General features: G+C 41.9%; 1 protein-coding gene across 2 annotated transcripts; it reads left to right on the forward strand.

Moving 5' to 3' along the window:
* The first annotated feature begins 5,431 nt into the window (after window positions 1-5,431).
* Window positions 5,432-94,312, forward strand: AP2A2 (adaptor related protein complex 2 subunit alpha 2). Of its 2 annotated transcripts, XM_065402477.1 has the most exons (23): window positions 5,432-5,576; window positions 29,474-29,542; window positions 54,993-55,135; window positions 55,879-56,072; window positions 58,707-58,836; window positions 60,300-60,401; window positions 62,740-62,848; window positions 63,074-63,224; window positions 64,735-64,903; window positions 66,068-66,205; window positions 67,486-67,668; window positions 70,520-70,617; window positions 70,808-71,039; window positions 74,159-74,332; window positions 78,935-79,098; window positions 81,375-81,452; window positions 82,238-82,320; window positions 82,968-83,057; window positions 86,332-86,455; window positions 90,689-90,805; window positions 91,012-91,081; window positions 92,759-92,893; window positions 94,072-94,312. In XM_065402477.1, the coding sequence occupies exons 1-23, from the start codon at window positions 5,510-5,512 to the stop codon at window positions 94,147-94,149; spliced, it is 2,898 nt and encodes a 965-aa protein (XP_065258549.1). In that variant the 5' UTR covers window positions 5,432-5,509; the 3' UTR covers window positions 94,150-94,312. The 2 variants fall into 2 exon arrangements, with proteins under 2 accessions (XP_065258549.1, XP_065258550.1); XM_065402478.1 differs by lacking the exon at window positions 81,375-81,452.
* The last annotated feature ends 49,867 nt before the right edge of the window (window positions 94,313-144,179 follow it).

The following is a 144,179-nucleotide window of genomic DNA, read 5'->3' on the forward strand; positions in this document are numbered from 1 at the left end:
AGGGTAGTCACTTAATATAAAAATGTGTTCCTGTTTTGTTTAGAGTTAGTCAGGAAATATAGTTTATTATTTCCTTTATTCTGTGACATTAATCTGTAGATAGGATGAGCCAAAGCCAAAGGAAGCATCTAATACTCAAACAAGAAGGAATTGTAGATCATTTGAATTGCTTTCATTTGCTGTTTGAGTTTGACCTGTGTTCAGGGCTGCAGGGGGGGGGGGGGGAGAAGGGGGGGAAAGTGGGGCAATTTGCCCCAGGTCCCGGGCCCCACAGGGGCCCCCATGAGAATATAGTATTCTATGGTTTTGCAACTTTTTTTTATGGAAGGGGCCCCCCAAATTGCTTTGCCCCAGGCCCCCTGAATCCTCTGGGTGGCCCTGCCTGTGTTAAGAGCTAATTTAATGAGCAGCTCAAAGGAAGCCATTTACAGTGCACAACAGCAAGTACCTGTCTTGGGTGTACAAATCCCAAGAATTATGCTGCATATTCTTGAACACCATCTATCACTTTATCTATTAAGTAGCTATTTACATATATAAAACATTCTTGTAACATCCCATGTTTCACTGTGGCCCACTGGATGCTCTAGTCATTTGGATTGTATCTAAACCTCCACACATACTTGAAGTTTTGTCTTTTCATCTTTTAGACCTGATCCTGGCATGCTTTGACACCCTCAAATTCTGTTTACTTCAATGGGATTGAGTGCTATGTATTTTGCAGGATCAGACATTTATGGAATCCTCAAGAAAGTTTAAGATCATTCATGTAAGGAATGGTGAAGTTCCAAAGCTTACATAGCAAGTCCTCATGGTTACAAACAAATCCCTGGACATATGTTACAAGTGTGACCAATGCAGTGATATTTTCCTGACTCTAAAGGAAGCCTTTAGAGGGGGAAAACAGAAGCCACTAAAACCAAGCAAAAAACCATCTTGACCCATACTAGCAATCACAGCAGACCCAGCCATTGCTCCTGCAAAAAAGAAGGGGGCTATGACTACTAAGCTACCATCTGCCAGGTTGTTGACATATAGGTATATATACCTTTGACTTCACTCATCTTAATCCAGACCTACAGAATAAGTTTTATTACAAACTGCAGTACATGGGATCCCAAAAGCCCCAACACTGTTAAAAACAGCATAAAAAACTGTATCCCACACATATTCAGTTCAAATTGTAATTTAATTCAGTCTGTTTCCCAAAATAACCACTCAAGGACCAATCCTTCAAGCTATTACCAAATCCTGCTACAACTTACCATCCCCTGCCTGACAGACATCCTCTTCTCTTCACTTATTGACATCTTTCATAGAGGGGGAGGAAAAGGCAGGCTTTTCTTCTGCACTGCTGTCTCTGCCCCCTCCTGAATATCTCAGCAGTAAAGCCACGCGACTGTGGTCCTTCCCCAAGAAAAGGGGTTAACTGTTTTCCTGCCAGCCCAGGGATGGAGTCTGTACACTCCGTCACAAAGCAAATCATGACTTTTTAATTATAACTACAGCAAATATCTTTAACTGAATTAGACTAACAATTGTAGCAATAATAAGAAAACAAAATAACAACAGAAATTAATCAGGCTAGCACTGTGAGCGGGTCCTTATTTATAAGCTACATCCAGCCCATTTCGGTCTTAGATTCAGTCTCCAACTTTAATTCCAGCTGCAACTGTGTTCAGTCTGTTGGGCTGAAATCCTGCAACATGCTGTGTGTGACAGAACCCTGTTAAAGTAAATGAGATTCTGTGCAGGCTCAGGGGTCCACTTGCGTACAACAAATTGCAGGATCATGACTTTGGACTCTCTCTGGAACTTAAATTGCCACATTCAGTCATCACAATTCTTAGAGCTCCATACACCACATTCTTGTTTGTCTCCAGAAGAAATGTCTCCACTGTGATTTTACAGCGAGATAACTACTAATTTTTAGTTATCTCACTGTAAGAAAAACACCTTTTTGGTGGTGAAGACAAAGCCTTATGCTCATCCTGACTTTAGGTTAACTCCTCAGATATAATATATTTGGCAACCAGGAAAGCAATGGCTTTACTCACTCTTATTGGTACAGCAACATATCAACGATACAGTTAGAATATCTTCTCCATCATGGCATCCTGAAAACTCCTTAAATCTGTGAGGTCCTGAGGATAGATAAGCAAACGATTATTTTTTCAGATGGGAGAGAGAGAAAGTTCTGACCTCTGTCTGGAGGAGGTAAAGGATGGATCAGGATAGAGCATAATAATTATTATTCCTCCTAATATTCTTACAGCTAGGCCAAAGATCAGGTCTAGACATGTTATTCCAGGTGCGTGGGTGGGCATCCCCAGAAGAATCTCATGATTGTCATGCTAGACATGAGATCCTGAGAAGGCGATTCAGAGGGGTTATGGCCTGCATATTGTAATGTCTCAGAATGGTGGTTTATATGTCTGTAAAGTATGTTATCCATGTGATGCTTGGTGGTTTAGCTTTCTGACTCTTATGCACATTATAGAATCTTAGATGGTAAGACAGTGGGGGGGAGGGGAGAGGGACATCTAATTCAGACATTCTCCAACTGGGATCTGTTGTCCCCATGGGACCTGTACATATTTTCTGTGGCATTCACAAAATGCATGGATTTTCTTTCAACTATCATCAAAACAGATTAATATTTTCAAGGATTAACAAAATAGCAAATGCATTTGATGAGAGGTGGGTTGTTATGAGGTTTTTCAAATTTCAGAACAATGATTTTTAGCTTCAAAAGTTTTAAGGATTCCCTGTTCTTGTCAGAACCTCAGAGAGAGTCACTCATCCTAATCCCTTTTAATTGCACACCGAATGTATTGTGCGCCTTCATATCCATGGACTTGGAAGTATAATGTGTGGGCTGACAGGATGATCTCTTCTCGGTTTAGTTTGGTGAAATTAAAATAAATAATCATCTGCTCTCACAAACTTAATGATGCTATTGTGCTTTTCAGGTGCAGGAGCTGAGAGAGCATACAGTCATATAAACAAAACTACAACAGATAATAATGAGGAAGGATGGTGTTAGGGTTAAGATGCTGAACTGAGACTGGGAGATTTCAATTCAATTCCAAGCTTTGTTACTTTGGGCAAGTCACTTAATCCCTCTGTGATTCAGTTCCCCGTCTATGAAATGGAGATAATAATTCTTCCATCTTCTTTTCTTCCACCTTTTCCCTGTCTTGTCTATTTAGATTATAAACAGTTTGGAACAGGAACTACTGTCTCTTCCTATGTGTATGTAAAACATTGGGACCTCCCCAACATTGGTTGAGGACTCTAGTTGCTGCTATAATAGAAAAAAATAATAAATAAGTAATGATACTAGAGCAAATGTGGACCAGACAATATTGTCCAGCTGATGGCTCGTAACATGAATTCCTGTGTCCGGTAACAGAAAAACAAGTTAAGGTAATATATTTTATTAGACCAGTGTTGGTGAATGAGACAAGCTTTCCAGCCACACAGAGTTCTCTTTCAGCGCTGGGTACCACACTCAGGTACCACTGTTATGCTCTGGTGCCCAGAACTTGCAAGAGGCTACCCCCACCTCGGGAGTGGCAAGGGGAGCTGGTGTTATTAATAGGGATGTCAATTAATCACAGTTAACTCAGGCGATTAACTCAAATACATTAATTGCGATTAAAAAATCGTGATTAATCTCACTTATAACAATAGAATACCAATTGAAATTTATTAAATATTTTTGGATGTTTTTCTACATTTTCAATATTGATTTCAATTACAACATAGAATACAAAGTGCACTGTGCTCACTTTATATTTTTATTTTTGATTACAAATATATGCACTGTAAAAATGATAAAAGAAATAGCATTTTTCAATTCACCTCATACAAGTACTGAAGTGCAATCTCTTTATCATGAAAGTGTAACTTACAAATGCTGATTTTTTTTGGCTACATAACTGCACTCAAAACCAAAACAGTATAAAACTTTAGAGCCTACAAGTCCACTCAGTCCTACTTCTTATTCTGCCAATCGCTAAGACAAACAAGTTTGTTTACATTGATGGGAGATACTGCTGCCTGCTTCTTATTTACAGTGTCACCTGAAAATGAGAATAGGCGTTCACATGGCACTTTTGTAGCTGGCTTGGCAAGGTATGTATGTGCCAGACATGCTAAACATTCGTATGCCCCTTCCGTGCTTCAGCCACCAGAGGACATGTTTCCATGCTGATGATACTCGTTAAAAAAATAATGCGTCAATTAAATTTGTGACTGTACTCCTTGGGGGGAGAATTGTATGTCTCCTGCTCTGTTGTACCCGCATTCTGCATATATTTCATGTTATAGCAATCTTGGATGATGTCCCAGCACATGTTCATTTTAAGAACACTTTCACAGCAGATTTGACAAAATGCAAAGAAGGTACCAATGTAAGATTTGTAAAGATAGCTACGGCCCTCGACCCAAGGTTTAAGAATCTGAAGTGCCTTCCAAAATCTGATCGGGACGGGGTGTGGAGCATGCTATCAGAAGTCTTAAAAGAGCAATACTCAAATGCAGAAACTACAGAACCCGAAACACCAAAAAAGAAAATCAACCTTCTGCTGGTGGCATGTGACTCAGATGATGAAAATGAGCACGCATCAGTCCGCATGGCTTTGGATCGTTATCAAGCAGAACCCATCATCAGCATGGAAGCATGTCCAAGAATGGTGGTTGAAGCATGAAGGGACATATGAATCTTTAGCGCATCTGGCATCTAAATATCTTGCAATGCCAGATACAACAGTGCCATGCAAACACCTGTTCTCACCTTCAGGTGACATTATAAACAAGAAGCAGGCAGCATTATCTCCTGCAAATTGTAACCAACCTTGTTTGTCTGAGTGATTGGCTGACCAAGAAGTAGGACTGAGGGGACCTGTAGGCTCTAAAGCTTTACATTGTTTTATTTTTGAACGCAGTTTTTTATACATAATTCTACATTTGTAAGTTCAACTTTCATGATAAAGAGATTGCACTACAGTACTTGTACGAGGTGCATTGAAAAATACAATTTTTTTACAGGGCAAATATTTGTAATAAAAATAAATATAAAGTAAGCACTGTACACTTTGTATTCTGTGTTGTAATTGAAATTAATATACTTGAAAATGTAGTATACATCCAAAAATATTTAAAATAAATGGTATTCTATTATTAACAGCGTGATTAATTGCACTTAATGTGTTTAATCCTGCGATTAATCGCGATTAATTTTGTTAATCGCTTGACAGCCCTAGTAGTTAACCAAATAACCCTCCTTGACTCGCCTTCCCCGTCTCCACGCAGCAGGGGGCGCTGCGGGCCCTATCTCACAGCCTCCCTCCCCCCACCACCTTGTTTTGCCTGCTGGGCCGGCGGGCGGGCCCCACGCGCGCCTGCGCAGTCAGGCGGAGGCTGAAGAGCCCGAGTGCGGAGGTGGTGGTGGTTGTAGCGGTTCCGTTTTGCTGACGGCCCCGGGCTCAGCTGCTGGGCCAAGATGCCGGCCGTGTCGAAGGGAGACGGGATGCGGGGCCTGGCGGTCTTCATCTCCGACATCAGGAACTGTGAGTGTGGCCGCGGGGCTGTGCTGGGAACGGGGGGGCTGCGGGGGCCGTGCTGGGAACCGGGGGGAGTCGCGCTTGAGACGGGGGTAGCGCGGGGGCCGCCCCGGGAGGGGGCCCGATCCGGGGGAGCGGCTGCTGGGGGAACAGGGGCTGCTGGGGGGCGGCTGTGCTGACGTGGGGAGGCCGATTGCAGCGGGGGTTATGCTGGAAGGGGCTGGGTTTGTATGGGGAAGGGGACTGTCTTCCCTTACGTTAAATGGGGTGTCTTTGGGAGCCTGTACAGTCAGGGGGCAAACTAGTCTGTATGGGTGGGCTTGGACTCGGGGTTTCTGTGATGGTGATGTCTCTATGTGAGTGGGTTTCTGGCCTGTCCTTCTGTCCCCTCCACGCATGCTTGTTTTGAGAGCTCCAAGCGCTGCGGCGCCCTGGGGCTTTTTTCTTATTGACTTGTGGTGAGGGTGACAGTCTCATTGCATGACGGCTCCTACCTAGTTCCTGGTTGTGTGGGTAAAACGTGGATTGGTGTGGGGGTTATTCCAAGTCTTTAGTTGTCATTTTAGCCAATGCAAAGGAGTGCAGTGTGGGTTCAGGAGGAAGACTCTGGCCTTGTTCCAGAGCAAAGGTTGTGGTAGTGGAACTGAACTCTGTCTTTAATTTGGTTTAAACAGGTACAACACCCCCCTCAACCATTCTCCGTGGACACACTTAAATCTACTTTACAATAGGGTTATATCAATTTAGCTTAATTCAGGATGTTACTGAACTAAGCGAAATCAATGTCAGTTGTAGGCCACTTTAATTTTGCCCACACACGGTGTTTGTGCCAGTCTAAATTGTTTTAAAAAAATCTATCTTAGTTAGACAAGTGTAACATGTGCAGACAGAGCTTTTGTCCCTGATCTTTGAGAAGACCAAAGGTGAGGTGAAAAGAGTGATGAAAAGAAAACTGTGTGGCTGAGGGTGATGGCAAGGGAGGGGTTGTGTGTGTCAGAGAGAGGCAAACACACATACTCTGCTGTGTCTGATAAAGGGAAAAGGTGGGGGAGGAGGGGAGCATGTTAGAGAGAAGCCTGAATTCTTGGAGTTCTTTGTGTGACCTTGGGAATTGGATTAATATTAAGCACAATGGTAACTCTTCTTAAAACGTTTGCAACCAAACACTGCAAGTTCATGAGAACTCCTGAGCACAGAATTAGTCATTGTTGATCAAATGTCACTCAGATTTTCAATGTGTTAAATAAACAAAACTAACGCTAAAGTGCTAACTTAGGTAGAACTCTTATAAGAAATTGCCTGACAGTGTCACTTTAATATTCCTCCATGATACTGATGAACTAATGGGATCATTGAAACACTTTATCATTCTTTGAGTATATCTAATTCGCTTGGATATGGGATTGTGGCTTGTGCTACATATATACAGACTAGATGAGAGGCAATATGATATTTCACAATCAGAACTGCAGAAAATGAAAATTCCATGGCCGGAAGAAATTCAACTTTGCTTGCAGTTGAAGATGACTAGAACTCTAGGAATCCATGATAACTGAAAAGCTGGTGCCCATTTCTGCAGCTGTAATGATTACCTTAGTGGTCCATATTGATAAGATGAATCTAAAATACTGACCTGGCATTCTATAGTTTTCCTGCCTGGACACAGCATAAAGAAAAACCCATACGTTTTGCATGATGAAGACAAAATGCAAGCAGTGGTAATGGAGGCAGAGGTAGGGGTGGAAGAAGTGACTTAGTTGGAGTGTGGATAAGGGTGGAAATGGGGGCAACATGGTCTTCAAGTAATTTTAGATGTTTCTATTATATAAACAAGGCAAGAAGCAACCTATTGTATGGTGGTGACATTTAGGATCTCTAGCCTGCAAATGGAGAAGAAAGATGGTCCAGTGGCTAGGGCACTAGCATGGGACTTGGGAGATCCAGGTTCAATCTCTGCCACAGACTTCCTGTGTGACATGGGCAAATCATGTAATCTATCTGCTTCCATTTCCCATCTGTAAAATGGGGTTAATAGCACTTCCCTACCTTACAGGGTATTATGAAAATAAACAGACTGATTGACCATGGTGCACTCAGATACTGTGGCAGTGGATGTTAGGCAACTAGGAGAGAGATATCTAAGATGAGCCATAAGCAGATTTTCTTATTTTTTCATTTGGTGGGCCCAACTGTATATTAAAGATTTCCTGGTGAAATGCAGAGTACTATGTTAATTCTGGGAATTTGGTGACATTTAACATCAAATATAACGGCTATCATTCTTAATACTGCAACCATTGATTGTTTTCAAGTGGTTGTCCAATAGTGCTGCTATTCTGTTCTTCATAAAGATTGGTTATGATAGTTCACACTCTGAGAACATGTAACATGTTCCTATTATCTGGGCTGAATTAATGGACCGAAAGAAAAATCAGGTAGGTGATAATGGAACCCAGAACAGATGAAACGTACAAGAGAAAATTAATGGTCTCACCAGTTTTTCCATAAAAGCTAATTTGGGCTCTTGATTTAGCACTGTTAGTTTTGCACAGGGACTTGAGTTTGGAGGATATATCACATAGTAATAAGCTGGAGAAACTTAAAATGTGTAAGTGTCTTGTAATATTGTGAATCAAGTCTAGGCTCTGTGTGCCAAGACACTGCTAGGATGCTAATAGGCAGACATCCTGAATGTCATCAGCCTTAGAAGGACCCAGCTGAAGAGAAATAAAAAGGCCTTGCTTGCATTTGCTGCATGAACTAGGTTGGCAAAATGTAATTTTGTAATAAAATTAATAAAATATTCACCCTCTCATTCTTCAGACAAGTTTTTTTTCTTACTATACAGATGCTGCTATAAAATGAAAATAATTGAACTCATTGTTTATATCTAGTGACTTTCTATCACAATTTTCTCTAGTATATCCACTATCTGCCTCTTAGACATTGTTTTCCTCAGTTCTTAATATAGAACCCTGTATTATTTTGTTTGCTACTACTAAGCAAAATGTAATACAGAATTAAGTGCATAATGAAAATGAAGAATGCCTTGACAACTAAAGCAGAGCAGTAATGATCACTTTAAGTATTTTTAAGATATCACTTACCACCATTCCATAAAATAGAAGTTGATCCAATAAAAGATATTACCTCACCCACCTTGTCTATTACTTATTGGTGTCAGTTACAGTAATGTTTACATAGAGTTGTCCATAGTGGACTTTGTTCTTCACTTCTCTGGGGTTTCCCAGCTTTGCATACTTTTTCTTTTCTTGTAATCCTCATCTTTGTGGCTATGACTGTAAAAAAGTGGTTTAGTAACATGTTATGAAAACAGCAAAACTCAGGTTCAGCCTTGTTTTCTGGAAGGCAGTTCTACTGAGGTGGAGAGGCAGACTGGATTGAGTACTTTTCTCTGGATATTGTAAACGTCAATATGAGAAATGCTTGCATTGTTCCTTAGGAGTGCAGCTGTTTGGTTGCGGATGAAACTGGTTGTGATTTAAACTCTGTAGTTAGGCCCTGTCTATGGAGGGCCTTAAAGATTAAAACCAGGGCTTTGAATTCCTGCTGGAAGTGAACTGGGAATGTGTCGTTGCGGCACAACACCATCATAATATTTTTTCCTGGGCCTTTCTTGTTAAGGACAGTAAAGTCTGTGTAAGATGGATTTTACATTGCCTACACCCTCATCCACAAACACTGTGAATTATAATAATCCAATCCAGAGGTGACCTGCACAAACCAGTATGGTCAGAATTTCATCCTACAGGAAAGAACATAATTTCATAGGAACTGGAGACAGGAGGGTTTTCTCACCACTGTTTCTGCCTGGATATCCATAATTAATTATGAGTCCAGTAGGATCTTAGGGACTTGTGCTGTATTAACAAATATAGATCAAATGCTGTGGTGGAAGTGGCATTGTCTTGTAGTTTTTTCAGCATGCATTTTCCCTTTTCAGTATTGTGAGTTCTGTCTTGTTTACGTTCAGTTTGAGTCAGCTCTTTTTCATTCAGGTGCTGATCTCTTAAAAGCATCAGTGTCTTCGAGGGCAGTGATTTCTTCTGGTAAGAAGTTGAGATAAAGCTGATGTTATGAGCATGTAGTTGGCAATGGAACTTGTGCCATTTTGTAATCTCTGCCAGTAGTCAGAGTATGCTAAGATGTCACATCTTAAATTTAAGCCTGATTGAAGGGTATAGGATGTCAGTGAATGTTAATGTTGGAATTTGGTTGAGTATTCTTGTGATCCTTGTCAAGGAAAAGGAGATTGGAAAGAGGTGGAAGCTGAAGAGACTGTCCTTCATTGTGCCTAGTTTCATGAGCCCTTTACTGACTATGGCATGTTTAGAGAGCTTTAAATGTTGTCAGTTTGTCAGTAGGCTCATTTACTTTTTGGGTAAAATTTTCAAAAATGCCTAAGTAATGTGTATATATATTTTTTAAAGAACAAGGATCTGTTTTTGCAAATAGTGACAAAGGCATTACTTAAACTTTCCAGTACTTCCTGTACATGATTGGGAAACTGGAGGCTGCTGCCTTCTGTTCTAGTTTGAATCTTCTGACTTCTGGAATTGGTTCTGTACTTAGGGAGGAGGAGAGGGGGGAATCTGTACACCAAATACAACTAATTCTACTTAAATGAAAGGCTAAATATCTGACACACTTATTATCTTGTGCATAAAGCCCACTGGCATTCTGGGTTTCAAACTAAATTTCTTGGACTTGCATTTTTAAGTGTAGATATTTTTGTTAATACAATTTATATTCAGGTGGAAAGGTTGCAAGCAAATAAATTAAGTGGTTGTTGAAACATTGCTTTTGTAACTGATTCCTTCCCTGTTATCACAAATAACATTACTTGGATTAAGTGTGTTTGTTTGATTTTTATTTGTTAGTAGTTGCAACTCCTGGGTGATGGAGAATGGAGGATTGGCTGATTTTGCAGGTGCCATCACTAGCAGTTGAAGAAGGGAGGCTGCCAGTCCTGGGGGCCTCATAGCATTTCACAGCTAGACACTTGAGTTAACTCAAGTGCACAGACCAATTAACTTCTAAATCTCTGCTGGAAGCATATCGATAGATGTTCCTCCTGGTGTTGGAACCAGGGCTCTGAAACCCACCAAGGGGGGTGGGTTTCAGATCCTGGGCTCCAGCCTGAGTGGAAATATCATCTGTCCTGCTATTTTTAGCTCTGCAGCCCAAGCCCCATGGGCCCAAGTCAGTTGATTTTGAATCTCAGGGTATGTCTACACTGCAGTTACACACCCACGGCTGGCCCATGCCAGCTGACTTGGGCTAATGGGCTGTTTAATTGCAGTGTAGACATTCAGGCTCAGACTGGAGCCCGGGCTCTATGACCCTGTGAGCTGGGGGTCCCGAAGCTTAGGCTGCAGCCCTAACCTGAACGTCTTCATCACAGTTAAACATCCCCTTAGCCCAAGCCCCAGGAGCCCGAGTCAGCTGGCATGGGCCAGCCATGGGTTTTTAATTGCAGTATAGACATATACCCTTGGAGACTGGGCCAGCAGATTGGTTTGTTGTCTCTACGTGCTATATTTAACAAATGCGTTCTCAGTCCCCCTACATGTATTTGTGTAATGGTTTACAAAATTCTTTGTATCTTTTGGCTTCACTGAAATGAGCTGAGTGTTTTGCGTGCACTGTTAGGATGTAAACAACTTTTTTATTTGGGGGAGCTAGAGTTAAAAAATAAACTAGCTGTTGAATATCACTTCAGTGAGTAGTTTTGTACCACGAGTAAATTTGTCCACTGCTAGTAAAGTGCAAGAGGAACTTCTGTTCTAAACTCAGTATTTTCTTTATTTTGCTGGGAGAGCAGGAAAAGCCCCCTACTGTGTGCACTAAAACTGTTGAAAGTTCTAGTAATCATTAATTTCTGCTTTAGACTTTGTTTCTAAGTTTCAGAGCCACTTAATTGAAACTGTTGGTAGAACTTTTAAATAGCAAAGACAGTGGTGGAGGTGGGAGAGCAGGTTGCTTACATTGAAATCTAGTTTTTTTCCCCTTAATGTTGTCATTGTTAAGGTACAAAATGGCACCAAAAGTCGTCCTGCATGGAAAATTTCTGCCTAAGCAGTTTAAATTTGGCAAGGTTATAAGCAGCTGAAAATAGTTCTTAAAATGCCTTTAGTTATAATTTATTTTGATTTCTAAAATACATAAAAGGATACATAAAAAAATCCAGTATCTTATCTGGCTTATTCAAATATAAATCCAAGGTCTGAAGCTATTACAATGTGTAAGAGAGATTCTTGATCTTTTTAAAATAGAGATTGTTTTCTTGAAACAAAGTGGGGAAAAGGTCTGTAAGATGTCTCCATGCAACTGGGGAATGCTGAAGGGGGCAATCACATCACTAACAGAAGATAAGAATTAACTTTTTGCAATGCCAACAATTATTGAGCCCAAGAGAAAAAGGTTGGTGTTTGGGGGAGAAGATGAAAAAGGTGCAGAGCTGGAGTCTGAGGAGAAGTATTAAGAGTTCGTATCAGTAGCTCTACTAAGTTACTGCGTTTTGCACTGTTGGATGCCTCTCACATTGTGTCTGAGAGCAGAGGCTAGCCCTAAAAGGGCTGTCTGAATGGTTAGCTGTTCAGTATTTTCTAGACATAAAAGATGGGTATGTAGATCAATGTGCTGAGGTTCTCGGAAGCTAATTCTAGGCAAACTCCCAGTGCACAAAACACTATTATTATAGTAAACAAAGTTCTTACTTTAATGTATCTGTTAAATGTGTTCTGTGCACAACCTCAAATCAAAATAGTTCTTTCCACATTAGAGCCCTTTTACTAGAGTAGGCTGGCCAATATAAAAAACAAAATAATTCAAGAAAGTTATCCAATGAATGTACTTCTGATAAATTACTATACCAAATAGTGATGTGAACTGACTACCTTAAGCCCCGTCTCTGAACATTTTTAGGGAAATATCCCACTGGTCTAGTGTTACACCAATAGAATAAAAACCAGCAGGATCTTATTAAGAGGGATAAGGCAAAGATGCCACATTTATTGTAAATATACTGATAAAGCAAAAGATAAAAGTAAACAACGTTGTTTGACTACTTATTTCTGATACACAGAGAGAGAGAGAGAGAGAGAGAGAGAGAGAGATTTTCATTCACACAATCATTCATTCAAGTTCTGTATAGGTGTTATAGTTACCAGCCTAGAAGTTGCTCATGCCAAGTTACTGGCCAGGTATCTTGGTCATGAGGATGGAGCCGAGTCTGTGTCAGGTGCACCTGATGCTCCTGGAGGTTGGCAGCAGAACCAGAGACTCAAAGTCACCAGTCTTTAGAGTCCATTCTTATAGGAATTAATTCCTATGTTAGTCTATGGGAACTGTTTCATCCTGCTGTTGCTGACTCAATCAGCAGATGGCACATTCCTGTCCAAAGTGGCACATTCCTGGTGGCTCCACACTGTCCAAAGTTTGTGTTTCTCATCCTTCCAGGTGATGGGGTGGATCCCAGTTTACCCTCAGGGGGTTGTCTGGTGGTCCTACTTGACACATTCTTCGGCCGATGGATACTCCCTTTCTAGGCTGGCACCTCCCGAACCATTTATGTACATCAAGCATTCATCAACATACATTCCATATCTTAACCATATTTTAATTTACTGTCTCCACCACTTTTGGGGTGTGTGCTAATTCATTTGAGACTCCTGGCCCTTTAATTACAGAGGGTGGGGGGTCTGTTCCTAGAAGCCGTTGCTGTTACAATGAAGTGAAAGTCACTTAACGGCTTATAGTGTTCATTTACATTGTATCAATTACTTTAAGAACAAAGTCAATTAACTTGTTTGTAAGTTTTACATAGTAATAAAGTATCTTTCACAGGACAGATACAATCAATTGTTTCTACAGACAGTAGCTTACAAGTTTTAACAGAAGACCCAAGAGATTTTTGTACTTGGTGAAACTGTTGGATTTTAAAGTGTGGGGGACAAATTATTGGAGGGTCACTGTCACTTGGGGGAATCACTGTTAGTACCTTCTTTTATATCCCTACACTAGCACCAGCACAGCTCCATCAGTGCTACCAATAGTGGGTAAGTTGTTGTAGACCTCCCACTGGCATTTTTACCTCTGGTGAGAGAGTACAGTAAATGCCTGTGGCTGGTCTATATTAGCACTAGTACCAGTTGAGCTGCAATACTGGGGGGATTCTCTGAAATTATCATTGTAGATCCAGCCTTACTGAAAAAGATAGGCTTAAGGTAGGTACTTACGTGGCCCATGACACTTTAGTATACAAACACTTCACAAATTAATTAACCCTATAAAAATCCCTGTGAAACAGGAAAATATCTCTATTTTACACTGTGATGTTGCAGTCTATATGGTTTTATAAAAATATAAGTGAATATAATGTAACTGGGATATGATAAGTGAATATAATGTAACTGGGATGTGCTTCATGCAAAAGGTCTCTTGTAAGTTATAATTACAAAGCTTATACTCTACTGAGTGTGATCATCCTATTTGTATAAATGTACCACTCTTGTATCTAAACCTAGAAATATAAAATATAACTCTGAGGGCCTATTGTAATTATGCAAAGTGTGGGCCATTAATGGTGGTTTGGAATCTTGATGACTCCCATTAACCAGGACCATTGTCTGCAGATGGCTGTGTTTTACTGTGAGTCTTCCTGTATATGTGTGTGCTGGCAAGTGGGTAATGAAGTCTTGCAGTGACATGTGATCATGTCACTTGATCTGGAATCCATCTTTAACCTGGTACTTTCCCCAGTGGGGTGGGGGGGTGGAAACCCAGAGGGACAAAGGGTTCCTGCCTTATGCAAAAGATATATAAAGGGGTGGAAGAGAACCGAGAGAGAAGAGCCATCATGAAGAATCCCCTAGCTACCACCTAAGCTGGAACAAGAGCTGTACCAGGGGAAAGAATTGTGCCCAGGCCTGGAAGGTATCCAGTCTGAGGAAAAAACTTCCTGAAGCATCTCTGAGGGTGAGATTATCTGTATTCAGTTTGATTAGACATAGATTTGCACATTTTATTTTATTTTGCTTGGTAACTTACCTTGTTCTGTCTGTTACTACTTGGAACCACTTAAATCCTACTTTCTGTATTTAATAAAATCACTTTTTCCTTATTAATTAACTCAGAGTATGTATTAATACCTGGGTGAGCAAACAACTGTGCATATCTCTCTATCAGTGTTATAGAGGGTGAACAATTTATGAGTTTGCCCTGTATAAGCTTTATACAGGGTAAAATGGATTTATTTGGGTTTAGACCCCATTGGGAGTTGGGCATCTGAGTGCTAAAGACAAGCACACTTCTGTGAGCTGTTTTCAGGTAAACCTGCAGCTTTGGGGCAAGTAATTCAGACCCTGGGTCTGTGTTGGAGCAGACGGGAGTGTCTGGCTCAGCAAGACAGAGTGCAGGAGTCCTGAGCTGGCAGGGAAAATAGGAGCAGAGGTAGTCTTGGTACAGTGGGTGGCAGCTCCCAAGGGGGTTTCTGTGATCCAACCCGTCACATACACTTGGTAAACCATGACACGGCTTAATCCCTAAGGTCATAGTCTGTGGCATAGCTATGAATTGTACTTTTCTTCTGAGCCCCAATTTGGTGCCTTGACCACAAGAGCATCTTGCCACAATTAGTTTATATTTCTGTATCCTCCCATCTTCACCGTAGTTGCTGTAATCTGGAGTTACTCAATTGCTCTTGCATAATGAGGAACCTTCTCTGTTAACTTGTTCTGTATCCTACTCTTCAGAGGAGATGCTGAATCTCCTATCGTCCTAGCAACATATTTGAGGGTACCATGGCTATTCAAAGATCTCAATCTTCTCCCAGGAAACCAATGTATGTGGAACTGTCACATGAAAAATAGAGCCTTTCTACACAATTAACTTCCAGAGGATCCATTTTCAGCATGATTGTACACTGTCAGTGTACAAATGTAGTTATGCAAGGGAGGCCATTAAACTACAAAATGTCTCCCTACACTTGAGAAGGGGCTTCTAGTACACAGTTAATGTATTTGAATCTTAATTGTTTGAGTGATGTACAGAATTTTCTTTTTATTTTTTTCCCCCCCGTGACATTCTGGGGAATAAGAAACTGGGTCTGAACTGAATTTTGGATTTTCATAGGATATTAAACATAGGATTACCAAAGCTGCTCACAGTGGCGCCTTCTAAATGAATAACTGATATGAAAAATACATTTACTGGTTAAATGGATTGAGTTATATGTAGTAAAAAAAATGCATATATTGGAATAAAAGATCTAAGACTTCTAGACGGAACGATGCTTTAAGGATTACTGAATTGATTACAAGCGACAAGTCCAGGAACAGTTTTATCTCATGATTGTCATTTGTTGCTTAAGTTTTGGAGTGATGAGATGAGCTTTGTCTCTGTCAAAGTAACTTGCTGCCATTAAAACTAAGAGCCCTTTCTAGAGCATGGCATAATGCAATGAAGTGGTATATAAACATCTTCTGATATAATCCTGACATATAGTGTGCCTAGCTCCTCTCTTGATTTGGCCAGTCAGTTTAATTTTAAACTTGACATAAAATGATCCCATCAAATGTGCTTAAGTTGTGACCTGATCCAGATTCAGACTTTGAATCAAATGAGAAGTTACAACACTCCAAAAAAGGTAAATATTTACATCTGTTTTTCTTCCCAAACCAGAAACTCAAGTTATGCAAGTTATCCACACAGTCTCTTACCTTCTTTGTCCCCTGCAGATATGTTTAACAGTGCAATTTTAAATGTTAGCTCTTGTTTAAATGTAAATTTTAGTGGTGACAACTTGAAGAAAATTCAGATAACTTGCTTGATATACTGACAAATGCCTGGTCATTCTACAACAACTACAGAAGTTAAATTATAAGGATGATTTTGTACTACATTATAAAGCAGGGGGAGGGCTCTTAAGAGGATATGTGTACCTATCACTATCTGGTTGTAGCCATGACTCCTCACCCCCTCTTGCTTGCTAATAAAAATGGAAGTTTAAGTTTTCTGTGGAAAAAAAATAAACCCATTACAAACAACTTGTTGCCCAAGACATGTTTTAAAATGCTTCTACTCTCTTCCTTTGTCTGATTTGGTCTTACGGAATCTATTTTAACTCTGGGTGTGATAGGTCTTATGATTTAGGTGATGCAAGGTATTGAGTAAGAAGCTCTGAATAGAATAGTGCTACATCTTCATTTCATTAACAGATTTAACAATAGTAGACAACAAATTATGTCGCATCTAAGGAATCCAGCTTTAGATCAGATGGCCTCTGAAATGTGTGTTTTACTAAGTTTTGGACCATTTCATGGAGACCTAGATTTCCAGTTCAAATGGAAATCAACCCATCTGATTTCAGAACTGGGGGATAATGTAGTTCTCCTTCAGAATCCAAATACTTTCAATGTGTTTTAAGGGCTTGTCTACACTATGGGGTAATACACTGTAAGGGAGGGTGATTTCTAAAGCGCACTAATGAGCTGCGTTTTACTTGGTCCATGTAGACTCTACTGGAGCGCAATAAATGTTCTCTAGCATGCATTAATGTAGTATTGTTTCATACAGCACTATGTTACAGTGCATTAGACTAGGGAACCTGTAGTGTGCTCCAGTAAGGTCTGTGTCAACCAATTAATGCACAGCATGTCAGTGCTGTTGGGAAGTCACTTCTCCCTCTCCCCCACAGTGCATTATCCCACTGTGTAGACAAGCTCCAACTCTAATATATTATTGCAACACTCTGTACTCTTGCCACAGCTATCTTTGCAAATGCTTGCTGTTCTTACTACAATAGTTTCTGAGATGCAAGAGTTTGTCTTCCTATAGTACATTGATTCTGTTGCTCAGTTATCAGAAACGAGGCACAGTTGGAGAGAGTAGCATTTCAGCTACTTAATCTTGACAACTGGCTCTGATATGCTTTTCCTGCAAAAGCAACATTCCATTTGTTTGGTAAGGGTGCTAATGGTAAATGGTGAACAGTGGTGCTGAGAAGAGCTGCTGAAGGGTTTTACCTTAACTGATCTGAATAATGTAGGTAAAATAGTTAAGTTTGAGTTAAATTTGTTCCTCCTTTCTTAGACCTATTGGGCTTCGGCAACATGTGGCTGTACAGGCCAATGCTTTAGAAATAGCTATCAGCACTTTAAAGGCACTCCCGGGCAGGGCTGGGGGGGGGGGGGGGGGGTAGTATTGCAATGCTTAGAATCGTCAAAATAGGTTTCTTAACCATACAGAGATAGATTTAAGTTTAACAGCACTTACTTATCTCCCAGCCGCACAACTCATCCAAATGGAGGTATGAAATAACTTTTTTTTTTTTTAAACTACTAATCTCTACCCTGAAAGTGAAGACAGTTAACAGCCATATTTTTGCTATGGAAACTTATATTCCATTGCACTTCTTTAAAGTATGCACTGATAACCCAACCCAAATACGGTATCATCTTGATGGAATGTACCTAGACAAGAAAGTGAGAGCTGCTCCTTGAGACACAGGAAACATGAGACTTCCATTGAACATTTTAAAATAAGTTTCTCTTGAATTATTTGCTTAATGTACAATCCAGAAAAAAATGCCAACAGCTTGTTTTTAGGCATACTTTGTATCTTATGATGCTATTCCCTGTGTCTCCAGATATGCTCATACTTTTCTGTCTTTTTCAGGCTTTTTTTCCCCCCCCAAACTTCTCCCCAGAGTTTAGTTTCAAACCTAGATTATCTGTCCCCCACCAGATTTCATACATGCATTTTCCCCCTACCATGTGCTGAAACGGGACAGGTGTCAAATCCCTTCAGGACACTGTTTTTATACCCACTGTGCCTTGAGAATGGTGTTCCTCTGTGTCTGGTTTGCACATGGGAAAATGGGTGCAATGTGGAGGAGAAGCAGAAGAATGTAGACTGGATTAGGGGAGTGCACACTGAATTTTCCCTCTGGCAGAAGACACAACCCACTGTGTATCCTTTGTGGTACTCACCCAGGGGCTACCACAGTCAGTGGAAGTCATTGGTACAACTGCTTTCAAGGAGCTGGCAGTGGGGAACAGTGTGAGGTACAATCTTCTCACAGGATCCTTGAGATTGGCCAGTTTGGGACCAACCTACCCCTTGGGTGGAAAAAGAGAGAGGAACTCATTGAGGTGAGTAAAACCAGTAAAAGTCTCTTGAAGAGATTTCACTCCTTCCTGTTAAATTGCACGCATGGGAGGAACAGGGCTTTAGTGATCATATAGTTGCCTAATTAACAAAAGAGACTGGCTGTATTTCAGCTGCAGCGTTAACTTAGGTTTACACTTGAGTATCTTTGATCGAGTGAGTAGCCATGCTGCAAAGTAATGTTCTACCTGTTTGTGTTAGCAGCTGACAAGTTGTGCTAACTCGAGCTGTAGCTTATGCCTCCTGACAGGCTAGTCAATTCAAGATAAAAGCACCACCACACTGAAGCTGCAGGTTCTTGTGTGTGAACAGGACTCAAGTTAATGTGAACACTCAAGTTGCAACTCAAGTTAAATTTGTAGTGAAGACAATCCATCTAAAAGCTTTCCCAGTTTTTTAAATATTATATAATGTCTATTAAATGATTTAGTCTTGTAAAAGATCACGTTTGCTTTCATCTCTTCCTCTGCCTATCGTTTTACTTAGTTTTCCTCCTCTGTCCTTTTAATGTGTTCTCTGCTTTTCTTTCTCCTACTGATTTAATTTTTAGTATAATAGTCTAGGGATCTAGCAGAAGCAGTAAAAATTAATTAAAGCTCATTTTACTCTGGTGCTGCGAACAGCAAAACTAGAACTTGCATGATTCTCCTTGGGAGATTAACCTGGAGAGGATATCTGAAACATAACCTGCATTTCTGAACAATAATCTTCAACTGTTGTTATAATCTTTTGTCCTTTCCTCATGAATTCTGAAGATTTTGTTTCAGTGGATGCTTACTCATTAGGGTAACAACTTTAAGAGCAATTTAAGATTTATAGGGGTTTGATGGACCTACTATGTATATCTGACTCCTCTGCCCCCCCCCCCCAACTTTGTTGCAATAAACTGTATTACCATCATTATCTACTGGCTTTGAAATATGAGGCCTGATGGACCAAAATCTGGGCCAAGTTAACAGATGCTTTTGTGGATTGTTACTGAGAAGATGCAGCTAAACTGCACTAACTTCTGTTTTAATCATGTCTGAGCATGCTTATTGTCATCCCCAAATCCCTCTGAAATAGGCAAGTTTAGAAACTGCAGATAAACAAGGAGAGTACATGGGCAAAGCCAGAGTACTTTTCGTAGGTTCAGATGGCATTCTGTAAAATAATCTTTTTGGAGTAGTGTAATAATGTAGCATTGATCATAGAGATGTTGCCATACCGTTTGTAAGAGGCTACATAATCGTATGAATGTGTTTTGCTCCAGAAATGTGACTACTTAATTGCTGATTAGCGAGGGGGGAAATAATTTTTTGGTGAATAATGCAGAAGTGCAAGAGTAGAAGCTTTAGGCTGTTTTCATCGGGGTATTTCTTTCTTGAAGCTGTGATTTTTGCGGTAGGAATGAATGTCTCCTTAAATTAATCTACCAGATGGAGTTCAGATGTCCTAAAAGTAGCCAGATTTGAACTTCTTATGGTAAATTGGTTTCTCTGGATGTTGGGAAAGTTGTACACTTAAGTGTTGGGTGTGGGAGCATTACATTCTCACTGGAACTAGGAATTCTGTTACATAGACCAGATTGTGGCATATCTCACTTGTGATGATGCACTAGGTCCCAAAACAGTAGACATTTCAACTATCTCAGGAGTAAAAAACAAACACACTGTTTATAAACTTGCACTGAAATATTATGTGGGTCATAATTTTCATATATGGATACCTTTGTGCCATTCGTGTTTAGTTCAGTTCTTGCTGTCTTTCACTGGCTATCACCAAAAGCAGACTAGAGGATATTGGGGTTCTTTCACTGGAAATAATATGGATCAATGTAAACCTGAGAGCTTTCTATTGATCTAAATAAGCTAGCATGCTAGTCCCCATCTGTTCACTCAAGTGTTTCCCAAAAATGAAGTGGAAGACATTTGGCACCACATTTGAGGAAAACAGGTTAGAAAAAGAGGAAAGGACTCCTCTTATTTTGGACAGAAATTCATTGTCATGTAGTAGCACATATAAAATGCCCATCATCATAGTCTCTATTAGATTAAACACCATCAGCAACTATGTAACTACCCTACCTATGAATGTTACCTGCTCAGGGCAGGATTTTCAAAGGCACCAGGTGCCCAACTACCTATTGTGCCTTTTGGAAGATCTGCCCTATAGCTGTTCAGAAAAAGAGGACTTTTTGGTTCAAGCTTACTCCCTGCAAGGGCAGGGTGTAGTCTAATGATTCAGGCCCTAAGAGGACACTTCTGTAACATACTACACTTAATATTAGAAAGAAGTCACTTGCACTGCATAATTTTGTACCTGAACAACACTTAAGTAGAGTGTTGTTTTGTTTTTGTTTTTTGCATGGAGGTTTACTACTTCATGTAGGTGTCCTTGTTCATTTGACTCTGGCTCGAACATGTGATTAAACCCTAATATCAGACACTAAGAGATCTGGGACCAGTTTGAATTCATCTGAAGGGAATGGTATGTTAGGATGCTTGCCCATGCTGTTACTGACACAATCAACCATCCCAGATAATCAGTGGGATGTACCCCAAGTTCACACTTACACCACATAAGGGCAGGCATGCTACAAAGAAGATAAGCACCTTGCAGGCAGCTGCTACAGGGTGCTATAGGTCTGTGCAGTCTCTCTTTTTTTTTTTTTTTTCTTCACCCTGCTGTGCCAGATAACCAGCTGCATATTGGATTAGGGAGAGGAGGAGGGTGGAATTGACATCGTACTTCATGAAGTTAATGACATTCTCTGTAGGGAAGGGCTAATCCTTACTGTAGTTTTGGCACCAGTGTTCTTCCATTGCTGATTAAAAGGAATAGTTTTCACAGTGTATTGGTGCCAGAACTATACAGAATAGCAGATCAGCAGAGCATACAATGGGTACTTTAACTACAAATTTACATGAACCTTTCTGCCATTTAAAGGCAGGTGAAATGAGTAAAAATAATTTGTATTTATTATACTAAAACTTAGTATAATAGCCATGCTGACATCAATGAGTTACTGCAGGGGGAGTTTTTAAAGCCTGTGTCTACTGTCAGTGGGGATCAGGAATTCAGGACTTCCTTGTTCTCAATCCTGTGCTTGGTTCACGAGACCATTCTGCATCATACTTTTGAGTGCCTTTCCTTTGGCCCAAAAATCACATTAACTGGTCAGCAGAGTATTTAGCTGAGATGGAACTAGTCTGGGAGTGTAATTATGTGGGCAAGTTGATAGAAAGGTAAGGGGGGGTGTCATTTCATTCTTAAAAATCTGTGGAATCATAATTTCTGCAGCGTGGTGGGGGAGCGGGAACTTACTGCCTTCCTTTCCTCCCTTCTTCCCGCCCGCCCGGCTCCCAGGTCCTCTAGTTGGTGGAAATTTTGATAATATAATTTCATTGGAAATGGGCCGAGTTGGGTATCATTCGAAAGTCCTTTCTCCCATGAGTACAAGGGTACCAAACAAGACAGACCTGGACCAATTATGTAGATGTATATTTTAGAATATAACAGCATGGGCAAGTGATTTACGTTGGTCTAGATCTGCATATCATTGTTTGCACGGATTGGGACCGACATGAATTGGAACACGTTCCCCTATTGTACAGTACTGTATTTGCGTCCTCTGGCCACATTCAAGGCTTATTACCTACAGAGGATGTTCTCCATGCTGATTAAGGAGATGGCAGGTGAAGGAAAGCCCAGTATAAAGGAGTTTTGGAAATCCTACAATATCTTGAACGCCATTTATACATTGTAAAAAGCAACAGAGGGTCCTGTGGCACCTTTAAGACTAACAGAAGTATTGGGAGCATAAGCTTTCGTGGGTAAGAACCTCACTTCTTCAGATGCAAGATCTTGCATCTGAAGAAGTGAGGTTCTTACCCACGAAAGCTTATGCTCCCAATACTTCTGTTAGTCTTAAAGGTGCCACAGGACCCTCTGTTGCTTTTTACAGATTCAGACTAACACGGCTACCCCTCTGATAATTTATACATTGACGCGTCATGGGAAGAGGTCACTTCACAATGTATGAATGGCGTTTAGCGCTGTGCATGGCCAGATGCTGTCCACTGCTTCATGGGATTTGATGCCATTCCTGGTCTCAAGCGAGGAATTGTCAAGTTGGCAAAGGATGTCTGCTTCAAGGAGGCGGAGGAGGAGGATGTACAGGAGTTGTTGCAGTCTCTTACTGAGCAGCTGACAAACGAGGAACTAATTGAACTGGACCAACAACAGATATCCAAAGAAAGCAAGGATGATGATGACGTAGAGCAGGAAGCCAGGAGTGTGATGACAAAGAATCTCTCCCATTTCTTTGGATTGCTGGATGAGATGATGGAAATCTTACAGAGCGGTGATCCTTTTCGTGAATGGTCTGCCAAAGTCTCCAGGGCTCTCAATGATGCAGTGGCTTGCTACAGGGAGATCCATCGTTCAGATCCATGCAGGAGAGCAGACGTCGATAAAATCCTTTAAGACTTCTGCAACCAAAAACCCAGCCACAGAAAAGCCAACCCAAGAAAACCCAGTCGCCACCCCCTACCTAAATTTAGTGTAATTGACCGTTTTTTATACTGTATTACTGTTCTGTATTTACTGTATTAAAATGTTCGATGTTTGAACAGTATTAGTAGGGTTCTACATTATTTTATTCAATGTTTTTTGTTTAAAATGTGTACTGTATAACCTGTCAGTGTAAAAGGGTACACTGTTTAGGCGAAAAGAGCATTGTCAAAGGCGAGTGTGGTGAAGTTGTGAATGCATTCCTCCCCCTACCCCCTTATTCCATTATTTCTTATGGAGAAAAATTCCCTGGTATACGTCATTTCGGTATCCATCGCCCTTGCCAAAAACACAACCCCAGTGTATACAGGGGATTCCCTGTATGATACATTCCAGGGACTTGTTCTTTTGGCTTTGAGCCTTCTCAAGCAAGATGCAATCTGGACACTTCTAGCTGAAGTTAATAAAAGGGAATCCTCCAAAGGCAAAGAAAAACATGCCTCCATGCTAAATTTGACATGTATTTCTCTCAGTTGCCCGACTAGTATGGATTTAGAAGCCGATGAATTCAAGTGACCTTTTGTGAAGATGGCTTTCTGGACAGTTATTAAATGGTGTGTAGCTGAAAAGCAATTGCCTAGTCCTTATCTGTAAGAAAAAACAGGGAAGGGACTGCAGTGTCCTACTTTGCAGAGCAGCATAACAGCTCATTCTACAAAAATACTACAACAGTGTCCAACAAATTCATGAAGGAATTACTGATTTTATGTCCAAGGCATTAATGTAGCTGAAATCATCAAAATATGTTGACCAAGCAGATGACTTGGGGATTAGTTATGAGTTTGACTGTTGCTGGCCCTCTTACATGTGGAATACAGTAAATACTGAAGCAACTTGTTGGTAGTATAGACAGAGTTGCATTAGCTGCCTTGTTTGTGTTTTATTAATCTCCGTCTGAGAAGACATTTCGTTCATCATACTTTATGGCCTGGAACAATTTATATACTTTGCCTTAGGGCAGGTTTTTGGCTACTGTTGACAGGGTTTTATATAAATTCTGGACTCTGCTATATATTTGTGGGTACACTGACGTTTTAACGGAAACGTTAAGGATTTGGGAGAGTTCTAGCAATGTGCAGACTAGAACACTGAGAAATAGCCATTTTTTCTGCTGAGAATGTAGTCTGGTAAGTTTTCTTTTCTCCCCCCTTCAAGGGTTGCTGGCATCACAAATGCATGAAGTATTTTGGTACAACTTTCCTTATGCTTAGATACTTTTGTAGTCAACTGCCTCTAGAGAAATAAAAACCATTTCCTAGGCATGAGTCCCAATGGGTAAAAAGCCTTTTTTGAAGTATTCTTTAGGGGCAGGGAAGGATAGATTTTTGTGGTTAAAGCATCAAACTTGAAATTAAGATCCTGACTCCATCCAGGCTCTGAGTGAGACCTGGAGCACATAATTAAATCTCTTGTCTCAATTTCTGTATCTATGTAATGTAAAACCCACACACACATTTTTTGTATTGTAATGTTGATGTTAAATTCTGTTTAAAGTGGGGTGAGATAGTTTAAAGATGTTATAGAAAGTGTTCAGTTTCTCTAATCTTAATTACACATATTCCTAAATATTCTGCTATTGAGTCTTTATTTTGCACTTCTCTTTTTATAAAAGCGTAGTAGATTTGCCTACACAAGAGCAAGGTATTTATTTTCTTCCTGCTGCCTCTCATAGAAACAATAAATGTAGTGATATCTCAGACTGATGTCGGTATTCAGTGGTGCCTAGTTATCTAGATGAACTTTCAAAGGAAGTGCAAAATCTCTTGTGACTCAATTATTCAGGTCTTAAAGGTCAGCGTTTTACTCTTCCCCTTTGTAAAAGATAAATGGCGCGCCAGCAGCTTTTTGTCAGTAGTCACTGAAATTTACATGAATACTAGCTCTTTGTTTTAACACTTTTTCCACAATTCTGGTCATATGGAAACAAGTTGGATTGCTGAAAACAGGACCACGTAACTAAAGACCAAAAGCCTTCTCTACAGGAGGGTTTCTTACTAGGGAAATTTCAACACAATTCAGACTTCAATACATAAGCCCTTAAATATTCTCATTTGTTAGTTGCCATATTTTAAAATTATTGTAATCCCAGTTACTTAAATCATTTTCCTCTCACACCATCCTGTCTTTATTTTGTTCTTGCACTACAAAAATCCCAAGCCTTTTCTTAAAGGTAGTGATTAGGTAGGGTTGCCAACTTTCTACTCTCACAAAACCGAATATCCTTGCCCCGCCCCTTCGCTGAGGCCCCACCCCAGTTCCATCCCCCCTCCCTCTGTTACTCACTCTCACCACCCTCATTCACTCATTTTCACCGGGGTGAGGGCTACAGCTGGGGGTGTGGGGCTGGGAATGAGGGATTTGGGGTCCTCTGGGCTGGGACAGAGTTGTTCAGAGGGCAGTAGAGGGATCAGGGCTGGTGCAGGGGGTTGGGGCGTGGGAGGGGTCAGGGGCTCAGGCTCTGGGTGGTGCTTACCTCAAGCAGCTCCTGGAAGCAGTGGCATGTCCCCCTTCCAGCTCCTATGCGAAGGCGTGGCCAGGGAGCTCTGCGCGCCGCCCCGTTCACAGGCGCTGCCCCCGCATCTCCCATTGGCCGTGGTTCCCCGCCAGTGGGAGCTGCGTATCTGGCGCTTGGGGCAGGGGCAGCGTGTGGAGCCCCCTGGCTGCCCCTTCGCGGGGGGGAAGGGGGCGGGGGCATGCCGCTGCTTCTGGGAGCCACACAAAGCCAATGTAGGCAGGAAGCCTGCCTTAGTCCCGCCGCGCCACTGACTGGACTTCTAATGGCCTGGTCAGCAGTGCTGACCAGAGCCGCCAGGGTCCCTTTTCGACCGGGCATTTCGGCAACCTGGCAGCTCTATGGTTAGGCCATTATTTTGGCCTACCTAATTGTCCTCCTGCATTGTTGTGCCGTTTAATGGAAGCATTCCCTCCCAACGTTTGCCTGGACTTCACCAGGATTTGGTGCATAAATGGGGCTAGGTGTAGCTTCTTTGTAAAGCACTCTGTATCTTACAGAATGAAAAGCCACATAATAACTCACAGCTACTACTGTCAAAATGGCAAACAGAACCTTCAATGGGATAAGTCACATTACCTAGTTGTTGTACACTTTGCTTTATATACTTGTGTTTTGTTTACCCTTTGTTGGTACAGAGTAGGAAAGCACCAGTGCACATACTACTCATTCTGTGCTTTCATTATTCTAATGTAATAGACAAGGCCATCCCTAGACATTGTGGTGCCCTACGCAGCCCCCCCACAGGTTGGGGGGCTGGCCTTAGGCCTCTGGCCTCCGGTGGGGGGGTGGGGGGCTGTGCTCAAGGTCTGTGGGGGGCAGGAGCAGGCTTGGCGGGCAGGGGGGAAACGCTCCGCCGGCTCGTGCTGGGAGGCGGGACATGTTGGGGCTGGGTCGCCCCACTTCCTGCTGCCCGGTGATTGCAGGGCGGGCCCGACCCCGCACTCATGGGGCGGTGGGAAGTGGGGCGACCTGGCCCCAGCCTATTCCGCTCTGCTCCCCTGGCTCCCAGCCTTGCCCAAATTGCCCCATATTTCCTGGTGCCCTACGCAGCTGCGTAGTTTGCATATGGGTAAGGACGGCCCTGGTAACAGACGTATTGATGGCAGAACTGAATTTTCCTTTAGTCTTAATCACTTTCAGGTATTTGCAGAACCTGTAGTAAAGCTCCACAACTTTTTTAGTTCCTCTGAACCTTGCATTTAAATAAAAGGTAAAAAGCTGGTTTGAATTGTATTGTCCCTTGGGATTCTACTAATCTCAGAGGCAGGAGTATCATTGGAAACCTCCTCCTGGCCCTAGCTCCCTCACCTGCACAACCAGTTACCCTGGGTATCTCCCGGTCTGTCCGTTGTCTGGATACATTCTTTTGCATTACTAGTTATTGCCTTCCTTGCTGCAGAGGGAGTTTTTGATGCTCCATGTGGTCAGCATTAAATTTGTGGCACTCTTGAAAACTAGTGAATTGTGCAATAAACTGTGCAGCAATGTGACTACAAAGAAAGCATGGGCCCTGGGTCAGGGCGTTCTAGCTAAATGCACATGAGTGAGGGCAGGAGTAGTGTTGGCTACTGCTGCTACCTGGAAATCTGAAGCTGAAGACCCAAGCAGCCTTCTAAATGTGAATTTACGATACAAATTGTTGGCCCACGTCTCCAGTGAAAGGAGCTGAAATGGTCTTTGTCATTTCTTCCATTTGCTTTCCTTCACATGCAAGCATTACCTCAGTCATGCCTTGGTTAAGTCTCAGCCAGTTGATCATAGGGAGTAACTAAAGTTGAAGTGAACACAATACTATAACTCCATGTACTTGTTTGATATTGTTGAAAGACCGAACCCAAAAGCTAGTGTACTGATTGCTGTGTACAGTTATGTGTTTGTGAAACTTAAATTATTTTGTTTGGGGTAGGCAAATGTATCATCACCTAAATGTCAAAACACAGCCACTTGCTCTGAACGTCTCTGTGTATTTTTTTTTCTCCTCTAAGGAGAAAATATTTGACTTATAGCTTGTTTAAAAAAAAAAAGTATTACAAAATGAAATCTAAATACTCCTTTGACAGCTGGTAGAGCAGTTTCCTATTGCTAGGGTGTAAATGCAAGTCCTCCCACAGCTATGCCTTGCTGCTTTTGTAGGCAAGTAGTATATTGGCTCATCATCAACATGCTCCTTTTTAAAGTTCTTTATTCCTGTTCTCATTAAGCAAGCAGGCTGCTGCAGAGCAGAAAAATGCTGTGTAAGCTCCAATGATAGTAAAGCAAACTCATGAACTTGTAGTGTCATTAGACTGTAAGGAACTTCAAAGCTTTTTTTTTAAAATTTATTTATTTAGTTAGTTTTTTATGCTATAAATGTTCAGGGCCACCCAGGGGAGGCAAGTGGGGCAATTTGCCCCAGGCCCCCGGCCCCAGAGGAGGCCCCACGAGAATATAGTATTCTATAGTATTGCAACTTCTTTTTTTATGGAAGGGGCCCCCCGAAATTGCTTTGCCCCAGGCCCCCTGAATCCTCTGGGCGGCCCTGTAAATGTTTGATCAAAAGAACAATGATATGGAAGTATGCAAGTTAAAGATAGGGCACATAAGCCTACTGATCATTAATGGCCACTTAATAACAAGAATTTAAGTTTAAATGGTTTATTTTTTTAAGGACTTCAGGAGTAATGGTAGAAGGTTTTAAGACCACAGTTGCTCGGTAACTGAATTGCTCAGGGAGAGTTCAGAGGGCAAAATCAAACTATTGACTAGATTTTAAAAATGAGTTAAAAGTTGTTTCAGTTATTATATATATATCCAGGAGTTCACGCTCCAATTTGTTTTTTACAATTTCATTTTTCTATTTCTTACATGTCTGATCTCATTTCTCCCCCCCCCCGCTATTTGTAAAAGAGCAGCACACACATGAAAACTATATGCAAATAAATTATAGATAAACCTTTCGAAAGCACTGACTTCTTATTTTGAAAATTATGCCATGCATGATTTTTCTTCTAAGTCAGGGGTCGGCAACCTTTCAGAAGTGGTGTGCCGAGTCTTCATTTATTCACTCTAATTTAAGGTTTCGCATGCCAGTAATACATTTTAAATTTTTAGAAGGTCTCTTTCTATAAGTCTATAATATATAACTAAACTATTGTTGTATGTAAAGTAAATAAGGTTTTTAAAATGTTTAAGAAGCTTCATATTAAATTAAAATACAGAGCCTCCGGACCGGTGGCCAGGACCTGGGCAGTGTGAGTGCCACTGAAAATCAGCTCGCGTGCCGCCTTCGGCACCCGTGCCATAGGTTGCCTACCCCTGTTCTAAGTAATAGGTTAAAAATCAGACTTTTTTTTTTTAAACTTTTGGCTGTTTGTCAAATACTCTGAAACTTTGTTCTCTGGACACTTTAATGTGGGAGAGCAGAGTGATAAGCCTTTGTAATTTTTTTAATTAAAAAAAGGCTTTCCATTCCCCAGAAGATGTTAATGTACTACACTTGGTGTTCACTTTGTAGTCTATTATTGCTGTGGGGGGAAAAAAGATTCTACCAATGTCCACTTTTAGTGAGTGAATGGTGAGTTGAAAAAGCTGTGCTGAAAGAATTATAGTCAAATTAGGAGCTGTTTGAAATGCTGAACCTTGATGTAAATTGTCTTGATTTCAGGCAAAAGCAAAGAAGCAGAGATAAAGAGGATAAACAAAGAACTGGCAAACATTCGGTCAAAATTTAAAGGTAAGTGTATTTTAAGAACCTTCAAATCTTTACCTTGACTTTTATCCTGTACTTTATTCTCTCATCTCATCATGTGATAGTTTTCTTTCTTTCTTGTCTTTCATTTTTCTTTGTTCTGGTCTCAAGTGAGCAAAATGCTAGTGTTATCTATCAAATATAATACTGAAAACTGAGCAGTTGTCCATTCTAAATGATCTGTCAACCTGTGAAACTCCATGCCAGAGGATGTTATGAAAGCCAAGACTATAACAGGGTTCAAAAAAGAACTAGATAAATTCATGGAGGATAGGTCCATCAATGACTTTTTAATGGGGCTTCTAAAATTAGATTAAACATAAGCAGTTTTAAATTTTAATATAGTAATACAATGTGAGCATTACTAAGTATTCTTATAAAGTGAAGGCTAGAGAACACTTAGCTTCCATGCTGTGTAGTGTTAAAACTATACCTCAAGTGTATATTTAATACATCATATATACCTATAGTTGTAATCTCATCCAAGATTCCTAAACGTTCTGAATTTAAGTGTGTGGTTTGTGCAGTTACTAGTGGCCACTGCAATTTCCTAATGAAGTGTTTCACCAGCAGTGTCTTCACTCAATAAATGTTTATATTGACTTGTTATACTGAGTGAGGGCTGCATTTATTTCAATAGTAATGTGTAATAGGGTGAAAGCTGTCTGCATCTTCAAATTTACTATATGGTAACCCTGTTAAGATTTTTCTCAAAAGCTCCCCAAAAATCTTGTATTCTCTGTCACAAATAGTGCTATTTCTAATCAGAGTAATCACTTGTTCACTTAGACTTTGTCTTAAAAACACCACCCCTCGAACGACAAAAGTTTTGCTGACGAAAAGCACCAGCGTGCTCCCAGCATAGCATTTTCATATGCCACAGGCCTCAGTGAATAGCCAGGAGATCCTGGTGTGCACATTTTACTGATCTGCCTGCAGTATATTTCAAACTTAGTAGATACAGCACTTCTGGGCTCTGCTCTCTTGATAACCTTGCAATAGTCCAAAGTTTTGGTGTATTTAAAACTGCAAACGCAGCGGACTTCAAATTTGTTTAGCTGGGCTGTTTATTTTATCAGGCAAAGTCTCTAGACATGAAGCATCTTGTTAGTAAAGTATGATGGGGAGCAAAGAGACTCTAGTTCACATGCTAATTAACAGACTTCTTTTGCAGAAACAAGTGTCTAGGGAAAGTGATACAGGTGGCTTCTAGAGGAGAAACAAATTAAGATTAACAACTGCAAGTGATAGTAGACACCACACAAATGTTTTTTCTTCATAAACATTGTACCGATTCAACATGATACTGTTATCAGAGATGTCTTCAAACTGATCAGAATGTTTACTGCTTTTAACTGAAAGTTTTAATCAACAGGCAAAGTTTTCACAGTTCACAGCAGCTGCTGTAATTTAAATATCTTCTGAATTGGGTATTTTGCAGCCTAAGTGCAGTATTTGGTGAAATGGAGCAGAAACGTGCACTGCAGTGACAGTACATCAGTGAAATAATTTTCTTCAATGAGAAGTGACAATCACAAGATTGCATTATATTAGAGCATCAAACCTTTTTATCTAATACTAATATGTTCTGTACATGCCCAGACCTAGAGGTAAACGATATCGGTATAATAGGATCGCTTCAGTCTCCAAAGTCTTGTCTACAATTATTGATAATGGTGATATTTCTGTAGACTTGGCTAAACAGTCTTATACTTTGTCAAGACCATTTGCTTTGACCCTTATCTGCAGTAATACTACCATTGTCAGCTATGGCACTGGTTATGGTGGTGTTGATGCAGGTACAGAATGTGGTGTATAGGCAAGGCTCTGAGTGTTTATGATTGTATTGCTCCCCCTCATAAATCCTTGGTATTGTCCTAATAGCCACTTTACAAACTGACTTGCAGCAGGTTCTGTGCAGATAATGGCAGGGGCTGAGGGGGGGTTAGAAGTATGTTCTGAACTTCGTATAATTACTAGGTTATAATGGTCCAGATAGCATGGTTGGATGCTTGGCTTACTCAGTTCATTGACAATCTGTTTAGTGTTGTTTTGCACAGCCCACCATATTGCTGATGTAATCTCATACTGTTCTCTCTAGTTGTATATTAATGTGACTTTTCTAAAAATGGCACATCTTCTCAGCTCTTCACTCCAGCTTCTGCAGGGGATCAGACATAACTATGCCGTATGGTGTTGGCTAATGTTTGTGACTAATACTGAAATATGTAACACAATGCTAATCAACAGTCAAATTTTCCCTAACAAGCTATTTTCAAATATTAAAGTTTGACTCTACTTAATTATCATTAAGTTGAGAATACTGTGCCTCTTGAATTTTTAACTATTCTAACATTTTAAAACACAAACTAGAACTCAAATCATGGTTCTAAAATCCACTCAACACCTATTCTAATCATGTATCCCTACTAACCTTTTACCTATGAGCTAGACATACTTTTACATGCTTACCCTATCTAGATTTCCAGTATGGGCCACAGACTGCCACCATCTCTACTCTCTTCAGTATACTGCCAGCTGAACAGCCCACCTGCTATTTATGGGCTCTAATCTCATGTCAGGCATGATAACCTCTTTCAGATTATCCATCCTTCATTCCAAACACATCTTCCTTTATCTGTCATCCCATGTGGGGCATAGAGTTCAGGAACCTGATATCTCCTTATGTGGCTGGAAAACTAGCTCTAGTCAGTGTGTGTGGCCCTTCATTCTCCATATAGTTCAAAGATCTATTTTTAGCATGTTTACAATGGTACTATTCGGATCCTGGAATACCCCGTACATTGAAAGAAGGGAGACTTGACTTCTGCTTTAGGGACAGAGGCTCACTTAAGTATCTCCATTGTCTAAGAAATAAGAAATGTTCTCAGTTTCTTTTAGAGCTAGTCAAGAGTTTTTATTAAAATGTTAGTCAGACTTTCTGGCCACATCTACTTTATTAAATATGTACAAGAAGAATCTAACTTTAATGGATTGCACATGTGACTTCAGGTGCAAGTATCTCTAAACTCCCTTGAAATCTATAACTTGATGAATGCCATTCTCTGGAATTTTTTTTTTTTTTCATGTGCACAGCACTAGTGCACTATCAAGGAAGCAAACAAAACACAGCTTGGACTGCAGCTCCACTAAAATAACACCAAGGGTGGGGAAATCAGTGTTTTGGGAAGAGGACTAAATCAATAGGTGAAATTTACTAAGATATTACAAATTATCTTAATATTCTTTGTCACAGAGCCACATAAATGCAAGTCTTCAGAAATAAGCCAATTACCCACACAGCTCAAGTTAATTTGACTGATTTTTTTTTCTCTCCAAGAGTGGCATTCAAAAGCCTACATTGTTACTCCTGCAAGCTTGTTTTAATCACAAGAATGAGAATTTAAAAGTTGCTGTTTTGATATTTGAAGCTGGGTCCCAACCCACACTTCTCTCTGTAACTGGCTTTTTTTAACAAATGAAAAACTTAGAGCATATGTAGATAGATAGCATATGGGATAACTGTACGCATTGCAGGATACCAGATTACACTTTGTTAGTACGGCTGCTTTCTGCTAGTGGAATTTCACTGAGTCATTAGCATTGAAGGTCATTACATAAACATTTACAATTCCAAAATGTTAATGTGTTGAATTCCTTATTTTGAAAACTCTTTCCCTCGTAAAGCTGACTGTTCCTCAGTTGAGGATTTTTTCGGGCTGAGACTCTCTTCTTTCCCCAATATCAGCTTTTTAAAAATCTGCCATGTTTCTGTGCAGATTGAGAAAATATTAATTACAGTGACTTTCCAGGAAAGCGTGAGCATTGTGGCTTGTGTGTGTGGTTTTTTTTTTTTTTTTTTTTTTTTTAAAGCTATTTGTAGACAAGTTGTAGTTCTACAGCTGCTTGCATGGAGCCAAATTTAAATTTAAATTAATGGAGATATCCTATCTTCTAGAACTGGAAGGGACCTTGAAAGGTCATCGAGTCCAGCCCCCTGCCTTCACTAGCAGGACCAAGTACTGATTTTGCCCCAGATCCCTAAGTGGCCCCCTCAAGGATTGAACTCTCAACCCTGGGTTTAGCAGGCCAATGCTCAAACCACTGTTTGAGTAGCAGCCGTGTTAGTCTGTATCTGCAAAAAGAACAGGAGTACTTGTGGCACCTTAGAGACTAACAAATTTATTTGAGCATAAGCTTTCGTGGGCTACAGCCCAGTTCTTCGGATGCATAGAATGGAACATATATTGAGGAGATATATATGCGTGTATATATACACATACAGAGAGCATGAAAAGGTGGGAGTTGTCTTACCAACTCTGAGAGGCCAATTAAGTAAGAGAAAAAACTTTTGAAGTGATAATCAAGATAGCCCAGTACAGACAGTTTGATAAGAAGAGTGAGAATACTTACATGGGGAGATAGATTCAATGTGTGTAATGGCTCAGCCATTCCCAGTCTCTATTCAAGCCTAAGTTGATTGTATCTAGTTTGCATATCCATTCGAGTTCAGCAGTTTCTCGTTGGAGTCTGTTTTTGAAGCTTTTCTGTTGCAAAATTGCCACCCTCAGGTCTGTTATTGAGTGACCAGACAGGTTAAAGTGTTCTCCCACTGGTTTTTGAATGTTATGATTCCTGATGTCAGATTTGTGTCCATTTATTCTTTTGTGTAGAGACTGTCCGGTTTGGCCAATGTACATGGCAGAGGGGCATTGCTGGCACATGATGGCATATATCACATTGGTAGATGTGCAGGTGAATGAGCCCCTGATGGCATGGCTGATGTGATTAGGTCCTATGATGATGTCACTTGAATAGATATGTGGACAGAGTCGGCATCGGGCTTTGTTGCAAGGATAGGTTCCTGGGTCAGTGTGTTTGTTCAGTGGTGTGTGGTTGCATTACAAACATTAAAGACTTACAAAGTTAAGGCTTCCTCTTGTTGCGGTTATAGGTTTTTCATGTTGGCATTTCCCGAACATTGAACAGAAATGGCTTTCTAAAATTAACTTGAGTTGTGCAGTCTGCACTGAAATTGCCTTCAGCTAGCCCTGATCCATATTATTTATATGTTGTAATCTCCACTCCTCAGGGACATTTTCTGCTGGTTAACGAAAGTGTCTTTTATTCTGAAAGCAGAGCTTGTTAATTGATGGAGGGGAACATAGATAAGTGAATGTTGTTGTGGAACAGGGCTTAAAATTCTTAAAATCTTTGTATCACTGTGGCACTTCTACTTGGTCATTAGATCTGCTTGTACGCCCAATATTAAGGAGCAATTTGACTCTGTTCCCATTAGCAGTAACCTGTTGTCTCCCCAAGCCAAGATTGGTGGTACATCTTCCAGTGAAATAAACTTCACAACCCTAAATTGTGTGCCTGCTTTATTTCATTATCTCTTTTTTACTATGTTTTTAGCATCACCTGCTGCCTGTTGTATCCATCTTCTTTACAGCTCTTTATTTCACAGGTCAATAAACTATATTTCCTTTTTGTATATTCTCCTCTCTTGGTTGTGCCTCTGCCCTCCGTTGACAGCTTTCCATATCTGGAGGGGAAAAAAATCCTGTTAACATCTATTTCATCATCTGCCTTGGGTGTGGGTTGTGGTGTTGTTTTTTTTTAAACTATTGAAATCTGTCCCAACACCCCTATTAAGAATTTTGAACTGGCTGAAAATAGTACATCCAATATTGTGTTCAAAACCTTTATAAACCAACATATTTTAAACACTGGTAGGGTAGTAACTGGAGGCATAGCCATTAAGCACTTGGTGACTTAAGCCTCTGCATGCTTACAGCAGCACAACTGTTCTGATGCAGCTGCACCACTATAAGATTGCTTCTGTAGCCGCTTTATACCGATGAGAGAGCTCTCTCATCAATGTAATGAAATCACCTCCACAAGCGGCAGTAGCTACGTTGGTGGGAGACATAGCGCTGTGCACACTGCCATTTATGTCGGCGAAACTTATGTTGCTCAGGGGGCTGGTTTTTTTTCACACCCCGGAGCCACATAAGTTTTGCTGCCATAAGTGGTAGTGTAGACATGGCCTTAGAGAATGCATAATGGCTTAATTGTGCACTAGCACAGAAAAGTTGTTTTGCAAATGTATGCAGCACCCTTTTATTATAGGGATTATTAGCTCCCCCATATTTAAGTTGCCTAATGCTTTCATTATAAAAGGTCCTTGTGACCTTTTCTGAGAATATCTAGCACTTCCATTGTTTCCAGTGAATCTCTGCCATGTAGCGGTGAGAAAGATGGCCCAAAGCCTTTCCTTTCCAATGAAACTACAGTTTTAGCCAAATCTGAATACAAACTTCTGAAAACTACAATTTCTCTGCTTTTGTTAGAATGTTGAACAAATATTGCTGAGAATTACTGAACATACACATTCTAATTAGAAGCTGGGCTCATACCACCACCACCACCACCCCCTCCACCACCAAAACAGCAGTACACACTGGGTACTGTGGTGCAGAGCAAGTGTCTTGCTGGGATTCTCTGAAAATCCTTCTGGATTTGCACATAGCTCCAGTGGCCCATAACCCCTCTGAGAAGTGAACATGGGGAAGGAACTTCTCCACTTTCTGGGGAGAGCTGGGCCATGCTCCCTCAGGCCTAGTAAGTGGCCCGACAGAGTCCCTTCCCTTCTTTTCTCCTCTCCTGCTGCGCCTTCTTCTCCAGCTAACATAGATAGCTCTGTAACATAGGGTTGCCATTCGTCCGGATTCCCCCGGACATGTCCGGCTTTTTGAGTTTAAAAATAGCGTCCGGGGGGAATTTGTAAATGTCCGGATTTCCCTCCCCCCCCCCCCCCCCCCCCCCATGCAGAGTGCGCGCGGCTGACAGGGCAGCCTGCCAGATGGTGCCACTTACATGGGGCTCTGACAGCCAGAGAGACCCTCCTCCGCTTCCCCCTCCTCTCCCCTGCAGCTGAGAGCACTCCCTCCCTCCCTGCATTCGCAGATTGCCGGCTGGCCGTTCTCATCGGGCCTCCGGCAGTCTGGAGCTTCTCCCCCTGCTCCTTCTCCCCTGCTGCCCAGCACACGCTGTTCTGAGCGGCAAGGTAAGGGGGCCAAGGGGTCGGAGAAGGGGCAGGGAGGTTCTGGAGGGGGCAGTCAAGAGACAGGGAGCGGGGGGGGTCGGGAGTTCTGGGGGGGCTTTCGGGGGGGGGGGATAAGGTTTTGGGCAGTCAGGGTACAGGTAGGAGGTAGGGTCTCAGGAGGGGACAGTTAGGGGACAAGGAACAGGGAGGCTTAGGTAGGGGGTGGGGTTCTGGAGGGCAGTTAGGAGCAGGGGTCCCAGGATAGGTAGTCAGGGGACAAGGAGCGGGGGGGGGGGGTGTTTGGGAGTTCTGGGTGGGGGCTGTCAGGGGGCAGGGGTGGGGAGAGGGATCGGAGCAGTCAGGGGACATGGAGCAGAGGGGTTTAGATGGGTCGGGAGTTCTGGGGGTGGGCTGTCGGGGGGGGGGGAGTGGTTGGATGGGGCATGGGAGTCCCGGGGGTCTGTCTGGGGGTGGGGGTGTGGATAAGGGTTGGGGCAGTCAGGGGACAGGTAGGGGGTAGGGTCCTAGGGGGCCAGTTAGGATGGGGGGAGGGTCTCAGGAGGGGGCAGTCAGGGGACAAGGAGCGGGGGGAGGGTTGGGGGTTCTGAGGGGGGCGGGAAGTGGGAGGGAGTGGAAGGGGCGGGGCTAGGGCAGGACAGGGGCGGGGCTCCTCCCATCCTCTTTTTTGCTTGCTGAAATATGGTAACCCTATGTAACACCAGCTGTGTGGCAGTGCTGAGAGTTCAGGGTTCAGTCCTTGTTGATGCATAATGAGATTCTTATAGATCACGTAACTTGTTTTTAATCTTCATCCTTTTTTTTTTAAAAAAAAAAAGCAAACTACATAAGCTAAAGAACTCTTTTCTGTGTTACAAAGTCAAGCGCTTAAAAATTAAGAAATGCTACAATTTAGGTTGCCCATGATACCTTACTTCTGTTTCCTTGTGTGTAAGCGTTATGATGATTTTTAGCTATTTAGGAAGTTTTAAGACTAACAAATTCTAGCCACCAACATGAAAAATTTCAGCCTAAGGGCTAGGATTTCACTCTGAATTTCAGCCTGAGTAATTTGTCAAAAGTATAACGCATCAAAGCCAAGGCTATTACAAAATTTTGCGCAAACATGACTAAGTATTGCTGTGTGCTCTGCCTACGCTTTGTTAAATGTTGTGTGTGACTTGTGTGTTCATTGCAGAAAAGCCCCTCTCCAGTTAGCTTACCATGTGTACTTTTTCTTGCTTAATTTTCAACTTAGAATCATATTTTAATTAGAGAAAGAATTACCTTATCTTCACAGTATAATTTGATATTCTACATTGTGATAGTAAGAGATGAAATGTGATGTGTATGGCAGTTGGAAAACTTGCAGTTGAAGAGCCTGTTATACAGGAGTTCTTGAGGTCTTGGGGCATACTACTGTCCCAGACTGTGTTTACAAACGCTCTGGCTAGACAAGAGTTTTGGTTGATGTAAATTGAGTTAATTGCCAACTAGTTCCAGTTAACTAATCCTATTGGAAATATTGGCGCTGTAGGCAGAAAGTTAAGGTGAGGTGCTTACTGGTTGGATACTGTGTAAATTGCCTGAGGGCAGCCAGTCTAACAATGCAGAGCTTACTGATAGCAGAGCTGGGGGTGGGCAGGGAGTGGTACTAGGAAGCAATGCTGGCTGCCTTTATTTTTTCCCCTCACCACAGTTTAGTGTTCTCTGCCTAGCACACCTTTGACTGCCTGCTCTGGCATAGCTCAAATCCAATCATCTTCTCCATTGCTTTGCATCCTCAGACTTTATTGGCCCATATAGCTCCAGTACTCTGGCTTTCACTCCTACTCTTCCCCCAACCAATGGACCCACCATGAGTTCTTTTGTAATTATCTTGTAGGAAGGGATGAAGAATTCCTTGTGGCTATTTCTCAAGGGTGGCTGGCTGGCCCCAGACTTGCGCTCTGTGACTGTTCCCATCCCACTGCATGCCATGGCACAGAGAGCTTTAGGGAAAAAAGGGAACTTCTATACCCCAGCTGGTGGGGCCCAGGCAGCCCAAGTACATAGACCTGGGTTCTAGCACTGCCTTTATGTCGGTTTCAGGGAAGTCCTTCCCCCAGTGTGTTGGAGTTTCCCAATGGCTAAGGATCTACGCTAACTGTGGACTTGGATTTTTCAGTACAAGGAAACTTGGGCACTAGGATTGGGCCTTCCTTGACTGTTGTTTCAAACACTCTCTTGTACACAAATCAAAACAAAATACAGGCCCAGGAGAGAAAATAGAGAACACAATTAATGTTGGTGTGTAAAGAGTGAAATCTAGGGGTCTTTGTCTTGAAAGAAAATTCTAATGTAGCCCTTTTATTTAAACATCTAGAAATGTGCCTTTTTCCCCAGTGGTAAATTGTAAGCATGGCTGTGAAGATATGAGTACTAGTAGTTCTTCTTCGAGTGATTGCTCATGTGTATTCCACAGTAGGTGTGCATGCTCGCCACGTGCACCAGTGCCGGAAGTTTTTCCCTTAGCAGTACCCGTAGTGGGGGAGCCCCGCTGCGACCCCTGGAGTGGCGCCTGTATATCGTGCCATAAAGGGGGCTGCGCGCTCCCCCCACCCTTAGTTCCTTCTTGCCGCCAGTGAAGGTAGTTGGAACTTTGTGCTCGGCCTTGGCTGCAGCGATTCTAGCCTTAGTGGTACTTGTTCGTCAGTAGATAGTTTCTTGTTGGTAGCCTGGCTCGGGGCATGCCCCATGCCCCAGGCTTCAAGTTGTGCGACTCCTGTCGCATTCCATGCCCAGAAGCGATCCACACTCCGAGTGTCTTCGCCGTCTGGGCGAGGCTCACATAAGTGAGCGGTGTAAAATTTGCAAGTCTTTTAAGCCCCGGACTAAACGCGAACGCGAGATCCGACTCTGGGCCCTACTTATGGAATCAGCATTGGCACCAGCGTGCCGACCCGACCCGGTGCCGGGCACCGCGTCCTCAGTGCGGAGTGAAGCCCCATCCACCAGTCAGCACCGCTCCCCGGCCAAGAAGCAGGGCAAGTCCCAGCGACGCCGTGATAAGGACAGGGGTGAGGCCGGACCTAAGTTGGCCAGCTCACGATCCCCTTCGGGACCCAGACCTCTGACTCGTGCGGAGCGGAGTAGTCCGGCCCCGTCCGCGCGTGCCTTCTCGCTGATACGGGTTCCTTCCATGCCGGAGGCAGCCCAGGCGGCGCACGACGTCCTCGTCATGCTGGTACCGAGCGGGCTGCCAGAGTTGGGGCCCCGGTCCCGAGGGAAGCCACCGTTGGGCTCCCAGCCCTCACCGGCCACGTCGGTCGTCGAGACCTCCACTCGATCCGCCGGGCCCTCCCGTAGCCCCCAACAGACCTCCACTCCGTTGTCGGGGTCGCCGGGGAGCGAGTTGCCTGAGTAGTCCTCGATGCGAAGGGGCCGCAGGTGCCAGCACGGAAAGTGTCGACGCTCCGCGTCTAGGGATAGCAGGTCTCGGCACCACCGGTCATATCGCGACGATAGTCATGTTCGGAGTGCATCCCGGCACTGCGGCATCGCACTCGTCGTCGAGGTCGAAATCCCGGGGCAGGACCCGACGTGGATGGCACCGGTTGAGCCGCTCCTATGGCACTGTGCGATCCTCGGTCATCTCTGCCTCGGCTCCAAGCCGCCCTTCCCCGGGCCGCACCGTTCCCCAGGAACAGATAACCCTGGTGGGACCCCAGACTGCTCAGTGGCAAGGGGCGCCATGGCAAGGACAGTGGTGCCAGTGGGCACCGTGGCCCCAGGTGCCCGCACTGCAAAGGCCCCGCTCCGTGGCTGGGGCATCCCAAGCCCACTCTGCGTCCCCACCTCGGCACCGAGAGCAGTCCTCGGGTGCCGCGCCACCGGCACCGCACCCGGACGCGGAGTGTGACCTACCGGCACCGCCCAATGCACTAAGGGCCATCCAGGTCTCCCTGCCGGCACCGGATGAGTCCATAGTGGCACCGCCCCCTCCTTCTCAGGAGGATTTCAAGGCGCACCAGGAGCTCCTCCGGCATGTAGCCGCCAATCTACAGCTGCAGGCGGAGGAGATGGAGGAGCCATCAGACAATCTATTCAATGTTCTCTCCTCCTCGGCACTGAGCCATGTGGCATTGCCGCTTCACCAGGGGGTGGCCAACATCTCCACGGGCCTATGGCAAACCCCGGCCTCTCTTCCTCCTATCTCCAAGAAGGCGGAACATAAATACTTCGTGCCAACAAAGGGGCATGAGTATCTCTATACTCACCCCACCCCGAACTCATTGGTGGTGGAGTCAGTCAACCACCGTGAGCGGCACGGTCAGTTCGCACCAACCCCTAAGGATAAGGAGGCCAGGAGACTGGACACTTTTGGAAAAAAAGGTTTATTCCTCTGCCAGTTTCCAGCTCAGGGTGGCAAATCACCAAACCCTCCTGAGCAGGTTTGACTTTAACTTGTGGGGATCTTTGCCAAAATTTGAGCCCTCCCTTCAAGAGCAGGACAAAAAAGAGTTTAGGGCGCTGCTTGATGAGGGTGTGGCGGTAGCAAAAGCAGCTCTCCATGGCAGCTCGTTCGATGTCCACAGCGATCTCCATGAGACAGGCGTCTTGGCTTTCCCTCTCGGGGCTGTCAGTAGAGTCCCAGGCTCTGATGCAGGACCTGGCATTTGATGGCAAAGCGTTGTTTGCAGACCAGACAGACACCCGTCTGCACAGGATGAAGGACTCTTCACCACCCTGCAGACACTCGGTCTCTATGTCCCGCCAGCCAAGGACAAGCCCAGACTGCAGCCCTTGCTTCCCCCTGCACGGGGCAGATATGAGCCCCCACCCAAGAGGCCTAGGGACCAGAGGCGCAGATCTCAGCATCAATTCCGCTTGGCCCCACGAAGGGCAAGAGGCAGGGTAAGAGGCGTTTTTGACTGTTTGCAGGGGGACACCCGGCCTGTTGCCAGGGAAACCCCCCCCCCCCAGTTAATAAAGTTGGTTTTTGGCAACCGTTTATCCACCTTCAGGGTACATTGGTCCCGTATAACATCAGACCGGTGGGTCCTCAGTACCATCTCCGAGGGGTACAGGCTGCAATTCGTTTCAACCCCACCGCACCACCCTCCGCCCCAGGATGCCCCGGGGGACCCAGAGCACACCCTTCTGTTAAGTCAGGAGGTGACGTGCCTCCTCACCCTAGGCGCGGTGGAGAGGGTACCTCAGGAATTCTGGGGCAAGGGGTTTTACTCCCGGTATTTCCTGATCCCGAAGGCAAAAGGCGGGCTCAGGCCCATCCTCTACCTGCGGCATCTCAACCAGTTTCTGGTTCGCTGCAAATTCCATATGGTGTCCCTGGCCTCTATTGTCCCGTCCCTGGACCAGGGGAATTGGTCCACAGCCCTGGACCTCCAGGATGCGTACTTCCATATCCACATTTTCAAGGGCCACAGGCGCTTCCTAGGCTTCCTGGTAGGGACAGACCACTACCAGTTTACAGTCCTCCCCTTTGGTCTTTCTACGGTCCCTGGGTTTTCACCAAATGTATGACGGTGGTTGCAGCCCACCTCAGGAGGAACGGGCTGCAGATCTTCCCCTACCTGGACGACTGGCTGCTCAAGGGCAAGTCTTGGTCCCCAGGCGCAGGTGGAATTCCTGCTAGACACCTGCACGAGTTTAGGCCTAGTGGTAAACGAGGAGAAATCCACGTTAGCTCGAGTCCAGCGCATACACTTCATAGGGGCGCTGTTAGACTCGCTGGGGGCCTCCCTCCCCCAGTACAGGTTCGAGATGCTCAAAGGCCTCATCGCCTCGGTCACGTCCTTCCCTGTGACGACGGCACGGATGTGCCTGCAAATCCTAGGCCATATGGCAGCATGCACCTTCGTGGTGCGAAATGCCAGGCTCAGGATGAGGCCCCTCCAACTCTGGCTGGCCTCCCAGTATTCCCAGGCCAGGGATGGCCTGGACAAGGTCGTCACACTGCCACCCTATATAGTTGCCGACCTACAATGGTGGTCCCTCCCGGGGGGGTACATGCTCCAGGGTATCCCCTTCCGGGAGCCCCCTCCCTCCCTAGATCTGGTATCGACGCTTCAGACCTGGGATGGGGAGCCCATGTGGGGAACTTCAGGGCAGATGGTCGCCCTCGGAATTGTCCCTGCACATAAATATCAGGGAACTCAGGGCAGTAAGCCTGGCGTGCGTGGCCTTCCGCCAGCACTTAGAAGGGAAGGTGGTCAGAGTCCTTACGGACAATATGACCGCAATGTATTATATCAACAGGCAAGAGGGCACACGTTCAGCAGCCTTGTGCCAGGAAGCCCAACTCCTGTGGGAGTTCTGTATAGCCCATGACATCCTCCTGAGGGCCTTTCACCTGCCCGGCAAGCGCAATATGCTCACAGATCACCTGAGCAGGTTTTTCTCCCAACAACACGAGTGGTCTCTACACAGGGAGGTGGCCAGGCGGCTCTTCCTACACTGGGGCACTCCCCAGGTAGATCTATTCGCCCCCGCCCAGAATCGCCTGTGCCCACGATTCTGCTCCAGAGCAGGGGAGGGCGAAGGGGTGATATCGGACGCGTTCCTGATTCCATGGTTGGGCTACCTGTTCTACGCCTTCCCATCCTTTTTCCCTGGTCCTACAGAAGGTGAAGGCGGAAGGGGCACGAATTATCCTCATAGCCCCGGATTGGGCCTGTCAGCATTGTTACAGGACCCTCCTGCAGCTTTCAGTGCCCACCCCCCCACCCCCCCGCACAGGCTGCCGCTTCGGCCGGACCTCCTCTCCCAGGAGGGAGGACGTCTCCTCCATCCCAACCTGGCCACGCTCCACTTGACAGCGTGGCTGCTCCATGGTTGAATGAGGAGGCGGGGAGGTGTTTGGAGGGTGTTAGACAGGTCCTCCTAGAAAGCAGGAAACCGTCCACACGTCGATCCTACTTGGCAAAATGGTATCAGTTCTCCAGGTGGGCGAGGGAGAAGGGTGCTTCCCCCTCCTCCGCACCCCTTCAACTCATCCTTAATTACCTCCTGTCCCTTAGGACCCAAGGGCTGGTGCCCTCCTCGGTCAGGGTGCACCTGGCGGCCATCTCGGCCTTCCACCCCCCGGTGCAGGGCCACTCGATGTTTTCACACCACATGACGTCCCGGTTCCTAAGAGGGCTGGATCGGGCCTTCCCGTATGCTAGACTCCCGGTCTCGCTGTGGGACCTGAACCTAGTGCTCTCCCGCCTCACAGGGCCCCCCTTCGAGCCCTTGGCCACGTGTTCTTGGTCCCACTTATTGTGGAAAGTTGCGTTCCTGGTGGCCATCACCTCAGCTCGCCGGGTCTCGGAGCTCAGGGCCCTGACCTCGGAGCCCCCATACACGGTCTTCCATAGGGATATGGTCCAGCTCCGCCCGCACCCGGCTTTTCTGCCGAAGGTGGTCTGATCTACGTGAAAAGCCGAGAACATTTTCCTCCCGGTCCTCTGTCCTGAGCCCCATTCCTCCAATGAGGAATGGCGCCTGCCCATATTAGATGTGCGTAGAGCGCTGGCTTTTTACCTAGACAGAACCAGGCCATTTAGGAAATCCCCTCAGCTGTTTATTGCATCAGCCGAGCGCATGAGGGGGCAACCGGTTTCCACCCAGCGGATTTCCCGCTGGATCACCTCGTGCATACGCATATGTTACGACCTGGCAGGGGTTCCCCCGCCTCCTATAGTGAAGGCTCATTCGACAAGAGCTCAGGCCTCCTCGGCTGCCTACGTGGCTCATGTTCCTATTCAGGACATATGCAGGGGTGCTACATGGTCCTCTGTCCACACCTTTTCATCGCACTATGCAATCGTCTCCCAAACGCGGGATGACGCTGGGTTTGGTAGGGCGGTACTCCGCCCAGGTAACCCTTAAAACTCCTACCCACCTCCATCAGGTATAGCTTGGAGTCCTCTACTGTGGAATACACATGAGCAATCACTCAAAGAAGAAAGGACAGTTAACTGTTCCATAACTCCTTCCCCTCTGTCGGAGTTGTCTGGCAAGAAGGAACTGAGGGTGGGGGGAGCGCGCAGCCCCCTTTATGGTGCGATATACAGGCGCCACTCCAGGGGTCGCAGCGGTGCTCCCCCACTACGGTACTGCTAAGGGGAAAACTTCCGGCACCGGTGCACATGGTGAGCAAGCACACCTACTGTGGAATACACCTGAGCAACACATCTCGAAGAACGCCAGTTACGGAACAGGTAACTGTCCTTTTCAATGAGGCTCTCTTTACATGACTGTTTCTTAAGGAAGCTTACTGGGTTAATAAATCACTTTAATCTGAAGCTCTCAAAGCACTCTTTAAACCCTGAAGCTATGAAAAACTAGTCTCAGATGCCAGCTATATGCTGATTCTACAGGCAAACTATGTCTGTCTTCTCAGTGTAGTAAGTCAGTGGTAGAGTTGGGGAAAGAAAAGAGGAGCTCTAAATCCCAGTTACCTGCGCTAATAACTCACTAAACTGTTCCTCTACTAAAGCTCAGCCACTCTAACCTAAGATGCTTCATTTTTATCCTTAAAATGTTTGTTGTTTAACTTGTGCTATTGAAAGATCCTGTAATTGTAATAGTCTGTTCTGATTTCTTATCAGAACTGAAAGTCCTGTCACTGTTCCCTTCCCCAAATTGCGTGCAGAGATGCATCATTAATGCACTTTCTACCAAATGATTAAGAAAGGGCTATGGACAGGATGCGGGACAGGTGCTTAATGATTATACCAAGAACTACAACAACCAGTTGCTTGTATTAGCATAACGTGAATACTTAATTCGTCTAAGCAAAAATGTTCATGCCAAAGGCTGGTCTTAGCAGATGACTGACTGACACATTTTCTGTTAACACTTTTTGAAGCAATATTTCTTTACCCAGTTTATATAGAACTTAAATATAAATACTTTAAATTAAACATTCTTGGAGGTGGTGAACAGATTTTACAGTAAACTGATATTTAAATCCTGATTGTGCTTCCTGATTTGTAGGTATCATAGTAAGCTTGTCTGCTAGTATGCTGGCAACTAAGTACTCGAGGATTTATAACTGCCATTGTAAAATAATTCCTGGAGACTTTTGCTTGTTCACTTAAACTATTCAGTTAGGCTCCTTTCTATAATTCCTGCCACACTTGCTGGCAGAAGTACATAAATTACTCTGAAGTGTATAGATGTGAACATAGAAGCTACCAAAACTAGATAGCACATTACAAGCTGTAATATGAGTGTTTATGCCCAGAATACTTAATCTGCTGATCCATTGGAATGCCAGAACTAGTGTACTAACTACACAAAAGCAAGTCATATAGAACTTAAAGCTAAATCATTGAATTGCACAAACTGGTAAGCAAACTTTTTGCAACAGAATGTATTTTCTTTCTCCTGAAGGTAAACCATTACCCTCTTAACATAAAATTGAAATCTTTACATTCCAGTTGGTTACTGGCTCCAAAAAAACCCCACTTTACTAATGCCCACACAAGCTAATTGGACTGGTCAGGTGTTATCAGTTACTTTAATTTGTGTAAAGACAGTCCATTTACATAGAATTGAGTGTTCTTACTCTTCTTTCTGATAGTGTTCAATAGACTATCCTTTAAAAACTGCTGTAAAATTGCAGACAGCTCAAGATGTTTTCCTAATTTTCCCCTTTCTGTTGTGACTTCATTTATAAACTATTATTTGTACATTAGCCTTGTTTAGGTTTCTGGTTGGAATAAATTCAGAGGAGACTTCATAATGTTGCTTTTCATGTATGCTTTTCCTATATTGATTAGATTCTGAGAGAAGCATGACCCACAACTACAGTTCCTATTGGTGTGTGCAAGCTCTAGAATCTGGTGCTAAAATCTCTGAAGTGGTGGGGAAAAACAAGAAGAAATTTGAAAGTATGATTTGCCCTTCTTTACAACAGTGGAATTTGCCTCATCAGTGGATAGTAATTCCACCAGATGACAAGAATACCAAGTTTTCTAGGGAAAGAAGTCATTTTTGTCCTGTTCGTTGTGGTTGAAACTGCTGACCAGAATTCTTTGAATCCTTCCTGTTTCTGCTGAATTTCAAACATAAGTTGTTACAGAAACTTACGTATATATTTTTCATTGAGGAGAACCTGATCAGAAGAAAAACATTTCCTGTTCCTTTCTGTTTCCTGTGAGCAACAAAATATGAACTTGCTATTGGGGGTTAGAGGAAAATATATAGTACTTTGTCACTAAAACACTGGGGTTTTTTGTTTAGTGAAATTCAGCATGGACAAGGGGTATTTATGCAATTTCAGACTACAATAAACTGTGCAAAAAATCAGAATAAGTGCTAGGATGGAGACTTCAGTTGTGCAAATTGAGGTTTCTTCAGCATACATAAGTGTGCCCAGGCATGTGTTTAAAGTGGAGCTGTTGAGTTCTCACAACATACAGTACTTAAAATAAAGCTGTGTTTAAACTATAGTAAGGTTATTTAAACAAACAATACACAGTTCAATTTAGTCTTTGGAATTGGAATCCATCTTAGATTTTATATTGTAATACAAAATGAAACAAACTAGGGCTGTCGATTAATCACAGTTAACTCATGTGATTAACTCAAAAAGTAACTGTGATTTAAAAAATTAATTGCGATTAATCGCAGTTTTAATCAACTGTTAACCAATAGAATACCAAATGAAATTTATTAAATATTTTTGGATGTTTTTCTACTTTTTCAAATGTATTGATTTCAATTACAACACAGAATACAAAGTTTACACTGCTCACTTTATATTATTATTTTGGATTACAAATTTGCACTGTAAAAATTATAAAAGAAATAGTATTTTTCAATTCACTTCATACAAGTAGTGTAGTTCAATCTCTTTATCGTGAAAATGCAATTTACAAATGTAGATTTTTGTTTGTTACATAACTGTTTTGTTTTTAAGTGCAATGTAAAACTTTAGAGCCTACAAGTCTACTCAGTCCTACTTCTTGTTCAGCCAAATAGCTAAGACAAAGAAGTTTGTTTACATTTACAGGAGATAATGCTGCCTGCTTATTATTTACAATATCACCTGAAAGTGAGAACAGATGTTCGCATGGCTCTTTTGTAGCCGGCATTACAAGGTATTTACGTGCCAGATATGCTAAACATTCGTATGCCCCTTCATGTTTTGGCTATCATTCCAGAGGACAGGCTTTCATGCTGATGACGCTCATTTAAAAAAAAAAAAAAAAAGCGTTAATTAAATTTGTGACTGAACTCTTTGTTGGAGAATTGTATGTCTCCTGTTCTATTTTACCCAAATTCTGCCATATATTTCATATTATAGCAGTCTCGGATGATGACCTAGCATATATTGTTTGTTTTAAGAACACTTTCACTGCAGATTTGACAAAACTCAAAGAAGCTACCAATGTGAGATTTCTAAAGATAGCTACGGCACTCAACCCACGGTTTAAGAATTAGAAGTGCCTTCCAAAATCCAAGAGGGACTAGGTGTGGAGCATGCTTTCAGAAGTCTTAAAAGAGCAACATTCCAACGCTCCTACAGAACCCAAACCACCAAAAAAGAAAATCAACCTTCTGCTGGTGACAGCTGACTCCGATGATGAAAATGAACATGCATCAGACCACACTGTTTTGGATCATTATCGAGTAGAACCTGTCATCAGGATGGATGCATGCCCTCTGGAATGGTGGTTGAAGCATGAAGGGACATATGAATCTTTAGGGCATTTGGCACGTAAATACCTTGCGACGCCAGCTACAACTGAGCCATGGGAATGCCTGTTCTTACTTTCAGGTGACATTGTAAATAAGAAGTAGGTAGCATTATCCTCTGCTAATGTAAACAAACTTGTTCTTCTGAGCGATTGGCTGAACAAGAAGTAGGACTGAGTGTATTTGTAGGCTCTGAAGTTTTTACATTGTTTTGTTTTTGAGTGCAGATTTTTTTTTTTTTTTACATACAAATCCGCACTTATGGAAAAAGTTCCGTAAGCTAGAAATAGTGTTTTAGTATTTTGCGTAATGGTTGGGTATACGTTTCCGACTTACGCAAGCATTCCGTTCCGGAACGCCAAATTTTGTGTAAGTCGGGGAGCGTCTGTAATTCTACATTTATAAATTCAACTTTCATGATAAAAACATTGCACTACAGTACTTGCAATGGGGGGAATTGAAAAATACTATTTATTTTGTTCTTTACAGTGCAAATATTTGTAAGAAAAAATAAATTGAGCACTGTACACTTTGTATTCTGTGTTTTAATTGAAATGATATTTGAAAATGTAGAAAATTCCAAAAATATTTAAATAAGTCATATTCTATTGTTTAATAATGTGATTAATCACGATTTTCAAAAAATTGCTTGACAGCCCTAAAACAAATTATTCTTCTTCCTCCGATATGCATCTCTGCTGCCACATGTACAAGATGAATAGGTAGCAGGGTGGATTAGATTTTAAATCCTAATTTAAATCACTAGTCAGGAAGACTCGATTTAATCATGGTTTTCCACATAAAAGTGCATTCTTGTTGGTTGTTATAACCTTAATACATATTCTTCACAACTCAGAAATTGATGTATGTTTAATTTTTTAGAAGGTACAAACACTTCAATGATTTATTTTGATAATTTAACAGATTAGTTTTACAGCTATATCAGAAAACGAATGAATGGTTATTTCATTTACCAAAGGTAATTGAAGCAGATATTTATGAAGTCATTGGGAGGTAAACTTATCTCCAATTCAACAGGTTAATCATTAATATTTGGAGGATTTTCTTGCCATGTTGTATTAGGAGGAGAACATCTCCAGACAGACATTTTAATGTTTTTAGAAGGTCTCTTTCTATAATATATAACTAAACTATTGTTGTATGTAAAGTAAATAAGGTTTTTAAAATGTTTAAGAAGCTTCATTTAAAATTAAATTAAAATACAGAGCCCCCCCCGGACCGGTGGCCAGGACCCGGGCAGTGTGAGTGCCATTGAAAATCAGCTCGCGTGCCGCAGGTTGCCTACCCTTGCTCTACAGTATCCATCTTACATTTTTTAAATCCAAGCTGCCATCTCTCCCAGTTCTCGCTCCTCTTCCATCTTTTCCCACCCATTTTGTCTCTCCCACTTGCTCTTTACTATTGCCTTCTCTTGTCTTCCTCCCTCCCTCCCTCCCTCCACTTTTTGCCTCCTTTGTTTGCTTGCCCTGCCCTGAAGGTGCTGCTGTTCCTTTTTCACTCAGTTGTATGAATCTAGTGGATTTTCACTCCACTGCTGTTGCTGATAGTGCTGTCTTTCCGCAGGATCAGCAGAGTTGTAAGCATGATTCATTGCTGAGGGAAGGAGAGATTTATTTGCTCTTTTCAGTCGCTTCTTTATGTATTGCCCCATCAGCAAAAGAAGTTCCTGTCTGGCTGTACTGCTGTTGCTTTAGTGCTTCCCCAGCAAGAACAGCATAGTAACATTGACTATTTTGTCAGTTGACCTGTGTTGCTGCTTCTGTATTACTCCTGTGGGAATACTGCGCCAAAAAATTGAAAACTCTGTGCACAATAATTTAAAATTCTGCAAAATTCTGCATATTTTATTTGTCAAAATAACACTATATAATCATGCCAGTTTCAATTATTTTTGGTAATTTATTTCAAAATTCCTGTCAGCAAGTATGTCTGTAACAATACAGAAAACAACAAATTCCCCCAGAGTTAAAGAAGCCACTATGATGCTTTTGTTGGGCGCCTCAGTATGGGTGTGCCACACGTGCCAGCTGGGCACATGTTGGGGGGAGAAAACTGCCCTTTTGGTCTCAGACACCCGCACCTCCTACCGCTCAGAGCCCAGCTGTGGGGCACCCCCAACCCCCCCAGAGATCCAGAGGGAGAAACAGCCTGATTCTGGGTCCCAGGCTTATACAGAGTTTTCTGCACGCCGCCACCTTCCTTTAGGATCTGCTGGGAACTGCAGCTGCTCAGAACCCTCCAGCTCCCCCTTCACTCCTCACCTCCTCCCCTACAGAGTCTGGAGAGCTGGGCTCTGCTGGATCCAGCGGCCCCTAGTGGCAGCCAGCAGCTCTGCAGCATCAGTTCTATGGGGGGAAATGAAATTTGGCATAGAATATTAATTCTGCATTGCGCAGTGGTGCAGAATCCCCCCAGGAGTACTATATGCAGAAGAACAGGCATGATTCATGGCTAATTTAAATCCTTGATTTAATTGTTCTGGCACTCATGGTCTCAAGAAGTCAAGGCAATCTTGTTTGCCTTAAGTTTCAGATTATGTAAAGGGATTTTCTTCATGCTGGCCATCGTGGTGTGTGTTTTTTGTTTTGTTTTTGTTTGTTTTTTTCTGTCAGTTTGTCATATCTACACTTGTCTGATATAGGTTAGAAAACAGTTTCTTCCCATTTTTTTCCACAAGTCTAGTGATATTTGGTTTTTTCTTCAAGCCCTAGCTCCAGGAATCAAGTAGTAACATGAAAATCTTTACTATAATTTAAAAATTTGTTAGCTTTCATGCTTGTAGAGAAACTTGAAAATGTGGACCCTCAAAGCTGAAAAAGCAAATATCTCCCCCTCCCAATCCCCCTCCTCTCCCTAAATCTTTTGGCTCTTCGGAGCCTCATCCAGGTTTTTTTGGCAATACTGCAACCAGTAGGCATAATCTGCAAAATGCCAGGCACTCTATCTATGACACTTTGTACAGTCACTGAGCTTGCTATGTCAACTGCAACTAATTGAATTTATGTAATAGCAGCGCTTAAAAATTTTGGACATCTTCATAGATGTGAATGCTGAAGTTCCTCAATATTTAACCACCAAATTAAATGGCCTGATTATCAATACATGTCAGTGAGTTGTGGGTATTTTGCACCTCTGAAAATCAGGGTCACTTCTTTAACTACATAAACATGGATTTGTTTGAAAACTGGCCTGTTGATTCAGGTGCTGTAAGTTTAGCTGGTCACTTCTCAGCCTGTTAAATACATGCAGTGAGTTGGATTTTGCTGCTGTATTTTTGATTATCCCAAAATCATATTTGCTCTTATGTAACCTTTCATATAAGGTTTTATTCCATACAATCCTGTGCTGACTAATGCTGCCCATTTGACAGTAAGAACGGTAATTGATTTGACAGATATCTGTTTCACTCTGAGTGAGGCAAAAATAGCTGAAAAGTTTTTATAAGCTTCTGGGAAGAAGCTTTCCCTGAAATTTTGTTACACGGACAGAACTCTAGGAAACTGTCTGATCATTAGACATTTCCTTGTAGGCTTGAATGGGGAAAGGAAGAGGCTGTTGACCAAAAGGCACAATGTTCATGTTTCTCTACAAGAAAATAATTCCTATACTGTAACAGATCATCTGCCGGAAAGATTGCACTTACAGCCAGATGGCTTTGGCTGTACTGTTCAGTACATAAGAATGACCATACTGTGTTACACCAACGGTCCATCTAGCCCAGTATCCTGTCTTCCGACAGCGGCTGGTGCCAGATGACTCAGAGGGAATGAACAGAACAGGGCAATTTATTGAGTGATCCATCCCCTGTCATCCAGTCCCATTTTTTTTTTTTTTTTTTTTTTTTTTGGAGGTTTAGGGGGACACAGAGCATGGGGTTGTGTCCCTGACATCTTAACCACTGATGGACCTATTAGCCATCTTCTATGAACTTATCTAATTCTTTTTTTAACCCAGTTATACTTTTGGCCTTCACAACTTCCCCTGGCAATGAGTTGCACGTGTTGACTGTGCGTTGTGTGAAGAAGTAATTCCTTACGTTTTGTTTTAAACTGCTGCCTATTAAGTTCATTTGGTGACCCCTAGTTCTTGTGTTATGTGAAGGAGTAAATAAAACTTCTTTATTCATTTCTCCACAACATGATTTTATAGACCTCTATCATATCCCCCTTCCCGTTTAGTCATCCGTTCGCTACAATAGGATTTTAACAAAGAAAATAAGGTTGGAAAATAATGATGATGAGCTTTCAGAAGTACATATTTTAGAGGTCTGTACTACAACCATAAAAGGTAAACTGTTTTAGAGCAATCCCCCCCCCCTTTTTTTTTTAAACAAAACACCTTAACCTTGTAATCTAAACGATTTTGAAATTTGACTTGTAAAGCTGACTGGATAGCAAGTATTCAAGAGGAACTTAATCTTACCTTATTGCCTGTACACATGATGGTCAATGTAATGTTTCAGACTTTATAAAAAGGCATAATCAAAATAATTTTTTTGTCAGACTCTTCCTCCACTTCCTGATGTGTGCATTAACTGTTGTAGAATACTTAAATGCCTTAATCCAGAGTATTAGGGCTTTGCCATTTCCACAGATTGTGGGACAAAACTGACATTTGTATATTCTAGGGCTGTCAAACGATTAAAAAGACTATTCGCGTGATTCAAAAGATAATAGAATACCATTTATGCAAATATTTTTGGATGTTTTCTACATTTTCAAATATATTGATTTCAATTACAACACAATACCAAGTATACAGTGCTCACTTTTTATTTATTTTTGATTACAAGTATTTGCACTGTAAAAACAACAACAAAAGAAATGTGAATTTTCAATTCACCTAATACAGGTACTGTAGTGCAATCTCTTTATCATGAAAGTTGAACTTATAAAGGTAGAATTATGTACAAAAAACTGGATTTAAAAAATAAAACAATGTAAAATTTTAGAGCCTGCAAGTCCACTCAGTCCTACTTCTTGTTCAGCCAATCACTCAGACAAACAAGTTTGTTCACATTTGTAGGAGATAATGCTGCCCGCTTCTTGTTTACAATGTCACCTGAAAGTGAGATCAAGCGTTCTCGTGGCCCTGTCGTACCCAGCATTGCAAGATATTTACATGCCAGATTTGCTAAAGATCATATGTCCCTTGATGCTTCAACCACCATTCCAGAGGACATTCTTCCATACTGATGACGGATTCTGCTCAATAACAATCCAAAGCAGTGCAGACTGACGCATGTTCATTTTCATTATCTGAGTCAGATACCACCAGCAGAAGGTTGATTTTCTTTTTTGGTGATTTGGGTTCTGTAGTTTCTGAATTGGAGTGTTGCTCTTTTAAGACTTCTGAAAGCATGCTCCACACCTCATCCCTCTCAGATTTTGGAAGGCACTTCAGATTCTTAAACCTTGGGTTGAGTGCTGTAGCTATTTTTAGAAATCGTACATTGGTACCTTCTTTGTGTTTTGTCAAATCTGCAGTGAAAGAGTTCTTAAAACGAACAACATGTGCTGGATCATCATCTGAGACTACTATAACATGAAATATATGGCAGAATGTAGGTAAAACAGAGCAGGGGACATAAAATTCTCCCCCAAGGAGTTCAGTCACAAATTTAATTAACAAATTATTTTTTTAATGAGCGTCATCAGCATGGAAGGATGTCCTCTGGAATGGTGGCCGAAGCAGGAAGGTGCATACGAATGTTTAGCATATCTCGCGCGTAAATACCTTGCAATGCCGGCTACAAAAGTGCCATGTAAATGCCTGTTCTCACTTTTTGGTGACATTGTAAATAAGAAGAGGGCAGCATTATCTCATGTTTGTTTACATTTACTTGTTTGTCTTCACGATTGGCTCAACAAGAAGTAGGACTCAGTGGACTTTGTTTTGTTTTTGAGTGCAATTATTTAACAAAAAAAATCTACATTTGTAAGTTGCACTTTCACGACAAAGAGATTGCACTACAGTACTTGTATGAGATGAATTGAAATACACTATTTCTTTTGTCAGTCATTTTTACAGTGCAAATATTTGTAATAAAAATAATGTACACTTTGATTTCAATTACAACACGGAATACAGTATATATGAAAATGTAGAAAAACATCAAAATATTTATTTAATAAATTTCAATTGGTATTCTATTGTTTAACGGTATGATTTCACGATTAATTTTTTTGAGTTAATCGTGTGAGTTAACTGCAATTAATCGACAGCCCTAGTATATTTGGTTACCGGTGTTCTGGTGCCAATGTTTTGTAGAGACATCTGATCAGTGTTTGCTTGCTTTGCAGCTTAGTTCAAAAGTATTGTATGCCACTTTGGGTTGTTTTAAATCTGACTGTAAAAAATCTATTAATACATTCAGAGTGTCTATCAGTATATCTAGTCAAGCTACCCAATAACTTTTGTATTGTGTAATAAGCACTTACATAGATTCTCCCATCTAATGGATCAAAAGAACCTTAAACATAAATAATGAAACCTGACAGGGTAAAACTAGAACTCTTGAAACAACATTTAGCACATGCTGTAGTACTTGAATGGTACTGTGTGGTACTAGAATGCTAGTGTGTGGCCATACAGAGATATTCAAATGTTGGCCTGTGCTGCATTTCAGAGAGTCTTGGTTTTCAAATATGTTTTTTCTTAATTGTTTACTAGGTGACAAGGCTCTGGATGGTTACAGTAAGAAAAAGTATGTCTGCAAGCTACTTTTCATCTTCCTCCTGGGGCATGATATTGACTTTGGCCACATGGAGGCTGTAAACCTACTGAGTTCTAACAGATACACAGAGAAACAAATTGTGAGTAATTTATCAACCCTGAAGAAGGAAATATCTATGAAATGTCATACTGCCTAGTTGCCTATCCTGTCCTGCCTCACTATATAACTAGCGGCTTAAATAATTTTTTTTTTTCTTGCCTTCTTTCTGCATGGTCTTAGCTTGGTTCTAGCTGGGATTGCAGAGTAACTTTTAGCTGTACATGAGAGTCCTCTACTTGTTTGAATAAGTAACTTTGATGGATTTTCTTGCCTTTTTAACCTCTAAAATAAATGTTGCACTAACTGCAACAGAAGACTAGTCATGTTACATATTTAATGGACCTTATCAAGAAACACACATTCCATTAGACAAGGTACTTTCTTTAAGTAGAACATTAGACATTTTAGACTCAAAGGAAAACTAGCGTTTACTAGGTGCGTGTGAAGGGAATGGTGTGTGACTAGTACTGAGCAGAGCTTGGGTCTTTGAGGAGCAAAATATATGATTTGGGTGGAACGTACATGTGATTTCCCCCCTCCCCTCCCCCCCGAAGACATTGCTATCGTACTCTGCAACTCTGGACCTCTTTATTCTATTATTGGACTGAAATTCCAGGGACTTATTTACACAGAACGCTTGGGAGAGCTGTAAGGACAAGTATTGCTGGAGGGGAACTGCATGAGTGCATAGAATACCTTACAATATTAGCAAATGACATAAAATTAGTTTTAGCTGACTTGATCAGAAATATTACTTTTTCTTGTCCCTTTTCTGAACCACAGGGATATCTTTTCATTTCCGTGCTAGTGAACTCCAACAGTGAGCTGATCCGCTTGATAAACAATGCAATCAAGAATGACCTGGCCAGCCGCAACCCCACCTTCATGGGACTAGCTTTGCATTGTATAGCCAATGTGGGTAGTCGGGAAATGGCAGAAGCATTTGCTGGAGAAATTCCAAAAATACTTGTAGCTGGGTATGTATTGTATTGTATTTGAAACAACTGCACAACAATAGGTAGTACTAGTGGTTCTCAGCATGAAGTTAGGGGTCGAAAGTCATATTTACGCACCTAAGTGACTTGATGTTCTAGAGGTGCCAATTGCCGTCATTAGGAACTGAAGGTAAGTGCTCAACACACCTGAAAATCGGGTTGCTTGCTTAAGTGACTAAACATAGATATCGAAACTTAACTTTTTGCACACAAGTTAAAATATTTTGGCCTAATTACCTCTTGGCTAATAACCCAAATTGCATTTTTGCAGAGTCCAGTTCATTACCCACGTGTCTATGAATTTTTTTTAAAATATCTACTTTTTGTCCCAGAAGTGTGATCCAAAATATTTTGCCTGGGAAAACAAAAGTGTTTCCTTTTTCCTGTTCAGATAAATTCTAATAAAATGGGCAGTGAATGAATCTGAAAACACCATACTTCAACTACAGATTTCCTTATTAGAAATGTACTCCATTGGAAGCTCATTATTGCTGTCTATGATTTCATTAGGAAGGTGAATTTTTTTTTTTTCCACCCTATATTCGAGCTTTCTCCAAAATCCACATTTCCTTTCTAGGTGTACATAGGAATAGGCAAGGTTTTATATCCACAGGAAATCATTTGAGTGACTGTTTTCTTTTAAATTGCCACTAATCTTTTTTCCCTGTTTTGCCCAGCAAGTCCGTGGCCCAAACAAAAGTTTTGCAACTATTATCTGACTGGAATTCACTCCAGTAACTGTGTAATAAGAAATTATGATCATAGGACTAGGCCTATGTCCATGAGAATTCTCAGGACTTAAAAGAAATGAAAACCTCCAGGTAGTAATTCAGTTCAATTCTGCTTTCTTTATTAGTATTAAGTACTCTTAGTTTGTGTGGATCCTTCTCATACACTTTTTGAAATACTAACTAGATTTTTGGTTGCCTCATTCACCTCTCATCATTGTAATAGAAAAATAATTGAATGTATCGCATACTAAAAAGATAATTGGGTTGTAAAGTCAGGCCCTCCAGATAGTGCCAGATGTACTTGCTTGTGCAAGATTAATTCTGGCTTTGTTCATCCTGTGCACTGAATATGCCTTGGATCCTGTGGAAAAAATTGCATATGATCATATAATTAGAAATTGCATCACAATGCACATGCAACCTTAATTGTGCACATGCAATTGTAAATCTAACATTTTCTAATTTAAGAGCTTGACTTTGCCACTTAAAAACCATTCTTCCAAAGATTCTTTGTATGCAACTTCCTCAGTGGTTTTTTTTTTTTTTAATTTTATTTTAATTTCTACCTATTTTCATTGTGTGCAACTAACAATACCCTATCATGTATCTTCATCAGGGGATCCACCATCCTCTCATAGGTGGTCCTAGAGCTTCTGCCTCATGTGTTGGCACCCAAAGGAGGATGGGACACTAAGTCATGTATTGGATTTGAAGGGAGCAGGCTCTGCAAGACGCTCTTCTTCCCCTTCCTCTCCCTGGTCACTTCCACGAATGCTCTGGCATTTTCCAGTTGCTCCTAGTACAGTGTTGTGGTGATATTGTTACTGTAGCAACAGCAGCAATGGGCCTGGCTTGTTAGAATAATCATAGTCCGTTACTTTAACTTTCCTCATGTACACAAGCAACAGAAGGTAAATAAATGGTGATTGAACATTGCAGAGCTCAGCCAAGCCTGAACAGAATTTCATGAGAAAACAAAAGACAGTTTAGCCCTCAGGGTTTTGTCCTTGCTGGATTTCAAAAGTTATTCAGATTTTAGTGTTAAATAATCTAAATTTAGGATTCGCTACCAGTTCCCCATACAATAAAGGGCTGCATTTAATTTTGTCTTAAGTCATGTGGCTGAAAGGAAAACGTTTAGTTCCATAATGTGGTACCAAGCAGGATACCGCTACAGAAATCAAGTAATGCCCTAGAAATTTAAATGTATTAGCTTGTTCATGAATCACGTTTCCTAAAGATTGTGAGTTATTCTTAATGGACAAGGCAAATTAAGTATATGGAGTTTGATGGTGCTCTCCAGCACCTTTTGGTATCTCTTCTCTGGGAAATAAAGGTCATACAATATTTGTAAACCATTTTTCAACTACAAACATTTACCTTGACATCCTGGTTTCACTCTCATCCCTTCCCTAATTTCAAATATATTCTGTCTGAAGATCATTGGTATTGCTTTACTCTGACTTGTCACATCTCTAACACTAGTGTACTTCCAGCTATAGAGTGAAGAAAAATCTCCTGTGTATTGTTGCTTTAGGAGACAAGGGAGTGTTGTGGCTCACTATTGCTTTTATGTTGCCAAATAGTGTTTAGCAAAGCATACAGAAGAAGTTACACCAGTTAGTGTAACCAGCCAAATTTTTAAACCACTTATCAAAGTACTTAATAACAAATGTAAAGTAGTTGAAAGTAATTTAAATAATTAACGAAGGGATCTAATACTTTTAATAAAAAAAAAAATACTAAAACCCCTTGTGGTGGTTTCCATTCTTGTTTACTTCTGGATAATAGTGTTTAGTGGCCTGCGAAAAGCATGACCAGATACTGGTCCACTGTGTAGTACCAAGACTCTTAATTTGGGCTGAAAAGAGGTGTTATCTTGCAGAGACACCATGGATAGCGTGAAGCAGAGTGCTGCCTTGTGCTTGCTGCGTTTGTACAGAACTTCTCCTGACTTCGTTCCCATGGGAGATTGGACATCCAGGGTGGTGCATCTTCTGAATGACCAGCATTTGGTAAACTTATGATAGCATTATTTCTTCTGGGATCAGACCATTCAGTGGTCTAGCCCAGTCACTGTAGGGGAAATCATAGTTTCTGTTAATACAGTATGTTAAATGAAGGAAACTATTTAAATTGCTGTGAGACTAATTCATATCCGCAATTTACATTTTTGCATCGCTGAGTGTTTTTTAAAATATAAAACACAGGTTGAATTGCATTTCTCCTAAAGGGAGAAATAAAGATACCCCATAGCCTCTCTTTTAATCAGTTATTGGTTATACTAATTCCTGAGAGTCACGTCTAGAATTAGAGAGACCAGGTGGGTACAGTAATATCATTTATTGGACCAGCTGCTGTTGGTGAAAGAGACATGCTTTTGAGCTACACGGAGCTCTTCTTACTCTGGGAAAGGTACTTAATGTCTAGAATTAGTCAGTATTTAGACCTACATCAGTAAGGGGTTGGCATTCCCATGTGTTCTACTGTATGCCTGGTTTTAAAAAAAAACTCGTGTCCCATATAATTGTGTGTGCACGTGCGCATGTTTCACAAACACCTAAAAGCTCCCCTTGTGAGGACTGTGGTATAAATTAAGCGCTGATTACTATCAATATAGAAAAATGACAGGACCCTGAAATCGCAGCATTGTCATCCTGGGTGTGGATGTGATTGCATATTGCTGTTCAGTAATTTTAAAACAGCAGTTAGCAGTGCATATAGGGGTACTTAAGCTACACTGAAACTTAATAATCAAACCATCTGAAGTTCCCATTTCATGATAAGTGAAACATAATAGACAAGATGTTTGCAGCTAGCCTGCTGTCACAATTGGGGTAGGTATCCTTTCTTCCATGCTCCTCTTGCAAAAGCAAGATCGCTCCTTCCTAGCTGTTTGCTTTCTTCCATTGCATAATTTGTTTTTACTGACCCTTACTTGGAATGTATATTTGTTTTAGCATTCAGAATTAGACTGAAATACTGCTTTTCTGATCTTTGATAGGGCTACTCTTAATAAAAATGTGGAGCACCATCAATGCAAGCAAGGCATAGTGTAGCATACCACTGAAAACACAGCAAATGTGTCATGCAGTAGCAAACATAAATAGTAATCATTTCAGCTTTTGGCGAAAAGGGAGGGTTACCAATTCTGGGGCCGTGTAGTGGAGAAATTGTGGATAAGAGGGAGTATCCAAGAAGTCTCACTACCTTTCCTTTTTCTACTTGGAAAAAAATTGACAAAAGCCAGCTAGCTTATTTTAAGGTATCACTTACCAACTGTGGATTAATGTAAACTGGATTTTGGGTTTTAGGCTTAATAGTATACACTAAAGAAGATGATACTAAACTTAAGGATAAATTTGGGTGTCTGGTACATAACAAATGGCCGTCTTTTTCATTTGAAGTTTTTAAACAATTTCAGATGTAAAATATTTGATATTTGAACAAAAACGTTAGTAATTCTGTTTTCCTCCAGGGTGTGGTTACTGCTGCTACCAGTCTTATCACTACTTTGGCACAGAAGAACCCTGAAGAGTTTAAAACTTCAGTATCTTTGGCTGTCTCTAGGCTAAGCAGAGTAAGTCTCTTATTAAACAGTTGTAGTAAAATGTAACCAGGGCTGTTTAACTTTCTAGATCAGATTCACTTGGACTGAATTAACAGACTTGGGTTATAGTCTGCTCTGAAACAGACTTGCTGTATTGCATCTGCAAGTGATTTCAATCTCTGTTGAATATTAATGTTTGCAAAGTACTCATATAGCCCTTCTTACGTTAATATTTTATTGGTCTGTTGCTGATGAACTGAACATCCATTAACATTTCCTCTTGTCGCCTATGTCCTTAAAGATGAAGAAATCCACTGGTGCATAATTTAACTGTAAGCAGTGACATATTTTATTTTACTATTTACTACCATTTATTTCCCCTTAATGTCCAGCCAACTTCACATTGGGAAACCATTCTATTACATCGTGTTTAGACACATCAGACATTTGAGCCAGTTAAGTACCCACTCCTCTAAAAGAATTGCCAGGAATTCTGTGTCTCCAAAGTGGCAGATTTCAGATCTCCATTTGTGCAGTCTTTCAATGGACTTCCCAATATTGCTGGCTAATTTATTTACTCATTGTTTCAGGTTTGTTCTCTTCTCAAATGTTAATACCCATCTCCAACATATAAGAGGGGCAATTGTTTATTGAGCTTCATGGCTTAGGAGCTCTGGCTTTGCACAGGAGGTTCAGTCCATGGTAGAGAATTTGGCCTTTGAAGGGCCAGACTTAATTCCAAAACAGATGATGCTCTTCATTTGCTGAAGGATTCACTGGCCACATTTAATTTCATTGGGTCTAAACCCCAACCTCTAGAAAGAAACACTTCAAGTATGCTTACATCTGCAGAACAGCCTAGGGGGCGAGCTAAGTGGCTAGTTCACTTCCAATCAAAGACTCACTCAAATAAGACGTTTTAGATTACGGCTTCCATTGCATGGACCTGTTTGTGATATACAACAGTACACAAGTGTCAGGTCTTCTGTTCTAGAGAGATTTATCATCCCAAGCTTTCTTTCGGTTGCTTTTCTAAGCTGGTGGTCAAGGACCCAATATATACAAACCCACCTATTTTGTGTTTATTCCTGAGGGTCTTACACAAGATCAGGCAGTACTGTGAAAAGGTATTAATAGTACCTGTGTAGCAGAGACAATTTTGGTTCACTGAGATACACAATCTGTCTGCCACCTAAGATCATTGCCTCTGATTCCAGACCTTGTGTTACCAAACAAAAGGTCAATTTTGTACCAGATCTGAATTCCCTCTGTTTCCCAGCCTTGCTGTCGGATGGCGAATGAACCTAGAGAAATCTTGTTCTACATAGGTTCAAAATATTTTGATAAACAGTAGAAAAGATTCTACAGTACAAACTTTTGTGGCAAAATGGATGAGATTTTCACCTTGGTATTAGAGGTCGTGAACTCCACAAGGCACTTCTGTATCTGATTATTGAGGTCTTCTGATTTTTTGGTTTTAATCGATGAACACTGATAAAACACCACAAATGCAAAAAAAGAAAAAGAAAGAAATTGATGTTTATCCAGTAATCACCAGAAAAATACAAAAAATGTTTACTTGTATCTGTGGTTTTGTCTACACAGAGCAGTAATGTGGACTTCTAAAGTGTCTAATGTGTTGTGCATTCATTAGTCTGTGTAGACCCTGCTGGTGTGCACTAAAGGTTATCTAGTACATTTTAACATAATTCTGTTTTAAATAGTACTACTTTAAAGTAGACTAGGGAACATTTCAAGGATTACTCTATATACAAAGAGAGAGCCCTGAAATACCTGAATTTTGAATAACTAAAAAAACCTCAAAATTGCCAAAAATCACTCTCCCAAAATGAAAGTAATAAATCCTGAGAAAGAGAAGCCCTGCTGATTTTTTTTTGCAGTATCAATCTGAAGCATATGAATCTATCCAGGGTTCAATTTGCCACTATCCACCATCCGCTGGTACATGGGTGCGGGATTTTTTTTTTTCTCACTCATCTGTTCGTTTTTGAACAAACACTTCTCAGTCTTTATTAAATTAGGTTTCTTTAGTCCTATAAAACTAAATATAAGACATTTCTAATTGGCGGAGTTATTGATTACTGATATTGATACAACTGATATTCTTCAGTGTTTTATTTAGGTATATTGTATTATTTGCACATTAATCCTTATTAGGTGATTTGTTCAGCCTATTAAAAATGAAACTTATACTTTGCCTTTATATACTACTAAAATTTTTTATGTCTAACTGTAAGTTCATTTACACATTGTATTGGTACTTAAAATGAATAGTGAACATTTTCATAATGTCAGATCATCTTATGAACTCCTGTCATTCAGATGCTGATTATTTGTGTTTTTACAGATTGTGACATCTGCATCAACCGATCTCCAGGATTATACCTATTATTTTGTCCCTGCTCCTTGGTTGTCTGTAAAGCTTTTGAGGTTGTTACAGTGCTATCCACCTCCAGGTAATGGGGTAAAGAATCGTGTTAGTTGCCAACACTGTTCCATGCAATGTAGGGAGTCTTCTAATTCCACCCTTATGCTCATAGAGTTCTTCTGTAAATTTAGTGCTGACACCAACAATATTCTTCTCAATTGGGGAATAACTTCATCTGAAGGCAAGGATGGGTATTTAATCAATAGTGTTGAGCAAAATGAAGTTGTCCAACAATTTGTCTTGTTTCCTCCAGAAGATGCTGCGGTACGTGGTCGTCTCACAGAATGCCTGGAAACTATCCTTAACAAAGCTCAAGAGCCCCCAAAATCTAAGAAAGTGCAACACTCAAATGCTAAGAATGCTGTGCTATTTGAGGCAATAAGCTTAATTATACACCATGACAGGTGAGTCTACTACTTGTAGAGCAATGCTTAAGGCTACCATGCTTGACATTGTCCTTAACATTAATTTACCTTCTAATAAAATTCAGTTTCATTTTCTATTACCATCTCCTGAAAATTACTAGCTTTAACCTGCTATTTTATTATAACTGTCTCAGTTTAGATTTTAAAGAGTACAGTTGAACCCAGGTCACTTGAAAGAATATACACAAAGGACACATGAAATATATAAAATCATATTTATTGAGCAAGAGTATAGCTTTCTCCTCATGTAAATGTGTACCTATAGGGTTATCTTGTAAACTTGAAAAAATAAAAAATAAAATTATTTTTGCAGTCCACTCAGTTTGATGTTAGACTTATGCTTAAGCTGACTGCACACAGATATTGCATGCTCACTTGCTTGAGAACGGTTTTGACTTCAAAATGGGCCATCATTTTAGCTTTTGCTTCTTGTTCGCATTTGAACAATGTATAACCATAACTCTGCTGAAAAACACTATTCAGTTTGTACAAGCTGAATCTGTATTATCCATAGTGGAAGCAAAGTCTTATATTCACCTTTTTAGCTGTCTTTGCTGCTGCAAAAATGCTAAAATTCCAAGCAACTGCAGCAGGTCTACTATTTCTGAGTCCTAGTATAGATGAAAATCCATTCTAATAACACTTAATTGCAAGAATATCTATATGGAGTCTTCACTGTATATGCTATATATATTTAATTTCTTCAGTCAATTTCAGGTACTTAATTTGTACTTAATTTAAAAACTGAATAACTGCCTGGGGGCCAACAAGGCTTCAGACAATCTGGGCTGGGCTGTATCTTGGATAAACTTCTTTATTTGGCAATAAAACTACATTGTTTCTGCTTTAATATCAAGATGTATCTATCAGGGTTATGCTTTGTAGGTGGCCTGAGCAGCCCTGTGTAGCCTCCTGGGATCCTGTGTTCCATATTTACTCACCATCACAATAAAATACAGGTTTGATATTTTTTAATGTGGAAATTGCACAGGATGTATCCATGAAGGAGGAAAACTGTTTTTAATCATCTGGTAGTGAATGGGAGGAGGAATGCATCTGTGTGAGCCCTGCATTCATCTGCATAATGTAGGGAATTACATGCCTTAGTTGGGGGCAGCTGGACATACTTCGATTGGAACAATACTTGTGGCTATGGAATGTTGCACCAGAGAATTGATTGTTTTGATGTTTGAGAAATAGCCCCTGAATTGGTGGATCTGGGCCCTGTTTCTAGTCTTAACCCACTTCTATAATCTAGAGAGAGGCTATGAATGTTTACAATATCTGAAAACTTAATTATCTCCTGCAGTACATAGATGTGCACTATCTCTGTAGGGACACTTAAGTAGTTTCAGTTTAATTCTTATTCCTTTATAATAAAGCCAATTCTGATGTGCGCTACTCTTGTGGAGTAATTACCTAGTGTTCTTATAATATTTTTCTAATTTGTTGCTTTTTACCCTTTCACTTTCTCTCCTGTTCTGTGCAGCGAGCCAAACCTGCTAGTCCGTGCCTGTAACCAACTAGGTCAGTTCTTGCAGCACCGGGAAACTAATCTGCGTTATCTAGCACTGGAAAGCATGTGCACGCTTGCCAGCTCTGAATTTTCCCATGAAGCCGTGAAAACTCATATAGAAACAGTTATCAATGCATTGAAGGTAAATATCAAGCGTTTAAAAATTCTGGCATATGTTCTGCATCAGTTTTGAATCTGTTGCTCTTGTGCTAAGCTCATCAGTGTTCTTACTTCTCAGAGTAGTCGTGTCATGAGTTTTCTTACTTAAGCCACATGATAATAACATTCAGCTGTCAGGAGACAAGACTTGAAAAGGAAGGAAGCAGTAATCTGTACTGTATATTCTTGCAGGTTTTTATCAGTGGACGGATGTTTGAACTGCAGTTGTGCCTAGAGTACTGGGGTTTGAGGCACAATTGCAATTCAGACATCCACTGATTAAAAACCCGCTAATGAATTTAACACACGGGCAACAGATTCAAAACACAGTACAGAATTGGTTTTTATCAGATATCTTGATTTCTTCAGTGTTTTTCTCCAGTAGCACCTCTGAAGTATATTAATAATTTTCTTCTAGATTCATAAGGTGGGCTACATGCCCTAGTTTGTCACAGCAAGTACCCTTAATGCATTTAACTGCAACTTCCATTAATGCTGAATGTCTGATTTAAAACCTCCAGATAGCTAGTTAATTTCCCTCTTGTTCTGACAACTTGACAATTTTAGTAATGCTTATTAATGTCCCATAAGGTGGCAAATGCTTTGTTCTGTACAAAAAGGTAATAGGCCATAAGGGTTAAATGGGCCAGTACTATCTCTGCATTACTTGGTAGGGTACTGGTTTGATATGTCATTTTATACTAAGTGCCTTTCCTGTTCTCCAGGCCCTTCTACAAATTTTAAAATATACAGTAGAAAAACAAAGTGCACTAACTGTGAAATAACTTTTACACAATAACTCTTGCCCAAAATAAATAAATAGGCCTCAGCTAATCCCTTCCCTAGACGCATGATGGAGGTGGGAATGAAGCAAGCAGCTTGTTTTACTGGAAATACAGTGTACTCCTAGGTTCTTGGTTGCAGAATGAGCTTGCATAGTACCTCTACGTAGGAATAACACAGATAACTGTGGCAATTGTTACAGTCAATCCTTAACAGTAATTCAGTGTTCAGTATGGAAGCTGTATCTCTTCAGTAAATTACATAAATTGCAAATGGGAACTGAAGTAATTTTGGATTCTCTTGCCTGTCACATGATTTTCCATAGAACTTCTACTTTGAGTGAACATTATGGCTTCTCTTACAGACCGAAAGGGATGTGAGTGTAAGACAAAGAGCAGTAGACCTCCTGTATGCCATGTGTGACCGAAGCAATGCCCAACAGATTGTCGCCGAAATGCTAAATTACTTGGAGACTGCTGATTATTCCATTAGAGAAGAAATTGTGAGTTATTTGTGCCCCCTTTGCCAATCTCAATTAGCCTGTGTTGGAAAACACAACATGCTGTTGGATGTTGTGCATTCGCTCTCTATTAAAGATATTTTCAAGGTAGCAAAAATTTAAAAAATGTGATCTGAAAGGTGGTTGTAGTCTAATAATTTAGACTTTTTATTGTTAGAATTATGTGTGTTGTCCTTGGGAGGAGTGTGATATTAAAAATGAAACTTTATTCTCAAATTCTGGATGGCGCAGAACTACGTACTGTACTGTCAAATTTCCTTCAGTGGCCTCAAGAGTTGTATTTGTTAGATTAGTGTTAAATTGTACAATGTACAGCAGAACTCTAGTTTGTTTAAAAACTTAATGTGATTAAATCAAAGTGCTAATTTGTATAGTATGTATGTAATACTCTAATTGTTGCAAAACCTAGAACTGTCTTTCAATCCCGAGTACTTCTTGGAAATCAATACTTTATATGAGGTGAGAGTTAAAGTGGAGGAGAAGTGCTCAGGTATATTTTCTTGGCACCCTAACCATGCTGGGAAGATTTGAGTGAAGATTAGTAATTGAAATGTCTATTCTTTGGTACTTGATGTAGTATTAAATATTGGCCCCCAGAACCCACTCAACAGCTATAACCCTTTAAGGCTTTACCCAGGGTATGAGCGTGTTTTATATGCCGGTAATCTGGGAATATTTTCCTCTGTACAACTGCAACAAATTGAGTTCTCTGATCAAGAGTCCTTAATTGGCTGGTTTAAATTCATCAAAGATCTCACTTCTTGTACTGTCCTATTCTGTCAGCAACCTGGATTAATTTATTAATTATACAGCTCAAGGATACCATAGTCTGCTTTAACTTGTTTACTCTTCTCTCAAGAAATGCTGTTATAGATACCTCATCTAGATTGGGGTATATCAAGCTGTCTCCAGGCTGCTGCGCATATAACAAATGCGCTCTGACTTTCAGATACACAGGTCTTAAATGGTTCAAATCTTATTAACTATATTTTTCTACATTGTTTGGCCTGCCTTTACTAAGGGCCCAAGTGTATATTCAGGCAAAACTGACACTAACATCAATAAGGGTTTTATTTGAGCAAGGATTTCTGGAACCCTATCATTAGATACTACTATGTTTTCTACATTCCTCCTTGACTCAACACTTATTTCAGTGAACAGCGCTTCACAGTAACTTCTTGGCTTGGATCATGCCTTTTAGCTAAGGATACCCATTTATTATAGATTTCTTTAGATTTACTTCAGTTTTTTGTTTTGCTCAGGTGCTGAAGGTTGCAATTCTAGCTGAGAAGTATGCAGTGGATTATACCTGGTATGTGGATACAATCTTGAATTTGATTCGTATTGCCGGGGACTACGTCAGTGAAGAGGTGTGGTACAGAGTTATTCAGATTGTGATTAACAGGGATGATGTGCAAGGATATGCAGCAAAGACAGTCTTTGAGGTAAGAATGACAGTTTTTATAGTTCCAAGACAGAAAGACCCTATGTTTCTGTATGGAAGTGCAAACTGCACACAATATTATCTAATTAAAAACCATATTCTCATTAGCCATTCCCATGATATGTTGATGGCAATTAAATAGCAGGGCTTGAAAGAGAAGAATGACTTCAGTTGCGCACTGCTGAACCTTTTGTGTCTTGAATCAGTGGATAGTGTTGCCAGAGACCAAAGTCAGTGGGAAACCTCTATTTCTGATTTGGTTTTCCCCTGGTTTTCATAGGTAATGCCACAAGACCTGGAGGATTTGTTACTTCGAAAGCTTCTATTTTCAAAGTGGGTTTTACAAATACCTTTCTGGTGATATTGATAGTCCATGCTCTTTAATCAAAGTACATAGTACTTCTGAAGGTATTTTATAAAGGTTATATCGAATAAAAGTGAGACTTTAGCAAGTTTAAAACAAACAGCTGATTTCCTCCATTATATTAGATCAGGGGAGGGCAAACTTTTTTTGGCCTGAGGGCTGCATCGGGTTTCAGAAATTGTATGGAGGGCCAGTTAGCGGAGGCTGTGCCTCCCCAAACAGCCAGGCGTGGCCCGGCCCCTGCCCCATCCAGCAACACCCCCCCCCCCCCCCCCCTGGTTCCCTAACCACCTCTGGAATCCCCACCCCGACCGCCCCCCACTGCTCTATCCAACCCCTCCTCTCATTCCTGAATGCCCCCCCTCACCCCCAGGGGACCCCTGCCCCATCCAACCACCCCTTCTCCCTGACCGCCCCCGGAACCCCTGCCCCTGACTGCCCCCTGCCGCCCCATCCAACCCCCCCTCTCCTTCCTGCCCCCCAGGACCCCTTCCCCCATTCAGCCCCCCTTTTTCCTGTCCTCTGACCGCCATGCCCCCTGACCACCACCCCGAACTCCCCTGCCCTTTATCCAACCCCCCCCCCCCCACTCCCTGCCCCCTTACCACACTGCCAGGAACACCGGTGGCTGGTGGCGCTACAGCCGTGCCGCCCAGCTGAAGCCAGCCACACACCATGGAGCACCAGGTCAGGCCGGGCTCTGCCCGGCTGCCCAGAGCATTGCGCCAGCGGCGTGGCGCGCTGAGGCTGCGGGGGAGGGAGGAACAGCAGGGGAGGGGCCAGGGGCTAGCCTCTCGGGCCAAGAGCTCAGGGGCCAGGCAGGAGGGTCCCGCAGGCCGGATGTGGCCTGTGGGCTGTAGTTTGCCCACCTCTGTATTAGCTGGTATCAACTTCTTATCCCTTTTTTACATACAGTCAGATCACCCATACAGAAATGTGTTGAATTGCTTTTTTGGTTTTCAAAAACGTTGTGTTCATTGTTGTACCTCACCTATTCCATTCTATGATAGTGGAGTAAGGGACACAGCATTAGGGTGCTGCCTGCTTGGAAGCAAGGCGACAGTCATGAACTTGCACCCCAGATTACATATGCCGCATAGTCTCGCAGCTTTCTTTGCCTCCTCAGCTTAGAAGCATAGAGTCTTCACATTCTTTCCTGCTGTCTTCCTCCTGCGTCTCCTTCTATTCTTGCTGTTCTGTTGGGGCTCCATGAAATTATGGAAAAAATAAACAAAGACAGAAATGAAGTCTGAGGCAGCTTCCAGCATGGGGGCTGAGCACCACCCCTTCGTGCAGACTATTGTATCAGATACTGTAACTCTCACCTCCTGGTGAGTGAGATGAGATGCTGAAATGGCAGTTATGATTTCACTGGCTCTGTAGTGACTCAGTTGCTACTGGATTTTAAACCTGATGAGCTTAGTGGTTACTCCCCACTCCCAGTGGACATTGCCTGAGATTCCAGACTTGTTATTTCTCGGACCTGTGGCTTTGGCAACCACCTTTTGGCTTTGGCTTGCCTCACGCTTAGTCTCAGATCTGGAAGATCTTCATCACTTGCTGTGACACCAGGGATGCTGCTGCCTTGTCTCGTTAACTCCAGTATGCTGGGACTTCATAGTTGAATTTCAAGAACAATCTCAAAGACCCTTAATGCATTCAGTGATACCTTAATGGGATATGACTCTCATCCTGCAGGTTCTGATGGGTGTCCTGTTTTGAGTTCTGCCTTATTGCTGTGACCTTGTCCAAATGAGGTAGTTGAACTTTCCCATTTCTTCTTGCCCACCTTTCTTTCCAGAAAGATGGATTTTCAGCATCCTTGGGGATTCATTCCAAAGAGGAATACTGGATTCCCCCTTCACAAACTAGTATATTCACCCTTATGCCTATGACACAATGCTGCTCTTGTTTGGATATTGATCATGTTCTCGAGTTCAGAAGAAGCTGAGCAACTGTTTCAAGGCTGTAACAAGGGAAAGGTTACAGATTAATTTAATATTTTTAGGTGGATCTGAGGTCACACTTAAGCTGGTATGCCTCATCCTGAGTTTTAGAGGCCATTTAGCTAGGGAAGCCTTCATTCACAGATGAGAACTTTCACAATTTTTTAGCTCCTTCTTCCCAGTAGGTGGCACCATAAAACACTATCCTATAATTCACTGTTGTAGGATGGGAGAACAGGAAACTAACAGAATTACCAGTCAGTAACTTTTCCTTGCCCCATTGCTATTTCTTTTGTATGTACTGCTTACATATGCATATTCCACTTTCTACTCATAGGAGATAATGTGACCTGGCAGCTCTTTGCAATCCCGTGCAAGTGTTTTGTGGTTCACGCTTGAGGACCTTTTCCCTAAAAGTTGCAGAGTAATGTAGCATCACTATAGTGATATTGTCTAAAGTAGAATAATACAGTCTTTCTTTTGGTCATTGATCCTTGATTAAATTCTTTGTCCAATGGTTTTGACTGAATGGTCTTTTACAGGCCCTTCAGGCACCAGCATGCCATGAAAATCTGGTAAAAGTAGGTGGCTACATCCTGGGAGAATTTGGAAATCTAATAGCTGGTGACCCAAGATCTAGGTAAGAACACCTTCTAAAACAGACCACTTAAAATACTATAAGATTCCATGGTAAACAATTATAGTGAATTCTCCTGGCTCTCTCAAATATTACGGTCACATACAGCTGAGTGTTGAACTGTTATTATTAATTAATGCTTATGTATTATGATATCAGGAAAACTGAACAAACTGTACTTTTTTCCCTTAAGTCCTCTGATTCAATTCAACTTGCTGCACTCCAAGTTTCATCTGTGTAGTGTCCCCACCCGTGCACTGCTTCTGTCTACCTACATCAAGTTTGTGAACCTATTTCCAGAAATCAAAACTACCATTCAAGATGTACTGCGCAGTGATAGTCAGCTGAAGAATGCTGATGTTGAACTACAGCAGAGAGCCGTTGAATACCTGAGGCTCAGTACCATTGCTAGTACTGATATCTTGGTAGGTGCATAGAGTTAAATATGGAAAAGTCTTTGCAAGTGGTTGACTATCAAATACAATTCTAGATCCTCTGTCTGGGCAGGATTCTACTTAAATGTTTTAGTGGATGTTGCTTAGTAAATGGACTTCCCAGAACTTTGTTAAGATGAAGTTAAGGTTGCCCAGCACTGTCTTATGCCATTCTAGACGATAGAGTTCTGCTACATTCCAAACTTCTGAAAATCAAAAAATGAACAGATAAGGTATAATGCAAATATAAATTTCTGAAATAGAATAGAGTTAAGGTGCATGCCACTCTGACAACCCAGCTTTAACTCTGCTCCTTGGATCTGGCAGGAGTCATTGGAATGGTTTGCTAAGAGTGGAGCTATAGTAGGTAGACTTGAAGGGGCTATGCTAAAGTGTCATTGTGTTATGTTCCACTGATGTGAAGTGCAGCATTTATCTGCATGTACTCCAGCAGTGTTCATTGTTAGGTGTAGCTGTTTTGAATAGTGGAGGGATTAGTTGGAGCAGGTTGACAGAGCTGCTACGTTAAGATGAAGAGAGCTGCATATGCATCTTGAGGAGTTGACTCTTCTCAGATTTGAGATCTTTAGGTTGTGTCACTAATGATGCGCAGAAGTTTTGTCATGGGGATTGTCAGCAGTCTGGTGACATACAAGTCTCCAGTACGAAGTGAGATGTAAGTGAAGGCAATGTCTGTGATGTCCTCATGACAAAGGTGAAGGAGTGGTAACATTTAGCAAGTCTGGGGCGATTTGTGGGGAGTGACCTCTGTATGAGTGCAGGCGAGGTGTAGGTAGCTCTTGTTTTGCTATGCTTGATCTAAACCAGAGTTTTGCCTCAGCAAAGAGAAGGTGTTAAACTTTGTCTTGGAGTGCTTATGATCTGTTCCCGAACTGTTGGGTAACATCTCTAAGGGTAAAGTGGTGGTATGTGTTGAGGCATTACTCAGAGTTAATGTTGGTTTGCAGGGGTGGTGTATACCTTAACTCTGTGTGTTTCTTAATTTTCAGAGCTTTTAGTGTAGCTGAACTTGATGTCCTTCAATGGCCCAAGGCAGCGCCAGGCAACCTTAATGCTGTGTCAAAGTTTTTAGGCAGATAAATTCCTTTCTCCCCCCCCCCCTTTTTGTTTCTGCTCTGTCAACATTTTTGAGCTCCTAAAGAGCAACAGTTAGAGGCATGGAATTTCGCTGAAGGATTATAGTAAAAATATTTTCGGAAACTCAATGTTTCATCAAAGTGCTAGACATTGAACTGGGTTTAGAAATCAGTGTTTGGATGATTCCTTACATTAAGGGGTGGTCTACACTGAAAAGTTACATCAGCATAGCTACCTCTCTCAGGGGTGTGAAAAACCCACATCCTGAGAGATGCAATTAAGCCAGCCTAACCCCTTGTGTAGACAGTGCTAGGTCAATAGATGAATTCTTCCGTTACCTAGCGACTGCCTCTTGGGGAGGTGGATTACCTGCAGAAGTAGCTCTCAAACTGGGGGCATGGAATGTATTCTTTGGGGGTATGGGGTGCAAAACCACTAAGCCTTCCGAAAGAAGCGACTGGAGAGCGGTGGCTGCTGGCCGGGCACGCAGCTCTGAAGGCAACGCCACTGCCAGCAGCAGCACAAAAGTAAAGGTGGCAATGCCATAGCATGCCACCCTTTTCTGTGCTGCTGCTGGCAATGGCGTTGCCTTCACAACTGGGCGCCTGGCCAGCAGTCACCACTCTCCACGCTGCCTTCAGAGCTGGGCAGCCATATATGTACTTGTGTGGCGGGAGATGCTACAGGCACAAAGAAGGGGGGCGCGATCAAATAAGTTAGAGAACCACTGATCCTACAGCAATGGGAGAACCCCTCCCATTTCTGTAGTAAGTGTCTACACTGGAGCACTACAGTGGCGCAGCTGTGCCACTGCAGCCTTTGAGTGTAGATGTGACCTAAGGGATTTTTGTGTTGGTGTGTGCTAGCCCCTCAATAGTTATGGCAGAGCACAGCCCTAATGGGTGAAGGTTGTTAAAAGGGTAGAGCCCCTGCATTACTTCGACACCCCTTGCACGTTCCACCTCAGAACTCCAACCCCGTCCCACCCCGTTATACTCCCTTGCTCTACACCAAAACAGTTAAGAATCTGAATGTTAGCGTGGCTGTGTATTAGGAAGCTGTTGAGCAAATATCCAGTGATGACTTGCCTTCGATCACAGTGGATTGAGGAGCATAAATCATGATGATCACATTACTCCAAATGCTTACTGCACAGTCTTTATCTTCTATATCACTGGTGCTTATTTCATTGACTGCTTCTAAAGTGAAATCAGAATCTGCATGTGGATTTTGGAGCACTTTAAAATATTTTAAACCAGAACAAAACTTCAAAAAGGAGCCTCCATAAAATGCAGGCAAAGAACAACTAACTTACGTAACACAGATTCTCCAAAAACTTCCACAAATTAGGACTTGAACTCACAGTGCATGAGTGTTGCTTAGATTCAGTATCCATAGCATGTCACCTTGAGCCACCCAATTACTGTGACAACAGACAGCCTGCAAACCCTCTAGTCTTGCTGCATGTGTGTATTTCACTGTTTTGTCAGTTTAGGTCAACTTGACCTGGAGCTCTAAACTTATTAACTCTCAATACTGCTACTCCAAAGGCACATGGGTGCTCTGAACTACTGAGATAAATCCCAAGGGGTGATATCAGTTTGGGAAGGATCAAAACCAGGTGATTTTTATAAATGTGATGGGTTTTTTTAAGGCGATTGCATCTCAGGAATCGCTTGTGCAAATGACCCTAAATTTGGATCACAAACCCTACTGTGCATCCCCATGAGGCTCAGCAAATAAATCAGAGTCGGCTTATGGCTTTAAAGCACTTAATTCTTTTAAACCGTAAGCAACTCTCAACCTTAACTATAGCAGAGCTATTGCTCTGCTATAATGTGCTGCTGACTGTTGCGTAGGTGGTGGATTTCTGTACTCTGCCACAAGAAGCAATGCTATAGTGGTGTATCCTTTGAAAGGTTGGGATGATGTTCTGTTTTCTTGCAAGTGTCTACCTGTCTGAAGACACGTGTGTTGTATTGAAAACTAATATTAGCTTATTTCATGGCAAGGCAACTGTGCTAGAAGAAATGCCTCCATTTCCAGAGAGGGAGTCATCCATTCTGGCTAAGCTGAAGAAGAAGAAAGGCCCTGGCACAGTTACTGACCTAGAAGAGATCAAAAAGGAGAGGAACTCTGATGTGAATGGAGGCACTGAATCCACCCCTGTTAATGCCAGTACTGTGGTATGTTTCTTTAAGTAATTATACCACTTGTGATAACCAATCTAATACCAATTATGATTTTCTAGGAGGGAAATGCAGAGATTCCTTACATTTTGCTTGTTCAGTGACTTGTATTGTACATTCACGGTTTCTTAAATTTGAGGCTCCTGATGTTTGTATAAAGTAGCTGGAAAAGCTGTATTTTAATTCTAAAGGTGAGGGAAGTAGTGGGTAGAATTTGCAGAAGTTGAAGTCAGTGGGGGGCCAAATTAGACCAAGACTGTGTGCTTTTGATAATCTGTGTATAGTTAAACATATTTTAACAGTTTCAAAGTAACATTTTGAAAAGAAAAGGTTGACATTTTCTCATTCGTGGGATAAATTTTGGACAAAGTGTGTTTGAATAATCAACTTCATTAACACTCTTAGAGGCTAATTATCTGTAATGTAGTTCTGTGAAACATTTAAAGCTAGATGTTCTAATTTTCTCTAGTACAGACTGACTTTTACCGGTTTATTTTTCTGTTTCAAAGTATTCAGGACACTGCTGGACTTTTTTGTACTTAATGTAATCTAACGTAGATGTACTTTAAACTGATTTAACCCTTACTTATATTCATTTATATAAAGTCATAACTTGAATTAAATTGGTGCACATTTTAAGTTTAAACAACATCAATCCTGGGCTTTTCCTGATCTGTATCTACCAATTATGCTGAATTGCAAGGTGGTTTTGTGATGGAGTGCTGTCTACTCGACTAACTAAGATGAGATTCATTACCTCTTTTGACTAAAAGCAAAACCAAAATTTGTAACTATTAGGATTAATTTTCTAAGCTTTTTAACAGTCTATTCTTAGTCTTGTAACACATTCTGTGCCCATCTTTTTAATCGCTTCTCCTTTTAGACTTAGTGAAGATACTATGCTTTCCCTATTGAACTCTCATAGTGAATGGTACAACTCCACTATATTTGAAAGTTAGTGATCCAAGTTTTCCATCCCAAGATGATGATGTCTTCCATTTTCTTCTGAATGGATATTAAGCCAACCTTCTTGCATACTGTTTCTTCCACCATGCAGTGTTGCATACTGAATTGTTAGGGAGGAGTGCATGGTAGGGAGAGGTTCCAAACAACATCTTTCTAATCAACTAACTTCAGTTTATACCGCTCTACCCATAGAAGAGCTTCACTTATTTCTTATTGCATAGAAATATAGACTGAGGCGGAACCTGTTATCTTCTGAAACTCTTTTGGTGTGATTCTAGTTTAGACATAAATAAGCGTCTGCACCTAACTTAAGTGTGAAGTATCAGAGGGGTAGCCATGTTAGTCTGTATCCACAAAAACAACGAGGAGTCTGGTGACACCTTAAAGACTAACAGATTTATTTGGGGATAAGCTTTCGTGGGTAAAAAACCCCAATTCTTCAGATGCCTGGAGTGAAAACTACAGATACAGGCATAGATATACAGCTTTCGTGGGTAAAAAACCCCAATTCTTCAGATCCAATGAGTGAAAATTACAGATACAGGCATAGATGTGCCAGTATATCTATGCCTGTATCTGTAATTTCACTCCATGCATCTGAAGAATTGGGGTTTTTTACCCATGAAACCTTATGCTCAAATAAATCTGTTAGTCGTTAAGGTGCCACCGGACTCCTCGTTGTTTTAACTTAAGTGTGTAATACCAAATCTGCTCCTGCAGTTCTGATATTTGGATGCATAGGTTAAGCACATGTGAATAGTGGAGCACACACAATTCTTGGTTTTGTTGCTGATTACTTGATATTTTATTCCATTTTTTTTCTGCATACTGTTGAAGGCCTTGCCTGATTCTCCACTTCAGGGCTCACTGGCTGAACTAGTTACTGGGCCCAGACCTCGCCCTTCTCGTCTGAATTCTTCTCGTTTAGCCATCCACAACCTTCAGACAGGAGTTCCTTGTTTGTTTAAAGGATTCTTCACTTCTGAGGTCTTTTAATTAGTCCTGTTGCAGGCATGAAGTCTTAAAACTTTTTGCTTTTTGGTGCTTGCAGTTATTCATGACAAGGCCTGCGCTACTTTGGGAAGTGGTTTGGGAGTGAATTATTAACATGCATGCAAATTTCAGTTTAAATATCCAGTTGTCTTAAACACTGATATACAGTCAACTAAGGAATTCAAACTTTTCATGAATAATCAGATACTTACTATAGTGAATTGTTTCTAAATCCTCCTGTTGCTGTAATTTCTCATGTTCCCCTGCTCTCCATTATCTGATAGATGTCGCTATACTTTCCTGGGTTTCCCTCATAGCTACTCTGCAAATACTAGAAATGTCACCAAACTAGAGTCCATCCCATTCAAGACCTTCTGTTCTCTTGCAGGGTGAAATTTGCACAATAGTTTAAAACCTTGGCATTGCTAGGCTACCTCTATTGTTTGGTAATTGCAATTTCCTTTTGACATAAGTGCATTTGGATATTTCAGAATTCCCAGTAAGGCAGGATCTTACTCTGTTGTCTTTATTTTTCCCCCCCATTAGTATATACCTAATACTAATTTACAGTCACTTGCTGCTTTTCTTCCCTGGGTAAGGGAAGTAATAAACATTTAACCCAAGCCAATAAATGCTTTGCGTGCGTGTCTTTAGCATAGCATTGATATTCATTTTTCTGTTGATCATGTTAATTCCCTTCAAATTTTAACATGGTGGGGTTTTTTTTAGTCTTTAAAGAGAAGCAATAACATGGAAATTTCCCCCTAACTTTGTCTTTACGTATAATGGGAGTTTAATTTGCAGCACACTTCTTCAATAAATTAGCTTTTCAAAGTGGATTTAGAAGACCTCTTGTGACCACAGATATATATTGGCCTTGATTTTTTTTAAATATATTTTTGAGGGGTGGTACCCAACGTAAGATGCTTGTCCTAACATAATTCTCAAAATGAGAGCCACACTCAAACTGAGGCACCTTTAAGGTGTCTCAACTTGGGCACCCAAAATCACGGGTCACTGCTGAAAATTTTGACCATCAGTGGTGATGAAGGGTATGAGAAGTGTTGTCAATACTGTATATATGTGGTAAGGTTGAAGTTTTTAATTGTATTAAACTAGATGGACCCAAAGAGAAGTTGTTGGTTTGATTCTCCACTGCACCCAGGCTCTGTTTAGGAGACTGACAGCAAGTCAGTCCTAGCTTGCTGATTCTCAGCTGCCAAGCCCCAACATAAATTAAACCTGCAGGGGGCAGCATAGACTTATGCTGCTGGTGAAAGACCAAGGATCTTATTCCAATGTAGAATTGGGTACAGTGGTGCCTTGTTCAACCATGCCATCTCCCATGCCGCACCCTTGACATCCACCGTACCTCCCATTATGCAGGAAGGGGTATGGTTCCAGCACAAAGGTGGTGGAGCTGCCAGTGTAGAGGGAAATCTCAATGCAGAGCTTTAGCTGCTTCAGGTTTGCTTTGTGAACCAGAGAATCTGTCCCAAATAACCATTACTGATTTTAAAAATGGTCACTTTTAAATGCTTGTGGCTTTTTTGAACTTTACAGTGGAATCACTTAAAACTTTAGGAAAAAAAATAAATCTAGTTCTGTTTAGCACATCTTGTAAAGTTCTACAAGAAGGAAAATATTTCCTTTCCAAATAAGTGTAATAAGGCCCCAATTTAACTTTCATTATCATCACTATAGAATCACAACTTGCACACCTGTACACATTGTGACTGGGAGTTTATATAAGTAAATTGTCCCTATATGTCCACTTATTAATATCTTGCTTTTCTAGGAGAGAGTTAACTACCTTTCCCTCGATCTCCTTCCCTTTGAGGAAGAGGGAAAATTCCCAACCAACAGTCCAAGAAATAAAATTTCCTCAAACTTTTAATGGCAGATTCTCCATCCACTGGAACTCCTCGTTCATTTTACTTCCTTTGCAACTTAAGTGTTGGTGCTCTGCTTGTTTTGGGAAATCTTGTACTAGATTTTATTTCCTTTCTTAACCAACTTTAATTTAGGAGCACTCTGGTTTCTGGCTTATTAGTCTCAATACTTCTCTTTTGAGTGTGTGCATGGCTTCAGAACTTAACATTCAGGTATATGAACAAAGAGCTATATTTTGTTAAAAGGAAAGGGTTTTTAATATTCAGGAAAACATCAGTTTTAGGCATCTGGGTTTGTCAAAATGTCCTGAAATGTAGGTTTACACAATAGTCTGTCATGTTGGGACACAAAAGTATTTTGGATTAGAGTTGTGTAAAGTTGGAGTTTGCAAAATAGTACAGATTAAATTGTACTGCTTTTAATGTTCAAAGGTGAAGGAGGGAGATAACTTAACGCACCCTAGTTCTTCTTGATATCTGGTTTACAACCGGCTTTATGGGAAGGTAAAATCTAGTTATGGGAAACTAGTAGTTTTTTGGCTATGAAACTACCTGTCTGAGGCCATTTAAAGGGCAAGGTGATAGCCACATGTGGAAGATGTCTTTATTTCCTACAGACAAAACTATTTTAAAAATCTGAGCCAGTCTTTATTGGGGAGCGGGCGATGAGGCACAGTTGTGTTTGGGCTTTGTATTAGTATATATGAATTAAATGCAACTTTAAAGTGTTCCATTTTATCTTCTACAGTCTACTCCTTCTCCATCAGCAGACCTTCTGGGCCTCGGTGCAGCTCCTCTCACCAGCTCTGCTCCTCCCCCTTCCTCTACTGGCAGTTTGCTGGTGGATGTATTTTCAGACTCTGCTTCTGTGGTTGCACCTCTTGCTCCTGGCTCTGAAGACAATTTTGCAAGGTAGTTAAAATAATTCTCACCTGAGTTGGGAGTAGGTGATGCCTCTTATCTTCCACCTTTTCTACTCTACCCTTATGAAGAGTACAAACAGCTGAAACTTCCCCCCCACAACATAGCTTTGTCAGTCCTACTTAATGTCATGTGAAGGGAATTCATATACTGATATAATCACCTAAGGGCAAGCCTAAAGCGTGTTATTTTATGCTTAATATCCAGATTATATTGAGTACAGTAAGACTTAAATGCAATGATAAGGTTAGTGGATAACTTTGGGCCTGGCCATAAACGATTTCTATTTTATTGCTTTCAGTTTTAGGTGCATAAGGTAAGCTGTTCTTCCATGCATTTCAATATCAGGCTGTAGGTATTAATGTATTAGTTTGTAGTAGTGAACTGTTATTTCACATTTTGGATTATCTAGCCTAAATTGAATAGAATTCCTTTCTTATTCCTATGCCATGCAGGACTCTAGCGATTGTGTCCTTGCATATGTAACAAATCACTGTTGTTGGGCCGGGGTGGGTAGGTTATTGCTAATTTGTCTCTCTGTGACAGCAGATCTCCTAGAGCTATTAAACATAGTCTGTCCGAATGCATTAAACCAGTCACAGACCTGAAGGCATATTTAATTTGGCTTCTATATATTGTTTATGACCTAACTACAGTCAATGGCCTCATTGTGAAGAAGCAAAAATAACTTTAAACAATGTCCCTTGTATTTAGAAGTACATATTATCCTACATTCCAGCATACCTTTTTAATTCAATGATCAGTAACTGCTTTTATTGATTTGTTACCAGCCTTTTAGGTGAAGTTCTCAATATAAAGCTTTCAGGCACTGTTCACAAGACATTAAATTCTTGGGTGTCAGTGTAAATATCATGAGAGGATCCATCTTACTGCTAGCTTTTTCTAGCAGAATTCTAGCATGTTAGCAGAGCTAATATTAAATCGAATATGTAACCTGAATCTCTTGTCATTGAACACTTAACTATATTCAAATGTTTTTCAGCTAAGACTGCCTAGTCGACCAGGGTTTTTTGTTTTTTGTTTTGTTTTGTTTTTTTTAAATTCCCACTGTGTCAAATCTCTGCTTATAACATCTACTAAACAAGATTTAATACTACTATGGACCAAGTCTTTAAAGTAATGAAGGGCAGCTAAGCCGTTGCAGTATACAGCCGTCATGCTTTGTGTTCCTGCTGCCCTATTAAGCATAGGGATAACTATGTGCTCCAGCACAGCTCTGTAAAATTGCCAGGAGAAAGTACCGGCTCAGGCACAATCTACTTGCCTGCAGTTTGCTATGGTTGAAAAATTTCATCCTAAAACATTTCATTCTTGCAAGATAGTGGATTGTATTAAAGACAAATTTTAAGTGGCTCATACATGGTAACCTTTAGTGTGTGGCAGTAAAGTTAAATGAGGTTTTAGAGCTGGCATCTGCTGTACCTCTTCTCTGTCCTTTCTCTTCGTTTTTAGTGTTAGGCTAGTAGTTCAGGAGTGATCTGCAGAGGTGAAGCATTAATGCTTTATATGTGGACATTTGCTGCAGAAAAATTACTAGCATTGCTGACCCCTACCCTGTTTGCAGTCATTGCATTTGGTAAAGTGCTTGTCTAAGGTAGTTACTACCTAGGCGTCTTCTACAGTAACCTCTGCCACTTTTCCATAAGTAGTAAGGTGGGATTAAGGAGGAAATCTGTTACTTGGTTAAGGGATGTTCTGGACAGTCTACCAGTATATTTACTGTTGCATAATTGTTCTAAATTGTTTTGGCAATGCTTGTTCTTTCATTCAAGCAGTGCAGTTTTTTTCGAGTTTGAGAAAAGCAGAAGTGTAACTAGAAATGCTATTAGTGGCAATGAGGACCTGGCATCCGTATGCAGACTAATGAAAGTTAATGGGCGTTCTTAAATATGGACTTAATCCAAATTTTTTGCACAATGGTGCCTGGACTTAGATGTCTAAAAAGGATTTAGAGGCCTAAAGTGGTATGATTTTAAGTGCTGAACATTTCCACTCTTATTGAAATCAGTGGGGACTGCAGGTGTTCAGCCCCTCTGAAAAATCCAGTTGCTTAGATTGCTAAAGTAATTTAGGTACCTAACTCCAGGTGTCTTAGTTCAAAAATGTAGGCCTTGGTGTGTCATATCCCAAAGTGCTGTTCTGAGAGAGGAAATAAAGGAAATGACTAAGCTCTCTTTTTTTACTAACTTCTAACTCTTGCCATCTCTATTGCTACCTCCTTTCTTCCTTTGTGCTGCTTGAATTAGCCCTGACCTGGCTTCATCTGAGGTAGTTTCTGAGGAACCAGCTGATACTGTGCATGATGCTGATGAGCTTATTCACAAGTAAGCAATACTAAAATCTTGCAAAAATGGGCAACTTCCAGAGCATTATCACAAAATAATCAAAAATCACAAAGCAAGGGATTAAACTAAGTATTAACCCACTATTTTTCAAAGTGGCCAGTGTTTTTTCTAGACATGCAGTAAGACTGGTAATGCACAGAGCTGGTTATAGATGCTGTGTTGTATATGCTGTATACTCATTCACAACTTTGCCAGTGCAGCACAGCGCTCACCTGCAATACCACATGCTGCTCTAAAACTAGGCCTCTCCTCATCAGTGTTAGTTGTATGCCACATTTTGCAATCATTTGGGGTTGAGAACAAATGTAACTGGGGATTAGGTAGGCATAGCCAAGAGAATTGGTATTGCAAGTGCACTTTGTTCAAGTGCTTAGTAGGTGAAACACTGAATTGAAGTTCATTAATCCACTAGATTAATGCTGGATTGAAAAATCTGTTGCCTGGTACTTATATAGCATGTCTGTGTGTCTTGGTTTCCTCCCTGTTTTCATTTTAAACATAACATTGTAATAAACTTGAATAGTTAAAATAATGATACATTACGAGGAAGGTGTGGGCTATAATATAAATTCATTTCAGTAAATTTACAATTTTTCTGTTGTCTGTGCTTTTTACTGACTACTTCAAGGCACCTGGGCCCACAATTCTCTTCTTTATGCTGTCCACAAGACCTTTAAGTTCTGTGGCTTTGATTGCTTTGTAATAATTTGTCTTGCAGTTAAAATATAAACTCTTACCTTTCAAATGTGCCTATCTTTCTCTAGGTTTGTATGTAAAAATAATGGAGTTTTGTTTGAAAATCAGCTGCTACAGATTGGACTGAAATCTGAATTTCGACAGAACTTGGGTAAGACCGATAGTTTTATGTTTTGAATAGATCTGGTAGTTAACATGGTGTTAACTTCCTTGTTGTATCAAAAGCAGTGTCAGCACAGAATTGGGAATAAACCTTGTTAGTTAAAAATGGTTATTTTGTTAATTTACTGGTGACAAATTTTCTAAACATCTAAAGTGGATCAGATTTGAGGCCTAACCTACTTAAGGAACCCTTTTTGTGGTGTTGGTGGAAAACAGTTGTCTTAGGCTGTAGCGAAGACATAGTCTATGTCAGCAAAACTTGTCACTCAGGTGTGTGAATATTCCACACACCCCCTCATCCCCCCCGTGACATAAATTACACCAACATAAGTGCTCGTGCATGTGCATGCAACTCTATGTTGGCGGGGGAGCTTCTCCCGCCAATATAGCTTCTGCCACTCGCAGAGGTGGGGGTTTTTATGCTGACAGGAGAGCTCTCTCCCGTCGGCATAGAGCATCTTCACCAGATGCACTGCAGCAAGACAGCTGTATGTGTACAGCTGCACTGCTGAAACGATATACATATAGACCCAGCCTTAGACTCTTGCTCCAAATGTAGTCAGTGTACTTAATTAATGTTATATGTGCTATACTTGAGGATTTTGTAATTAAATGTTTTTACCTATTTCTTTCCAGGTCGGATGTTTATATTTTATGGTAACAAGACTTCCACTCAGTTCTTGAATTTTACTCCAACACTAATCTGTTCAGATGAACTTCAGTCAAATATCCTTGATTTAATTGCTCCGCCTCATATGCAAGTAGTAGTGTATGCACCTGATCATTACATATATCAAATGCAAAAATAAACAGTAATAAAGAAATACTTTGGCTAATGCAATAGCTGCTAGATTCAAGGTCTGATACGTCACAAGATGAGGAAGTTGTCACTTCTTTGTCTTAAAAATACAACCTTTTGGTGTCAGTGTAGAAAAATTAATTTAGCAAAATCTATGGCTCTAGAAAAAATGCTACACATAGTAGTATTGTGTAGGATTTGTATAGGCATATCTTATTGTTGTGAGAGGTTACCTAATACACTTTTGACAAGATACATGGTATTGTATGGGCAAAGTTGCAAAGTACCAGCTTCCAGGAGAAAAAAGGGAGCATATTAAAATCAGGTATTTGATTAATTTACCACAGAGCTATTATCTATTGCCAAGTTTAGTTTAGGTCTCTCTGCTGGTACTAAAGTTGAAATGGTTTTAACTCTTTGGTGCCAAGAGAGTTAATTAAAATTTAATCACAAAATACACTGCGAGTTAAAAGGGAATAAGTCAAATTAGACAAATGCAAACTAAATGAGAACTTTTCAGCTATGCAAGCTAATGTGGAAAGATTATTCACTGCTCTTTAAAATATTTGTTGCACTACCAAAACAATCACTTTTAAGCAGTTAGTAAAAGTCTAGCTATGGATTTTGAATATACTTGATAGTATCAAAGAAAATAAGGACGCTTTATTAAAAATTCCATTAATATAGCATGTGGTAAAGTAATCAATTTACTAAATCACAACATTGCTTGGTTAGTTTGCTGAAGTCAGCTTGGAAGCTACAAGAAATGTAGTTAAGCCTTTGGTTACTAACTAAAGATCTTGATGCTAAAATATATATTTTTGGCAGGCAAACTCTTCAAAAATGTGGTTGTGATTAAACCTCTCCCTTGTTCAGAAATGGTTAGATTAACTTCCCGACTCCTTCCTTGCTTTCCCCATGAATTGAAAATATTTGTTTTGCTCGGTCTAGCTTTTCTAAGTGGTAACTTTCATTGTATCCACAAGCATAAGTGGTCTCAGTGGAACAGTTCATAAATCCTTTAAAAAAATTAATGGAATTTTAACTATAGAGTTTAGCTGATAAGGCCTAGTGCATGTACGATATAGTATTTTACAAACATTAACATAACACTGAAATTGTACTTGCGTCTTAATGACCTACCACTATTACAAGTAATGCCTAAAATTACTAAACTGAAAGATTATATGGAGAGTTTTTTTTCAAATTACTTTGCACCCTTGACATCACTATAAGGTTAATTGACTATGGTGAAACAGTAAGTTTCCATTGTTCTTGTGAGCCTTTGTGGTAATGAAGGGGAGGGGCAACAAATAAAACAAAAATTAAGACTTTTCTTTTAAATGATTGCTGGTCCTCTTAGTGCCATGTGTTGTGAAAGCAATAGGGAAATCAGAGACATCTCAAACTTTAGAATAAATTGAAACAAGTCCATGGTATTAACATTAGTCCCAGCAAATATATTACAAAATAAAATTTAAATTTTGTTGGATAAAAGCTTCATAACGTACTTATGAGTCTGCCTTTCCTCTCATATAGAAAGACAATATGGTACAAATTTTAGTTCTTTGTTGAAAATTTTTCAGGCAGGTGAAGAGTACTGTGCATTAGTAGAGTCATATTAGTAAAAACAAATAAATAAAATAATAAATGCATATTAGTAAAGACTGAATAGCTGTATGAGAAATGCAAAGAAATTGGACAGTTGGATAAAGAGAATAACATGAGATGTAGCAAAAGATAAGAACCTTCAATTAAAGAAAAAAGGTGACCAATACCACTGTAAAGGACAAAAATGGACGATATTTGACAGACCCTAAAGACAAGAACGAGAGACGGTGAGAATGTATCAAGGAACTATATGGTGATGATAGGCCTGAAAAAGCTTAGCTAGAGATTAATTAAGTCCATCAATAATGAAGAAATCTTGGCATCAATAAAAAGACTTCCGAATGGAAAAGCACTAGGTTGCGATGGAATACTGGCTGAATTGTTAAAGTATAGTGGATGAAGACTTAAAAGCCCAGTCAGAGGTAATGAAGAATATATTTAAGACAGGAGAATTGCCAGAATACTTCAGAACCTTACATATCCAAACTGAAAAAAAGACCAGTGCTATGGATTGTAAAGACTACAGAACAATCGCATGCCTCTACAGTATGTCTACACTGGGGAGAAAAGAAAAAAAAAAAATACAAAACCCATGGCAGTGAGTCTGGGTATACAGATGCTATATACCCTGAGGGTATGTCTACACTGCAATGTAAATCGGGTCTTTGGGCCCCAGGCTTGTGAACATAGTGTTTCCAAGCCTGCACTTGAGCATCTACACTGTATTGTAAACCTGGGCTTACAATTGCTTGATCTGGGTCTTGCATCCATGCTGCAAAATGACAGGGTTTGGATCTGAGTCACAGTGGGGTTCAGGCTCTGATCCGCCCACCTAGCAGAGTCCTAGGTCCCGGCTCCTGAGTCCTTGCTGACCCAAGTCAAAGTGATTTGTGTGTGGATGGAAGGGGAGCTTGGCATCAAACCTGTGTCAGAGCCTGGGCTAAGTGTGCTGTGTAGTTCTATTTCTAAATATTTTTGTGAGTTGTTCAAGACCTAATACAAGGAAAGATAGATAAGGAAAGAAATGACCAACAATACTGCTTCAGGCATGGAAAGGGCATGATGAACACCATTATGAACTTTAATCTCATATTAGAAAGATCATTTGAAATGAAACACAGTATAGTTGTGTTTTATTGACTTCCAAAAAGCATTTGACAGAATCTACAACTACACATTACTCAATATATTAAGATCTGTAGGGATTGATGGATACAAAATGTGAGTAAAATTGAATATCACTAGCAGTTCAGAATTACCATCTACAGCATATAAGACTTGTTTGGACATCTTATGTTTGCATACATTGCATGCACTCAATACAGTGTTTAATACTGCAAGGGTTACTAGCAAAAATTGTCTCTTACTATCTTGAATCTGTATATTGGTATGGTGCTTGAAAAATTATCCACATAACATCTAGTTAATATTGTGTTTCACAGGGACATTTAACTTACTGGTGAACGTTGGTTTCCTCCCCCCAGCCCACCTCCCCCCAGTGGCCAATTTATCCATATGAAGATGTAAATTTATATTAAAAGCACAATCATTTTTTTTTTCTGTCAATTGGTTTCCTTAACAACCTCTCACGCCTGAACCTGCAAACAAAACCAGTGGACCCAACAGTGGATGGGGGCGCTCAGGTGCAGCAAGTTGTGAATATTGAGTGCATATCAGACTTCATGGAAGCTCCAATCCTAAACATTCAATTCAGGTAAAAGGTGTTTTTTGTTTTTGTTTGGAGTTGAAGTAAAGCTTAGCATAGACGTGGACTTTGGCTTAGACTTCTGAATCTGAAAATGCATTGGAAGCACAGAAGAATTAAAAGGTACTCTGGACAGAGGAATTGCCTGAGGGCTTGTTCTAACAAGTTGCTAAAGGCCTTCAATTTAGAGAGACAAGGTGGGTGATGTGATACCTTTTATTGGATCATCAGCTGTGTGTGAAAGACAAGCTTTTGAGCTACACAAAACTCTTTTTCAGGTCTGGAAAAGGCAATCAGTGTCACAACTAAATACAAAGTGGAAGAGACTGTTTAGCATAAATAGTTAACACATACTCAAAGAGACCATTCAACATGAAGTGGCCTGCTAAGGCCTCTCCAAAAAAGAAGGGTTAGTGGGTTACAGATTGTTGTAAAAAGCCGTGAATCTTTAAAGGTACTGCACAAGTTTCCTCCGAGGACAAGGACTGAGGGGGTAGATATGGAAAGATTATTTTGTGAGATGTGTTTGCTCACAGGTGATACAGTGTTTGTCTTTTATCATTTTTTCTGAGAGGGGTTATTTGCGAGCATAGAGATTGTCTGGTTTCACCCACATCGTTGTTATTGGGGCACATTATGCACTGGATAAAGTATACCACATGTTGTGATAGGTTTGTGTAGGACCCAAGGATTTTGAAAGGTGTGTTTGGGGGGGGGGTATTGATCATCGTAGCAGTGGAGATATGGATATGTCTGCAGGTTTTGCATCTGTTATGGCAGGGTGGGGTGCCACTTTGAGTTCATGAGTCCTGGTCTGGGGGGAACTTGCTACTGATAATGAGGATGGGAGATTTGTTTTGAAGGCCAGAAAAGTGGGTTTGGAAGAGATTTCTTTCAGGGTGTGGTCCACACACTTGATCGTTACATTGATTGCTTCTGGAAAAAAAATGACTGTGAAATCCTTAACAAAAATCACATCCATCACAATCACTCCACCACCAATAGGACAGCAATACAGTCCCTGAAAACCAACCCCAAGACAAAGGGGTCCCATCATACTTCTCAACAGTGATAACTATATCAGCGAGGCCAACGAACAACTCTCCGACACCACCTACTACAAAGAACTTGAAGACCCCACACCACAATTCACCCAGGAATGTAAGGATATCATACAATCCTTCCCCAAACACCTCCAAGAGAAACTCTACAACCTCATCCCCCACGAATCTACTCCAGGGACCTCACAGGGTCCCAGAACTAGGCTCAAGCCTGAGCCTGAATGTTTACACTACAATTAAACCGCTCCTTAGTCCGAGTCAAATGACACAGGCTAACCGTGGCTTTTTAATTCCAGTGTAGACATATCCTCTGAGTACCTTTCCCAGAACTGAAAAAGAGCTCTGTATAGCTCAAAACCTTGGCTCTTTCACCAACGGACATCGGTCCAATAAAATATATTACCTCACCCACCTTGTCTCTCTAATATTGTGGGACCAACACAGCTACAACAATACTGTATTCAACTCAAATAGTCATTCTTTGGAACAACATGGTAGGTAAACTCTAACTGAACAGGTGACCGTAGTTCTCACTTATCTTTCCATTTTATTCAATAAGGTTGAACTCCAGATTGCTATGCAATACAAAAAGGAAGTTTCCCTGCATGAAAGTTGTAGATTAACTTGTTGTCCAGAAACATTTTCATGATACAATGGAATTTTTTTAATTAGTTTTCTACAGTGCTTACAGCCAATACGTATGCTCCCAGGATATTCCAATGAAAATCTAAAAGTGAAACTTAGTAGAAGCTATCTACTATTTTTCAGGGTCCAAGCTGAGTGAAATGCAAAACGGTGAACAGGCAACATGAACTGTAAAGTAAATTCAGTTTTAATAATTCCTTGACTTATCTCAGGTGATGGTTCTTCACATAAATGAGTGTGTGTTAAACTTGATTAACTTGAGTGTCAGTTTAAGAGTTACCCTGAAATGACTGTATGCAGTTCATTAATTGAGATGCTGGCTACGAGGAGTTGCTTAATAAAAGAGGGTGTAGGAGTCTCTCCTCACCTAACTGTGTAATCTTCATATAAGCCAATATCAAAGCAAGAAGGCATATTATAGGTGAGTATTTTGACTCAGGCTTTCCACATTTCTTAGAGCGTCTGTTTAAAAAATACAAAGAACAAAAACGTTTATCATCAGAACTGTTGGGGGGGGGGGGATTTAAACCTGTGGCCTTTCACATCTTGAATGCTATGCAATTTTCTTAGGCAATATATCCTATTCACAGTTTTTAGTATTTAAGAAGAATGTTAAAGATGCCTAGAAAAGAAATACACCTGGTAACAATGTTTAGATGGCTGTTTTAGGCAAATTGTCCAAATAAAGAATAGACATTGTTCAGTCATGCCTACTTAGTAATTTAAACATTAAGATTATCAGCCTTATAAAGGCGAGATGCTAACTTTGCATTGTGTTGATCTAAAATGGTGGTATTTTACATTGGTGTATTTATTTCCATCGAAATAAATCTGTTCACCTTCTTGTAGTTTATAGTGAGATTGTACCTTTTGGAATGTCTATATGCATGTTTCCTCTAAAGTGTAAACCTGATTAATGATTTACCTATTGATTATTTTTATACAGGTTTGCTATTGTTTTATTCATTCTGTTGCTGTGGATGAAAATTAACATTTTTTTACATGTAGAAAGCCACGGTTTTAAAATAAGCAGTAACAGATACTACTACTACTACTACTGTTTACTTTGCTTTTACCCCATTACAGTTGGCCTTAATACATGGGAGGCTGCAGTTGTGAGTCCATTCTCAACATTTATTTGGTTGGCATTATCTATAATGTCAGCACTCTAAATGTGAACTTATACTCCAGTTCAGATTCATGGAATTCTTATTGAGGTGTTGATGCATTTAACTATTTCTGCCTTCATATGCATCTAAAATGAGTTATTCCTAAACTTCTTTTCTCATAAGTACAAATGCTTGTCTTTTCTCCCACATATTGCCCCTCCGAAAAAGAGTTTATAATCAATAGTCTGAGTCTAAAGTATATTTACTTCAGAATTCTTTGTATTCTCTGTGAAATAGTGAATGGCCCTTTGATAAGGCAATATAATTTATGCTATCTGGAGTGGCTCACAACTGAGAATGCCGACCTCAGGGCAGACTGTCAAAAGCAGGGCAGACACCCCAAACTGGTGGTATGTTCTATAATTCGATTTCACCAACTCAGTAACAAATGTCAACTCCTAGATCACTGTAACAGTTCTACCATAGAGTCACAGACAGTCCCCTTGGGCTCTCCAGTCTCTTGCCACACTGGCAAGCTGGTCTTAGTGATAAATAGTCATTTATACCATTCATCACAAAATATTCAGGTTGCTTCCAGTCCCAGGAGATGTGTCACTTTCCCCAGATCCATTTTTACCTTAGACCTCATGCCAAAGACAACACCTGCAGCCAATCCTGTAATTAACTAAAGGTTTATTAAGTAGGAAAAAGAAATGATTTATTTACAGGTTAAAACAAGCAAGCATGGAAACACAAATGAGTTTCAACATTTAATGTCTTTAGGGCTGAACCCAGGTTGACCCTGCGGATCTCTGTTTTTTGTTTCTTAGCTCCAGCCCTTGTGAGGGTCCAAACAGCAAAGATAAAAAAATTTCATGTCATCTGTTTTTATTTACCTCTTCCAACATTCAGATCCATGGGTGGAGGCCTTTTGCACATACTTGTCGATGGGTGGATGAGGCAGTTAACAAAGCTTTTGTTCTGTGATGGCCCACTTAATTTTTGATAGCCCTTCTGGGTGGGCAGTGGGAGCCACTATTCCCATCTGAATTCACACGTTCAAAGCAGGCATTTTTATAATTATAAAACACTTGCGTTTTACCTTGCAGCATGGAATACAGACATTAAAAGTGAGATTAATGCATATAGCAATTTACAATCATTTCATAGCTTCTAAGCAGTAAATACATTCTTATAAGACTAATACTTGTTTTGAACAAAACTAACATATAGGAGAAATGCTTTGGTTTCCAGCTATGAGTTTGTCCGTTCTTAGCTAACGCCCCTGGCCTTGGCCAGAGCTGGCACTTGGTTTACCAGCGTCACAGTATCTTTCAGTGTTTCACTTTTTTTCTTAAATAGGTTCTGAAATACAGTCTGTAATTCATCATAACTTGTACCACCTTTTCTCTTTGTTCTTCATGCAGATATGGGGGAACATTTCAAAATATTTCAGTAAAACTACCGATCACACTGAACAAATTTTTCCAACCTACGGAGATGGCCTCTCAAGACTTCTTCCAGCGTTGGAAACAACTGAGCAAGTAAGATTTGAACCCAGATTGTAAATTTCTCAGTGAAAGGGCTATGTTGAATAATACCTAGCTTAGTGGTGCTTCATTTCCGATTGAGGCTTGTGAGAGCCACTTCAATATAAGTAAATACTACTGTTGAACTTCAGCACTCTACCAGCTATGCTCTTGTGTTATATGTTTTTATAGCATGATACTAACTTGTATGTTTCTCACAGTCCTCAGCAAGAAATGCAGAACATCTTTAAAGCAAAGCATCCAATGGATACAGAGATCACAAAGGCAAAGGTAGGTAACAGTGTGGTATTTTAACAGATGAATTTCAGATTTGGAGCAGTGGCATTAACAAATGTAATGATTCTATTGATGCTGACATTTTATTTTGTCCCTCTTTTTTTCTTCGGGGCATTTGGGTCATGCTGCTTAGGCACGAACACATTGCAAATTAGTCAGTGAGGTAATTGCACTTAGCAGTATGGAAATATCTGTAGGATTTACATAGGTTTTAATCCAATTTGGTTTATTTCTAAGAGTTCTAGGGCTTGTTGTGAAGAACCTTGAAGAGGTTTATACTGAACTGTGAACTTCATTCATGAAATTGAATTGGAGGGAATTTCAAAGTCTACTCTCTACTAGAGCTACTAAAAAAAAATAGATTTTGAAAATATTTTTCATGTAATTGTTTCCTTTTTGTCAAAATGTTTTGACTAAATCTACCTGGTCAAAAAGCAGGGTGAAAACTCACTCTTTGTTGACATTGTGAAATTAGAAAACTTTAAACCAGCCCCTCCTTTTTTACCATTCAAACCCGGTTTATCGCTCAACTGTTTGCTATTATACTTGTGTATATATCATGAAATCTTATTAGCATGATTAACTATTCCAGTGAAAACTTTACTGCATGCCATCTGGCAACTGGAGTTAAAATCTGGCTAAACATCAGATAGGATGACTAATATCTGTTAGCCGCTTACCCCGGTCTACTCTGGGGGGGAGGGGAGGGAATCAACCTAAGATACGCAACTTCAGCTACGAGAATAGCGTAGCTGACGTTGACGTATCTTAGGTTGACTTACCTCGCGTCGTCACGGCGCGGGGTCGACTGCCGCTGCTCCCCCGTCGACTCCGCTTCTACCTCTCGCCGCAGTGGAGTACAGGAGTCGACAGCAGAGCGATTGGGGATCGATTTATCATGTTAACGCGATGAATCGATCCCCGATAGATCAATCACTACCCGCCGATCCAGCGGGTAGTGTAAACGTACCCTTAGTATGGGAGGTTTTTCAATATGAGGCAGTTTTTGGCCACTCTAGTTCAGTGTCCCTTCACAGTACATCCATTTTTATAACGTTTGGAAAGAAAACATAACTGACTGATTGGTTTCCTTTGTATCCTTTCTGAAGAGCTTACAATTTAAATAAACAAACAAGCCAAAGGACAGGGGAAAGGGCTAGAGCATACAAGCAGAGTGATCAGTATGACAGTGACAAGCATCATGTTCCATTGAGTCTTTTGTGGATGGGGTTTAGTTAAGAGGTGATTAAATGGAAAGACAGTGAAAGGGAGAGGGGCTAGGAGAAATGGAGCAGGTGAGGAGGAGGAGAGGAAGGTATGAGGGACAGGTGTGGAGGAAGGACTTAAGTGTCTGAATCCAGAGAACTCAGACCCCTCATCCTATTTATAAGTGTTGCTACTACTTGGAGTGCCAAACAAGTTTATCTTAAAAGTTCAGGTTGTGGTATAGTGGTAGTGTTAAGATGTCAGAATTCTTATAATACTATTGATGCTTTAAAACTTATTTTCAGTGCTAAGAAGTTCCCTGCTTATTTAACTAAATCAATTACCTGGTGACCGTGATCAGGTGAATAGGCTGTTTCATGAGCATTCTTGAACACTTTGTACTTTTGTCTTCCTGTCCCTGCACTGTCTCTAAACAAAGTCTCTTTTTTGGGTTTTCTTTGATAGATCATTGGCTTTGGCTCTGCCCTCCTTGAAGAGGTAGATCCCAACCCTGCTAATTTTGTTGGTGCTGGTATAATACACACAAAAACTACCCAGATTGGATGTTTGCTGCGTCTTGAACCCAACCTTCAGGCACAGGTACCTGCTTTTGTATTTGCAAGTTAAATAAGTGCTGGTTTACAGAAATGGAATAAAACTTATCTTACCAATGCGTTTGACTAAACATACCTTGTGTGTTTAGTAAAAATAACTTGCAGTGGAAGTAGTTATGTGATGTCTCAGACTCAGTTGTCAATGTCAATAAACCCCAAATAGGTTGAAAACTGAGGCAGCTGTTCTGGCTTTGGCTTTCAGCAGGCTACTTTTCAGCTTTCCAAAGGCCTCTGCTGTTTTGCATGCTCACATATTGTGTTACTCTGAGATTCTTCCCTGGAAAATATTCCATCCTATCATCAAACTACAACTCTCCTTATTGTGAAGAGGACACTAAATTAATCTTAATAGTCTTTTGTATTTGTTTGATGCCCCCTTGAAAGTTAAAAACTTCTTACTAAATTTTCCCTTCCACATCTTAGACAAAACTGATTTTTTTTTTTGCCTCATCTGTTTCTAAATGAACGAAACATAGCTCTGTTTTGTTTACTACTTTGTGAACCAGCAGTGAAAGGATGCAGATCTGTAGGAATAGTGTTTGCTACAATTGTAAAATCAAAGGGACTGCACATGATGGCTGTGTTTTATATTTCCTGGTGATATTGGAGTTGAAGAAAATCCATGTTTTGGGGGGTTGTGTTGGTTCTCAGTGGGAATGAAATGTATTGCTTGAGAATCCTGGTTTTGTTTACAAATCTCTGCTTCCCAAGTTAATGGGGTTAGTGAGAATGCCTTTAGTAGCTCAGAAGCAATTCCTCCTCTTCCTGCTGCTGATCACTTAACGGGCTTTCAAGGATTGTCCATATTTCAGCACCAAGGTATGGTAGCAGAAATTTGAAATTTCTAGAGAGGTAGTTAAGCAGGAAAATCTATTTATTTTAGAGTACAGTTAGATCTGGGCAAAGCCCAGTGGGAAAAGTACATTAAACACCTTCAGAACTCAGAGGACCTGTCCCCGCAGACTTTAAATATTTTTTTGTGCCTGAATAAAGTTGTCAGTGTCTCACATGAAAATTACTAGCCATTGCTCATATCACGACCAAGTGGCACCTGTACTGCTTTGTTACTTAATCTGTACGCTTTTTCTGATAAGTCCATCTAAATGCAGACATGTTTTACTGTTGTCTTTATAATACATAGATTTCTTATGTGCTCTCTTTCAGATGTATAGACTCACACTACGAACAAGTAAAGAAACCGTATCTCAGAGATTATGTGAACTGCTGTCAGAACAGTTTTAATAGTAACAAGATCAGTCCAGTTTTGTTTCTCCATTTCTACCATAGTTGTCCTCATCCTGCTGCAAATAAATGTCTTGTACATCAGTGTCTGAGTACTGCAACATTACCCACCACCAACTCCCAGCCTTAAAAGGACTTGTCCCTTTCATATGAAATTAAGGATATAAAATGTACGGTATAAAATGACTTCTAGATATAAAAAAATCATGGCTTTTTAGCTTATGCTATATAAAGGATGGGAGCGATGTCTATCTTAATTGTGCTCTATTTTTTGTGTTTAAGAAGTTGGACTTTTTAAAATTTAACTAAAGGGAAATGAGCTTAGGCAAGTGTGATAACTCTGAGTATTCTCATTGAAATGCCACTGTAAATTGCTGGTAGCATGGTGCTTTAGTGCCTTTACTAAGTGCACCTTTCTGCTTTGAGCTAAAAGAAACCAAATGTAATGTCCAGTGAGCTTAATTCATATGTTTGTTGAAGGTCAGATTGACCAATCTGCAAGAAATTGATCTGACACTTCGGTTCTGGATTAAGATTGTCAGAAGTGATGTGTCTGGTTGACTGAACTCATGAGTGAAGTTTCTGAAAGGTATTGGCATCAAGTTTGTGATGGGTAGAGAGGACAGATTCCAGGGTATGTTTTAAAATCTTGTTGTTCAGTCAGAGCACTGCCATATCACACAATAGAATATATTGCTTAGTCAGTGTAGCATTAATATTCAGTTGACTTCTACTGCACATGTAAATTTTTCAGGACCAAATTTTTGAAAAGATTAATATTCTCAACATCCCCCTTTACACTAGCTTTGAGTTCAATTTTTCTCCTTTTTGCAACACAGGATGCAGGAGGAAATTTTTTTGCTTAGCAGTTATTTATAATTCAATTGAGGAAGAGGGGATGTAAGAAATCCAAAATGGATTGCATGAAATGTCCTTCAGAGTCAATATTGGGTCATTCGTCTATACACGTCTGTTTTTTCATCTTGAGGAAAGCAATACCTTAACTAGTCTTGGTTTTCCTGTTCTTAGTCAAATGGAGCAACTGAGGATAGGAAGGATGTCCATTTGGTTTCTCTGTTCCCTGTCCGATTGTTCCTTGGTAATGTTGATTACCTAATTAACACTGCATCAGTCATGGAGAGCAGGTTATGATCACATGATGCTGCAACAGAAAAAGAGAGGGTGGGGAGAAATCATCCTATCTGATCCTCAAGGCACAATATGTCCATTTGACTTTTTAAAAAATGAAGTACAAGATCTAATTTTAGACAATATTTTCTCAGATAACATTTATTGTTTAATCATGTGACCAAATTGCTGGGCAGTGAACAATTAATACTTGTACAATTCCTTCTCTGCACTGCAGAGAAGCATAGTAGTGGTGAAAAGAATCTCCTACAGTCATGTCAGGTATGTGTGTTTGGTTTCTTTTGAGGTTGGGAGTAGAAAGGCTATAACGTTCAGCTTTTACAGTGGTTTTCCTGACTCTATGCATTAATAGCTCATTGTTCTACAAGAGCAAAGATTTGCATCTCCTCTGAAGAAATCAATTAAACATAATTGTCTTGTTTACATCCTTCAGACTTTTAGATGCACCAAAGGTTACCTAAGCAGATCAAGCTCTGCTGTTAAGACAGGCTAGGAATTAGCAGCTATCAACAGTAGGGATGTGTGGGACAGATTAAATACAAAGGAGCATGTCTGCCAACACTGGAGTCACAAGTTACAAGCAATCGCTCATATTCAGATTGTAAAATTTCTCTCTGAGACTATATATATCTCTTTAAGACCTACTGTCTTACAGTATGGACATTTGTAACCAAGCACACCCTTACTATGATGGCTTGAGATGCAGTACTAGTAAGATGTTGGAACTGCACACTAAATGAGGCTTCTGTTGACATGCAGCACAATGCACTTGTGAGGAATTGGATGCTGCATGACTAAACATGCCTTGTGACTTCTTACTTTTTAGATGACTCAGGCAATGGAACTGGATAGGTATTAACTTGGTTCAGTCAAGGGCCAGTGATGTATTTTGAATGCAAGTTAAAAATGAAAGACCAAATCCTTCAAAAGTGACTAGTGATTGTGGATGCCACAATTTTGGGTGTCTGTTGAGATCGCTTACAGGGGCCAGATTTTCTGACAGTGTTGAGCACCCTCCGTCTGAAAATCAGGCCCCTTTAGGGTGTCCCAATTTGGGCACCAACAAATCACTAGCCATTCTTTAAAACCTTTGACGTCTCCTACAAACAAGTTTGGCTAGGTAAACTGAAGTACTGTACTGAACTACCTTCTGAATTTGGCAATTAAAAATAACGGACAGTAACTAGAGCCAATGAAGTCCCAAATGACCCTTAGTTGGGGGGTGAAGGGGTGTCCCAAATAAGTCCTTTTTAATGGGCACATTTTTGTACCCTTGGAACCTGTGCTGTTGTGTGCTATATTATAAAAAATTGAGATGTTAAACCATGCTATGTTCAAGTGAGTGCTGCAGCAGATGCAAGGAGAGAGCTGCTATTTCATTCTTCCAAATCCCATTGTACAACTGTCCCTCTGGAAATACAGATCCTATATCTTCATTAAAGGACACCTGAGACACTGTTTTTGTGTACTGTTTTAGTTCACTTTGCTTTGGTTCAAGTTGTGGTGAATTGTGTATTAAATGTGGGGAGGAGGAGGAAGAAGGATTAATAAATGTCTTAGAATGTTGGATGTATTAAAAAAAAAAAAAAAAAAGTAATCAAGCTTTATTCAAATGTCCGCAATTCTGTATTTGATGAGATGGTTCAGAGAGCCACACTTGCAGTGTTGTGAACAAAACTAAAGACAAATATTGTTTGCTTTGTGAAATGATGGTTGGACATTACCAAAGTGATTGTATCCTCTCTCAAGCAGTTTATGCAGTGAAAACAGTATTATTGTTCAAAGTACAGTATTAGGCATTGACACATGAAAATAACTGAACAGCAGGACAGATTATTGTGCACTTTTTGATCTACACTCCAATGTGTAACATTTATGGTGATCATTTCATTTGTATAAATCAAAAGAAAATTCTGACAAATTGGAGGATTTTCTTTATTATGACTATATAGAAGATTGAAAAGAAATAAATGCATCAAAAGAACTATGTTACCTTGAAACAAAAAATAAATGGTTAGAACAGTAACTTAATACATTTATCTGTCTTCCATGTTACTTTCCTGTTTCGGAGGGGAAGGGGGAATTATGCTAAAATGTATTCGGATGTAGTGCATCATAGTTTTTCAAATACTGTATTGTACTTCATCTGCAAAACAAAGGCTTTCTGCTCCTACATGTAATGTGGGAAACAAAACTATATAAATGAGGTTTATATTTTGAAAAGTGACTATTGTATATGTACAGAGTAACTTGGGGTTCTGTGCTAATCTCTTAGAATTCTTTACTTGAAGCCAGACCTGAGATCTGAAAGTCTGTTTCTGACTTTCACATGATCACCAGTTATTAAAAATAACTGCATTTGAAACTCATTTGGATGCATGAGCTGTAAGACAATCCAGCTCACTCTCCCATGCCAACACACTGACCGGAATAAAGTAATGAAAATGTCTCAAAGTAAGCTGATGGAATGCTGAATACACACAAGGGCCCATCTCCTAAGTAAAGTGGTATTGCGTTTTTGTTTGTTTGTTTTTTGTACCACATCATCACTTATTTTATTTACATCAGAACTCCTTCATTGTAGTGCAGATTTTCATAATCGCATATATTAAACTTGCATTACTCTAGTCAAGCCGTTGTGATTTGTAAAGCAAATTGTGCAAAGTTATAAAAACGTGCACTGATTTTCTGCACTGTCAATTAAGTGAATTTGCAGGTAAACTTGACTTTTAAGGGTTTTTTTAAGAATTGTTGAGTAGCCTCATCCTAAAGTCTCACGGAGGCTCCAGATGCACAGCATTTCTAAAAACCAGGCTGTTTAATTCAGGTGCTACCTTTCCCTCAAATCTTTTGTTCCGTTTACACAGTTATCCTGTAGTATGTAAACCAGAAATTCAAATGATATGGACTGGTTGTCTCTCTCAGTATCCAGTAAAACACACATCCTGAGTAAAATACCAGTCTCCATGACAGTGTTTCAGTGTGTTACTCTAATCTTAATAGGTTAGTCTTCTGCCTACCTTTTCTGTTTTGAACTAATTACTTATTGAAAATATAGGCAGCCATATTCTGAACAGCAAATTGGATCATTTCACTGTAGATTTCAGTAGATATTAGCTAGTCTGGTTCCTGTCAGAGCAGGATTGCTCTTTACTATACATTTGTTGACATCCTGTACAAAAATGAGATTTTTCTCTGGATCCCCTAATATCTGAACTGATACTGATCACCTTACCTTTAGTCTTCCTTTCAGTATAACTGGCAAGCTGCCTCAGCCTGACTTTCCTTTGCTCTTCAGTCCTTATGTGCAGCTCTTCCATTCCACCTTCCAGCGGTTACAGCTTTGTCTGACCTTGTGGGGGCCAGGACAGTGCACCAGCTGCTGCCCTCTTTCTTGAACTGCATGCATTGAGATGCAGTGGGTGATTGACCACCACCAGGGTTTGGTGTGAATCTGGAACAGTTTTCAAAACCCCTGTGCTGTCAAATGCTCTGTTTCAGGGAAGAGGGCAGCTTGTGCACAGAGGTATCTGGGTCTGAAGTTTCTTGTTAATATCGGGAGGATGGTGGGAGTTTTTTGGGGTAGGAGGGAGAGCCAGGAAGGGAGTCTGGAAGGCTAGGAAGGTGAACAGCAATGTCCTCTCAATGTTAACAAATGCCTATTTCTAATCTGCCAGACTTTCCTGCACTCACAAGGAAAAGCCCCCACTTCAGTCTGTTTCATACCCACAATTTCATTTGGGCCTGGAGGATTCTCTAGGAGCCCATTAACACTTTCCCCCCCTGCTACATAGTTGTTTCAGAGCTATACATATAAACTGTCCTCAGCAAGAGTTGATAGTCTGCCACCCTGAGGGAGTCAAAGACCAAATTATAGAACCCAAGTCTCCTGTGTGGCTATAAAATGCACTAATCATAGAACAAAATCATCCAACCATTAGATAGACTTTTGATTAGTGAAATAATTGACACTTGTAAGTGTCTTGTTAAAAAGAAAGTTGTTGGCTACTGGAGGTCTCTCTCCTGTTATATGGTTTAATTGATTAAGAGAGTTCCATTAAAACTTGGTTTAGCACATCAATAACTTTAATCATATGCTGAATTAATCTATTCTTGCTTTCAAATGTAGGAAACAGGAATATGGCGAATGCCCAGTAGACAAAAATACCTGACCAAATCATGCAGGTGTGGGGAAACACCTGAGGAGCTGTGCTGGTTTCGATATTTCCCGGACTGGTGATCATCAGTTAAAAAGCTAATCATATTGTATCTTATTGTAGTCTGAATTAAAATATTGACATTTACCATTCAAATATTAACATTCCAAGGGTGTTATAGTACATTGTCTAATAACACCAAATTTCTCCTTATGTAAACTCTCTCAGCAACCTAACAATTTTTGTTGTCTGATCTCCATCTCATGTGTTAGCTTTCTGACTGAAGTGCCCAGAGCTGAATTATTCCTGGTTAAGCTGCACTAGAATCGTAGAAGATTAGGGTTGGAAGAGACCTCAGGAGGTCATCTAGTCCAACCCCCTTCTCAAAGCAGGACCAACACGAACTAAATCATTCCAGCCAGGGCTTTGTCAAGTCAGGCCTTAAAAATCTCTTAAGGATGGAGATTCCACCACCTCCCTAGGTAACCCATTCCAGTGTTTCACCACCTTCCTAGTGAAATAGTGTTAACTAATATCCAACCTCGACCTCCCCTACTGCAACTTGAGACCAATGCTTCTTGTTCTGTCATCTGCCACCACTGAGAACAGCTGAGCTCCATCCTCTTTGGAACCCCCCCTTCAGGTAGTTGAAGGCTGCTATCAAATCCCCCCCCCCACTCTTCTGCCAACTAAACAAGCCCAGTTCCCTCAGCCTCTCCTCATAAGTCATGTGCCCCAGCCCCCTGATCATTTTCATTGCCCTCCACTGGACTCTCTCCAATTTGTCCACATCTTTTCTGTAGCGGGGGGCCTAAAACTGGACGCAATACTCCAGGTGTGGCCTCACCAGTGCAATGTTCCTACTAATGCAGCCCAATATGCCAGTTGCCTTGGCAACAAGGGTACACTGCTGACTCATATCTAGCTTCTCATCCACTGTAATCCCCAGGTCCTTTTCTGCAGAACTTCTGTTTAGCCAGTAGGTCCCCAGCCTGTAGCAGTGCATGGGATTCTTTTGTCCTAAGTGCAGCACTCTGCACTTGTCCTTGTTGAACCTCATCAGATTTCTTTTGGCCCAATCCTCCAATTTGTCTAGGTCACACTGGACCCTATCCCTACCCTCCAGCATATCTACCTATCTTTCCCCCCCCCCCCCCCAGCTTAGTGTCATCTGCAAACTTGCTGAGGGTGCAATCCATCCCATCATCAGATCATTAATGAAGATGATGAACAAAACCAGCCCCAGGACCGACCCCTGGGGCACTCCGCTTGATACCGGCTGCCAACTAGATATCGAGCCGTTGATCACTACCCGTTGAGCCCGACAATCTAGCCAGCTTTCTATCAACTTTATAGTCCATTCATCCAATCCATACTTTTTTAACTTGCTGGCAAGAATACTGTGGGAGACGTATCAAAAGCTTTGCTAAAGTCAAGATAGATCACGTCCACTGCTTTCCCCATGTCCACAGAGCCAGTTATCTCATCATAGAAGGCAATCAGGTTGGTCAGGCATGACTTGCCCTTGGTGAATCCACCTTCCTCTCCTCCAAGTGCTCCAAAATGGTTTCCTTGAGGACCTGCTCCATGATTTTTCCAGGGACTGAGGTGAGGCTGACCGGTCTGTAGTTCCCCAGGTTCTCCTTCTTCCTTTTTTTAAAGATGAGCACTATATTTGCCTTTTTCCAATCGTCTGGGACCTCCCCTGATCGCCACGAGTTTTCAAAGATAATGCCCAATGGCTCTGCAATCACATCAGCTAATTCCCTCAGCATCCTGGGATGCATTAGATCTGGACCCATGGACTTGTGCATGTTCAGCATTTCTAAATAGTCCTTAATCTGTTCCTTGACCACTGCGGGCTGCTCACCTCCTCCCCATATTGTGTTGACCAGGACAGCAGTGTGGGAGCTGACCTTATCTGTGAAGACCGAGGCAAAAAAAGCATTGAGTATTTCAGATTTTTCCACATTATCTGTCACTAGATTCCCTACCCCATTCAGTAAGGGTCCCACACTTTCCTTGACCTTTTTCTTGTTGCTAACATACCTGTAGAAACCCTTCTTGTTATCCTTCACATCCCTTGCTAGCTGCAACTCCAGTTGTATTTTGGCCTTTTTCCTGCATGCTCGAGCAATATTTTTATACTCCTCCCTAGTAGTTATCTGTCCAAGTTTCCACTTCTTGTAAGCTTCCTTTTTGCGTTTAAGCTCACTGAAGATTTCACTGTTAAGCCAAGCTGGTCGCCTGCCATATTTGCTATTCTTTCTGCACATCAGGATGGTTTGTTCCTGAGCCCTCAATAAGGCTTCTTTAAAATACAGCCAGCTTTCCTGGACTCCTTCCCCCTCTGTATTAAGGGTTTTGTAGGACAAGAAGAATGCAACGATGCACTGCGGGGGTAAGGGGCATGTAGTTGGCCCCTCTCAAAGAATAGCTATTAAGTAAATGCTAGGGTTGGGGTAACTTCCAGTAGCTGGAGTTCACCCATGTCTATATCTAATTGATCCCTGGTAAGGATCACTTTTATTCCACAGGATCCTTATGTCTCAAGAGCACGTTTTTGCCTGAGGAATGCATTGTTAGACGTTTTAAAAAAATTCCTTGGGGGCAGGTACTACCAGACTGCTTTTAGAAAGGTCTCTAATCCTCTTTTCCCGGAACCCAGATGCATTGGAAAGGCCAACTCTGGCTAAGATGCATGTCTCCCTCTCCTGAGCTAAAAAAGAGGCAGATATGATGGGGAAAGCCAGTTATAGTGGGATCTTTTCCCATCTCCATGACGGGAGTAACTCCAGAAAGAGGGTATGTCCACTGGAAGAATGTGTGTGAGTCCCTAGAGCCTGCACCAAATGCCTTGCTCCTGATTTGCAAGCTTAGCTGCTTCCTCCCTTCAGACTGCAGATGGAGGATGTTAGATACAGAATGGATCCTGCCATACCAGATAGTGGGGCAAGGATGGTAACCTGGTCCCTCCCATCTTCAGTACTAATATTCCAGGCTGGGTCAGAGCAGGCGAGGAGACAATCAGTCTTTGAGGGTAAGGAGAGTCCGAATCATCTGAAATATTTCAGTGAGCTGAGCCCAATTTCACTCCTCCCTCTCAAGCAGGAGCATAGTCACAGAAACACAAGGCAAACAAATGAAAATTAATTCTCAGTGGAGGGAGAGTCAGCCATCTGAATCAGTTAGAGGCTCAAAAATATTTAAATAAAAGTATAAACTTTTTCACTCAGAATGGTTTGTAACAGAGCAGGTCTGTTGCTGCCCTAAGTAAGCTATAGTAACTCTCTCCTTCCCTGGGGAAGATATCATTGACAGGAATGGGAATTTCCAGGCACACACAAGCTGTGAAAAGTACTGGGCTCTTGTCCCCAGATGCTGCTGTAGGTCACCATGTCCTGTTACTGCTAGCCTCCGTCATTTCCCCCCCCCCCCCCCCCCCCCGAAGCAAGCCCATGGATGTTTGGGACTGGGAGCAGCCCAGTTGTGGAAGAATAAGCAGCTCGCCATTTCCTACTTTCCAGACCTCACCCCCATTTCAGGACCCTAAAAAGTTCCCCACTGTGCTCTAGTTCATGTTCAACGTGGTGTCAATGCTGAAGGTAAATGTGTCTGTCTTGCCTGGTGGTGAAGGACTTTGTGTTCCTAACCCAAGTAGATTTTCACATGCATGAGTGGGCTCCTTGCTCAGGAGGAATTAAGGGATCATCTGATAGGTCAAAACATAGTAAAGCCCCAGCCTGATGTGATCTCAGCAGATTTTAAAGCTCTCTTCTTGGGCTTCCTGTGACCTAGGCAAGGTTGAATTCAAGGTTTCAGTCCTAAACTCCATAGCCTGCTGTGGACTGGCCAGAGTTCCCTCACCCTGCTTGAGCATGACCCTCTGACAGCTACATCCTCCTGAAGCAACAGAAATCTCAACTTCCAACATCAAAATGTGTGCAAGGGACAGAGCTTCCTTGCCATTGGCCATGAATCTGGAACAAATCATTCCCTGAAGAGATCAGGATGGTCCTGAACCTCAGTATCTTCAAACCAAAATATAAAACACATAATTTTTGTGGTTTTTTTTTTAATCTAGAAATAATACACCCCCAGCCTCTGCTGACTGTAGGGATATGAGAGTTTAAGACATGAAAGATACCAGTACCAGGAACAAAGGTATGACTAACAACTTCAGTAAAAGGGCACTGCACTTGTCCCTATTGTAGATGCCTGCTCTTCTGGGAAACATGGCTGCTAAGCCTTTAAGAGTTGTTGGAAGTTTAAGAGTCTGGATGGGCTGAGTAACAGGGGAATTCTGCAGTTACCAGTTCTGGAATCCTGGGACAGGTTGGAATTGGCATCTGCGCTGAGGTGGTGAAGGAAGAAACAGAGGTGGGGGCGGGGAAGCCTGCAGATTGAGAAAGGTAGAGGAAATTAAGTTCCATAGGTGGAAAGAAAGGTAGGATGTAATTAGAAATGGGAAAGTAGCTTGTCCAAAGCAGGGTTAAGGAGGTCATCAGGGATATAGTAAGACAACTTGTCAGAACACTTTATCATATACATTATTCTTAACTCCCCCTCTCAAATACTTGATTTTTTCTTCATTTTCAATTTTATTCCATTAAATTCTTACATGGCCAGGTACCTGTCTCATTAATGCTTTCCATGAAACCCAAGTTCAGTGTAAGGACCTGTTCTTTCACTCAGTGCTGAAGTGACTCTGTTCAGATAGCTGGAGTGAGAGGCTGACGGTCACATAGGGAAATAGGATTTTATTAGTATGAACTAGGGCTCAGGGGTTTGAGAAGCTTCACAATGGCTCACTGTACCCAAACACACACCATTTTATTGGGAGTGACATGATTTTGGCCTCTGCTGCAAGCTGTCTCACAGGGACAGAAGAAGCTGTAGTCTTCACCCAGTTTTCAGATCTGTCCGCTCCCACTGATTGGCTGCCTTCCCCACCTTTCCCACTTTAGGGTGAGAACAGCCAATCACAGCTGCTGCAGGAAGCAGAGTGCTTTCCCCCACTCCACTCTCCCACAGAGGTAGATATGGATGTGGGGGGTAGAGGGAGCAGCAGATACCATTTTCTCAAGAGGCAAGGAGGATGGACAGTTCAGGGCAGCTATAGCGATGTGGGATTCACCCCTCCGGCGCCTCCTTCTGGTCGTCTCTGGAATTAGCTTGTCCAGCCTCCAGAGCGCCCCCTGCAGGCCGGTGTCCCACTGCCGCTGGGCCCCTGTGTCCCTCCCGGACCCAGTGCCCCCTTATCTGGGGTGCTGCCCCCTGGCCATACACCCCTCAGTCTCAGGGTCTCCCCTCCCCAGGGAACCCCCAACCCTCTATCCCCACCTTGCCTCAGTCGTGGGCTACTGCCAGTCACCAACTAGCCCCCATTCCCTGGGGCAGACTGCAGTATAAGCCATTCATCACTGGCAGGGAGGGTTTGGACCTGCTGCCTCTGCAACCCCCAGTACCCATTGGCCTTCTGCTAGGCTGCAGCCTGGGGCTTTCCAGGCTGGAGCCTCCCCAGCTCCTCTGCCTTTCCCCAGCCCTGCTCCATTCAGATACTCTGCTCAGGTCCCTGCAGCCTGGTCCTTCTCTCTCTACAGCTAGAGAGAGACTGTCTCTGCTCCTGGATTCCCTGGCCTTTATAGGGCCATCTGGGTCTGTTTGGGGTGTGGCCACAGCTGAGGCTGTTTCCCCAATCAGCCCAGCTTTCCCTGCCACAGCCCTCTCCCAGGGCTGTTTTAAGCCCTTCAGGGCAGGAGCGGGGTAACCACCCCGCTACAGCAGCCCTGCTTCTAACTTCCCTCTGCCCTCTTGTGAAAAATGGGTTAACTCCCCACTCCTTTCCCTCCACACTGTAACACCGAGCTTGGGGAGAGGGAAAAGAGGACACCTTCCTCCATCCAACAGCTGCCCCCAATCTGGCACATGGATGTGGGCTGGAGGTGTGTGAAGAAGAGCCTCCAAAATTGAGGGAGGAGCAGAGGCAAGCTGGGGACATAAGGGGTAAGTTCATCGATTCAAAGGCCAGAAGGGACCATTGTGTTCATCTAGTCTGGCCTCCTGTATAACACACAAAAAATAGAACTTCCCCAAAGTAATTCCTAGCGCAGATCTTTTAGAAAATCATCCAATCTTGATTAAAAACTTGTCAGCTCTAGAGACTTCACCACGATTCTTCAATTTCTAGCCATTGGTTCATGTTATACCTTTCTCTGCTAGACTGAAGAGCCTATATTTAAATATTTGTTCCCCCTGTAGATACTTATAGCCTGTAATCCAGTCAACCTTTAACCTTCTCTTTGTTCAGCTTGACTGAGCTCTTTGAGTCTATCACTTTAAGGCATGTTTTCTAATCCTTCAGTCATTCTTGTGGCTCTTCTCTGAGGTGTGTGGTTGAGGGGGCAGAGCTGATGTAGTTCTGGGGGTTGGGGCAGATGTCAGGGCTGGAGGTACAAAATTGTGGGAGTGCATCACTGATGTGGGGTTGGAGGACAGAATAAATTGGCATTTTGGGGTTTTGGAAAAAACCTGGAAGTTCTGCACCATTAGGCAGCATGTCATATATTTGTAACTTGATCTCAGTCGAGTCTTTTAGAAAGAGTTCCTGTAGGTGAGCCCAAAATGGCATGGACCACTATGAATTTGTGAGAATTGGCAACAATAGTTGTCACATCTGGGTGGGGTGGGGTGGGGTGGGGTGGGCAGGGAGAGGTCAAAAATCAAGAGGCGGACCAAAAATATAATTGTTTTTTGGCCAATCTCCAGACTTTTGGGGTTGGCTCATAATTTTGACCTTTTTGGGTTGGCAATAGTGTTATTCTCTCAATTGCTCTAGTTCAGGGGTGGCCAACCTGTGGCTTCGGAGCCACATGCGGCTCTTCAGAAGTTAATATGCGGCTCCTTGTATAGGCACCGACTCTGGGGCTGGAGCTACAGGCACCAACTTTCCAGTGTGCTGGGAGGTGCTTCCTGCTCAACCCCCTGGCTCTGCCACAGGCCCTGCCCCCACTCCACCCCTTCCTGCCCCCTCCCCTGAGCCTGCCGTGTCCGCCCTCCCCCCCCCCCCCCAGAGCCTCCTGCACCCCATGAAACAGCTGATGGGGAGGGAGGGAGAGGCGCTGATCGGCTGCCAGTGGGTGGGAGGCGCTGGGAGGGGGGGAGCTGATTGGGGGCTATTGACATATTACTGTGGCTTTTTGGCAATGTACATTGGTAAATTCTGGCTCCTTCTCAGACTCAGGTTGGCCACCCCTGTTCTAGGTCATGAACATGTAAAAATCCCCCTGCCACTCCTCCCCCATCTTGTTTGTGTTAAATGAGAGATGTGAAAGGAAACTATTGAAGGAATACACAGATGACATCACTGCTGTGGTAGCTTTTTATTTGCAATTTATTGAACATACATTTAAAAAAGAAATGCATCTCTAACCCATAAAAGTGCAAATGAGAGTACACTTCTCGATAAAGGGCACTGAGCCACTATGGACAAACATTCTGTTAACAGGTCCCTCCTACAAAAATGCCTCAACCTGACTCCAATTGTCCAGGCTGCCAAACTGTCCTGCAACTCCCAGGCAAACTACAGAAATCTCCACCTGCCTGACAAGTGATTCCTCACACTCTTCAAGCTGTTAAAACTTCCCATAATATCCCTCATAGGTGCTCTGAGACCCAGCTACTGAACCCTCTCACACTCCCCAGAGAAACGCTTTAACCCAACCTCCCCGTTCTGCAGAAAGCCTTGCCTCCCATCTTGCTGTATAACTTGCCTACAAATCCCTCCAACATCCAGCTGCTGACTCAGCCTCAAGACCCAATAAGTACGCTGGAATTTCCTGCAATCCCCTCACTAAAGAGCACCCCATGTTTGCCAGCTCTCCCTATTTTTAGCAGAATATTTATTTTTCAGCTGCCGCTCATCCAAAAAGATCCCCCCGTCGTCTGGTTCCGTGGCATTTTTAAAGGTTGTTTGTATTTTTTCCTGCTTATTTGTCTCTCTTTATAGTATTCATGTGTTGGCAGGTATGTTCCCTTCATCTTTAACACCCTCAGGAAACCCTCACCACTCACAAATAAGTGTGATGGCCTCCCTCCCAGATGATATACCATTCTCTCACTTCCTGGCAAGCCCCTAGGCTAACTTCTTCTCTCCTCTCCTAGTTACTCTTTTCAGATGTCATCCACTTAGACACTGGCTAGCATTCTATGGATTAACAGATCATTTTATGAATTTACAGAAACACTGCAGCTGTTTACAGTAGAAAGTGCATTCTAACCCAATCGTCACTTGAACACAGATGTAAAGAATTAGCAGTTCATCACATTGTATTTGAAAGAGCAACCCCCCCATTAGTATTATATAGTACATAATCAGTCAGGCCAGCCTTCAGTATTTGGTTAAATAGTGTCTTGAGCAAGCCAGACACTCCTGGATCCTCCCTTTCTCCCCCCCAATTTAGAAATAAATTATTCACATCATTCTAATACTATAGTTATCTGCATTCTAGATAACTGCCCTGGTTGTCTCCCTACAAAGCTGGCCCATGTAATCAGCAGAAGTAGACATAAGAGAGGTCATAGTAATGAACAGTCATTGTTTGAAATGCTGTAAATTATTACCATGTAATTTCATTAAAAAAAAAAAAATTGGGTTTGATACTGTTTGAAAAGGCCCAGCTAGTGTGTGCAGCCATCGTAGTTACATACGCAGCCACCAAATATGATGATCTCCATAATGAGCCTCTTTCCAGGGCGATCTGGGTCTGGGCAAGGCATTTTCAGTTCCTTTTTATGCAGTGTCACTGGCATACAGCAGCCACATTCCACATCTACCATCATCTTTGCGATATTTAGCCTGTTAAAATGAAGAGAAATCAAGTATTCGATTAGGCAAAACAGCTGTTTGCAAGCCCTTAGCACAAGAGATGGGTTTACAGGCCATGTTCTAACTTGTATGGAAAGCGCATATCGTGTAGATTCATGAGAACTTGATCCAGCTGGTTCTGAAGGATTGTGTCATTAACCTATGCTTCTGACAGTAATGTCATTTTATGGATTCTGGACATAATACGCTGCTGTGGTGGCATTTATAACTACAAAGGTCTGTGACATGAGTTAAACCCTTTTGTGCTTCAAACAGGTTAAAATATAAAAAGACACATCCAAATGAATAAATATAAAACTATGGGCCAGAGCCTCAGCTGGGGCAAACTGGCACAGCGTCATTGAAGTCAATGATTTATACTATCTATTTGGCCCTAAGATCCTAAATAGATTCAGAAAGCTACATGTGGATACGCTTAAATATTATAGGTGTATATTTTAAAAATAAATTTGAAGATCATTCCCTCTTATTCATCAGCAAAGACTTGTTATAGTGCTGTTTTTCCTGCAAGAATTAATAGAATCCTTAATAGCTAAAGGTCTGTAAGCAATGCAACAACCTGCCCTGTTTTATGGGTTCATGATAACTTTTTGTGCAGGAGAAATATAGACCCCTGAACTTCTACCCTAAGAGAAACAAAACAAAACTTTCAATTTACATTTTAAGGCTGGAGCTTCAAAAGGGCATACGGGACTTAGCCACTCAACTCCAATGAAAATTAGTGGGGTTTGGTTGCCTAGTTCCCCTTGAATTCCTTTGAGAATTCCAACCTAAATTGTAATTTTAAGGCTATCCATTAAAATATGGGGGTTCTCTGCAAAATGGCTTTGAAATATCTATTGTTTATACAATGATTATATTATGCATTAACAATTTCTCTTTGCACAGTTTGCATGTTAAAAAATGGTTTTTTTCCCTAGCTACCAGCACCAGAATCTCAGCTGAAAATCTGAGTCAGGCTATGTCATTTTCTGGCTCTGATGTCAATAACAGAGTAACAAGTAGGAAACTTCCTATGCTATATCTGTGCTGGCGCTACAGAGCTAATAGGTATAAAAGTAGTAAAAATTAATTTTAGACACTAAAGTACGTAGATGAGACTCGGATTCTACTCTGAAGGTGCTATTTTTCATAGTTTTCTGCCTATAGCCAACTACATTTTAAAGAGCAAATTCTGTCACCATGTGTGTGTGTATGGTAGAATTTGGCCTAGAGGTCTCAAACAATTTGTGTTTACAGTAACAATTACATAAACATTTAAATTAGGGAAAATGGAAAATGGAAAAAATTTGGTTTTGCCCTTTACTATTCTTATAGCATATGATCTATAAAGAAGGAAAAGATTGGCTCAATTTATATTAAATTATCTATGTTTTAGCCTCTCTTTCCTTGATGATGGTGAACATCCTTGGAAAGATAAGTAATCTCTTTCAAAAATCAGTTCCAGATATATTGTAGACCCTAAAATCTTTCTCCAATCTTAAGATCTTTATTTTTGTTTGTTTTTTTGTTTTACCCCATTTTGTGTTTGGCTACTAACCTGTATTTTAAACTGCTGATGGAGAACTGAACTCATTTATAAGCATGCAGCTTTTTGCTTCAGAATTTACTTATGTTAAATATTGTAGTCATTCACTGTTTTCTTTTCAATAGCCTGGCTCTTTATGTTGACTGCTGGGCGGATATAATAAACACTTCTATATTGTTCAGAATTAGTGTACACCACTGCTGGACCTCTCCATTCAAGTGGCAAATTCCTAGTTTTATTGGAGCCTTGATCCCTTGCCTGGGCAGCTCTATTTATTCACTGGGGCTGTCTGTTTGAGAAATCATTTTCATAACTGTAAACACAATTGATCTATATGCAGCATGATGTAGTGGAGACTGCTGAAATGCCATTATATATAATGTCACCAAATATGAATTTGGGAGAAATTTCCTGGCTTGCTTTCTACCTTTATTTGTAAACTTGGAGATTTTTGACAATTTTAGTCTGTTTAGTACAGACCTCCTCTGTACAAGAGAACAGAGCAGCTTAACATCCTTAGAAGTGACACATGTCTTGGACGTAGACGTCCATGTTTTTATTTTAGGGAAGTGGGGAAATGTAGTTCTCTGCCTTGTAAAGCAGTTCAGGCGGCTGGTGCTTAACAAAACACATTCTTTAAAAAAAGGTAATAAAATAAAGCAGTGTGGTTTAGCTCATCTTTGCTGTGCAATTTCTCATAGATCCTTACTTTGCTGAAGATGGACACATTCCTTCACAGCGGGTCAAGGTGACATTTGTAGTACATCCTTTGTAAGTCACTTGTTCCTCATATTCAATCTCTCTACAACGTTCTGTCAAATGTAAAAGAAAAGAAAGATAATGATCAGAAATCTAACTCGAGAAGATATTGGATTAGCTCTGGTGGACTGAAAGCATACAGGCTAAATCCTATGCGAAAACATTTCAATTAGACATTTCCAATGGGCTGAAGAGAACTGATAATTAACAAGCCAATAATATAAAACAAGTAATTTTTAACTTAGGCACCTAAGTTGAATCAGAGCTGAAACAAGAAAACACATTTGAGAAAAGGGTAAGAAACTGGAATCACTAATCAATGAAATAGAATCCAGTTTTAAAGAACAAAGTGAAAATGACACCCAACGGGGAAAACACTTGAATTGTATTACTGATGAGAATGAAAGGATACAAATAATACAGGCTATCAAGCCAGTTCTGGTTAAAAAATCTTTGATTTCTTTGCCTTCTAAATAGCATAGAGGTTAAGGACTTAAAGTATGTCTCTCTGATATAACATGTCCGAAAACGAACGACAATCTGATATAGCCAACATACAGAATGTCCATGCTGTAGCATTGATCAGGCTAATGTTATAAAGTTTTACCTCGCCTCTCCTCCCCACCAGACTTGCATTCTAGGTGGAACACACAATGCTACTTGTTGCTTAGTGACTATGTTCAATGAAGTTACCAAGTGAAATATATTGATGTCTTATTTTATATCATGAGGTAATTCAAATTAACACTACACACTGAGCAGTAAGTTGACTGAAAGGTCTAATGGTCCTAGTCTGGGAGTGCTGTGAACAGAGATTGCTTTCCCCCTGTGGCTCAGCACCTCATTCTACACAGTGGTTTGAGCATTGGCCTGCTAAACCCAGGGTTGTGAGTTCAATCCTTGAGGGGGCCACTTAGGGATCTAGGGCAAAAATCTGCCTGGGGATTGGTCTGCTTTAAGCAGGGGATTGGACTAGATGACCTCCCGAGGTCCCTTCCAACCTTGATACTCTATGATTCTTAAGTGATCTTCTCTGAGTACTTAGAGCAGTGCTAAGCCTCTCATCCAAAAGAAGGGTTGCTGGGCTATAGGACCAGACTATAGTATTGACAAGGTAAATGGAATAAATTATTAGGAACCGGAAAGTCTATCCTATTAGACACAAGGATGGGATGCCTCCTTCCAACCATTATTTTATAGTCTGTATCTCAAGAGCAATTATTTGAGCCCTTCATTTTGATTAAAACTCAGCTTTTTGAAAGGCATTGGTAATGTCCTGAAAGGTCAGGAAACGTATATGAGTTACCCACATAGGGGGTGAAAAAGTGTTAGAGGAAAGAAAATAGCATTATAATAACAAAACATCATGGAAGCCAACACAGCACTATTACATTGCCCACTGACTGAGGAACTAACCTTTTGAAGGTGTTGTAGTTAGTAAAGTAGGCAGAGTGCCTGTGAAAAAGGAATACACAGTAAACTGTGAGAATGAAAAGAAACAAAGCAGATATCAAAACTCAAAAGATCAAATAGTGGAGGAAATCTTTTGAGATTTAATTTTTCTCCCATTCCAACACGGGGCTCACCACCTGAGTAACATCAAGGGCAGTATAGGGTATTTTAATCAGGTATAAATAGCAAAATGTCATATCCTTTAATCAGGGTGCTCAATCTTCATACTACAGAAATTATCTTGGATTTATATAGTCCCTTTCCTACCCCATGGTATCAGAAAACACTTGACAAAATGAGTTATACAATCCATTTCAAATGATGGCTGTTGCATGAAACAAGATACTTTTCTCTTTCATCGGAAAAATAGATAGAGCTCTTAATCTGAATGCTTTTTCACCTCAGTTACCAAAGATAGTCAGCACTTCAGTACAAAGAGACCATTTGGTTGTCAGACATGTAATGTGAGTGACGGCAGAATTGTGACAGGCAGTTACACAATTGGTTAAGCAAGCAAAGATCCGCAAAATATAGAGAGCTGCTCTGACTGCAATTATCCTCCAAAATTTTCAAAAGTGTACCCTCCAAGTTATATTTTCAAAAGAGACTTAGGTACCTAAATAAGTCAATGAAACTTAGGCTCCTAAGTCACTAATATGCTTTTGCAAAACATTACCCTCTAACTTTTCCAAATAGCCTAGCAAAGGAAAGATCTGAATGAACTAGTATGTAACCTTGGGGAAACTTGAGTAATTATCAAATTCTTAACAGGCATTGTCATGCTACATGCACCAACTCACAAACAGTTGGGAATTCATCACTCAAACACAACACTCCCATCCCGGTCACGTAAAACTGGTGAACGGGAGAAGTAAGTTGAGAGAAAAGGAAGACTCAAATACAGGGGGGACAATTTAAATCTTCCCATCCTACAGTGTGAAGTACCAATTTTAACAGTGGTCTATGGTACTTTCAGCCAATTCTAATGCATTTTCTGCTCTAAAAGCTAAAAGTGGAGTTGTTCAACTGTCAAAATTATTTTTATAACAACGAGTTGAAGACGGTGGTTAAGCCATAAACCAATGCCGACAGAACAGCAGGGTTTGTGGCAGGAAGGAAAAGGTGTCTAAATACTCCACAGAGCCTAAAAAGAAAGAGAGAAAGGATCAGAAAAATAAATGCAAAATAAAAAAAATAGTTGGGGAACTTCGTCGTTTCCCTACTTTTTTGTCTTGTTGTAAAAGGAACTATTTTAATAGTAGAAAGGTACATAACATTGCAAAAGCATGTAAAGTTAAAGCATACCAAATTAATAATATAACCAATAAGCTATGACACTTCATGGCTATTCTTGCATGAACACTCTACTAAAGTGAAAATTTTGTCCTGGTTAATGGCTATATTGATGAATCTCCAAATGGCAGTGTTCTGTTCAGAATATAATGAAAAATAAAAAAGGTTTTGAATATATCAAAAATGGCATATTGTATCACCAAGAAATACTAATGATGATTGTTAGATATTTAGTGGTGGGATCTTAAGAAGGCTGCTTAGCTGAATACATTCTGAATAAAATGTATTACTTCACATAAAACCCATATTTTTCAGCTGCAGGAGTATGTGTATCAAAATAAAAAGGAGAAAGTGGGATGGAGACAGAATGCGATTAGGGACATTTGCTAATGTTTGTTTAACTATCATCTTGTATGACTATAAGATGTATAAGCTCTTACATATAAACATTCAGAAAAATGATTTTAAAATTATGTTAAAAGTGATTGTAGCGTACAAAAAAGAAAACAAACTATAACGGATTGCATAATACTCCATTTAAAACTTACCATGGGGGTGAAAGCTTGTAGTAAATGCAGTAGAAGCTGTAGTTGTTTCATTGAATAGAGCTGTGGTTTTTGTTGTGGTTGGTGTTATGTATGTAGTTGATTTGATTGTGGCTGTCTCAGTTGATGAACTAGTTGGGGTAGTTGAAAAAGTTGTGATTTTGATGGTTGTGGTTTTCGGAGTAGTGGATGTTATCATAGTGAGTGTTGAAGCCGTAGATGTGGGCGTAGTCATTTTTGATATCCGTTTTTTAGTGATTGAGGTAGTGGCATTAGGCAGAGTGGTGGATTCCAATGTTGAAAATTCAGTTGAGGTAGAGATTGGCGTAGTTGTTTGTGAAGTGCTTGTAGTGGATTGAATAGAAGTACTGGAAGTTGTGGTTTTTCTAGTTGACTTTATTACTGCAAAGTAAGAGTTTAAAGAAAGGGAAAAAATGAACATATGATGTGGCTAAATGAAGACACCTCAAACTATCAAACAAGATATTTAAATTGGCATATATATAATATTTTGGACCAGTGAGCTTTCTGAGGTGATCAAAAGAAGGTAACAAAGAGTAATGGTTCCAAAATTTTTGAATAAAGAAATCTGTGTTGCATAAAAGCAATTAAAAGACAGGTATTATACCAGTAATTTCCCATGCACAGAATGAAAGGAATGACTAAAATGTACCTGTTGGTGTTGGTGTTGTCCTTGTTGTGGATTTAGTTGAAATAGCAGTAGAAGAAATTCCTGTCAGTGTTGTGGCTTTTATGGTGCTTGGGGTGATGGACTCTGATGTTGACCTAGCTGTTGGGACCGTTGTCGTCAGAGTGACAGATGTGAGTGTAGTTGGGGTGGTGGTTGTGCTGGATGTGGTAGAGGTAATGGAAGGTATAGGGGTTGTCAGTGATGTGGTTTTTGTGGTGGTAGAGGTAATGGTTTGCGGGGAGGTGGACTTTGATATGGTGGTCTCCGTTGAACTAGTGGTCAAGGTAGTTGTCGTCAGAGTGACGGTTGTGGGTGTAGTTGGTGTGGCGGTTGTGCTGGACACTGTAGACGTAGTAGAAGGAGTAGTCGTTGTCAGAGTTGTGGTTATCAGCCTAGTTTTTGGTGAGGAGGTTGGAGTGGACTCTGTAGAAATAGTGGTTTTGGACGTTGTAGAGACAGATGTTATTGGTGTTGTTTTCGTCGTACTGATGGGGGTAGTTCTTTGTGGTGGTGTGCTTTCTATAGTCTTTATTACTGTCAGAGAGAAATGTGAGTTGATATGGTGAGACTGACAAGAAAATGGTGGATTGCAGAAGAAGAGTTTACCATAACAAATTATATAAATATGAACAAGGTTTTTAGAGAGAGCTCAACTTTTGTGCTAGATTAAACAAGAAAAAAATTGGAAATAACTGACAAGTGACCCTCTCTCATCCTTCAGTAATGAAGAAATGGGGGAGCACTTCAGGGTGGAAGATTTGACTTGAGGCAGGAGTAGTAGGTTTAGGTGACTCATTTCATGCAAAGCAAGAGTGTAAAGAAAAGAAAACAGCTTGAACCCTGTGAGTGTGACTAAAGGAAGTAGGCCTTACCAAACCATCAACCAAGGCTATTATATTCACCTAACTGGAAAATAGCTGTGGATATGCATGGAGTGCATATGTGAGAGAGACAGCATTCACATTCTTCGACTCTTATTTACAACCCATTTCAAACTCTCGGGTGTGTTTCCTTTCAACCACAAATGGTGCAAATAGTTTTTGGTATGTGCCTTTCACAAAAAGGTATAGAGACTGGATTGCACTGGAATGAATTGGATGTATTGGCCTCTGTGTCCGTACCCAGGAATTAGTTCGAGTTATATATCTACAAGGATCTATGCAATCCTAATGATTAAGAATCTGAAAAGGAGGTGGAATATATTGGAAGAGCGAGCTTTGTGTTGTGAGAAAAAGCAAGTTAGATAGAACAGGAAAAATGCTGTGTTTACACCATACACTTCCTACAAGAATGGCATTTAATCTCCTATGGTGGAGCTTTGTGACAGGGACTGCTCTTTTCTCTTAGTCTCTCTTCCCTACAAGATTCCAAGTTTCCCCTATCCTGTAACTTGTTTCCTCCCCTTCCTTGGCAGTGAGCTCCATAGCAAGGAGTCTTGGCTTTGCCTGCTAGGGGAAAGATTGGGCTCCCTCGTTCTGCCAGATTGGAGTGACTGCAGGGCACTGTGGAAGGGGACCGTTGCCAATTGGCCTAAACAAACAAATGTAAGAGGGGTCGGAGGGATAGACAGCAAGGCCAATAAATATAAATGTTGCTATGGCCTTTGTAGGTGCCAAAAAGTAACGATTCACAATTTTTTGATTAAAGAAGCCTATGTAGCGTAAAAGCAATTGAAACACAGAATTATACCAGTAATTGCCCATGCACATAATGAAATCAATGACTAATGTACTGGTTGGTGTTAGTGTTGTCCTGATTCGGAACTCAGTTGGCGTAGTAGTAGAAGAAATTGCTGTTAGTGTTGTGGATTTTATCGTGCTTGGGGTGGTGGAATCTGATGTGGTGCTCTCCGTTGAAGTACTGCTCAGAGCCGTCGTCAGAGTGACGGTCGTGGGTGTAGTTGGTGTGGTGGTTGTGCTGGACTTGGTAGAGGTAATGGAAGGGGTAGGGGATGTGAGTGACTGCAGGGCACTGTGGAAGGGGACCTTTGCCAATTAGTCTGAACAGAGAAATGTCAGAAGAAGCTGGGTGGGGGGGAGGGGATGGGGAGCAGAGAGCAAGGCCAAAGAAGAAAAATGTTCCCCTGGCCTTTCGACATCTAGGTACCAAAGAGTAACGCTTCAGTTATGTTTGGCTGAAGAAGCCTATGTGGCGTAAAAACGAGTTATTATACCGGTAATTACCCAGGTACAAAATGAAAGCAATGACTAAAATGTACCTGTTGGTGTTGCCCCCGTTGTGGACTTAGTTGATGTAGTAGTTGTTTTCACGGTGCTTGGGGCGGTGGATTCAGATGCGGTGCTCTCCGGTGAAGTACTGCTCGGGGCCGTCGTCAGAGTGACGGTCGTGGGTGTAGTTGGTGTGGTGGTTGTGCTGGACTTGGTAGAGATAATGGAAGGGGTAGGGGATGTCAGCGTTGTGGTTTTTGTGGTGGTAGAAGTAGTGGTTTGGGTGGAGGTAGACTCTGAGGTGGGGCTCTCCGTTGAACTAGTGGTCAAGGTAGTTGTTGTCAATGTGACGGTTGTTGGTGTAGTTGGTGTGGCAGTTGTGCTGGACTGAGTAGACGTAGTGGAAGGAGTAGTCGTTGTCAGAGTTGTGGTTATCAGCCTAGTTTTTGGTATGGAGGTTGAGGTGGACTCTGTTGACGCAGTGGTTTTGGATGTTGTGGAGACTGATGTGGTTGGTGATGTTTTCGTCGTACTTCTGGGGGTAGTTCTTTGTGGTGGTGTGGTTCGTATGGCCTTTGTTACTGTGAGGGAGAAATGTGAGTTGATATGGTCAGATTGACAAGAAAATGATAGATTGCAAAAACAACATTTAAAATGAATATATAATAACATAAACTTGAACAAGCTTTTTAGAGAGAGCCCAACTTTGTGCTAGATTAAATGAGAAAAATTTTGGAAATAACTGACAGGTGGCCCTCTCTCATCCTTTAGTAATGAAGAAATGGGGGAGCACTAGAAATAAGTACCATTAGTGCCAAGCTTGTTAAAAAACCATAAATGAGCAAGGGTTTCTGAAGGGGAGAGAATACAGGTGGTTTAATTCCTACTGATGGAACATATATAAGGAGGGAAGAAACCATGCCGCACTCTTTTCAATTAATATATGTCTAAAATGGAAATGGTTTTTGGTATGTACTTTTCTCAGGAATGTATAGAGACAGGATTGCACTGGAATGAAGAGGGTGTATTGGCCTCTGTGTCTGTACCCAGGAATTTGTTCGAGTCAAATATCTACAAGTATCTATGCAATCCTAATGATTAAGAATCTGAAAAGGAGGTGGTATATATTGGAAGAGTGAGCTTTGTGTTGTGAGAAAATGCTGTGTTTACAGCATACACTTCCCACAAGAATGGGCTTCAATCTCCTATGGGGGAGGTTTGTGTACCTGTTGGTGTTGACCCTGTTGTGGACTTAGTTGATGTAGTAGTTGGAGAAACTGCCTTCAGTGTAGTTGTTTTCACGGTGCTTAGGGTGGTGGACTCAGATGCGGTGCTCTCCGGTGAAGTACTGGTCGGGGTCATCGTCGTCAGAGTGACGCTTGTGAGTGTAGTTGGTGTGGTGGTTGTGGTGGGCGTGGTAAAGGTAGAGGAAATGGTAGGGGTTGACTTTGATGTTGTGCTCTCTGGTGAGCTAGTGGACAAGGTAGTTGTGGTGAGAGTGAGGGTTGTGGGTGTAGTTGGTGTGGCGGTTGTACTGGTTTCGGTAGACTTGGTGGAAGGCATAGTCGTTGTCATAATTATTCCTGGAGCGGTTTGTGGTGAGGAGGTGCTTCTTAGACTTATTATTGGTGAGAAGGTTGGCCTGGACTCTGTTGATGCAGAGGTTTTGGATGTTGTAGAGACAGATGTGGTTGGTGTTGTTTTGCTGGTACTTCTCGGTGTTGGGGTTTCCACGGTCTTTGTTACTGTGTGGGAGAAAGGTGAATCGATATGGTGACGTTGACAAGAAAATGGTGGATTGCAGAGGAAGAATTTACTGTGAGTAAATAACTGTATCATTATGAGCAGGGGTTTTAGAGTGTGTGCACCGTTGTGCTAGATTAAAAGTGAAAAAAATTGGGTAAACATTTCAGAAGTGGCCCCCTCACATCTTTAGTAATGGTGATATGTGTGAACAATGACAATAAGTAACTTAACTGCCAATGTCGTGAAAAGAACAAAATAGCATAAAAGCAAGTGCATTTACTGTTTTGTAAAGAAATCCAGACTTTTCTGGAAAGGAGTATCTTGTGATCTGTTGTGGTGTTTTAAATCCCCCTGATGGAAGATATATAGGGCGTGAACAAATCATGTCTGACTTTTGTAAGGTAGTATATGTCTTTCTGGAAGGTTTTGTGTTGTGTTTGTTGCTTCTTGGAGGTACGTTGATCTAAAGCTTTCTGGGTTACACCATACCTCCAGAGAGAGATACTCTCATCTCTATGCCACCTAATGTTTCTGAGAGAGATTATGCTTGCAGACATTTACCAACCCACTGAAAATGAATGCTGGATTATTTTATCTTGCAAGTTTCGGTCCCTATTCCTGGAAGATGCTGAATGCTTTCTGCTCCCTCTGTTGAAGCTAGGTGTGGGAGCTGGCATCTCTTCACCTCACAGGGTAGGGTCCTTCATGCTTTGTTAACTCCCTACCTCAGTTTAGCTCTTCTGATCAGGGCACAGCTAGATCTGTGGAAAACCGTATCTGCTTTTTAGGCCCAGAAAAGATACCGAAGGTGCAGGGAGCTATTTTAGCTTCCAGAGGGCACCTTGTCCCTAGTGACTTTGCAACCTTATCTGGAAGGGCTCAATACGAGGGTCTAAAATTAAGACGAGCAAGGCTAATCTGTAACTCTTATTTCACGAACTGACTGTCAACTCACCAGGTGAGGATGGAGTAATAGGTTTAGTTGGCTCTTTTCCTGCAAAGGAAGAGTGAAAAGAAAAGAAAATGGGTTAAATCCCGGGAAGGTGACTAAATGAAGTAGGCCTTCCTAAACCATCAATCAATGCAATTATATTGGCCTAACTGGAAAATGCTCCTTGGCAGTGAGTACCACAGCAAGGAGACATGGCTACCTCTCCTAGCGAGATGATTGAGCTTCCTTGCTCTCCAGGACGTGACTGACTGCAGGGCACTGTGGAAGGGGACCTTTGCCAATTAGTCTGAACAGAGAAATGTCAGAAGGAGCTGGGTGGGGGGGAGGGGATGGGGAGCAGAGAGCAAGGCCAATGAAGAAAAATGTTCCCCTGGCCTTTCGACATCTAGGTACCAAAGAGTAACACTTCAGTTATGTTTGGCTGAAGAAGCCTATGTGGCGTAAAAACGAGTTATTATACCGGTAATTTCCAAGGTACAGAATGAAAGCAATGACTAAAATGTACCTGTTGGTGTTGACCCCGTTGTGGACTTAGTTGACGTAGTAGTTGGAGAAACTGTCGTCAGTGTAGTTGTTTTCACGGTGCTTAGGGTGGTGGACTCAGATGCGGTGCTCTCCGGTGAAGTACTGGTCGGGGTCATCGTCGTCAGAGTGACGCTTGTGAGTGTAGTTGGTGTGGTGGTTGTGGTGGGCGTGGTAAAGGTAGAGGAAATGGTAGGGGTTGACTTTGATGTTGTGCTCTCTGGTGAGCTAGTGGACAAGGTAGTTGTGGTGAGAGTGAGGGTTGTGGGTGTAGTTGGTGTGGCGGTTGTACTGGTTTCGGTAGACTTGGTGGAAGGCATAGTCGTTGTCATAATTATTCCTGGAGCGGTTTGTGGTGAGGAGGTGCTTCTTAGACTTATTATTGGTGAGAAGGTTGGCCTGGACTCTGTTGATGCAGAGGTTTTGGATGTTGTAGAGACAGATGTGGCTGGTGTTGTTTTGCTGGTACTTCTCGGTGTTGGGGTTTCCACGGTCTTTGTTACTGTGTGGGAGAAAGGTGAATCGATATGGTGACGTTAACAAGAAAATGGTGGATTGCAGAGGAAGAATTTACTGTGAGTAAATAACTGTATCATTATGAGCAGGGGTTTTAGAGTGTGTGCACCGTTGTGCTAGATTAAAAGTGAAAAAAATTGGGTAAACATTTCAGAAGTGGCCCCCTCACATCTTTAGTAATGGTGATATGTGTGAACAATGACAATAAGTAACTTAACTGCCAATGTTGTGAAAAGAACAAAATAGCATAAAAGCAAGTGCATTTACTGTTTTGTAAAGAAATCCAGACTTTTCTGGAAAGGAGTATCTTGTGATCTGTTGTGGTGTTTTAAATCCCCCTGATGGAAGATATATAGGGCGTGAACAAATCATGTCTGACTTTTGTAAGGTAGTATATGTCTTTCTGGAAGGTTTTGTGTTGTGTTTGTTGCTTCTTGGAGGTACGTTGATCTAAAGCTTTCTGGGTTACACCATACCTCCAGAGAGGAGAGATACTCTCATCTCTATGCCACCTAATGTTTCTGAGAGAGATTATGCTTGCAGACATTTACCAACCCACTGAAAATGAATGCTGGATTATTTTATCTTGCAAGTTTCGGTCCCTATTCCTGGAAGATGCTGAATGCTTTCTGCTCCCTCTGTTGAAGCTAGGTGTGGGAGCTGGCATCTCTTCACCTCACAGGGTAGGGTCCGTCATGCTTTGTTAACTCCCTACCTCAGTTTAGCTCTTCTGATCAGGGCACAGCTAGATCTGTGGAAAACCGTATCTGCTTTTTAGGCCCAGAAAAGATACCGAAGGTGCAGGAAGCTATTTTAGCTTCCAGAGGGCACCTTGTCCCTAGTGTCTTTGCAACCTTATCTGGAAGGGCTCAATACGAGGGTCTAAAATTAAGACGAGCAAGGCTAATCTGTAACTCTTATTTCACGAACTGACTGTCAACTCACCAGGTGAGGATGGAGTAATAGGTTTAGTTGGCTCTTTTCCTGCAAAGGAAGAGTGAAAAGAAAAGAAAAAGGGTTAAATCCCGGGAAGGTGACTAAATGAAGTAGGCCTTCCTAAACCATCAATCAATGCAATTATATTGGCCTAACTGGAAAATGCTCCTTGGCAGTGAGTACCACAGCAAGGAGACGTGGCTACCTCTCCTAGCGAGATGATTGAGCTTCCTTGCTCTCCAGGACGTGACTGACTGCAGGGCACTGTGGAAGGGGACCTTTGCCAATTAGTCTGAACAGAGAAATGTCAGAAGGAGCTGGGTGGGGGGGGAGGGGATGGGGAGCAGAGAGCAAGGCCAATGAAGAAAAATGTTCCCCTGGCCTTTCGACATCTAGGTACCAAAGAGTAACACTTCAGTTATGTTTGGCTGAAGAGGCCTATGTGGCGTAAAAACGAGTCATTGTACCGGTAATTTCCCAGGTACAGAATGAAAGCAATGACTAAAATGTACCTGTTGGTGTTGACCCCGTTGTGGACTTAGTTGACGTAGTAGTTGGAGAAACTGTCGTCAGCGTAGTTGTTTTCACGGTGCTTGGGGCGGTGGACTCAGATGCGGTGCTCTCCGGTGAAGTACTGGTCGGGGCCGTCGTCGTCAGAGTGACGCTTGTGAGTGTAGTTGGTGTGGTGGTTGTGGTGGGCGTGGTAAAGGTAGTGGAAATGGTAGGGGTTGACTTGGATGTTGTGCTCTCTGGTGAGCTAGTGGACAAGGTAGTCGTGGTGAGAGTGAGGGTTGTGGGTGTAGTTGGTGTGGCGGTTGTACTGGTTTCGGTAGACTTGGTGGAAGGCACAGTCGTTGTCATAATTCTTATTCGAGTGGTTTTTGGTGAGGAGGTTGGGATGGACTCTGTTGATGCAGTGGTTTTTGCAGTTGTAGAGAGAGATGTGGTTGGTGTTGTTTTCCTGGTACTGCTCGGTGTTACTGTGAGGGAGAAATGTGAATCGATATGGTGACGTTGACAAGAAAATGGTGGATTGCAGAGGAAGAACTTACTGTGAGTAAATAACTGTATCATTATGAGCAGGGGTTTTAGAGTGAGTGCACCGTTGAGCTAGATTAAAAGTGACAAAATTGGGTAAACATTTCAGAAGTGGCCCCCTCACATCTCTAGTAATGGTGATATGTGGGAACACTGACAATAAGTAACTTAACTGCCAATGTTGTGAAAAGAACAAAATTGCATAAAAGCAAGTGCATTTACTGTTTTGTAAAGAAATCCAGACTTTTCTGGAAAGGAGTATCTTGTGATCTGTTGTGGTGTTTTAAATCCCCCTGATGGAAGATACATAGGGCGTGAACAAATCATGTCTGACTTTTGTAAGGTAGTATATGTCTTTCTGGAAGGTTTTGTGTTATGTTTGTTGCTTCTTTGAGGTACGTTGATCTAAAGCTTTCTGGGTTACACCATACCTCCAGAGAGGAGAGATACTCTCATCTCTATGCCACCTAATGTTTCTGAGAGAGATTATGCTTGCAGACATTTACCAACCCACTGAAAATGAATGCTGGATTATTTTATCTTGCAAGTTTCGGTCCCTATTCCTGGAAGATGCTGAATGCTTTCTGCTCCCTCTGTTGAAGCTAGGTGTGGGAGCTGGCATCTCTTCACCTCACAGGGTAGGGTCCGTCATGCTTTGTTAACTCCCTACCTCAGTTTAGCTCTTCTGATCAGGGCACAGCTAGATCTGTGGAAAACCGTATCTGCTTTTTAGGCCCAGAAAAGATACCGAAGGTGCAGGGAGCTATTTTAGCTTCCAGAGGGCACCTTGTCCCTAGTGTCTTTGCAACCTTATCTGGAAGGGCTCAATACGAGGGTCTAAAATTAAGACGAGCAAGGCTAATCTGTAACTCTTATTTCACGAACTGACTGTCAACTCACCAGGTGAGGATGGAGTAATAGGTTTAGTTGGCTCTTTTCCTGCAAAGGAAGAGTGAAAAGAAAAGAAAAAGGGTTAAATCCCGGGAAGGTGACTAAATGAAGTAGGCCTTCCTAAACCATCAATCAATGCAATTATATTGGCCTAACTGGAAAATGCTCCTTGGCAGTGAGTACCACAGCAAGGAGACGTGGCTACCTCTCCTAGCGAGATGATTGAGCTTCCTTGCTCTCCAGGACGTGACTGACTGCAGGGCACTGTGGAAGGGGACCTTTGCCAATTAGTCTGAACAGAGAAATGTCAGAAGGAGCTGGGTGTGGGGGAGGGGATGGGGAGCAGAGAGCAAGGCCAATGAAGAAAAATGTTCCCCTGGCCTTTCGACATCTAGGTACCAAAGAGTAACACTTCAGTTATGTTTGGCTGAAGAGGCCTATGTGGCTTAAAAACGAGTCATTATACCGGTAATTTCCCAGGTACAGAATGAAAACAATGACTAAAATGTACCTGTTGGTGTTGACCCCGTTGTGGACTTAGTTGACGTAGTAGTTGGAGAAACTGTCGTCAGCGTAGTTGTTTTCACGGTGCTTGGGGCGGTGGACTCAGATGCGGTGCTCTCCGGTGAAGTACTGGTCGGGGCCGTCGTCGTCAGAGTGAGTGTAGTTGGTGTGGTGGTTGTGGTGGGCGTGGTAAAGGTAGTGGAAATGGTAGGGGTTGACTTGGATGTTGTGCTCTCTGGTGAGCTAGTGGACAAGGTAGTCGTGGTGAGAGTGAGGGTTGTGGGTGTAGTTGGTGTGGCGGTTGTACTGGTTTCGGTAGACTTGGTGGAAGGCACAGTCGTTGTCATAATTCTTATTCGAGTGGTTTTTGGTGAGGAGGTTGGGATGGACTCTGTTGATGCAGTGGTTTTTGAAGTTGTAGAGAGAGATGTGGTTGGTGTTGTTTTCCTGGTACTGCTCGGTGTTACTGTGAGGGAGAAATGTGAATCGATATGGTGACGTTGACAAGAAAATGGTGGATTGCAGAGGAAGAACTTACTGTGAGTAAATAACTGTATCATTATGAGCAGGGGTTTTAGAGTGAGTGCACCGTTGTGCTAGATTAAAAGTGACAAAATTGGGTAAACATTTCAGAAGTGGCCCCCTCACATCTCTAGTAATGGTGATATGTGGGAACACTGACAATAAGTAACTTAACTGCCAATGTTGTGAAAAGAACAAAATAGCATAAAAGCAAGTGCATTTACTGTTTTGTAAAGAAATCCAGACTTTTCTGGAAAGGAGTATCTTGTGATCTGTTGTGGTGTTTTAAATCCCCCTGATGGAAGATACATAGGGCGTGAACAAATCATGTCTGACTTTTGTAAGGTAGTATATGTCTTTCTGGAAGGTTTTGTGTTATGTTTGTTGCTTCTTTGAGGTACGTTGATCTAAAGCTTTCTGGGTTACACCATACCTCCAGAGAGGAGAGATACTCTCATCTCTATGCCACCTAATGTTTCTGAGAGAGATTATGCTTGCAGACATTTACCAACCCACTGAAAATGAATGCTGGATTATTTTATCTTGCAAGTTTCGGTCCCTATTCCTGGAAGATGCTGAATGCTTTCTGCTCCCTCTGTTGAAGCTAGGTGTGGGAGCTGGCATCTCTTCACCTCACAGGGTAGGGTCCGTCATGCTTTGTTAACTCCCTACCTCAGTTTAGCTCTTCTGATCAGGGCACAGCTAGATCTGTGGAAAACCGTATCTGCTTTTTAGGCCCAGAAAAGATACCGAAGGTGCAGGAAGCTATTTTAGCTTCCAGAGGGCACCTTGTCCCTAGTGTCTTTGCAACCTTATCTGGAAGGGCTCAATACGAGGGTCTAAAATTAAGACGAGCAAGGCTAATCTGTAACTCTTATTTCACGAACTGACTGTCAACTCACCAGGTGAGGATGGAGTAATAGGTTTAGTTGGCTCTTTTCCTGCAAAGGAAGAGTGAAAAGAAAAGAAAAAGGGTTAAATCCCGGGAAGGTGACTAAATGAAGTAGGCCTTCCTAAACCATCAATCAATGCAATTATATTGGCCTAACTGGAAAATGCTCCTTGGCAGTGAGTACCACAGCAAGGAGACGTGGCTACCTCTCCTAGCGAGATGATTGAGCTTCCTTGCTCTCCAGGACGTGACTGACTGCAGGGCACTGTGGAAGGGGACCTTTGCCAATTAGTCTGAACAGAGAAATGTCAGAAGGAGCTGGGTGGGGGGGGAGGGGATGGGGAGCAGAGAGCAAGGCCAATGAAGAAAAATGTTCCCCTGGCCTTTCGACATCTAGGTACCAAAGAGTAACACTTCAGTTATGTTTGGCTGAAGAGGCCTATGTGGCGTAAAAACGAGTCATTGTACCGGTAATTTCCCAGGTACAGAATGAAAGCAATGACTAAAATGTACCTGTTGGTGTTGACCCCGTTGTGGACTTAGTTGACGTAGTAGTTGGAGAAACTGTCGTCAGCGTAGTTGTTTTCACGGTGCTTGGGGCGGTGGACTCAGATGCGGTGCTCTCCGGTGAAGTACTGGTCGGGGCCGTCGTCGTCAGAGTGACGCTTGTGAGTGTAGTTGGTGTGGTGGTTGTGGTGGGCGTGGTAAAGGTAGTGGAAATGGTAGGGGTTGACTTGGATGTTGTGCTCTCTGGTGAGCTAGTGGACAAGGTAGTCGTGGTGAGAGTGAGGGTTGTGGGTGTAGTTGGTGTGGCGGTTGTACTGGTTTCGGTAGACTTGGTGGAAGGCACAGTCGTTGTCATAATTCTTATTCGAGTGGTTTTTGGTGAGGAGGTTGGGATGGACTCTGTTGATGCAGTGGTTTTTGCAGTTGTAGAGAGAGATGTGGTTGGTGTTGTTTTCCTGGTACTGCTCGGTGTTACTGTGAGGGAGAAATGTGAATCGATATGGTGACGTTGACAAGAAAATGGTGGATTGCAGAGGAAGAACTTACTGTGAGTAAATAACTGTATCATTATGAGCAGGGGTTTTAGAGTGAGTGCACCGTTGTGCTAGATTAAAAGTGACAAAATTGGGTAAACATTTCAGAAGTGGCCCCCTCACATCTCTAGTAATGGTGATATGTGGGAACACTGACAATAAGTAACTTAACTGCCAATGTTGTGAAAAGAACAAAATAGCATAAAAGCAAGTGCATTTACTGTTTTGTAAAGAAATCCAGACTTTTCTGGAAAGGAGTATCTTGTGATCTGTTGTGGTGTTTTAAATCCCCCTGATGGAAGATACATAGGGCGTGAACAAATCATGTCTGACTTTTGTAAGGTAGTATATGTCTTTCTGGAAGGTTTTGTGTTATGTTTGTTGCTTCTTTGAGGTACGTTGATCTAAAGCTTTCTGGGTTACACCATACCTCCAGAGAGGAGAGATACTCTCATCTCTATGCCACCTAATGTTTCTGAGAGAGATTATGCTTGCAGACATTTACCAACCCACTGAAAATGAATGCTGGATTATTTTATCTTGCAAGTTTCGGTCCCTATTCCTGGAAGATGCTGAATGCTTTCTGCTCCCTCTGTTGAAGCTAGGTGTGGGAGCTGGCATCTCTTCACCTCACAGGGTAGGGTCCGTCATGCTTTGTTAACTCCCTACCTCAGTTTAGCTCTTCTGATCAGGGCACAGCTAGATCTGTGGAAAACCGTATCTGCTTTTTAGGCCCAGAAAAGATACCGAAGGTGCAGGGAGCTATTTTAGCTTCCAGAGGGCACCTTGTCCCTAGTGTCTTTGCAACCTTATCTGGAAGGGCTCAATACGAGGGTCTAAAATTAAGACGAGCAAGGCTAATCTGTAACTCTTATTTCACGAACTGACTGTCAACTCACCAGGTGAGGATGGAGTAATAGGTTTAGTTGGCTCTTTTCCTGCAAAGGAAGAGTGAAAAGAAAAGAAAAAGGGTTAAATCCCGGGAAGGTGACTAAATGAAGTAGGCCTTCCTAAACCATCAATCAATGCAATTATATTGGCCTAACTGGAAAATGCTCCTTGGCAGTGAGTACCACAGCAAGGAGACGTGGCTACCTCTCCTAGCGAGATGATTGAGCTTCCTTGCTCTCCAGGACGTGACTGACTGCAGGGCACTGTGGAAGGGGACCTTTGCCAATTAGTCTGAACAGAGAAATGTCAGAAGGAGCTGGGTGGGGGGGGAGGGGATGGGGAGCAGAGAGCAAGGCCAATGAAGAAAAATGTTCCCCTGGCCTTTCGACATCTAGGTACCAAAGAGTAACACTTCAGTTATGTTTGGCTGAAGAGGCCTATGTGGCGTAAAAACGAGTCATTGTACCGGTAATTTCCCAGGTACAGAATGAAAGCAATGACTAAAATGTACCTGTTGGTGTTGACCCCGTTGTGGACTTAGTTGACGTAGTAGTTGGAGAAACTGTCGTCAGCGTAGTTGTTTTCACGGTGCTTGGGGCGGTGGACTCAGATGCGGTGCTCTCCGGTGAAGTACTGGTCGGGGCCGTCGTCGTCAGAGTGACGCTTGTGAGTGTAGTTGGTGTGGTGGTTGTGGTGGGCGTGGTAAAGGTAGTGGAAATGGTAGGGGTTGACTTGGATGTTGTGCTCTCTGGTGAGCTAGTGGACAAGGTAGTCGTGGTGAGAGTGAGGGTTGTGGGTGTAGTTGGTGTGGCGGTTGTACTGGTTTCGGTAGACTTGGTGGAAGGCACAGTCGTTGTCATAATTCTTATTCGAGTGGTTTTTGGTGAGGAGGTTGGGATGGACTCTGTTGATGCAGTGGTTTTTGCAGTTGTAGAGAGAGATGTGGTTGGTGTTGTTTTCCTGGTACTGCTCGGTGTTACTGTGAGGGAGAAATGTGAATCGATATGGTGACGTTGACAAGAAAATGGTGGATTGCAGAGGAAGAACTTACTGTGAGTAAATAACTGTATCATTATGAGCAGGGGTTTTAGAGTGAGTGCACCGTTGTGCTAGATTAAAAGTGACAAAATTGGGTAAACATTTCAGAAGTGGCCCCCTCACATCTCTAGTAATGGTGATATGTGGGAACACTGACAATAAGTAACTTAACTGCCAATGTTGTGAAAAGAACAAAATAGCATAAAAGCAAGTGCATTTACTGTTTTGTAAAGAAATCCAGACTTTTCTGGAAAGGAGTATCTTGTGATCTGTTGTGGTGTTTTAAATCCCCCTGATGGAAGATACATAGGGCGTGAACAAATCATGTCTGACTTTTGTAAGGTAGTATATGTCTTTCTGGAAGGTTTTGTGTTATGTTTGTTGCTTCTTTGAGGTACGTTGATCTAAAGCTTTCTGGGTTACACCATACCTCCAGAGAGGAGAGATACTCTCATCTCTATGCCACCTAATGTTTCTGAGAGAGATTATGCTTGCAGACATTTACCAACCCACTGAAAATGAATGCTGGATTATTTTATCTTGCAAGTTTCGGTCCCTATTCCTGGAAGATGCTGAATGCTTTCTGCTCCCTCTGTTGAAGCTAGGTGTGGGAGCTGGCATCTCTTCACCTCACAGGGTAGGGTCCGTCATGCTTTGTTAACTCCCTACCTCAGTTTAGCTCTTCTGATCAGGGCACAGCTAGATCTGTGGAAAACCGTATCTGCTTTTTAGGCCCAGAAAAGATACCGAAGGTGCAGGGAGCTATTTTAGCTTCCAGAGGGCACCTTGTCCCTAGTGTCTTTGCAACCTTATCTGGAAGGGCTCAATACGAGGGTCTAAAATTAAGACGAGCAAGGCTAATCTGTAACTCTTATTTCACGAACTGACTGTCAACTCACCAGGTGAGGATGGAGTAATAGGTTTAGTTGGCTCTTTTCCTGCAAAGGAAGAGTGAAAAGAAAAGAAAAAGGGTTAAATCCCGGGAAGGTGACTAAATGAAGTAGGCCTTCCTAAACCATCAATCAATGCAATTATATTGGCCTAACTGGAAAATGCTCCTTGGCAGTGAGTACCACAGCAAGGAGACGTGGCTACCTCTCCTAGCGAGATGATTGAGCTTCCTTGCTCTCCAGGACGTGACTGACTGCAGGGCACTGTGGAAGGGGACCTTTGCCAATTAGTCTGAACAGAGAAATGTCAGAAGGAGCTGGGTGGGGGGGGAGGGGATGGGGAGCAGAGAGCAAGGCCAATGAAGAAAAATGTTCCCCTGGCCTTTCGACATCTAGGTACCAAAGAGTAACACTTCAGTTATGTTTGGCTGAAGAGGCCTATGTGGCGTAAAAACGAGTCATTGTACCGGTAATTTCCCAGGTACAGAATGAAAGCAATGACTAAAATGTACCTGTTGGTGTTGACCCCGTTGTGGACTTAGTTGACGTAGTAGTTGGAGAAACTGTCGTCAGCGTAGTTGTTTTCACGGTGCTTGGGGCGGTGGACTCAGATGCGGTGCTCTCCGGTGAAGTACTGGTCGGGGCCGTCGTCGTCAGAGTGACGCTTGTGAGTGTAGTTGGTGTGGTGGTTGTGGTGGGCGTGGTAAAGGTAGTGGAAATGGTAGGGGTTGACTTGGATGTTGTGCTCTCTGGTGAGCTAGTGGACAAGGTAGTCGTGGTGAGAGTGAGGGTTGTGGGTGTAGTTGGTGTGGCGGTTGTACTGGTTTCGGTAGACTTGGTGGAAGGCACAGTCGTTGTCATAATTCTTATTCGAGTGGTTTTTGGTGAGGAGGTTGGGATGGACTCTGTTGATGCAGTGGTTTTTGCAGTTGTAGAGAGAGATGTGGTTGGTGTTGTTTTCCTGGTACTGCTCGGTGTTACTGTGAGGGAGAAATGTGAATCGATATGGTGACGTTGACAAGAAAATGGTGGATTGCAGAGGAAGAACTTACTGTGAGTAAATAACTGTATCATTATGAGCAGGGGTTTTAGAGTGAGTGCACCGTTGTGCTAGATTAAAAGTGACAAAATTGGGTAAACATTTCAGAAGTGGCCCCCTCACATCTCTAGTAATGGTGATATGTGGGAACACTGACAATAAGTAACTTAACTGCCAATGTTGTGAAAAGAACAAAATAGCATAAAAGCAAGTGCATTTACTGTTTTGTAAAGAAATCCAGACTTTTCTGGAAAGGAGTATCTTGTGATCTGTTGTGGTGTTTTAAATCCCCCTGATGGAAGATACATAGGGCGTGAACAAATCATGTCTGACTTTTGTAAGGTAGTATATGTCTTTCTGGAAGGTTTTGTGTTATGTTTGTTGCTTCTTTGAGGTACGTTGATCTAAAGCTTTCTGGGTTACACCATACCTCCAGAGAGGAGAGATACTCTCATCTCTATGCCACCTAATGTTTCTGAGAGAGATTATGCTTGCAGACATTTACCAACCCACTGAAAATGAATGCTGGATTATTTTATCTTGCAAGTTTCGGTCCCTATTCCTGGAAGATGCTGAATGCTTTCTGCTCCCTCTGTTGAAGCTAGGTGTGGGAGCTGGCATCTCTTCACCTCACAGGGTAGGGTCCGTCATGCTTTGTTAACTCCCTACCTCAGTTTAGCTCTTCTGATCAGGGCACAGCTAGATCTGTGGAAAACCGTATCTGCTTTTTAGGCCCAGAAAAGATACCGAAGGTGCAGGGAGCTATTTTAGCTTCCAGAGGGCACCTTGTCCCTAGTGTCTTTGCAACCTTATCTGGAAGGGCTCAATACGAGGGTCTAAAATTAAGACGAGCAAGGCTAATCTGTAACTCTTATTTCACGAACTGACTGTCAACTCACCAGGTGAGGATGGAGTAATAGGTTTAGTTGGCTCTTTTCCTGCAAAGGAAGAGTGAAAAGAAAAGAAAAAGGGTTAAATCCCGGGAAGGTGACTAAATGAAGTAGGCCTTCCTAAACCATCAATCAATGCAATTATATTGGCCTAACTGGAAAATGCTCCTTGGCAGTGAGTACCACAGCAAGGAGACGTGGCTACCTCTCCTAGCGAGATGATTGAGCTTCCTTGCTCTCCAGGACGTGACTGACTGCAGGGCACTGTGGAAGGGGACCTTTGCCAATTAGTCTGAACAGAGAAATGTCAGAAGGAGCTGGGTGGGGGGGAGGGGATGGGGAGCAGAGAGCAAGGCCAATGAAGAAAAATGTTCCCCTGGCCTTTCGACATCTAGGTACCAAAGAGTAACACTTCAGTTATGTTTGGCTGAAGAGGCCTATGTGGCGTAAAAACGAGTCATTATACCGGTAATTTCCCAGGTACAGAATGAAAGCAATGACTAAAATGTACCTGTTGGTGTTGACCCCGTTGTGGACTTAGTTGACGTAGTAGTTGGAGAAACTGTCGTCAGCGTAGTTGTTTTCACGGTGCTTGGGGCGGTGGACTCAGATGCGGTGCTCTCCGGTGATGTACTGGTCGGGGCCGTCGTCGTCAGAGTGACGCTTGTGAGTGTAGTTGGTGTGGTGGTTGTGGTGGGCGTGGTAAAGGTAGTGGAAATGGTAGGGGTTGACTTGGATGTTGTGCTCTCTGGTGAGCTAGTGGACAAGGTAGTCGTGGTGAGAGTGAGGGTTGTGGGTGTAGTTGGTGTGGCGGTTGTACTGGTTTCGGTAGACTTGGTGGAAGGCACAGTCGTTGTCATAATTCTTATTCGAGTGGTTTTTGGTGAGGAGGTTGGGATGGACTCTGTTGATGCAGTGGTTTTTGCAGTTGTAGAGAGAGATGTGGTTGGTGTTGTTTTCCTGGTACTGCTCGGTGTTACTGTGAGGGAGAAATGTGAATCGATATGGTGACGTTGACAAGAAAATGGTGGATTGCAGAGGAAGAACTTACTGTGAGTAAATAACTGTATCATTATGAGCAGGGGTTTTAGAGTGAGTGCACCGTTGTGCTAGATTAAAAGTGACAAAATTGGGTAAACATTTCAGAAGTGGCCCCCTCACATCTCTAGTAATGGTGATATGTGGGAACACTGACAATAAGTAACTTAACTGCCAATGTTGTGAAAAGAACAAAATAGCATAAAAGCAAGTGCATTTACTGTTTTGTAAAGAAATCCAGACTTTTCTGGAAAGGAGTATCTTGTGATCTGTTGTGGTGTTTTAAATCCCCCTGATGGAAGATACATAGGGCGTGAACAAATCATGTCTGACTTTTGTAAGGTAGTATATGTCTTTCTGGAAGGTTTTGTGTTATGTTTGTTGCTTCTTTGAGGTACGTTGATCTAAAGCTTTCTGGGTTACACCATACCTCCAGAGAGGAGAGATACTCTCATCTCTATGCCACCTAATGTTTCTGAGAGAGATTATGCTTGCAGACATTTACCAACCCACTGAAAATGAATGCTGGATTATTTTATCTTGCAAGTTTCGGTCCCTATTCCTGGAAGATGCTGAATGCTTTCTGCTCCCTCTGTTGAAGCTAGGTGTGGGAGCTGGCATCTCTTCACCTCACAGGGTAGGGTCCGTCATGCTTTGTTAACTCCCTACCTCAGTTTAGCTCTTCTGATCAGGGCACAGCTAGATCTGTGGAAAACCGTATCTGCTTTTTAGGCCCAGAAAAGATACCGAAGGTGCAGGGAGCTATTTTAGCTTCCAGAGGGCACCTTGTCCCTAGTGTCTTTGTAACCTTATCTGGAAGGGCTCAATACGAGGGTCTAAAATTAAGACGAGCAAGGCTAATCTGTAACTCTTATTTCACGAACTGACTGTCAACTCACCAGGTGAGGATGGAGTAATAGGTTTAGTTGGCTCTTTTCCTGCAAAGGAAGAGTGAAAAGAAAAGAAAAAGGGTTAAATCCCGGGAAGGTGACTAAATGAAGTAGGCCTTCCTAAACCATCAATCAATGCAATTATATTGGCCTAACTGGAAAATGCTCCTTGGCAGTGAGTACCACAGCAAGGAGACGTGGCTACCTCTCCTAGCGAGATGATTGAGCTTCCTTGCTCTCCAGGACGTGACTGACTGCAGGGCACTGTGGAAGGGGACCTTTGCCAATTAGTCTGAACAGAGAAATGTCAGAAGGAGCTGGGTGGGGGGGAGGGGATGGGGAGCAGAGAGCAAGGCCAATGAAGAAAAATGTTCCCCTGGCCTTTCGACATCTAGGTACCAAAGAGTAACACTTCAGTTATGTTTGGCTGAAGAGGCCTATGTGGCGTAAAAACGAGTCATTGTACCGGTAATTTCCCAGGTACAGAATGAAAGCAATGACTAAAATGTACCTGTTGGTGTTGACCCCGTTGTGGACTTAGTTGACGTAGTAGTTGGAGAAACTGTCGTCAGCGTAGTTGTTTTCACGGTGCTTGGGGCGGTGGACTCAGATGCGGTGCTCTCCGGTGAAGTACTGGTCGGGGCCGTCGTCGTCAGAGTGACGCTTGTGAGTGTAGTTGGTGTGGTGGTTGTGGTGGGCGTGGTAAAGGTAGTGGAAATGGTAGGGGTTGACTTGGATGTTGTGCTCTCTGGTGAGCTAGTGGACAAGGTAGTCGTGGTGAGAGTGAGGGTTGTGGGTGTAGTTGGTGTGGCGGTTGTACTGGTTTCGGTAGACTTGGTGGAAGGCACAGTCGTTGTCATAATTCTTATTCGAGTGGTTTTTGGTGAGGAGGTTGGGATGGACTCTGTTGATGCAGTGGTTTTTGCAGTTGTAGAGAGAGATGTGGTTGGTGTTGTTTTCCTGGTACTGCTCGGTGTTACTGTGAGGGAGAAATGTGAATCGATATGGTGACGTTGACAAGAAAATGGTGGATTGCAGAGGAAGAACTTACTGTGAGTAAATAACTGTATCATTATGAGCAGGGGTTTTAGAGTGAGTGCACCGTTGTGCTAGATTAAAAGTGACAAAATTGGGTAAACATTTCAGAAGTGGCCCCCTCACATCTCTAGTAATGGTGATATGTGGGAACACTGACAATAAGTAACTTAACTGCCAATGTTGTGAAAAGAACAAAATAGCATAAAAGCAAGTGCATTTACTGTTTTGTAAAGAAATCCAGACTTTTCTGGAAAGGAGTATCTTGTGATCTGTTGTGGTGTTTTAAATCCCCCTGATGGAAGATACATAGGGCGTGAACAAATCATGTCTGACTTTTGTAAGGTAGTATATGTCTTTCTGGAAGGTTTTGTGTTATGTTTGTTGCTTCTTTGAGGTACGTTGATCTAAAGCTTTCTGGGTTACACCATACCTCCAGAGAGGAGAGATACTCTCATCTCTATGCCACCTAATGTTTCTGAGAGAGATTATGCTTGCAGACATTTACCAACCCACTGAAAATGAATGCTGGATTATTTTATCTTGCAAGTTTCGGTCCCTATTCCTGGAAGATGCTGAATGCTTTCTGCTCCCTCTGTTGAAGCTAGGTGTGGGAGCTGGCATCTCTTCACCTCACAGGGTAGGGTCCGTCATGCTTTGTTAACTCCCTACCTCAGTTTAGCTCTTCTGATCAGGGCACAGCTAGATCCGTGGAAAACCGTATCTGCTTTTTAGGCCCAGAAAAGATACCGAAGGTGCAGGAAGCTATTTTAGCTTCCAGAGGGCACCTTGTCCCTAGTGTCTTTGCAACCTTATCTGGAAGGGCTCAATACGAGGGTCTAAAATTAAGACGAGCAAGGCTAATCTGTAACTCTTATTTCACGAACTGACTGTCAACTCACCAGGTGAGGATGGAGTAATAGGTTTAGTTGGCTCTTTTCCTGCAAAGGAAGAGTGAAAAGAAAAGAAAAAGGGTTAAATCCCGGGAAGGTGACTAAATGAAGTAGGCCTTCCTAAACCATCAGTCAATGCAATTATATTGGCCTAACTGGAAAATGCTCCTTGGCAGTGAGTACCACAGCAAGGAGATGTGGCTGCCTCTCCTAGCGAGATGATTGAGCTTCCTTGCTCTCCAGGACGTGACTGACTGCAGGGCACTGTGGAAGGGGACCTTTGCCAATTAGTCTGAACAGAGAAATGTCAGAAGGAGCTGGGTGGGGGGGGAGGGGATGGGGAGCAGAGAGCAAGGCCAATGAAGAAAAATGTTCCCCTGGCCTTTCGACATCTAGGTACCAAAGAGTAACACTTCAGTTATGTTTGGCTGAAGAGGCCTATGTGGCGTAAAAACGAGTCATTATACCGGTAATTTCCCAGGTACAGAATGAAAGCAATGACTAAAATGTACCTGTTGGTGTTGACCCCGTTGTGGACTTAGTTGACGTAGTAGTTGGAGAAACTGTCGTCAGCGTAGTTGTTTTCACGGTGCTTGGGGCGGTGGACTCAGATGCGGTGCTCTCCGGTGAAGTACTGGTCGGGGCCGTCGTCGTCAGAGTGACGCTTGTGAGTGTAGTTGGTGTGGTGGTTGTGGTGGGCGTGGTAAAGGTAGTGGAAATGGTAGGGGTTGACTTTGATGTTGTGCTCTCTGGTGAGCTAGTGGACAAGGTAGTCGTGGTGAGAGTGAGGGTTGTGGGTGTAGTTGGTGTGGCGGTTGTACTGGTTTCGGTAGACTTGGTGGAAGGCACAGTCGTTGTCATAATTCTTATTCGAGTGGTTTTTGGTGAGGAGGTTGGGATGGACTCTGTTGATGCAGTGGTTTTTGAAGTTGTAGAGAGAGATGTGGTTGGTGTTGTTTTCCTGGTACTGCTCGGTGTTACTGTGAGGGAGAAATGTGAATCGATATGGTGACGTTGACAAGAAAATGGTGGATTGCAGAGGAAGAACTTACTGTGAGTAAATAACTGTATCATTATGAGCAGGGGTTTTAGAGTGAGTGCACCGTTGTGCTAGATTAAAAGTGACAAAATTGGGTAAACATTTCAGAAGTGGCCCCCTCACATCTCTAGTAATGGTGATATGTGGGAACACTGACAATAAGTAACTTAACTGCCAATGTTGTGAAAAGAACAAAATAGCATAAAAGCAAGTGCATTTACTGTTTTGTAAAGAAATCCAGACTTTTCTGGAAAGGAGTATCTTGTGATCTGTTGTGGTGTTTTAAATCCCCCTGATGGAAGATACATAGGGCGTGAACAAATCATGTCTGACTTTTGTAAGGTAGTATATGTCTTTCTGGAAGGTTTTGTGTTATGTTTGTTGCTTCTTTGAGATACATTGATCTAAAGTTTTCTGGGTTACACCATACCTCCAGAGAGGAGAGATACTCTCATCTCTATGCCACCTAATGTTTCTGAGAGAGATTATGCTTGCAGACATTTACCAACCCACTGAAAATGAATGCTGGATTATTTTATCTTGCAAGTTTCGGTCCCTATTCCTGGAAGATGCTGAATGCTTTCTGCTCCCTCTGTTGAAGCTAGGTGTGGGAGCTGGCATCTCTTCACCTCACAGGGTAGGGTCCGTCATGCTTTGTTAACTCCCTACCTCAGTTTAGCTCTTCTGATCAGGACACAGCTAGATCTGTGGAAAACCGTATCTGCTTTTTAGGCCCAGAAAAGATACCGAAGGTGCAGGGAGCTATTTTAGCTTCCAGAGGGCACCTTGTCCCTAGTGTCTTTGCAACCTTATCTGGAAGGGCTCAATACGAGGGTCTAAAATTAAGACGAGCAAGGCTAATCTGTAACTCTCATTTCACGAACTGACTGTCAACTCACCAGGTGAGGATGGAGTAATAGGTTTAGTTGGCTCTTTTCCTGCAAAGGAAGAGTGAAAAGAAAAGAAAAAGGGTTAAATCCCGGGAAGGTGACTAAATGAAGTAGGCCTTCCTAAACCATCAATCAATGCAATTATATTGGCCTAACTGGAAAATGCTCCTTGGCAGTGAGTACCACAGCAAGGAGACATGGCTACCTCTCCTAGCGAGATGATTGAGCTTCCTTGCTCTCCAGGACGTGACTGACTGCAGGGCACTGTGGAAGGGGACCTTTGCCAATTAGTCTGAACAGAGAAATGTCAGAAGGAGCTGGGTGGGGGGGAGGGGATGGGGAGCAGAGAGCAAGGCCAATGAAGAAAAATGTTCCCCTGGCCTTTCGACATCTAGGTACCAAAGAGTAACACTTCAGTTATGTTTGGCTGAAGAGGCCTATGTGGCGTAAAAACGAGTCATTATACCGGTAATTTCCCAGGTACAGAATGAAAGCAATGACTAAAATGTACCTGTTGGTGTTGACCCCGTTGTGGACTTAGTTGACGTAGTAGTTGGAGAAACTGTCGTCAGCGTAGTTGTTTTCACGGTGCTTGGGGCGGTGGACTCAGATGCGGTGCTCTCCGGTGAAGTACTGGTCGGGGCCGTCGTCGTCAGAGTGACGCTTGTGAGTGTAGTTGGTGTGGTGGTTGTGGTGGGCGTGGTAAAGGTAGTGGAAATGGTAGGGGTTGACTTTGATGTTGTGCTCTCTGGTGAGCTAGTGGACAAGGTAGTCGTGGTGAGAGTGAGGGTTGTGGGTGTAGTTGGTGTGGCGGTTGTACTGGTTTCGGTAGACTTGGTGGAAGGCACAGTCATTGTCATAATTCTTATTCGAGTGGTTTTTGGTGAGGAGGTTGGGATGGACTCTGTTGATGCAGTGGTTTTTGCAGTTGTAGAGAGAGATGTGGTTGGTGTTGTTTTCCTGGTACTGCTCGGTGTTACTGTGAGGGAGAAATGTGAATCGATATGGTGACGTTGACAAGAAAATGGTGGATTGCAGAGGAAGAACTTACTGTGAGTAAATAACTGTATCATTATGAGCAGGGGTTTTAGAGTGAGTGCACCGTTGTGCTAGATTAAAAGTGACAAAATTGGGTAAACATTTCAGAAGTGGCCCCCTCACATCTCTAGTAATGGTGATATGTGGGAACACTGACAATAAGTAACTTAACTGCCAATGTTGTGAAAAGAACAAAATAGCATAAAAGCAAGTGCATTTACTGTTTTGTAAAGAAATCCAGACTTTTCTGGAAAGGAGTATCTTGTGATCTGTTGTGGTGTTTTAAATCCCCCTGATGGAAGATACATAGGGCGTGAACAAATCATGTCTGACTTTTGTAAGGTAGTATATGTCTTTCTGGAAGGTTTTGTGTTATGTTTGTTGCTTCTTTGAGGTACGTTGATCTAAAGCTTTCTGGGTTACACCATACCTCCAGAGAGGAGAGATACTCTCATCTCTATGCCACCTAATGTTTCTGAGAGAGATTATGCTTGCAGACATTTACCAACCCACTGAAAATGAATGCTGGATTATTTTATCTTGCAAGTTTCGGTCCCTATTCCTGGAAGATGCTGAATGCTTTCTGCTCCCTCTGTTGAAGCTAGGTGTGGGAGCTGGCATCTCTTCACCTCACAGGGTAGGGTCCGTCATGCTTTGTTAACTCCCTACCTCAGTTTAGCTCTTCTGATCAGGGCACAGCTAGATCTGTGGAAAACCGTATCTGCTTTTTAGGCCCAGAAAAGATACCGAAGGTGCAGGGAGCTATTTTAGCTTCCAGAGGGCACCTTGTCCCTAGTGTCTTTGCAGCCTTATCTGGAAGGGCTCAATACGAGGGTCTAAAATTAAGACGAGCAAGGCTAATCTGTAACTCTTATTTCACGAACTGACTGTCAACTCACCAGGTGAGGATGGAGTAATAGGTTTAGTTGGCTCTTTTCCTGCAAAGGAAGAGTGAAAAGAAAAGAAAAAGGGTTAAATCCCGGGAAGGTGACTAAATGAAGTAGGCCTTCCTAAACCATCAATCAATGCAATTATATTGGCCTAACTGGAAAATGCTCCTTGGCAGTGAGTACCACAGCAAGGAGACATGGCTACCTCTCCTAGCGAGATGATTGAGCTTTCTTGCTCTCCAGGACGTGACTGACTGCAGGGCACTGTGGAAGGGGACCTTTGCCAATTAGTCTGAACAGAGAAATGTCAGAAGGAGCTGGGTGGGGGGGAGGGGATGGGGAGCAGAGAGCAAGGCCAATGAAGAAAAATGTTCCCCTGGCCTTTCGACATCTAGGTACCAAAGAATAACACTTCAGTTATGTTTGGCTGAAGAGGCCTATGTGGCGTAAAAACGAGTCATTATACCGGTAATTTCCCAGGTACAGAATGAAAGCAATGACTAAAATGTACCTGTTGGTGTTGACCCCGTTGTGGACTTAGTTGACGTAGTAGTTGGAGAAACTGTCGTCAGCGTAGTTGTTTTCACGGTGCTTGGGGCGGTGGACTCAGATGCGGTGCTCTCCGGTGAAGTACTGGTCGGGGCCGTCGTCGTCAGAGTGACGCTTGTGAGTGTAGTTGGTGTGGTGGTTGTGGTGGGCGTGGTAAAGGTAGTGGAAATGGTAGGGGTTGACTTTGATGTTGTGCTCTCTGGTGAGCTAGTGGACAAGGTAGTCGTGGTGAGAGTGAGGGTTGTGGGTGTAGTTGGTGTGGCGGTTGTACTGGTTTCGGTAGACTTGGTGGAAGGCACAGTCGTTGTCATAATTCTTATTCGAGTGGTTTTTGGTGAGGAGGTTGGGATGGACTCTGTTGATGCAGTGGTTTTTGAAGTTGTAGAGAGAGATGTGGTTGGTGTTGTTTTCCTGGTACTGCTCGGTGTTACTGTGAGGGAGAAATGTGAATCGATATGGTGACGTTGACAAGAAAATGGTGGATTGCAGAGGAAGAACTTACTGTGAGTAAATAACTGTATCATTATGAGCAGGGGTTTTAGAGTGAGTGCACCGTTGTGCTAGATTAAAAGTGACAAAATTGGGTAAACATTTCAGAAGTGGCCCCCTCACATCTCTAGTAATGGTGATATGTGGGAACACTGACAATAAGTAACTTAACTGCCAATGTTGTGAAAAGAACAAAATAGCATAAAAGCAAGTGCATTTACTGTTTTGTAAAGAAATCCAGACTTTTCTGGAAAGGAGTATCTTGTGATCTGTTGTGGTGTTTTAAATCCCCCTGATGGAAGATACATAGGGCGTGAACAAATCATGTCTGACTTATGTAAGGTAGTATATGTCTTTCTGGAAGGTTTTGTGTTATGTTTGTTGCTTCTTTGAGGTACGTTGATCTAAAGCTTTCTGGGTTACACCATACCTCCAGAGAGGAGAGATACTCTCATCTCTATGCCACCTAATGTTTCTGAGAGAGATTATGCTTGCAGACATTTACCAACCCACTGAAAATGAATGCTGGATTATTTTATCTTGCAAGTTTCGGTCCCTATTCCTGGAAGATGCTGAATGCTTTCTGCTCCCTCTGTTGAAGCTAGGTGTGGGAGCTGGCATCTCTTCACCTCACAGGGTAGGGTCCGTCATGCTTTGTTAACTCCCTACCTCAGTTTAGCTCTTCTGATCAGGGCACAGCTAGATCTGTGGAAAACCGTATCTGCTTTTTAGGCCCAGAAAAGATACCAAAGGTGCAGGGAGCTATTTTAGCTTCCAGAGGGCACCTTGTCCCTAGTGTCTTTGCAACCTTATCTGGAAGGGCTCAATACGAGGGTCTAAAATTAAGACGAGCAAGGCTAATCTGTAACTCTTATTTCACGAACTGACTGTCAACTCACCAGGTGAGGATGGAGTAATAGGTTTAGTTGGCTCTTTTCCTGCAAAGGAAGAGTGAAAAGAAAAGAAAAAGGGTTAAATCCCGGGAAGGTGACTAAATGAAGTAGGCCTTCCTAAACCATCAATCAATGCAATTATATTGGCCTAACTGGAAAATGCTCCTTGGCAGTGAGTACCACAGCAAGGAGACGTGGCTACCTCTCCTAGCGAGATGATTGAGCTTCCTTGCTCTCCAGGACGTGACTGACTGCAGGGCACTGTGGAAGGGGACCTTTGCCAATTAGTCTGAACAGAGAAATGTCAGAAGGAGCTGGGTGGGGGGGAGGGGATGGGGAGCAGAGAGCAAGGCCAATGAAGAAAAATGTTCCCCTGGCCTTTCGACATCTAGGTACCAAAGAGTAACACTTCAGTTATGTTTGGCTGAAGAGGCCTATGTGGCGTAAAAACGAGTCATTATACCGGTAATTTCCCAGGTACAGAATGAAAGCAATGACTAAAATGTACCTGTTGGTGTTGACCCCGTTGTGGACTTAGTTGACGTAGTAGTTGGAGAAACTGTCGTCAGCGTAGTTGTTTTCACGGTGCTTGGGGCGGTGGACTCAGATGCGGTGCTCTCCGGTGAAGTACTGGTCGGGGCCGTCGTCGTCAGAGTGACGCTTGTGAGTGTAGTTGGTGTGGTGGTTGTGGTGGGCGTGGTAAAGGTAGTGGAAATGGTAGGGGTTGACTTGGATGTTGTGCTCTCTGGTGAGCTAGTGGACAAGGTAGTCGTGGTGAGAGTGAGGGTTGTGGGTGTAGTTGGTGTGGCGGTTGTACTGGTTTCGGTAGACTTGGTGGAAGGCACAGTCGTTGTCATAATTCTTATTCGAGTGGTTTTTGGTGAGGAGGTTGGGATGGACTCTGTTGATGCAGTGGTTTTTGAAGTTGTAGAGAGAGATGTGGTTGGTGTTGTTTTCGTGGTACTGCTCGGTGTTACTGTGAGGGAGAAATGTGAATCGATATGGTGACGTTGACAAGAAAATGGTGGATTGCAGAGGAAGAACTTACTGTGAGTAAATAACTGTATCATTATGAGCAGGGGTTTTAGAGTGAGTGCACCGTTGTGCTAGATTAAAAGTGACAAAATTGGGTAAACATTTCAGAAGTGGCCCCCTCACATCTCTAGTAATGGTGATATGTGGGAACACTGACAATAAGTAACTTAACTGCCAATGTTGTGAAAAGAACAAAATAGCATAAAAGCAAGTGCATTTACTGTTTTGTAAAGAAATCCAGACTTTTCTGGAAAGGAGTATCTTGTGATCTGTTGTGGTGTTTTAAATCCCCCTGATGGAAGATACATAGGGCGTGAACAAATCATGTCTGACTTTTGTAAGGTAGTATATGTCTTTCTGGAAGGTTTTGTGTTATGTTTGTTGCTTCTTTGAGGTACGTTGATCTAAAGCTTTCTGGGTTACACCAGACCTCCAGAGAGGAGAGAGACTCTCATCTCTATGCCACCTAATGTTTCTGAGAGAGATTATGCTTGCAGACATTTACCAACCCACTGAAAATGAATGCTGGATTATTTTATCTTGCAAGTTTTGGTCCCTATTCCTGGAAGATGCTGAATGCTTTCTGCTCCCTCTGTTGAAGCTAGGTGTGGGAGCTGGCATCTCTTCACCTCACAGGGTAGGGTCCGTCATGCTTTGTTAACTCCCTACCTCAGTTTAGCTCTTCTGATCAGGGCACAGCTAGATCTGTGGAAAACCGTATCTGCTTTTTAGGCCCAGAAAAGATACCGAAGGTGCAGGGAGCTATTTTAGCTTCCAGAGGGCACCTTGTCCCTAGTGTCTTTGCAACCTTATCTGGAAGGGCTCAATACGAGGGTCTAAAATTAAGACGAGCAAGGCTAATCTGTAACTCTTATTTCACGAACTGACTGTCAACTCACCAGGTGAGGATGGAGTAATAGGTTTAGTTGGCTCTTTTCCTGCAAAGGAAGAGTGAAAAGTAAAGAAAAAGGGTTAAATCCTGGGAAGGTGACTAAATGAAGTAGGCCTTCCTAAACCATCAATCAATGCAATTATATTGGCCTAACTGGAAAATGCTCCTTGGCAGTGAGTACCACAGCAAGGAGACGTGGCTACCCCTCCTAGCGAGATGATTGAGCTTCCTTGCTCTCCAGGACGTGACTGACTGCAGGGCACTGTGGAAGGGGACCTTTGCCAATTAGTCTGAACAGAGAAATGTCAGAAGGAGCTGGGTGGGGGGGAGGGGATGGGGAGCAGAGAGCAAGGCCAATGAAGAAAAATGTTCCCCTGGCCTTTCGACATCTAGGTACCAAAGAGTAACACTTCAGTTATGTTTGGCTGAAGAGGCCTATGTGGCGTAAAAACGAGTCATTATACCGGTAATTTCCCAGGTACAGAATGAAAGCAATGACTAAAATGTACCTGTTGGTGTTGACCCCGTTGTGGACTTAGTTGACGTAGTAGTTGGAGAAACTGTCGTCAGCGTAGTTGTTTTCACGGTGCTTGGGGCGGTGGACTCAGATGCGGTGCTCTCCGGTGAAGTACTGGTCGGGGCCGTCGTCGTCAGAGTGACGCTTGTGAGTGTAGTTGGTGTGCTGGTTGTGGTGGGCGTGGTAAAGGTAGTGGAAATGGTAGGGGTTGACTTTGATGCTGTGCTCTCTGGTGAGCTAGTGGACAAGGTAGTCGTGGTGAGAGTGAGGGTTGTGGGTGTAGTTGGTGTGGCGGTTGTACTGGTTTCGGTAGACTTGGTGGAAGGCACAGTCGTTGTCATAATTCTTATTCGAGTGGTTTTTGGTGAGGAGGTTGGGATGGACTCTGTTGATGCAGTGGTTTTTGAAGTTGTAGAGAGAGATGTGGTTGGTGTTGTTTTCCTGGTACTGCTCGGTGTTACTGTGAGGGAGAAATGTGAATCGATATGGTGACGTTGACAAGAAAATGGTGGATTGCAGAGGAAGAACTTACTGTGAGTAAATAACTGTATCATTATGAGCAGGGGTTTTAGAGTGAGTGCACCGTTGTGCTAGATTAAAAGTGACAAAATTGGGTAAACATTTCAGAAGTGGCCCCCTCACATCTCTAGTAATGGTGATATGTGGGAACACTGACAATAAGTAACTTAACTGCCAATGTTGTGAAAAGAACAAAATAGCATAAAAGCAAGTGCATTTACTGTTTTGTAAAGAAATCCAGACTTTTCTGGAAAGGAGTATCTTGTGATCTGTTGTGGTGTTTTAAATCCCCCTGATGGAAGATACATAGGGCGTGAACAAATCATGTCTGACTTTTGTAAGGTAGTATATGTCTTTCTGGAAGGTTTTGTGTTATGTTTGTTGCTTCTTTGAGGTACGTTGATCTAAAGCTTTCTGGGTTACACCATACCTCCAGAGAGGAGAGAGACTCTCATCTCTATGCCACCTAATGTTTCTGAGAGAGATT

This window comes from Emys orbicularis, chromosome 4, assembly GCF_028017835.1.
Source record: "Emys orbicularis isolate rEmyOrb1 chromosome 4, rEmyOrb1.hap1, whole genome shotgun sequence".
NCBI classification, from domain to species: domain Eukaryota; kingdom Metazoa; phylum Chordata; order Testudines; family Emydidae; genus Emys; species Emys orbicularis.

Bases quoted from the DNA above. Each gene is read 5' to 3' on its own strand.
- AP2A2 (XM_065402477.1), top strand. From the start codon at position 5,510: ATGCCGGCCGTGTCGAAGGGAGACGGGATGCGGGGCCTGGCGGTCTTC. The intron at 74,333-78,934 runs GTATGTTTCTTT...TATCTTCTACAG, and splicing joins CTGTTAATGCCAGTACTGTG to TCTACTCCTTCTCCATCAGC. The intron at 90,806-91,011 runs GTAAGATTTGAA...TGTTTCTCACAG, and splicing joins CGTTGGAAACAACTGAGCAA to TCCTCAGCAAGAAATGCAGA.